The 144,179-nt window shown below is 37.5% G+C and overlaps 4 protein-coding genes and 1 pseudogene across 12 annotated transcripts; all 5 read left to right on the top strand.

The window, feature by feature from the left end:
* Positions 1-31,951: 31,951 nt before the first annotated feature.
* LOC127455994 (SKI family transcriptional corepressor 1 homolog-B) lies at positions 31,952-40,663 on the top strand. Of its 6 annotated transcripts, none has more exons than XR_007899772.1 (9): positions 31,952-32,179; positions 32,914-34,675; positions 35,196-35,292; positions 35,438-35,548; positions 35,631-35,705; positions 36,287-36,361; positions 37,613-37,683; positions 38,014-38,079; positions 38,444-38,517. XR_007899772.1 is itself a non-coding variant. In XM_051724249.1 (9 exons), the coding sequence occupies exons 2-9, from the start codon at positions 32,924-32,926 to the stop codon at positions 38,536-38,538; spliced, it is 2,346 nt and encodes a 781-aa protein (XP_051580209.1). In that variant the 5' UTR covers positions 31,952-32,179; positions 32,914-32,923; the 3' UTR covers positions 38,539-40,663. The 6 variants fall into 6 exon arrangements, 4 of the variants coding, with proteins under 4 accessions (XP_051580209.1, XP_051580208.1, XP_051580211.1 ...); XM_051724249.1 differs by having other exon boundaries at positions 37,609-37,683; positions 38,444-40,663; XM_051724248.1 differs by having other exon boundaries at positions 37,609-37,683; positions 38,441-40,663.
* Positions 40,664-41,475: 812 nt separating this feature from the next.
* On the top strand, positions 41,476-78,993 carry LOC127455997 (E3 SUMO-protein ligase PIAS1-like). 2 transcript variants are annotated; one of them, XM_051724258.1, is made up of 14 exons: positions 41,476-41,511; positions 65,458-65,902; positions 69,090-69,174; positions 71,069-71,116; positions 72,328-72,418; positions 72,748-72,882; positions 73,015-73,120; positions 73,590-73,663; positions 73,951-74,111; positions 75,191-75,321; positions 75,464-75,659; positions 75,884-76,023; positions 76,110-76,150; positions 76,289-78,993. In XM_051724258.1, the coding sequence occupies exons 1-14, from the start codon at positions 41,488-41,490 to the stop codon at positions 76,604-76,606; spliced, it is 1,995 nt and encodes a 664-aa protein (XP_051580218.1). In that variant the 5' UTR covers positions 41,476-41,487; the 3' UTR covers positions 76,607-78,993. The 2 variants fall into 2 exon arrangements, with proteins under 2 accessions (XP_051580218.1, XP_051580219.1); XM_051724259.1 differs by lacking the exon at positions 41,476-41,511 and adding an exon at positions 64,560-65,058.
* Positions 78,994-79,372: 379 nt separating this feature from the next.
* LOC127456133 (relaxin-3 receptor 1-like) lies at positions 79,373-84,567 on the top strand (annotated as a pseudogene).
* Positions 84,568-85,139: 572 nt separating this feature from the next.
* On the top strand, positions 85,140-98,056 carry LOC127456005 (mortality factor 4-like protein 1). Its single transcript, XM_051724276.1, has 12 exons — positions 85,140-85,301; positions 86,011-86,057; positions 91,246-91,313; positions 91,545-91,631; positions 92,472-92,552; positions 92,684-92,709; positions 93,028-93,116; positions 93,231-93,332; positions 94,450-94,526; positions 94,639-94,811; positions 97,220-97,304; positions 97,589-98,056. The coding sequence occupies exons 1-12, from the start codon at positions 85,262-85,264 to the stop codon at positions 97,671-97,673; spliced, it is 960 nt and encodes a 319-aa protein (XP_051580236.1). The 5' UTR covers positions 85,140-85,261; the 3' UTR covers positions 97,674-98,056.
* A 144-nt stretch (positions 98,057-98,200) lies between these two features.
* On the top strand, positions 98,201-130,696 carry LOC127455993 (uveal autoantigen with coiled-coil domains and ankyrin repeats protein-like). Of its 3 annotated transcripts, none has more exons than XR_007899769.1 (15): positions 98,201-100,856; positions 103,694-103,821; positions 109,568-109,656; positions 109,787-109,851; positions 110,779-110,836; positions 113,614-113,684; positions 113,818-113,924; positions 115,325-115,506; positions 116,298-116,335; positions 119,269-119,349; positions 120,770-121,966; positions 123,537-123,656; positions 128,074-128,562; positions 129,804-129,869; positions 130,003-130,077. XR_007899769.1 is itself a non-coding variant. In XM_051724246.1 (14 exons), exons 1-14 carry the CDS (start codon positions 100,614-100,616, stop codon positions 130,072-130,074), a joined length of 2,517 nt encoding a protein of 838 aa, XP_051580206.1. In that variant the 5' UTR covers positions 98,201-100,613; the 3' UTR covers positions 130,075-130,696. The 3 variants fall into 3 exon arrangements, 1 of the variants encoding a protein (XP_051580206.1); XR_007899770.1 differs by lacking the exon at positions 98,201-100,856 and adding an exon at positions 109,392-109,441 and having other exon boundaries at positions 100,883-103,821; XM_051724246.1 differs by lacking the exon at positions 128,074-128,562 and having other exon boundaries at positions 130,003-130,696.
* Positions 130,697-144,179: the final 13,483 nt, after the last annotated feature.

Here is a 144,179-nt window from a genome sequence, read left to right as displayed (position 1 = left end):
GTAGAGAACTGTCTATACCACCCATAACAGGAATCGTGCAGCCCCAGAAAACCCTAGGAGCTGAGTAGACCTTAAAAGAGTGCAGAAAGTATAAACTGGCCCAAACATGGAAATTTTGTCATCATTTACTCACCCTTATGTTGTTCCAAGCCCATATGACTTTTTTTCACCCTTGGAACACAAAAGAAGTATTTTTGAAAAATCCTATGCAATTACAATGAATGGCAGCTGGAGCTTTAAAGTAGGGATGTGCCCAAAGCCGAATACCTTATTCGGAAAGGCACGGATAATGACTTCAAAACTAATAACAGATTCATCTGAATAGAAACTATAAATGTAAGAGTAATACTTAAATATGGGCATTTCATTTAGACGCACTTCCGGTTTAAGCCCCGCCCACACCTGGTTCTATCCGAATACAGAAAGAGATACAGATAATTTTGTCATATGAACAGATTCAGATACAAATACAGATAATGGCTCCACTGCACACCCCTACTTTAAAGCTTTAAAAATGATGCAAAAGAACTTTTAAAAAGATCATAAAAGTGGTCCGTATGACTCAAAGTAAGATTTTTAGTCTTCTGAATTCAAATGAAAGTCGTTTGATACATTGATAATCTTCCACTCCTGTGAGCTGTTAACTCGAGAACTGCTGCAGTCTTTGAGTCAGTGAGCTGATACCGAGAACTGATTCAGTCCAATTTAAAGAGGCCCTATTATGCTTTTTGGGATTTTACCTTTCCTTTAGTGTGTAACATAGCTCTTTGTGCATGTAACACAAAGTTCACACAAAAGGGAATTATTCTCCCGCACAGACAACACTGCTCAAAAACTACAAGAAACGGCAGGATTGTAGTCCAGCCATTTCTTCCGTAAAGTATCTATGTGACTATGGTACACATTTGCATAATGCCCGACTAAGGGCTACTTTGGCCCGCCCTCAAACAAACGTAGTTATAGCCAAGGCCAGTATGAGTTGGGTTAGTGTTGTCGCCATGTCGAGAAGACGCTGTTTTCTTCACTGCGAAAGCAAAATCTCTTTGTTTGGACTTACAGATGAATTGAAGAATCAGTGGTTAAAATTTATTTTTATCACAATTCCTCAGCAGTACAACCACAACCAATGCCGGATTTTGAAGTCAGTTACCCCTGAAAGATGGGGCAGTTCCCACTTTGTTGGGATAATCTGGCGCTTCAAGATCACAACCTGTAAGTATGTTTGATTATTTGTGGATTTATCTGCTACCAAGTGTTCAAATGCAGAGTTTTGTGTTGTAGCAACGTTGTACATCCAATGCACAGCTGTAGGCCTCTGCTAACCTGCTAGCTAATGTTATTGCATTAAAATAGTTTTGCTAATCAACTGCGGGCCCACTTTTACCTACAATTGTGTAGAATAATGCAGATTGTTTGTCATTCTTACTATCCTGAATAGTCAAGTGTGGAGATGGATTTATTTTTACAAACGGTAATTTTACATCTGCCATCCACAGTAGTGCTCGGCAAACTTGCTAAGTAATGATATTGTTTTGGTAAGGGTTTATTATTCAGCTGTGGGCTGGCTTTTACCTAAAACTGTGTAACAAAATGGTCGATCTCTAGAGTCTTATATAATTATATAATTACAAGCTGTAATGTTACGGCCGCTATCCATGGTAGTCCACGGCAGACTTGCTTACTAAATTTCTAATACACCCGGTAATGTCCAACCGGGAGTAAGCCTCTGTTCTCCGTTCATATCTCGGGCGAATAAAGTAACATCAGCTACACCCATTCCAGCAAAAGATGACTAACTTAGATACACTACCTGTATTTTACTTGAAGCTTTGTTGGGTTCACAATAATCAGCAGTGTACTTGTAAGAAAGCTACAAAATTAAAACTTACCACTGTGAAACGTCCTGCCCAAGTCGTGCTTGCGAAGGTGGTTCGGGTCGATCAGCTTGTTCTTCCAAACTTTCATTATTTCATTCATTATCGGACTCTGGCTCGAACTGGTATGGCAAAAACCGACGCCACTGTTACCATAGTTACAATAGTGTTTACAGCTGCTCAGGAAGACTCGGGAGCTGAAACTGGTTATGGTAAGGGGTGTTACATTTCCGACACACGCTTTACGCGATTGACCAATCACAACAGACTAGGCCAGCTGACCAATCAGAGCAGACTGGGCTTTTCAGAAAGGGGGGCTTTAAAGGGACAGGAGATAAATCAGAGCGTTTCGGCCAGTGTATGAAGAGCAGGGGGAAAAAATTTACAGTATGAGAAAAATAATGTGTTTTTTTGAACATTAAAGCATGTAAACCTATTCTAGTAGACCCCCAAAATAAAATTATGAACCTGTAAATTAGCATAATATGGGCACTTTAAATTATTTGAAAGAATCGTATAGACCAGTTTTGTGAACCAAATTAATCAATTAAAAAGATGAGACTCAAAAGAACTATGCCTTAATGAATCAAACATTGCCATGTCTCTCCTGAACTCTCATGAATGAGAGCTAGGGTGAAAGACAAGATTTTCAGTGAATAACAGTAAGCTATTGTATGACTTCAGATTTGTTTGGACCATTTTTTGATACATTTATAGTGTCATTTTTTTATACTTAAAAGCTCAAGGACCCAATTTTGCAGTTTCATGGAACAGACTAAAGGCCCTGATATACTTCCTACGAAATCGAAGAACGAATGGGAGTGATGTCATTTAGAACAAAATCTTGCCAAAAAGAAGGTGTTTTTGAGTTTGTTTCGGTGGTTCGTAACAGCTCGCCTGATGAACTTTTAACAAAACTTCTTACCAGCTGCTAAACACCTTACTACCATTGGTCCACATCATCGGTAGGTGTGACCTGGAGCTCCACCTGCGTTCAATCAGTTAACTTAAGATCAGTCAACATGAATACACTGGCGTGCAGTTATTAGCGAGCTGGTGCAAATTTACCTACATCTGTACGATCGTTCGCGTTGAGACATTTTGCAAGAACATGTCATGCATTGTTTTTGTTTAATTAGTCTACAAAAGGAATCAAATCTACTCAAATTCTCTTGTGCACATTCACTCTTTTGTTTTATATGCTGCTTCACTCATGTGCCATCTGCAGTGAAAGCCATTCACACATCTGCCCATAGTAAAATATGCCTATCCTCATTCTTTTGTATGTATTTATCCATTAACATGCATTTATCACCATTTTTTGCAGTAGTATCAATAATATCAATATAACTGTACCAGAGAATGATGTTTTCTGTATCCTATAATCTATATGTTTGTTTTTTATCTTTAAAAGGAAGAAGGAAGATTTAAGATCAGTAAACATGAATACACCGGTGTGCAGTTATTAGCGAGCTGGTGCAAATTTACCTACAACTGTACGATCGTTCGCGTAGAGACATTTTGCAAGAACATGTCATGCATAGTTTTTGTTTAATTAGTCAGAGAATCAGGGGCCGATCTACCGGGGTGGCATCGGTTGGCAAATGACACCCTTAGAAAAAGCATTGCCACCCCATACGCCACCCCAGCATTAGTATCCCGATGTATAAAAAATAAATTTAAATTGTGTAGCGGTTTATTCTTTTCGAACTGCCTCAACTGAGCCCACAACATAGATCTATTGAGTGAGTGACCACAGCAGCAGCCAATCGCATGATAGATTACATCAGCGGCCAATCGCATGATAGATTACATCAGCGCCCAATCGTGTGATAGACTGCATCAGTGGCCAATCACGGACGTGCAGTGCTGCTGCAGCGTGTGTACAGTGTGCACTCATGTGTGGGTTGACCCACGCACACCACAACAATGACAACATGGACAGGTACATGGAATAAAAGAGGTAAAAGATTAATATCTTGGTTGTTTCTAAGTCGTCACTGAATGATTATTAGATACATCACTTTTAATTATGGGTGCAGACGGATGAGACATGTCCGTAACACTTTTTGAAATCACGATCGTAAGGTACTGTATGTGTATAATCCAGTTGAAACATCTCCAGTTCTTGAGAAGGAGTTTCTGTTTCATCTGATCTGTGTGTGTTTTGACTGGCGATCCTGTGTTGGAATGTGTTATTTTGAATGTTATGATGAGTGTTGTTGTGGCTGTTATGTGTCCTTTTGTGTCTTCAGTTTTTACGCAGCTCATGGACTTTTCCAGTGGAATAGAAAAGCAAAATGTGTTCCACATCTGATGTACAGATGCAGATGCAATCTTGGTTTATTATATATAAAAAGTTATATTTGGGCGAAATTATATGTATTACAAACAAATCAACATACCAAAAATGTCATCAGGGATCAGATAGCCAACTAGACTGTGTAGGGTCCTATAGGTTGCCATGGAAATGTACGTAGTAGTTTGAAAACTGAGGGGAAATTTATAAGCGCTTTTTTTTTTGTATATGAATGGATCGGATGGCAAAAACATCAACCATTACATTATCTCCTCGTAAACACCTTTTCATTAAAAGTGTGCAACAGTAAGTATGCATACGTCAAGCTGTAAGGTAAGCTAATAGTTAACATAAGTGTCTGAACTGAAAATATTTTGTTTAGCCTGGAATACCTGTAACTGCAGGCGGCTCCCTCTCCTCTTGCAGCCGCTTGACCATATGCTTACGGACGGTAACGGGAACCAGCGTGCAAGGGGGTGGATTCCATTGTGTCATTGTGCTCCAATTTAAGTAAGATTGTTGATGATATGTTGCGTTGTTGAGCAGAGTGACACAGTAAACCAACATCAGTTCTGAAGTGCATTCTGTGTGTGGGTCTTTTAATGTGAGTCAGGCAGAACATCATATCTTAAATTTGAGCCACTGTGCCTTTTCAGTGCAGAGCCACCGAGCTTCACATCTGCTGTATTTCCTACAGACTCCTTTTATAAATCATGTGGAGAGCTACTAGTCGACTACAGGCTGACAGCATCGACTAGGTTAGTTGTAGTAAATTAGTCTATGCAACCCCTAGTGCGAATTAGAACCCGGAACCTCTAAAAACGTCCCCACCAGATTAATCAGTCATGTTCTTAATTAAAGTGCTTATCTATGTGTTCATCTACTGAATAACAAAATCCCAAGACTGATAGTGGCAGTTATAGAGATGAGATTACTATATGATGTGAAATATTTATTTGAGTGCTTGAATCAGTCAGAATGACTGTTTATCAAAACAGGTAATTTAAAAGAATCTTTTACTGTGCATAACATAATTAATATTCATGAGTTTCGCAACACTGCCCCCCACAGTACAATAGTCATACAGTTTTTATTTCATTAGGCCTAATTTTGTGTTTATGTTCACTTTCAAATGGCTTATTCCAGCTGTTACAAAGGTGATAGGCCTACAGGACTTTATAAGCAGAATAACCTGGGATATGCATGCACTCTCCATCCATGGGTACACTTAACAAAATAAAACAATATGGTAGTGTTGGGATCGAGTCCACCTTAGTCGAGTCTGAGTCAAGTCCGAGTCTTTAAACAATCGAGTCCGAGTCCAAAAGGGGCTGAGTCGGACTCAAGACCGAGTCCATAACAGGCCGAGTCTGAATGAATCTGTTCATGAATCTGAATTCAAATTGTAACTGTAAAATCAACATTAATATTTTAAGCTTATTTTAACTTGCAAAACTAAGAAAAGTTGTCAATATAAATGTAACAAAACACCTCTATATTTTATGATTAGTTTCCTGCTGAACAAACTTGAAAGTGGTTTCAGAATGAAAGCATATGCTTTAGGTGTATGAAGACAAAACTGTCCTTCAACACACTTCTTATTGCGTTTTGTTGACATTTCAGTTATTTGTTGCTTTTTCCCCTTCATTCAAACATAGACTAAAGAAATTGAAAGCTGCATTAGAGTTATTATTGTTTCAAATTTTTATTTTGTTTTTTTATTTCTACTTCATTTTCAGTTAGTCCTTTCAATTTAGTTAACTTTTTTCTAAAATGATCCCTATCTAAAGAAATAATATATACTGAGATTTCTTTTTTGTCTCTATCTCCCAACTGGTTTGGGAAAATAATGAGTCAACACTAGTAATTAGCACTTGCTAAGAAGTTACATCTCATGACTTGACTGCAAATGCTACATCCATAAACACCGGTAAAGCCCACTGCTAATATTAAGGCCATTTAACACAGACATGATTGTTAATTTGTGGAAAATGTGGGTTTGTAGTTTCTAGAACATTGGCTAAATACCTGTCTTTGTGTTCGTCATGCCAGCCACCTCGGTAATCGATGTTATACAGCAGTCTCCATAGTAACATTCGAGCATTTTGGTTGACTGAGTGTGCCACTCTGCAGATGTGTTTGCTCAACACGGTGAAGCAAATTCTGGCTATGTCTACGACATCTGGGGGTGCTACAACTGCTTGCAGATAGTGTCCATTTATTTCTGTTTCGTTATTTTTATTTATTTATTTTGTTCATTGCATCACAAATCAAATGCCATGGAAATATCCAGAGTCCCAAAGTCTCGAGTCCGAGTCAAGTACGAGTAAAAATGCATCAGAGTCCATGACAAATCCAAGTCCATTAAAATTGGACTCGTGACTCAGACTCAAGTCTGAACTCGAGTACCCCAACTCTAAAATATGGCCTGTATAAGGTGACTTTTAGATCAGACTGCAAGTTCTATATGTCAAACTAAGGAACATTTAGAATTTTTGAATGTGTTTAATAGAGATTTAATAGAGATTGATACCTTAATCCATAAGAACTAGGCATGGGCGCTTAATTTGGTGTTGCCACCCCTAATAGTCATTATGCCACCCTCTTGCCACCCCATGAAAAAATGTCTAGATCCACCCCAGCAGAGAATTATGTTTTCTGTATCCTGTAATCTATATGTTTGTTTTTTATCTTTAAAAAGAAGAAGGTAGGATCTGTGTCAGAGATCAAACTGTTGCCACCGAATACCTCCTACCCTGAATGTATAAGTGCTAGTTGTTGACTTACATTAACATCTTCTCCCCTGCGGCCCATAGCCTGTGGAAGAGTGAAAGCAGTGTGTGCCAGCCTCAGGGAAAACAGATGAAGTGGCTCCACACACTGTCACTCATAGTTATAGTAGTGGTGCTGAGGCCTGGATGACTGGCTATTCCCAGTTGCGTTGTGTCTGTGTGCGTTTGTGTGCACGTGGTGTGTGTGTGTGTATATGTGTACGTGTGTGCTCTGCCCCCGGCATTTCTCGTTTCAGAGTGCCGTCACTCCCTGCTTCCCAGCATCTATTAACACTGCCATTATCATGCTAATCTACATTGTATGATTACATAAAGTAATTTATGCACACTTTTATTGCAAGGCTACACACAGGGAAGATTGGCTACTACAGAAACATGTAGTAAGAGCCTCTTTTGGCTGTTCATATTGGTTGTGTTGTGGATGAAGTTAACTTTCATGTATAACTCTTTCTTTTACTGGGCTAAGGAACATAAGGGGAGATTGTGCTCTGTGATCTGTATACTATGGTATACCATACATTTTCTGAACTATCACTTCAGGCATGAAGTTCACTGGCAAACAGTTGACATGCCCTGCTGAGTGACATGTTAAACTCCATCTAAAGCTATTTTTAATAGCATTGTGCTAATTCTTTTATTATTATTATGCATGCCGTTTTATGACCTCATATTAAATGAGAGACCATGTGGAATTTTTGTACTTTAAAAAAATCATTTTTCACTCTGCATGGCAATTTAAAATGAACTAGTGAAGGCCTAAAGGTAATTAAAATGGTGGAAAAACTTAAATAATGTCCAGTTACAGGACCTAAAATTTATTCTTTCTCTTAAACAGTCAACATAAATTCATGTTGGACAACTACCCTATCACAGATAAAAACAGACATTTCATTATATGACAAATGTTTATGTACTGAAAAGTGTAAACAAAAAACAGAGGCATAACAAGCTGTAGTCTGAGCGTAAGAAGCCACAAATTCTCTCTATTTCTCATTTAGTCACAGACACTGATCTAATTAGAAATGCACAGAGCTGTTAAATTAAAATTGTATCACACTTATTAACATTTTAACTAGAAACCCCACCCTCCTCTGGTGCCAAACAAGGACATTCTCACCACCAACATGTGGCAGCCATGCCCCTGAGATGACAGGCCAAGTGTAAGTCCACCAACACAGGTTAGTTGTTGGTCAGTTATTGTTTCAACGTTGTACTTTACTGTGTTTACACACTTTATGCAGCCCCCCCCCGCCCCCCCATGCAAATGGCCTCCTCCTCTATCCAGGAGCATAAAGTGAAGCTTTTCCCCATTTCCTCGGCTCTACGGAAATACTAGTTGTTAATGGAATCCTATTTGTGCTCCTATTGGATGGGCTAATGGTCTCCCTTTGAGGGGAGCACTCCAAATTAAATAGCACAGATTCACATCTGTCAGACAAAACCAGGAGGCTCTTTGTAATCAATGACCCAGACCGGGAGAGGCACCATGGGGGACCTTTCCTCCATGATGGTGTCAAACACGAGGACACACCAGGGACAATGGAATCTTCCCCAGCATGATCTGCCTTCGTTCTGGACTATCTACTGGAAGGAGAGGGGGGCAAATGGGGTTAATGTACATTTATAAAACAGGGGCGTAAAATACTTAAGCCAGGGTCTGATTTATAATACCACAATATGACCGAACAGTAAGAAGAAATCTCTCTCTTTTTTTCATTCTGTGCAAATATTGCCGCCGGTGTTGTGTTAAAGTGTTGAACCCCATTAATTTTATCATCCCCCTCCTCTCCCACTCTCTCTCCCTCTCTCTACATCTTTGAATTTTGTTTGCAAGAGAGGTAGTGCGGAGAGCGAAAGTGTGCGAGAGGGTATGGAGGCCTCCCGCTGCTGTGGAGATTTTCTCCTCGTTGTTAATTTTCCTCGCTCCATATGGCGCCACAGACTCCTCACCTGCAGGCTGTAGCAGGCTGGCAGTAGAAGCGGGTGGAGAGGACCAGAGAAGAGGCAACGAGAATAGAGAGGCAGGCTGGTGAAGAAAACGCCAACAGACATCCTCAGGCCCAGCCTGTCATTTATGCAGCCCTGTGCATCTGTGTGTACCAACCGGCCTCCCATGTGCACAAACACATTCACACAAACACAGACACACACATACTTAATTGCTAAACCCAATACCTACATCTGAGTACAGCAAATGTTTTTGTAGAGGGGTTGGAAGTCAGAAGAGGGGGGACAGTTTGAGCTATGTTGTTAAAGTAAAGGGTTACCAGTCCCACTCAGTTTGGAAGGTGAGACTAGTGTTGCCAGAACAGGCTCAGAGGGTGAGTGTGTGTGTGTGCCCTGTGGCAGAGGGATGGATTCATAGCAAAGATGTGGGAAGCATTTCTTTGTTACTGGTGAGTAGAGGAATGGATGGGAGGGTTTCATCCTGGCTTGTCATTGATTAGAGAAGGCTCTTTAATTCCCTCTCACCCCATGGTGTGATTCATTTGCATGCTCTGGCAGGAGGTAATGGAGTTTTGTTTTACGATTCGCTCTGAAAATCCTTGAAGACATGAGACATGATCTGATGCATATGCAGCCGCCAGCGAATTGCTGTCTGATTGATTGTTTCTTCTTTCTCTTTCTTTGCCTTTCCTCTTTCCGTGCACTTTTTTCATTATGTTTAGAAGTGTTTGTCATCGGATCATCCAACTTTGAGAATGTTATACTTGTGCTATCTGTGTATACCAATATTGTTTTGATGTTGTGTACGATGTACAAATGTGAAGATTAGTTTAGAAAGAGTGACACCTTTGCATAAATTGTATGTAAATAATCTCAAAAAGCAGAGAAGGGGAAGTTCAGTTATGAGCAGCTGGATTTGCTCTCTGGAATACTTGATTCTGATTGGTCAATCACAGCATTCTGTGGTCATGTTTGTAAAATGATCGCTAAACTGTATAATTGACCATAAACCTAGGCAAGAAACTAACCCAGTTTTTAGTTTAAGCGATGTCTTTCTACTTGCATAATTAAACTATTTAAACTCAAATCAATTTTCCATGTCCATTTATTTAATTATTTATTTGGTAAGTAGCCAGGATACTCTGATGGTCATTATCCCCTCTGCTTCATGTCGGGGTCCTGATCGCCCTGTTGGAGTTTGTTTTGCAGTAATGACTGGCTGACTGTACATCATCCTTTATATATAGTATATTACATATTGAATTTTTCCCATTAAATACCATTTAGAGTTAGTAATGAAGCCCAATTGTTCTCTACAGAGTGTTATTAAGCATAGAATAAAGTCTGAATATTTTAATCAAAAATTTGTAAAGAGAGAATGCATTCATTTCAGCAAAACCCTTTTTACGGTGATTAACAGGTTCAAATGCAGTGTACTTACTCTCAGGGTCACTTGAGTATTCAAACGCTCTCATGTGATGCGTAAATTCATTTTGTAAAGACCTCAATGATGGCAATGTTAATTTGAACTCAAATATTTATGCTGCCCTAATGTGTGGGACAGTAAGAGTTTTATTGCATATTTCATAGCTCAAGAACAGCAGCTTATTTTAGCAGCTCGGTTATAATAACAGCAGCAAGCAGTCGACTAATGGGCTCAACTAGTGAACTATTAAAATATATATATATATATATATATATATATATATATATAGATAGATAGATAGATAGATATATGTACATACAAATGCTATATATAACCCAGAGGCTGGGTTTCGGATAGAGTCCTTGGAAAGTGGCTGTGATAAAAATTTGTCCACTGCTGGGATAGGCCGTGTCTGAGGTCACAGCTAAACCCGCAGGCACCTGGCCGGCCCATAATTCCCACCCAGATGAACAGAGTGCTAACCTCTGTCCTGATGGAGCTAACTTGCTCAGATTTCATTTCACCCACAGGACTGTCATTTTGATAACAATGGGGAAGAGTGGATAGAGACACGGAAGCCTCCCTCTCCCCTTCTCTCATCTTACGCCCTCCTTTACTCCTATCTCCATGGAGACCAAAGCTAAATGCCCTTGCTCAGCACCCAACGTCCTCCCTCTACCCTCCACTCATTCTCTTCTGAAGTGAATTAGAGGCTCAAAAGCAGCTGTTGATCACAGGTAGTCACCCTTTTCTGAAACTGCAAGGTCTGTCAATTAGAGCTGTGCTTACATGGGCCTTGAGGTTGTTTTGACTATTTTGGGTGGCTGCTAATTAATCATTTGAAAGAGAACTATTAGTCTTATTTTGAGTTGTTTTTCCAACTTTGGTCTGATTTACATTGTAGAGTTGCTAAACTTCATGTATTGATAACTTTTTACATGCAGCGCACAAAATCATTTATTAGAATCAAAGTGTTGGAATGGGCCAATATGGCTGATGAGAAATGATGCGATGAGAAAGAAATATGCGCTTTTATGATTACTTTCAAACTCTATTCTGGAACCTTACCCATAAAGATAATAAATATGCAAATTAAACTGTACCATTCATTTCAGAAACATCCCATTTGAATTTTATTATGGAAAAAGCATTGTAATGTGATAAGTAATCAGTCTGCAAAATGTGCTAAATGCAAGTTTGAATTCCCTGTGAGATAAATAAGCACTCAAAATGTGAGTTTTATTGCCGCTTTTAATGACAGTTCTTATTGACTTGGACAAATGGATAATACACCTAGCAAATGCGCATTAATATTATTTTCCAATTGCTCCAGCATGTGGTTGGCAATTAGAGTTATTTTTGCAATGCAGTATGAATTCATTATCCATGTCGGCTGACACTTCATTTCCCAGCAGCAGAATGGATATTGTGTCAGGTAGGGGGTCTCTAGGTATTAACACAGGGGAAAAAAAAGTAAAGCCTTATTTGATGTAGAGAATGAATCAATAAATGCATTGTGGCTTTGTCAAAAGGGCCTGTAAAATGAGCAAGTCATTTACTGTGTCCCGTCCAGGAAATCGGGCATTGAATAAAGCCACAAGGGAAGAGAAAGAGGGGGCTGTAGTGTAGGCCTGACATCTGATTGATCGAACCAAGACGCAAGAAAAGTTTCTGAATTCCCTCACTTTATAACATGCCTAAGAGGTTGAAATCAAATTGTTTTCAGTGTTCTTTAAATCATGTGGGTTCTGAATTACACATATTGATACATTAGTAGTCAAGGATTTGGTAGTTGGTGATGTGAGACAGCACAGCCTTCTATTGGACCTCTGTAAGTTGCTTAGGTAATTCATTTTTAAATCTTATTATTGTTTTAAGCATATTAAAGACTCTTTAATAGGATCTGCTCTGAATTCATCATCTAATTTCTCCCATTAAAGGAATAGTTCACTCAAAATCATGGTGTACATGTGCGCCATTTACCTGGGGAATTGATGGCACTAGAATGCATTATGGGAAGATGGCAAGCATCAAGGAAGGAGTGTGATGCTCTGGGCAATGTCCTGCTGGGAAACCCTGGGTCCAGCCATTCATGTGGACTAAATTTCGTTGCAGACCAGGTACACCCTTTCATGGCAATGGTATTCCCTGATGGCAGTGGCCTCATTCAGCAGGATAATGCGCCCTGCCACACTGCACACATTGTTCGGGAATGGTTTTAGGAGCATGATGAAGAGTAGAAGGTGTTGCCCTGGCCTCCAAATTCCCCAGATTTCAATCTGATTGAGCATCTGTGGGATATGCTGGACCAACAAGTCCAATCCATGGCGGCTCCACCTCGCAGCTTACAGGATTGAAGGATCTGCTGCTAATATCTTGGTGCCAGATACCACAGGACACCTTCAGGGGTCTTGTAGAGTCCATGCCTCGGCAAGTCGGCGCTGTTTTGGCGGTACGCGGAGGACCAACAGCATATTAGGCAGGTGGTCATAATGTTTTGGCTCATCAGCATGTATAGTGTGCATTGTGTTTGGACTACTTTTATAATGCTTTTATGGAGCTTTTTTGTCATTCTTAGAGCTTGACAGCTCCTGGTCCCTATTCACTTTCATTGCATGGATGAAAGCAGCTAGAATATTCTGCTAAACTTCTTTAGTTTTCCACAGAAGAAGGAAAGAGTATTTGGGATAACATGAGAGTGAGTGAATAATTGCACAATATAAATTTTTGGGTGAGATATTCCTTTAATTGTTTTGTGCAAGAAATGTCACCAGATATTATAAATGTGTCTTCTCTGACTCCTGTGTGACAGCGAAAGTGTGCAATCCTTTTTCAAGATTACAACTGTTATTTAGTATAAATATTTTTCTCTTGAGCTAATTAAAAGGTTTAATAAATGTCTGGAAGTTTTTGACATCCTTCTTTTTTATTATTACAAATTATGCATTTCAATTTCATAACAAAACTCCATCAAATTTAATTGAGTAATCTTTAATAAAATAAATATATATACAGTTGAAGTCAGAAGTTAACATACACCTTAGCCAAATACATTTAACTCAGTTTTTCACAATTCCTGACATTTAATTGTAGGAAACATTCCCTGTCTTAGGTCAGTTAGGATCACTACTTTATTTTAAGAATGTGAAATGTCAGAATAATATTAGAGAGAATGATTTCTTTCAGCTTTTATTTCTTTCATCACATTCCCAGTGGGTCAGATGTTTACATACACTTTGTTAGTATTTGGTAGCATTGCCTTTAAATTATTTAACTTGGGTCAAATGTTGTCGGTAGCCTTCCAAAAGCTTCTCACAATAAGTTGCTGTAATTTTGGCCCATTTCTCCAGACAGAACTGGTGTAACTGAATCAAGTTTGTAGGCCTCCTTGCTCGCACATGGTTTTTCAGTTCTGCCCACAAATGTTCTATCGGATTGAGGTCAGGGCTGTGTGATGGACACTCCAATACCTTGACTTTGTTGTCCTTAAGCCATTTTGCCACAACTTTGGAGGTATGCTTGGGGTCATTGTCCATTTGGAAGACCCATTTGCGACCAAGCTTTAACTTCCTGGCTGATGTCTTGAGATGTTGCTTCAGTATATCCACATAATTTTCCTTCCTCATTATGCAATCTATTTTGTGAAGTGCACCAGTCTCTCCTGCAGCAAAGCACCCCCACAACATAATGTTGCCACCCCCATGCTTCACGGATCTAATGGTGATCTTCGGCTTTCAAGCCCCACCCTTTTTCCTCCAAACATAACAATGGTCATTATGGCCAAACAGTTAAATTTTTGTTTCATTAGACCAGAGGACATTTCTCAGAAAAGTAAGATCTTTGTTCCCATGTGCACTTGCAAACTGTAGTCTGGCTTTTTTTATTGCAGTTTTGGAGCAGTGGCTTCTTCCTTGCTGAGCAGCCTTTCAGGTTATGTCAATATAGGACTTGTTTTACTGTGGATATAGATACTTATCTACCTGCTTCCTCCTGCATCTTCACAAGGCCCTTTGCTGTTGTTCTGAAATTGATTTGCACTTTTCGCACCAAACTATGTTCCTCTCTTGGAGACAGAATGCGTCACTTTCCTGAGCGGTATGATGGCTGCGTGGTCCCATGGTGTTTATACTTGCGTACTATTGTTTGTACAGATGAACGTGGTACCTTCAGGCATTTGGAAATTGCTCCCAAGGATGAACCAGACTTGTGGAGGTCCACAATTTTTCTTCTGAGGTCTTGGCTGATTTCTTTTGATTTTCCCATGATGTCAAGCAAAGAAGCACTGAGTTTGAAGGTAGGCCTTAAAATACATCCACAGGTACACAATTCAGTACACCACCTATCAGAAGCTAATTTGCTAATTGTCTAAAGACTTGACATCATTTTCTGGAATTTTCCAAGCAGTTAAAGACACAGTTAACTTAGTGTATGTAAACTTCTGACCCACTGGAATTGTGATATAGTCAATTAAATGTGAATCAATCTGTCTGTAAACTATTGTTGGAAAAATTACTTGTGTCATGCACAAATTAGATGCCCAAACGACTTGCCAAAACTATAGTTTTCTAATATTAAATCTGTGGAGTGGTTAAAATTTGTTTTTAATGACTTCAACCTAGTGTATGCAAACTTCTGACTTCAACTGTATTTTTAAAAACCCTAAATATTTTGTTAAACACTACAAAATAAAATAAATACAAAAATAATTGAAATTGAAATTCATGAATCTTTTAATTTAGCTAAAATATTTTTTGGAGTGTATGTTGTTAATTTGAAAATATTTACTCATTGAGAAAAATTAATTCTCTCTTTTTCAACCCTGAGGAAATACGCTTTTACGTTAGTGGCTCTACACTATTTCCTCTGTCTGTCTCACATTGCCTTGATACTCCATTTGATCATGATCATAGGACATGCAAATGATTGTTTGTTGTGAATTTAAAGAGTTGTTAAATCCCAAAGAAATACTTGTTTTGTGTTGAGAAAAAAGGCTACATTCTCATCAATCATTGTCATTCCGAAGTAAATGTATGGAGCTAAAATCAATTTTTAAAGTAAAATATACAACATACACTTTGGCAAGCACCCAAATATGCTAATTCCCATTTATGGTTTTATGTCAACTTCAAATTAAATGAGATTTTAATTGAAAACGAGAATTTATGTGTGGGGCCTCTCTGGAAAAGAGTAGCATGGGAATGGTATGTTTTTTTTTTTTGTTTTTTTTTTTAGCCTTTAAGAAATCAGAAAAACAACATTTGCGAATGGATTGAGCATATATATGTGTTTCTTCAACCCTACAGTTCTCCAACAACCTAAGGGCTAGTGAAAGTGCACTGTGAAATTAACGTTCTTTTCCGTATTCCCTCACCAAATCAAGGCGCGGGCTATTAACATTTGTGTATTTTCATTATGGAAATGGTGTTAACACATGCCCACAGATTGCCACAAGCGATGCAATAATTTCCTCCCTGTGATCATAATGTGTCCGAATGAGTCGTTTTGATTATGACATGCTAATTACATATTGCCTCTCATCTTTTCTCTGTTTTTTTTTTTTCTGCTTTTCAAATGCACTCCATCCAGGGATCTTTAATAGTGAGCTTTTATGAGTTTGAAGGAATGGGGAGAGAGAGAGGGGAGAGGGAAAAAATATATCATCATGCCCCATGTTCCTGTCGGCAGTATGAGGCCCACGCTTCAGTAGCTCCCTTTAAACTTCCCAAATTGCGTTTCACAATGAAGAAAAACCCAAGCCCTTAACTGTATTAGATTAGACACCATTAGACGTAATAGAACATTTCTACCCCTGTGATATTTTCATAAGAGTTTGATGCGTTTGATTAATCTGGGCACATTTTATTGCATTAATGATTTTGCCTCGCTATTCCGCTGTAAAGATATCATATGTAGGCTAATGCTGTTTTCTGCCCCCTCCTCTTTCCTCTTCTTTCCCTGTCTCTCCCTCTCCCTGTCTCCGTAGCCTGTTCAAGCCTGTGCGTTTATTGCAATGCATTGCTGATGAGGTGAGTCGCCGTCTTATGTGCTTTCACTCCTAAAGTCATTGGTAATGGAGTGGAAAGCTTATATTTTGTTTCCTAATGAAGCACGGTAGAGTTGCAGGCAGAGCGACTCCATCTCGCTCAGTAACACCAGACTCAACTGCCCCCGGCCATCCTGCTCCGAGCCTGAACCGGGCCGGCCAGGCAGAACTGCACACTGCCGGCCTAAGGAAAGGGGAGCTTGGGATGCAGTACCCAGAATGTTACTGGAGGTTTATGGTGAGTCACTTTCAGGCAAGACAAAATGTGCAGACAAACAGCAGGGAAGGTGTAGTGGTGGAAAAGACTCTTTAAAGGGAAAGTTCACCCAAAAATCAATAACTCTCATGTTGTTCGAAACCTGTATGAATATTATTCCTTCCGGGGATCACAAAAGGAGGTCAAATGTTCATTTTCAGCCACCATTCACTTTAATTGCATCTTTTTGTCCATACAATGTTAGTAAATGGTGACTGAGACTGAACATTCAGCCTAACTGCTCCTTGCTCCTTGGAATAACATCAAAGTTATAAAAATAATAATAATAATAATAATACCAGAATTTTCATTTTTGGGTGAACTATTCCTTTATGTTGATTAAATATTTAACAGGCTGCTTTTGTAACCTGATGTATCACTTAAAGCACCGTTTACAGAGCATAAGTCAACTCCAAAAACAGCTTATACACTGCAACAACTAATGCAATCCAACACTTACAGAAAAGGATTGTGTGTGGCATGCCCTGAGATGATAATATTTGTCTAATACATAATTTTGCTTAGACAGTTAGGCAGAGGTTAGAGAGAAATAGATACAGCATTTGAACATTATTACTCTCATTTGCCCTGGGAGTCTGAGAGAAGAGTTATTCGGAGTTATTCTGAGCCCAGCTTCCAGAGCAAGGTCATTTTTAAAACACAATGTTTCTGACATTAACTAGGTCACCATTTTCTCACTTCTCTCTCTCTCTCTCTCTCTCTCTCTCTCTCTCTCTCTCTCTCCCTGACTTTCTCCTAAACTAACTTCATGCCACAGCTGATAATTAAACACACTCAATTATCCCAAATTTAATGGGATTTCAGCACCAGTGTTGTATTTAAAAGGTAATGAATAATATTTTAATTGCGTACAGTAACTGTGTGAGCCAAGTGTGGTTTTCTGTCACCACGTGTAATTATTAAGTTAAATATATCTGATCTCATGTAGCTCATATCGAACATTTCTACATAGTGTTACTCTGTTTGAATTTGCTATTCTTTGTACTCAAGTCAGAGAACAAGAGAGAACGTGTGTAAGAATGTTTTTGAGTGTTTGTGCATGCTCCTGTATGCATTTATGTGTTTATATACAATTTTGTAAAGCTGCTTTGAAACAATATGTACCGTTAAAAGTGCTATACAAATCAAACTGACTTAACCTTGACGTGTGTGTATGTGTGTGTGTGTGAGTGAGTGAGTGAGTGAGTGAGTGAGTGAGTGAGTGAGTGTGTGTGTGAGTGTGAGTGAGTGAGTGAGTGAGTGAGTGAGTGAGTGAGTGAGTGTGAGTGAGTGAGTGAGTGAGTGAGTGAGTGAGTGAGTGAGTGAGTGAGTGAGTGAGTGAGTGAGTGTGTGAGTGAGTGAGTGAGTGAGTGAGTGAGTGTGTGAGTGAGTGACATCTGACATCAGGCGACTGACATCACCTGTCAGTCAACTCGGGAATGCGCATTAGCAGGACCAGCCTAAAAAATAACTTCTTTTTTGTTTGTTTTCTAGCGTGATTTTGAGTTAAAGAAGCACAATTTATGATACCAGATTTTACTGCTGATTTGAAATATGTTCTTTGATCATAATCTTGACCAGCTCTTTATGATATTCGGTCTTTCCCAATTCAAGTAGATAGGAGCTGTATTTTTATGCTGCTTGTATCCATAGAAAATAGCTGCCGGGGTGCATTCTTAAGTTGCCGGCTGAGTGGACTGACTTGCCGTGAAAGGGACTTTGTTTAAAATCTGACAAAAACCTCCCTTTGGGGACATTTTGGAAAAACAATCCATACATAAATAGGTTTAGGTGTGTTAGGGTTAGTTTATAGTAATTATAGTTGGCTTTATATAAAAACAATAGAAGTCTATGGTACTGTATATCCCCATTTAGATAGCTGAGCAAACGTGTGTGTGTGTGTGTGTGTGTGTGTTTTAGGTTACACGGTACACACACAATATATACTGAAGTTGTCCTTTGCTTTATAGAAGTGTGTAATTAATAATTAAGTAGCTGCAGTTGTAATGGGTTGACCTCTCTGACCTGTTCATTACTCAGATGGCAAAAGCATCATTCATAATCAGCCTCTGCTCTGCCACCCCTCTCTTTCCCCCCTTGGCTAGAGAACACCTATTTCAGCATCTATATTCAGCTGACCATCGGCCTAATATGGGTCTGGACTGAATTAAAACTCTCAGTTCCACAGAGGATGAAAAGCCGCCTCTAAAACCCACTCAACAGCTTCCTGCAGTAATCCTGTTCAGCTTTTTACACTCTGGCACCAAGACAGGGGGAAGGTAGAGAAAAGATATTGCATATTGCACAAAATCCTATTTTATTCAAAGTCATTATAATTATTATATTTTATTAGAGATAAAATAAAAATTCTGTCATCATTCACCTGTTTCGTTACAAACCTGCACTGAAAAAAGCGACCAGTAAGATGTGCATACTTAATTTTATTTCGCAAGTTTTTGCACACAGTTTTTTAAGTAAATTTGAATGGTATAAAATTTAGTAAAATCACCTTCATGACATAATATTGATTAAAGTGAGTAAATTTAACTTAAACAATTCAGTTAATGCAGTAACTTTAACGAATTTGATCTACGTGGTACTTAAATATACAGTACATAGTAAAATTTAAATGAACATTTTATTGGAACATTTCACATTTTTAACTTTTCTTATAAAAACTTGTTTAATCATGTACAACATGACATATGAAAGCCTTCCACAGGGAAACTTAATGCATGCTACGTAATCTATAAGTCAACACCGTCTTGCATTTAAGGTGGAAGAATCATGATATAGAGGTGTGCACACAGACTTCAACACTTGGTGCACAAAACATGATGACCAATAGGTATGAATTTTTATCATGAACGGGCAATTTTGAGTAGAAAATGAACTTCAGACTTCACAAAATCAGAAGATACCAAATGTAAAAACAAAATCAGTGTTAAAAAAAAACTTGCAAACAGTGAAACCATCCAACCGTATTAATTATTCAAGCCCAGTGCATGCTAAGAACAGCTTTGAAAAGTTAAGTCAAATTTACTTATTTTACTTACCTATGAAATTTACTAAAATTAGCAAAGTAACATGACAAGGTTTTCTACTTTAGGATTAATACATGATGATGCATTGTAAAGATAACAAATAATCATAAATAATATTTACTTATAAACTAGAGCATTCATTTTTGCATGTTTGAATTTACATTTATGCATTTGGCAGACACTTTTATCCAAAGCGACTTACAGTGCACTTATTACAGGGACAATTCCCCCGGAGCAACCTGGAGTTAAGTGCCTTGCTCAAGGACTCAATGGTGGTGGCTGTGGGGATTGAACCAGCAACCTTCTGATTACCAGTTATGTGCTTTAGCCCACTAAACCATCACCACTCATGGTGTATTGAAATGATGTAGAATGTAGAAATGTAGAATTTATTAAATGTAGTATTTCCAAGTTCGTGCTTAAACTACTTTCCACTATAGTTACTTCACCAAAAACTTTTTTTTTTTCAGTGTGTATGACTTTCTTTCCTCTGTAGAACAAATGTACACGTTCCTCTGTACACACACAAATGAGTTGTTAGGCAGAATGTTTGCCTCAGTCACCATTCACTTTCATTGTCACTTTCCATTTTTTTTTTTTTTTTTTTTTTTTTTTTTTTTTTTTTGGTACAATGGCAGTGAAAATTCTGCCTGACATCTCCTTTTGTGTTCCACAGAAGAACAGAAGTCATATGGGTTTGGAAAATCATGAGAATGAATTAATGATGGACAAAATTTTGGGTATACTATCTTTTTAAACAACAAATTAGTCAATGTAATCATTATGTGGTTGTATCTGTTCAAATTTACATTTGGCCTATGTTTTGTATAAATTTGTTTAAATATGTGTCAGCCCAAGGAGGAGAACTTCTGAGTTGAGTTTTGGGTCCTCACAAGGTTTCTTCTTGGTCTATTTATGGCATTAATCTTTGTAAAGCTGCTTTGGAACAGTATATATTGTGAAAAAACACTTTACAAATATTAGAATTTAATTAAAGTGACTTTAAGTGAATTTAAAAAAATGACAAGCCTGATTCAGAGAGGTGTGTGGAGAGCAATGCAGAGAGATTGAGTGAGATGAGAATGTCCTTGCTTGAGCATTGTTTGGCATTCAGGACAATTAAGTCTGCAAAAATCCCTCTGTGTTTATCCTTTCCGTCTTCTGTTTGTTACGACATGGACAAAAACGATCAAGACACATAACAAGTATCTTACACTGAACCGTCTTTACAGTAATTACCACTCAGCCTCTTTTCTCCAAATCCAATTGAACGGGTGTAGTAATATGTATTTACTAGTCACATTCTGTGGGTGGGATGAGCTGTTATGTGTGTAACATTTAGTAATGATGAGCATTAGTGTCCTCCAAAAGAGCTTTCATCTCTCTGCTGCATGAAAAGCTGCTGCTATTATGAATACATGCATGTCTGCTGGCCAGATTGCCTGGCTCAGTAGATGGAGCTCACGCAAGGCTGCCTAGCCTGCGGTGCTGCAGTTAGGAGGCGATGCAGGACTCTGGATAATGATACATTGCTCATCTGAGCAGCCACAGCATCCCCACCCCCTCTCACCTAAAAACAGGAGTGGGGGGGAACCATCCTGAGTTAATTTAAATGGCCAAATGCATTATGGCAGGTTACTGAGGCTGAGGCAAACAGCCAAGAGGTGTTTCTGTGAGCTTCAATTAGATTGTGTGTGAGGGTTCATGGCTTGCACTTATTGTCCCTGTGTTTCGCTTTTGTTGTTGTGATTGTTGCTATGTTCACAGTGTCTCCTGGACTGTTTTTGTATGTAACATAAATTAAATTGAGTTCTTGCCTTATACGCTTTATAACTTACCAGAGTGAACAGTTTTCTCTGTCATGATTGTAATTTACTTTGAACTGAAAGGGCTGGTGTTGTTCGCTCTTGGGTTATCACAGTGACCTCAAATCTGATCTTTTCTTTTAATTACTTAGCATCAAGTTTAAGGCACCCTGAATATATTGACCAATGCCTTCATCTGCTTCCAAATATGCATAATTCCCTGCTATATTTAGTATAGCAGTATGCCAAAACAGTATGCCAATGCAAATGTATGTGGTTATGTATCGGGGGTGCATTTATTTTTTATTTTTTTATTTTTTTTAGACATCTAGGGAATGTGAAACACCAGAGAAGGTCATCATTTGTTTGTTGGTTGGTGTTTGTAACAGCTGTTGTTTGTAGACTGCTGGCCTTATTTACACAAACTGGTTGCTTTAAGCATGACATTGGCCTGGTCATTAGAGGACCAATACCCATCTCTCCATGGCTATATATAGTCCGGCCCTCACATGCATAATTAATCATATGCTAACAGGCTATAGCCTAAAATCACATCCTCTCTCCTTTCCCTGATATCATCTCTTCCTTTAAGCAGGGTCACTGATAAAAAAATAAATAATATAAAAAACAAAAGATACACACTTATTATTGTGTGTAAAATCCTTTTCTTTTACTATTTTGTATTGATAACATCAAGTACTGGCTTGCCACATATGTAGCATTTAAAGTCCCTAATAAGAGTCCCCTCAATTAGAATGTAAGATATAAAAGATGTCACATACAGTATGTGGGCACATGTATGTATATTTGTCAAAGCTTAATCAGAATCAGAATCAGAATGAGCTTTATTGCCAAGTATGCTTACACATACAATGAATTTGTCTTGGTGACAGGAGCTTCCGGTACACAACAATATAAAAACAGCAACAAGACTTAATAATTAACAAAATAATTAAAATTGAATAAAAATAGATTAACAGATAAATATTAAGTGTGTAATTTCAACCAAATTGCAAAAATAATGATTGTTTAAGCCCGGTCTCATGACAAGTTGTAATAATAGTACGAAATGGCAAAATCGTACAAGTAGGTGTAGCTGCAGGCCATAGATCTCCAAATGGGGGTGGAATCTCCAAAAGTGGGTGGGGTTAGTCCAGATGGGGTGGAGCTACTCAAAAAGGGGGTTGCGTCAACTCCAAAAGGGGGTGTTAATTCCACTCATGCTTAGGGTTAGGGAAAGGGTAAGGTTAGGGGCTCCCTATATCTTTGCTGGTGGTTAATAGCTCCCGCCCCTTTTTGGAGCTCTGCCTGCAGCTATATACTTCTCAAATCATAAGAAATCATACTAGTTAGCTCATACAAAAACATACGTTTTTTACTCCCATAGAGAAACATAAACGAACCAACAAATTATATTATTAAGATTTTTAATAGAAGTCTAACCCCTTACCCAAACCCAAAACCTAACCATGATTTTAATAGGAAGATAGCTTTAGTGTACCACGGAAGAAAGGAATTATCAGGTTTGGAACGAGACAAGGAAAGCACATTACAGGTTATTTACATATTTGCATTGCATAAATAAAGATGGAAGGAGTAACCAAATTTGTTTACAGACATTTCATTTCTTAAAATAAAGTGTCTTAAAGCCAAGTAGTACAATATCTAATTGCCATCTCGTAAAATTATTATGAGTTGTCATGAGAAGATGTTGATTTTATAAAACAGGTTTCCCAAACACTCCCCATCTACCATTGGTTGCACAAAAACATACAGTCTCGTCCCAAACTCGTGCCATTGTTTGAACCAAAGTTGCTGTGTCAGGCTGTTCCAGGTGCTCAAACAGAACAATGTTGTGATAGTGCCACAGTGTATACACTTTTCTGGGGAATCACAAATGGCTTACTTATAGAGGACTCTGCATGTAAACCATGAAGAGGTGAAAGTATTTTAACATCAAAAAATTATACACTTATACTTCAGTCAGGTATGTTTGAATATGTCTTTCATTCCCTTTAATTCTCTTCATTCATTCTTTATTCTCATCTTACACAGTAAATGCGGCAAACCCAAACTCACACACAACCTGAAGATGGTCTGGAGATTATGTCCCACCTCTTTCAGTATAAAACTTTTACTATCCTATCAGGAGTCAATTCACTGCCACTCCTAAAGGGAAAGATGATGAGGAGGACGAAGAGCAGATGAAGCAGTGGCCTGGGTGCTCGGCAAGGATAGCCGATGGCGTCACCCCACACAGTTGCTCCTCTCTGCATACATATAACCCCTCTAGAGCCATTCCCTCTGTATGGAAATGCAGCCTCCACAGCTAGAATCTTGCAAAGCACTGTCCTTTTAGTAATAGTTATTATCTCTGTGGACTACCACTCCGATAGACCCTGCAAAACAAGCAAGTCGCATCTTTATGGTAATGCCCTGCTATAGCATACCAGCGCCTAGGGTGGTGCAAGGGCACAGGCACCGGATTTCATTACTATAATTCCCATTATCACTGGCTGAGGCTCGTTCTGTGATTGGCACTGTTGGCTAACACACTGAGGTGATGGAACTGCCTTTCTGAGGTGGTGCTCTTTTTCTGATATAATATTTTGCATGTGTGTCTGTGGCCTTCAAAAAACAATCAAAATGAGATCAGGGAGTGCTTTTCCAGATATCTTTAATGCGAACGTGTGTCATTTTTTTGATGTTAAAATACTTTTTCCTACCCTAGCTTAATATGAGATTTATAGGTTAATTTCTCAGAAAAGTGTTACACTGTGCTCTATGCCGCTATCAAAACATTTTCATGTTTGTTTGAGCATCTCGTCAAGCAAAATTCCAACTGACAGTTTTTTCCACATTCCAGATCAAATCGCATCTAATCGACCATGTTGCCTTTCAACAACAATTTACTTTTATACACTTTCACACAAATCATGAGTAAAACGGCAGATTATCAGTTCATATACACTTTTTACTCAGTTCCTTATACAATGCTTTCTTATGACATCAAAACACTTTTACTATAGCACAGCACATGACTTGTATGGTGATACATTTTAATGTTTGTACTACATTTACAAGATTTTTAGAGTATGATCAATTAGCACTTGCAATGTGAATTGGACCGGGGTACGAGTCCAGCAAAGCACGCAAGCTGACACGTAAACCAAAAGTGTTATAGGAGCAACACAAAATGATGTGGTTTCTTCAGCAATTGTGTTTTTCACCTAACATTTTCATTTTTTGACACTTTCAGTGAGGTTTAGGTTTAAGGTTTAGGGTAGGGAGGTAGATTTTGTTGATTTTAAAATTGATAGAGGATTAACCTTAACCTCATCTGTAAAATTAATCTTTTAGTGCCACACAGTGTACATTTCACCTCGGAGTTGCCGCTATATGTATTATGAACCACGTAATGTCATTTTGCAAAAGCACAATTTATGTGAGATCAGTCAGCAAAATTGCCTTAACCAATGGCTTGAGTTTGGGATGGGACTATCTGTTTGAATAACCAATGGCAGACGAAGGGAGTGTTTTAAAAGAATAATTATTTTTGCTATTCCATTTGGTGACACTAGTGGCACACAAATCAAAATGTGCTGGAGTTGTTGTAAAATCAAAGTGTAATATTTATGAAAAGTATGAAAGATGTTACTATAAAGAGCTTAGTCTGTAAATCAGGACTCTATTTCTATATATTAGCAAGTCTGTGTGTGTAAGTGCATCTGTGCATGGTCGCTTGTGTGTGATTGAAGAATGATTGACAGCTGTGGTTGTGTGTGAAAGGGTTCCCTTTCCTCAGGATGCCCTCACTGTCACACTGCCTTTTAGCACCTTTGTTCCCATCCTCTCTCCTGAGAGCAGGTCTCCACAGTGACAGATGAGGCTCTGCTTGTGACAAAAGGTTATCGTGCTCTTGGCTGTTGCAAACAGACTCAGACACATATACACACATCACAGATAACCTCTATAATCCGTTTCACTTCTAAACATGACATAAATTCAAAACGTAAATGGGTAGATTTGTGATACTCTGGCAAGATATATACATGCTACACACATTTTACAACACTACCCTTTTTATAGCAGCTGTTCTTTCTGTTTCAAAATCACAGCTCTCTGCCAGTAAGATAAAGTGACATGCTCTATAGCAAACAGCAGGTGTAAGACAAAGTGTTTTGCTTTGCAGCAGGTGTGTGTGCGTGCGTGCGTGTGTGCGTGCGTGCATGTGTGTGCATGCGTGTGTGTGTGTGTGTGTGTGAGAGAGAGAGAGAGAGAGCTGTTGAGGCTGACTGAGCTGTTAAGATTTTTAAGGGGGAAGATGAGCATCAGGCTAGGAGAGGAGTGATGTCTTGTTTACACATTAGCAGGTTGAAGGAACCTCTGCTTTTACTCTCAATACTCTCTTGCCACCACACCCCAGAGATTTCCCTAACATCCCTGTCTGCTGCTTTTTCTTTCAAGTTTGACACTTGTACACACATACCCTCAAAAATACACACAGCCAAAGCTGAGTTGAGTTACTCTTTTGGTCTCCTGTTTGACCTTGACTGACTGTATGGCACTGAAGGGCTGATGTAAATCTACAGTTGGAGGAAGCTACTACTGCACAATTAGTTAAAAAGAGAAATTATTCCCAAAATAGTAGAGCCAGTGCTGTGGAACTGAAATTGGCCATGGCCAGCAGTCTGGGAGCTCTGAGCTGCATTTTACTTTCATGGGAATAAAACTATTAGTATGTAAATCTGTAAAGTCCCCATTATTATACTGACCCTTTTAGCTACCACTCTCATTCTGCCAATCTACTCTCTCCTATTTTCCCACTTAGCACTACTTGTGTCTTTCACAGATTGTATGTCATATCATAATTCATACGGCCATGTTATGCATTATGCAAGTCAATACACATAAACAGAATGAGACATAGCTTTTCTGCCTGTTTGTAATGTACGAGTATGGACAACCTTATGTAAACCTTTGTGCTTCTCTCTTTCAGACACACACACTGCATTTCCCAACACCATCTAATGAGGTGACGACCAACCACTTGTTATAATTGATTTAGACTCCTTTTAATTTTCAAGATTATTAATCATATGTAGAGTTATTTAAAAATGCATAAATTAATCTTGGATTAAAAAGCCGGTCAAAGCCTCAAAACAATTAAAGAGTAAGGTGAGATTTCCCCTGGGCTGGCAGTTTTATTTTAATGGAATGTTCAGGTGATTATCTCAGTTTGATGTGCAGGCTGTGATTAATGTAGGAACACTTAAATTAGTTTTTCTTTCCTTCAGTCTTGTAAAGGTAAGCATGATCCACACAATGACCCTCCTGATTCATCTCTTAAGAACATTCTCCTTTTCATGTTGCATTATGTAAAAAAGGTTGAAATTTTTGCCTCTTCTTAGTTTCCTTTAAAATGGTTCAGATCATTTTGACCATTGCTAAGTCATAATAAATGGACAGTCTTTGCAAACGAGCCAGTTGTAATTACAATTATGTTTCTGGTTTGTCATGTGCAAGGTTCAGTTTGTTTTAGGATTTTAATCACCTTGATGTAGAGAAAATTCCTTTAATCATCTTAAAGGAATTTTCTGGCTTCCATAAATTAACCTCATCCGACAGCATTAGTGGCAAAATGTTGATTACAATAAAAATGTATTCAAATCTGGGTTACAGTCAGCCACTTTCAATGGAAGTGAATGGGGCCAATCAGTGTTATAATACTCACCGTTTCAAAAGTATAGCCACAAGACGTAAACAATATGCATGTTAACATGATTTTATTAGGATAAAATGGTTTACTAACCTTTTCTGTGTAAAGTTCAATTGTCCAGTTCTACAATTTTGTTGCCATGATGACATAACGCTGTAATCCCTGTAATCCGGCAAAAAAATCAAGCAACTTTACAGCTTCAAATAATGCACAAGTTTTTTACAGAAGAATTAATGTAAGTGCGTTTATAAAAGTTTAAGCTTCACTTTCTGCCTTTAAACCCTCCAAAAATTGGCCCCATTCACTTCCATTGTGAGTGCCTCACTGTAACACAGAATTTTGTTTCTTTTCTTTAAAAGAAAAGGGACGAGTCAAAATTAATTTTTATGGTTATCAACATTATGCCACAAATGCTGTGATTGAGCTTATCTTGCACTGAACCCAGAATATTCCTTTTATAATGGCAAGGTTTAACAATCCCAGTTAGTGAACTAAATAAACCTTGTTACTTTCACTTGTTTTGCTTTGTGTCTGCAATTTAAAATCTTCTAGTGGAGTCTAAGCACAGTGACCCTGTGTCAAGGGAACCAAGAGTGACAAGTTCGTTTTAAAAGCCTTGTTTGTTGTGTACCTAATTTTCTGAGTTGACAAGTAAAATTACCTTAGCTGCCAGTCACAAATGGGCAGCCCTACTACATCATCAGGTGACCCTATCCTGACCCTTATAGAGGAAGGAGACAAAGCAGCTTATAAACCTATTTGTGCGAGCACACATATCAATAACACAGGGTCCTGGGACATGGATGTCCAGAATGGAGTTCATGTCATCTCTCATTATTAGTTTCCTAATCTGCTTTAACAGCAACACTAGTGCACTTTTCGGTGTTCCGTAGGCTGCAATGTTCAACTCGCTTTCTTCAATAAACCTCTATATGAGCACCACAGTTGCAGTTTTTACAAATTATTGACCCGGTCTGATTCGTTGACCACATCGCCATTCACAGTCACACAATCTTTTAATTCGCTCGTTTGTAGTGCAGCTGTTGCGCATTTTCTCGTTTGGATTGTGCATATCCTTCACCCTTCAGTCCACCTGGGTTGACACCACGTGCCAGTCTTCATACACTATTACCGCGACGCCTTTATCAATGTCCAGTAATTAAAATGTCACCGTTTAATTTTCTGGCCACGCCGATCCTTTTGGAGCAATCCGCCTTTAATAAAGGATCTAATCGAAATGCTATTTCCAAGTGAAACAAAAAAGGCGTTGAAACGCTGCCCAAGTGTGGCGAGCTGGTGGGGATCGATAAAGGAGAGGGTTGATTTGTCCCTAAAATTAAATGTACTGGGGTCATGGTTTTATGCTGACACTTAATAGAAATAGAGTGTTTACTCTCAAGCCCGCTACTGTGGCGAAATTTTCATTGTTTTTTAATGCTCGTATTTTCATGTTTTGGCTTGTATGATTACTTTTTGTCAACTTTATCCCAAAGGCCATTAACATGTCCAAACGAGATGTCTAACAGGAATGAATAAAGGGTCACTGGAACCTCCCTGACGCTTTACAACAACTCAACACGATCTAATCTGTCAATATGCCAGCACGTGCAATCCAATATAATTAACCTTGAAATACTGCGTTTGGTCAGTCCTCTTTTATATTTTCCATCATAACTCCGATATTTAAAAAAATAAATAAAAAATAAAAAAGGGGGGAAAAAAGAAAGAAAAAGAAGCTAAATACGAAAGTTCTCCAATCTGTTTAAAATGTTCTGCATAGCGATATTACAGTGTAAACAACTCTGTTGTTGTAATTTGTATTTATCACTAGATTTTTACACCACGAAAAAGCTATGGTTTGACTGGGTAGGCTATTGTCGATAGCTGTCTGGAGATTAAATGACACCCATATATAGAGATGCTGAACTGCAGGGAGATTGATGAATGATCTCCCTTTCATTATTTAATCTATATTCTTTCTTATTATATATATATATATATATATATATATATATATATATATATATATATATATATATATATATATATATATACTTAAAATGTCACCCGCCCTTAAATGAGCTATAGAGATGAAGTATGAGGGGTTCTGTCCACCAGAGCAATTCATCTACAATCAGAGAAAAAAAAAAAAAAAGAAAATGTAGCCTACGGTTTAAGGTACAAAGCTGTCACTGGGGTGGCACTCTTGTTTTAGGTAAATATGTGTACCCTAATGAGGCAAAAATATATAGAGGAACAAAACATATAAATGTACCTTTAAATGTGCACAATAAGTCCTTAAATTGTTGTTGTTGTTTTGTTTTGTTTTTTCATCAGCTTCTGCCCTCTCACAAACATCCAGTTTGCACTTGAATTCGTTTTTTAATGTTTTATTAGTGTTTTAAACGTTGCCTACCGCAAATAATGCTATTGTTATATATACCCACATAATTTAGTGCAATTTTAGGCTAAATGAGTGAGTCTGGGAGATGTTGTGGACATTTAAAAACATTACATGCTATTGAGATATTAAATAAATGCAATGGCAGCCTGAATATTTATAATATCTCTGGTATTTTTGTATTTAAATAATAATAATAATAACAATAATAATAGGTCCTATATCGTATTGTCTATATATGTATTTCATTTGCATTGTTATACCTTATACAGTTTTATATGATGAAGTATTTTATCGGGTTATTTTTCATTATCAGTAGGGCTCATGAATACCTCGCTATTCTGAGATACTATTAAGTGTTCTTTGTTCTAGAATGAGGTTTCTCATTTCTTAACGATTAACAAAAGGGCTAAATTAAATACCGTGTGAGGTGTCGGATTCCCGTACCTGCCCTGAATCTAACCATGATGGGCGAGTAAAAGAAATAATGGATAACAATATGGCATTCAGCTCGGTCCCTGAATAATTTAAAAGAAGTGAATAATTACAGTCCAAAATGGTAATTATTGTTGGCGAGAAAGAAAGTCTCTTGCATGTGAAAGTCAATAGCACTGGGCTGGGTCGCATTACTCCAAACTCCCTCCCCAGGTCCTCCCTCTGCGATCAATATTGCAAAACGCGCTCGTTTTCGGATCACAGCCATTCAGGAGACTGTCATGAACTATTTAACATCTACGTTTTGCGACGCTAATAAATAAATATATATATATATATAATATAGAACATTTTCAACCTTTACTTCATGCAACTGTTAATCTGGTATTCGTGTAAAAGTTAGAAGCCTAAACAAAAAGTAAAAAATTGTTAGATATGCTTATTTGAATATATTTGAATTTTGATTTGATTTCTTTTCATAGTGAAATGAAAATATGGCATTATTTACCAGGGGAAAATAATCTTGCGTCATTTGCTCCTAGATTCCATACTCCTCTTAAAATAAATTGATTTTGCGTTTTATATGAAATATTTAAAGGCCTTTTTAATATCAACATGCTTTTTTTTAACCGATTTCAGAGCATAGCGTTGTAAATTACGCTTAGTTTTTATAAGAAAGATCCCTCCTAAAAGTTTAGTTAACCCGTGGGAACTGAAACATATGCGGGCGGGCGACAGCACACCCAGACCGATCCAAATAGCCCCCGGAGACAATCATTGCTTAGCCTAAAAGTCCCCCGGCGCCATGCAATTTCAATAACAGTACATAGTTTATTTTTAAACAGACACTGAATATAGATGAAAAGGCTGGAGGCAATTCTTTTATTTTTTTTATTTATTTTTTTTTTCACCTTTGTTTATGCGCTCTTTTAATTCATGACGTTTCATATTATTCTTATATAGAATTTTTTATTCTTTCTTACACAACAAAATTAATGATAAATTACCCACGTTATAATATGAATTATCTACATTATCTGGAAATTCTATTGTATTTGGTATGAAATGTCTAACTAAAATCATACAATGTAATAAACACATCCGTGTCTATGAATTGATATCCTTCAAAGGCTGTGACATATAGTGGACAGACATTGGCACCTCTGCACGAGCTCGCTGTAGTGTGACAGTGGTCATTGACTGGGTTGTAAATACTGAACACCATCTGACTGTATCGGCCTAGATAATTTCTGCCTTTTGTTAACGTTTAATACATAATTGCTTTACTCCTAGATCTAATCAACTCTTGAGCGGTTGTTTTTTTTTATTTTTTATTTATTTATTTTTTTTTTGTAGTAGTAGTAGCCTATGTGATTGGACTAACTGATCTGTTATGAGGTGTACGATTTTAAAAAATACCATCATGCAAAAACGACAAGTGTTCACCGATATGCGTGAGACGAATGAGACAATATGCCTATTTAAATAAGTTCTTTATCCATTAAAACTTACACCAACACATACCAGTTTTCCTCAGAAGGCACCACAATAATTCCCAAGTTCAAAGTCGGAAATTTGCTGCTTCACATTAAACAAACCTCTTCCTACACAGCATATACATTCTTTGTAAATGCCGCGCACGCCCCCCCACACACACTGGCAGACAAGCAATCACTTTCGTGTGTTAAAAGATCACGTGGTGAACTTTAAACGTCTCCTGGCCTCATCGACAGCACTGACTGTCGTCCCCATTGGTCCCGAAGGCAAATAGTTAATGTAAATATGCTGGCGCTAAGTGGGAGTGCCTCGCCATTAGTTTAGCTGTCACTTGAACGCTGTCGAATGTCTTCAGTGGTTGTGTCGTTGAGGTCCGCACTAGCATGTGGTCACCCTCCGCGCGCACCTCAACACTAGTCGCGGGAGAGCCGAGTAGAATGCAGGTCCACCCGCTCTAATAGACCTGATAGCAAAACCCGAAACAAACACTCGTGGACATTTCATATCAGATCGACGGGAATCCAAGGCGTCTGGTAACCTGAACGCGCGGATAGAAAGCGTTTATCCAAAGCACTCAACGGTCTCCAATTCTCGTTTTTCATCAACATATAAAAGGCACTTCGCGTTCTTCCATAAAAAAGGTGAGATTTGTCTCTTTGAAATGTAAATGATTGTTTCTTGTAATTGTTCAGAGACAGACGAAGCAGTCGCGAAGAACTGCGTAGTTAAATAACCAAACGCTTGTCCAAAAGCGTCTTTAATATAGCATGATATCGCATTGTTTTGAACGTAAGACATACGTAGCTTTTCATAAATAAATTCTTATTTAACTTATTTGTGCAGATTGTGGTCAATATGAGAAAAATGCGCAATTCCGTTCTAGAATTCTGAAAAGTTGGAAAACATGGAATATAGAAAAGGGGGTTATGATGAAAATATGTAGGCTATTTTAATTATTAAATTATTAATGATTTATTTATTTTTTTATTAATATAGGCTATCAAAGACGTAAATCCCATCCATAATTGGCTAACTACAACTAATAATAATTCGAGGCAAAAGGGACGTCGAAGTCAAAACCGATTACAAGGTTATCTCGGTATGTGTACAAAAATATTTAGGCAGATAACTTGAATAATTGAAACCTGGTGTAGCAACAATTAGTGGCGCATAATGGCATAAAGTGGTTTGAATTTTCAGTGTTAGCTACTTCTTGATATTAGCCTATAATTAGATTATTATTATTATTATTATTATTATTATTATTATTGTGTTTTTCGTTCTCAATAAAAAATGCTGTTAGCCTACTTAAGACAATCATTTTCGTCGATTTACAATAGTGTCCTTAAAATATTCTTTGTAACCTTCTTTGCAGATTTCCAGGAATGGAATCTATCCCAAATCAGCTGCCGGCTGGAAGAGACGCCAGCTGTTCGCCGAACTCTAAACAGGACCTGCAGTCTTACACTGGCCCAACACTGAAGCCGAACCAAGTCAGTGAGACTTCTTTATACGGAATACCAATCGTTTCACTAGTGATAGACGGTCAGGAGAGACTTTGCCTAGCCCAAATATCCAACACTCTTTTGAAGAACTACAGCTATAACGAAATCCACAACCGACGTGTGGCCCTGGGCATCACCTGTGTGCAGTGCACTCCGGTCCAGTTGGAAATTCTCAGGCGCGCGGGGGCAATGCCCATTTCCTCGAGACGCTGCGGAATGATTACGAAGCGAGAGGCCGAGAGACTCTGCAAGTCGTTCATCGGCGCGCACAGCCCCCCGAAATTACCAGAAAATTTCGCTTTTGATGTGTCACATGAATGCGCGTGGGGCAGCCGGGGCAATTTCATCCCAGCAAGGTACAATAGCTCAAGAGCGAAATGCATTAAATGTTCCTTCTGCAACATGTATTTCTCTCCAAATAAGTTCATATTTCACTCTCATCGCACGCCGGAGTCCAAATACACACAACCCGACGCTGCGAACTTCAACTCGTGGAGGAGACACTTAAAACTGAGCGATAAAAACTCACCGGATGACGTGGCCCATGCTTGGGAAGACGTAAAAGCCATGTTTAACGGTGGCAGCCGCAAGAGGACGCTGCCAGTCGGCAGGTCTGGTAGTTCATCCCCGCTTCGTACACAAGGACCAGGAGGTCAGCACCAGGGGGAACCATCTGAGGTGCCCCACAAAACTCTCCGTTGTGAGGATGACAGGAGGGCCGTAACCATGCCGAGTAGCATCCGCAGTTACCCCGTCATTCCAGTGCCCAGCAAAAGTTTTGGGATGTTACAGAAAATCCCACCACCACTCTTTCCACATCCATATGGTTTTCCAGCGTTTGGATTGTGCCAAAAGAAAGATGACGGTGTGGTGATGGGAGAGCCCAACAAAACAAACCTGTCAGGTGTGTTCTGGCCGAGCGCTAAGGACAGTGCATATCCCTCCTTTCCCATGTTTTGGCCCACAACAGGCAGCCTGGCCATGCCAACATACCACCATGCCCAACCTAAGCCTCCATCTGACGTGTTATGCATCAGACATAGTGATCTAGACGTGTCTGAACAAAGTGACCGAAGCACGAGCACTCCCAAAGACAGTCTGCTTGATAACGAACGCTGCTCCAGCACTCAGTCTGCCCGGAATGAAGAGGATAAATCTGGAGACGAGAGTAGGTCAACAGAAGGGATGCCAGCTACTGCGAGAAAAATAAGCTACATATCAGCATTCAGGCCAGTTGTTAAAGATGTTGAGAGCATCGCAAAACTATATGGCAACAGGGGTCCATATTCTGCTTCCCGATCTGGCTATCTGTCACCAGATTTCTTGAGTGAAAGTTCTAGTTATAGGTCAGTTTCTCCTGATGTTGACAGCGTAGACGATCCGGATGTGGATGTGGAGTCACATAAGGTACACGAAGATGACGAATGTCTGCAGCTGTCTGTAGATGACCGACGGAGTCCCGCCGGGTCGACTGTAGCGCAGAGTGAGGAGGTTAAAGTCCAAGAGCAAGAAAACAGCCAAATACACACCATGAGTGATCTACATACGGTTAATTCAAGTGAAACGCGGCAGTCAGACTTGGAGAGCCACGGCCAGTCGTTTGAGAGCAATAAACACACGACGCGCTTTGAAGTGAGTACACTGCCACGCATAATTCCCCTTTTGATATCCTCAAATATTGCCAGTTATAGCCTAAAAATTCTGCTTACAGAAAAGGGAAATGTAATTATGACTCCTGTTCTATTATAACAGTCTTAACCTAATACTAAGTAAATATTTTAGATTTTTTTTATTATTATTATTATTTTAAAAATACAAATAAAAATAAAAACCAGCATTAATTTCAAACTAATTTTGATTCTGCTAATTACTATTCATTTATTGCAACTATTAAATGTTGGGAATGTACCCAGATTGTGGAGATAATTGTCGCGTTGCTTTTAACATTTGCTAATTAATTCAGCGAAATTGTTGTGAGTAATAATCTTAATTCTTTGAAGACGTAGCCTAATTTGATTTTAATAGCGGATATTCCACACCTGGATGTAATAATCACATTCAAATATACCCACTATAGCCTCGAGAGGGTTTCTATATATTTAAGCTGTAAAATTAGAAATAATTGCAAATAATTGTCTACTTGAATTTACAGGTGTATGCGCGTGAAAGAGACGAGCACGTGCATCAAATGAGCACCTCTTATTTTGGATCAACGACCACTTACCAACGCGACCCAATGGAGACGAATGGTAGACTTATTTTCATTCATGTGTATTTTCCTTACTTTTTTATTTTATAGACATATATATATATATATATATATATATATATATATATATATATATATATATATATATATATATAGTGTATTCTTAACCATTTATTTGCCTATAGTTAAAGACGTTCATGAAGAAGAGCCTTCGTCGACAGTGGAGGAGATGGAACCCAAAGCTCATCAGGACCAAGCGAACGTCCCTGAGGATCGCCTGAACGAACACAATGATGGTACGTCCCGTTTACTCCATATTGCCAGAAATTCTAAATTAATCTGTAGATTTTCTTCATTCTGTATTTGTTATGTGTGCAGATGAGGAAGCAATGCGAAAAAACGCCGGCAGCAGGATATCCTTGATTGAAAGAGACATAGGGAACATGGCCAAAGGTATTCTTTTATTAAAAATTTTTAATTCACTAAAAATGTAACAATCTCAACTTGGAAAATCGCTTTTTTATTTTCTGTGAAACGATTATTGTTGTTGTTAATTACAACCAGCAGAGAAAAATATGGCAGATCCTCTATTTCATTTAAATTGAACAAGATTGCCGATTAACATGGGGTGTGTGCAGTAATATCTGATTTACAAGCTTGATTATAGAGCTCAGTTGAAAATCTAAAATGCGTAGTCCATAGGCCTATGCTATTAAAAATCACATAATAAAATAAAACAATTATATTTTTTAAGTTGTACATCTATATGCTGCAAGAGTGGGCATTACCACTTGTCCAAAATACAGAATACAAAATACATATAGGCTACACAAATACAGAAAAGAAAATGGTTACAACACAGATGTGCATTGATTTGTTGTATTATTTATGGAACCTATGGCTTCCATGACAGAGCATAGAGTTTACTAAAGGAAGGCATAACCATTTTGCTTATTGTGGCAAAGGAGAGATTTCTGTAATTCAAAGTCATTATTGAACAATTTAATAATCCTCCTGTTTATTTATTTCAACAGAGGAATTGCAGAAACAACTTGTGGAACAAGTTGAGCTTAGAAAAAAATTGGAGCGTGAGTTCCAGAATCTAAAAGGTAGGGTGTTTATATTTGTATTCTTGTAATATAGTTATATTCTAAAAAGAATTTGGACATTTTAAAAACGTACACATTGCCTTGCAAAAATATCAGAGCATTAACCCATTCTCTGATTTTGCTGAGGTCATTTACATTAAAGTTAATTCAAATAGAACCTTTTATTTTTTACCAAAGCAACTTGGAGTGTAGTCTAAGTCAACCTAAATGGTCCTGAATGGAAATGTACTTCTCTGTGATATTTTTATTCATATGAACTGGAAGTTGATTTTGTAAAATTGTGTCATGTTCTAAAATATTCTAAACAAACATAAAAAAGGTTTAATATGTTTTTGAATATATTTTGTATTCAGAATTGAATATATTCTGTATTCAGAATTCTGTATTCGGAATGCATTACAATTTACTTTTACCTGAATATTTCTTTTCTTGTAAGAGATGCCATAAAGAGTCCAACAATCATTTTTGGTTTCAAAGCTCAGTAGTTGAGAATAGAGTTGAGGTTCACCAGTCAACCATAACAAGAGCTCTGATGCATATGAAGTCCAGAGTTTGCTAAAATTCACGACAGTGTGGAAAGATTTTTATCAATTGAGACAGAACTGTTTAGCCAAAATTATGTGTTATGTGAAACACAAGTGTAACACTTCCCACACCTCTTAGAAAAATGTATGTATTATAACAAAACCAAAATACTGAAGCTTAGGGAAAAGTTTAGCAAGTCAAATTAACATGGGTGTGATTGAAAAAAAGGGTTCTTTTTTCATACAGTGCTTTACCACATGACTGCAAAGTTGGCTGTGCACAATATTAAAACACAGGGAACTGAATACTGCAAGCAACATAGTTTATTTCTACTAAGAATATTTTATAAAATAAAACAGTGTCACATTTAAATAATTCTAAACTTTGAACTTAAATGTATGGTTAATAAATCACTAAAATTAGAGAATTTGTTATGAGTATGAATATTTTAATATACTGTATAATTAAATTGTATGTTGTAAACAGTTATGTTTTATATATATATATATATATATATATATATATATATATATATATATATATATATATATATATACAGTATATAGCGATAAACATATTATTTCTGAGTTAGATTTCCTTAATATAAGATGCACAAAGTAAATGTACAAATATACATGAAACTTGCTCTTTATAGCTGGAAAAGTCCTTAGACTAGTGACACTCATTTCTAATATTGTATTTACTTCACGTATTCTTCTTAGACAGTTTTCAAGACCAAATGAAAAGGGAGCTCTCATACAGGGAGGAAATGGTGCAGCAACTCCAGATTGTTCGAGGTAAGCGTTCAGCGTCCTACTATCTATCAGAACTGATCACATCCTTTTAAAACTTCTGTAGTCCTTACTGGAAAAAAAACAAAACAAGTTCAAAATAGATTTTGTTCTTTTTATGTGCCATTTACCTTTAGGTGCATACCAATACATTTTTTCTGCTGCATAAGAGAGTTGCATATACAGAGTATTGGTTTAGTTTGTCAGCTTCTGAAGTGTATGCACTTGGATGCCACAAGAGCCCATTCGCAAAACTGAACCAGTTTCGAAATGTGTAGAGGAGAAGGGAAATATTAGCCTTTCACACCTGAGATATCCTTTGTCTCTCCTGCTCAGACACTTTGTGCAGCGAGTTGGACCATGAGAGAAAGACTCGTTATGCTATTCAGCAGAAGTTAAAAGGTAATTGATTCTGGCAAAGGCAAGGAAAATGTCAGCGTTTTAGGGGACCTAAATGACTAAAAACATTTAACTGGGAAGTGTGGAGAGCCTTCTGCACAGCAGTGTGACAGTATTCAGAAGTGCAACCTTAAATATTTTTGATAAGCCATAAAAGCTATATTTTTGGTCTATTTATATTAGGTTTATACCATAAGTCCGTGAGTAGAGCCAGAATTAAGCCATAATATAGTGTGTTATTCAGTGTGCTATGGTACAATTTTGACTAAACATAAATTAATCTCCCCCCCCCCCACACACACACACACCAACGCAAATATTCATATAGCTTTTGTTTTAAACTATCAATCCACTTTTTTCCCAGAAGCTCACGACGCTTTACACCATTTCTCGTGTAAGATGCTGACACCTCGTCACTGCACTGGGACGTGCACCTTCAAGCCTCCTCTTTTACCACCTTGATGGATACCAATTCAAGATAAATGTGTTCTTTAGAAATACTGTTGTCAAATAAATCTTACTTTTTTTCTGTCAACACTGTCAACCTTTAGCCCTGAAATAAGCAAGTGTGTACTGTAGTATTTTAGCTCTTACACTGTAATGAAGTCATTTTCATTTGCAAAAGAGTGTTTTCAGACTCACTGTATGTACTGTATAATTTATATAAAGTTCTAGAAAATTGCGTTATTAAAAAAAAAAAAAAAAAAAGACTTTCCACTAAAAAATATTATCATCAGCTAGAAATCACTGGTATTAAGTGGCTATGTGCAATGCATATATTTATTATGTATCCTGTGATACCTTTTTTGTTAGTGATATGTTAGGACATTTTGTTTAAATTAGATGCTACTATAATTTATGTTTTTGTATTATTTTATTTATTCCATGTCCATGTTGGTTGTTTATTCTCACCTGCAACTTTGTATAATATTGATGTAAAGCACTTTAAATTGGCAGCCCTAATTACTCAAATGTGGATTAAATGATCTGGTTTGAGAGTCTGTCTTTATTTTGTCTGCTTCTATAACAATGAACGATCAGTAGCGGTTCTAGCTTGTATGACGCCCTGGGCGAGGTATGGCGCCGTCCCCTCGTGCCTTGTGCCACCCCCCAACAAGATGCCCCCATGGGCAACTGCCCATGTCGCCCATGCCTAAATCCGCCACTGTGAATGACATTTGCTTCTGTGTAATTCACAGCTGCAATATTCCCCATGGAGAGGATGCAGCCAGTGAAGTATTGGGTGTTCTTGTGGTTGTTTCATTGTACAGCAGATGAGTGAGCTACTTTTAAGTGTTTACTGTTGTCAAAAAACAATGTCACCTGGATAGCAGGATCTTAGTTTGAATATTCATGCACATATTTAAATAAATATGACTTTTTTTTTTTTTTTTTTGCATTGTATCATTATGACAGTTTTGATTTGATCATTACAGATATCAAAGAGGTTTGGTAAATGTACTCTGTAATTGAGAGGATTGCAAGTGATTGCAACCACAAGCTGAATCATCTATAAATGCTCCTCTGAGTTTACTACAAGTTTATTACTTATTATACATATTGAAGGGGTGGTTTTATGATGCCCACCCTTTTATTGTGTCTTACCCTTTTAATTTTATTGTGTATTACCTCCATATTGATGAGTTGAATAAATGTACTAACAAATGTCATTATTTTATAATCAATAGTTAAACGGTCTTCTTAATTAAGTGCATTTATTGGTGTCATGATTTAAATCATTTATTAGTTTTACAATTTAGTATGTATTTATTATTTGAGAGGTGACGGACGGTCTGGCCCATGTCAAGAAGGTGTCTACAGTGTTTAATTATTTAGCCTGGCTTCCATAAAGTAGAAAGGCACATAGGTTGTACTTAATTTATTGATCTTTATATGGTCAAATTAATCACGAATGAAAGAGAGAGTTTTTAGTTTGTATTCTATTCTATTCTATTCTTTTTTTCTTCTTTTTTTTTTTTTTTGGCCTATATGCGAGTGTGTGTCTCTGTATCTCCTCTACATAAAGGTCAACTATGCCACCAAGTGTCCACCAACATATATACATAACTCTTTTAGATGTTACAGTTCCATTAGTTGTCTTATGTTAGATGATGGCAGTAGTCACAAGTTAAAGTTTATATCAACATGAGTTTGCTCTGTTGTGCGTTGTTCTATCTCCATGTTTTGTTTCAGCTGGTTGAAGCCTGTGTTCTATCTAGGTTCTGACAACACTAAACTTTGAAGAGGAGAGGATACTACTCATTTGTTCTCGCTTATCTTCTTTTTTTTTTAATTATCAGAGAATGTTTATAGCTCTGGATACATGTGAATATATTTTAGTTAGTGGGAGCCTCTTAACCAGTCAACTTCACAGAACAGGTACTTCATGGACATCACAAGAGAAGACCGCAACTCAGTTCTCTTAAAAACGAGTTATGGCGATAATAATGAATGTTTTCTTTTATTGCTGACTTCTGCCATTGGAAGTGTTGAGGACAGTCTTCTTCAGTAAACTTCTTCTTCTATTTCAACTGATTGCACCTCCTGGTCTTCATTGTCCATACTGGTCTACTGGACCAAGCTGTCTTTTCCAATAAAATATATATAACAATCTTCATTGGCTCATCATTTAGATTCAATGCAATTATTCTACACAAATAAGCATAATTATTTGCTTATACCGAAGGTTTATCATACATATGCTCCTCATAATCTAAAAAAAAAAAAGAAGACTGAATGAATAAATATATTACTCATCTATATGAATCTGCTAACGACTTCACAAAAGCAGTTACAATAAAATAATTCAGTCACAATAAATGGTGTGAGTCTGCCATCTAGTGGAAACACTTTTCATAGTACGCCAGAGAAATAGGCTAAAAACACGGTATAAAATTGTTTTCGGGACTATTCTTAATGTCTCGAAGTAGCATTCAAAACGATGATGTTATTACACCAAATAAGCGAATCCGAATATATCTAAAATCAAATTCTGTTTACCTTACATATCCACACTGAAACATTATTTTGCCTAAGCATGCTCCACTTATGCGTGTGTGTGTGTATGTGTGTATGTGTGTGTGTGTGTGTGTGTGTGTGTGTGTGAGTGAGAGAGAGAGAGAGAGAGAGAGAGAGAGAGAGAGAGAGAGAGAAAGAGAGTGTATGTATGGGGGGGTTCTGTGAGAGTTAGGTTTAGGGGCAGGGTTAGGGGTAGGGGATAGAATATAAAGTTTGTACAGTATAAAAACCATTATGTCTATGGAGAGTCCACATAAAACATGAAAACCCAACAAGTGTGTGCGTAATCGCGTCTTTCGCTCGTTCTGAACTAGTGTGAGCGACTTTGAACGTTTGAACGCACGTCCTGGTCACGTGCCAAGACTCAGATCACGCCTGCGCCAGAGAAACAAGATGGCGGAGAGTGCGGAATTGAAGGTAAAGTATTGCCCGTAAATTACTTTTAAATACAACCTTTATACAAGCTCTTTTCGCTAGTGCTTGCCGTCCGGCACGGTCCCGTGATTGCCTTTAGACGGGCCGACGTGCCGTATTTGATTCAAAAGCGCCTTATTAACAGTTTTGAGCCCGATTGGAGGAACAGTGTTATTGTTGTGATTGAGCCAGCTAGCTGCCAGCTAACCCGCACAGCTGTCTGCTCGTGGGAAATTATCACTCCTGCAGCTGAGCTGAGATATTAATCCCGTTAATTCCTCTCGTAACGTATAAATTGGGTTTTTAAATTTACCTTAGACCTTCTGAGCAGTCAGTCTTAGTTGTGAGGTAGCAGGTGGGTGGTGCGTAGGCTGCTAACAGGCTAGAGATTCAGTGCTTTGACAGTAAGTACTATCGTTAACCTGCTACAGTTATGAAAACAGTTCAGTGGTGTGTCTCATAGCCTAGAGTGTTGCCCACTCATTAAGTATGTTTTATATAGTAAAGTATTTTGACATCATAGGCGCGAACTGAACATTCGAGTCGAGTGTATGATGCTCAAAAATGCTGTATGTGAATGCATACCACTAAGTTTTACACACAACCATCGGTCTGGACATGTTTCTTGTAGTTTTTCTGTGAATTAAGCAAAGATAATGTCAATTTCAAGGTGTTTTCAGTTTGTTGTTAAGATGTCTGGTCATTAGACTGCCATCGAGAAGCTGAAGTGATAAGACAATCCCATTATTAACTGAAACCGTTAGTTATAAAAAGGACGTGTTTAGATAAACACATGTTGCTGTGAGTTATTTGTTTAGCTGAGCTGTTTACATGGGTGATGTCTTGGGAAAGGTCTGAGGTTTGAAGATGTGCTGCTTGATCCTGCGGTGAGACAAGACGTAAAGATACCTTATTATGGTTCTGTTGTTGTGTATTTTGGAGCCAAAATACTGAATGATGTGTATATGTTCCAATACCACACCTATGTATTCTTGTTTGAAACCACAACAAAGATTGCTAGTGATAATAAACTGCCTTTATTTAACTGTTCGCAAAGAATTTCACCATGGTATCAGGTGTCTTTAGCAGGATTTGTTTATCTAGGCTATATGTGATTTTGATGTTATACTATTGTGTTGCTATGCATCTGCAGGTTTTATTGTAGAGTAAAGATTATACTGTCTTCAATTCTGTAATTTAAACAGGTTATAGATTGTGTATGTAGTAGAGGTGCAATTTAGTTTAGTTTTTTAATTTTAAAGGAATATTCTGGGACCAGTACAAGTTAAGCTCAATCAACCGTATTTGTGGCATAAAGTTGATTACCACACACACACACACACAAAAAGCACAAATTGAGGTTACATTGAGGCACTTACAATGGAAGAGAATGAGGCCAATTTTTGGAGAGTTTAAAGCAGAAATTTTAAACATAATTTTATAAAAACACATTAATTCTTCTGTTAAAACTTGTGTATTATTTGAGCTGTAAAGTTGTTTTAATCGTCGTTTACAATGTTACAACTTCATGGCAACATACTTATTAGAATTTAGATATGGCTAACTCTTGGTTTGTACTTAACGTTAACATGCATATTGTTTATGTCTTGTGGCTATACTTCTAAAACAGTAAGTAACAGCGCAAGTAACAGAGACTATTAAAATGAATGGGAGAAATTGGAACACCCAGCGGTCAATGGATGTAGAAAGGAAGTCCTGCCTTACAAGTAAAAGAGCCAATCACCTTTTAGAGAGACATCGCCTGTCAATTAACTCAAGTTTGTGTGCATTAGCTTTACAAGCCGGGAATTTTTTTATTTTTTTTTTTTTTTTTATTAGCGTAATCTGAGGAAAAGAAGCGCAATTAATGATTCCAGTGATGTCAGATTTTATTGATGATCTGAAATATGTTCTTTGATCATACTCTTGACCAACCGTTTTGGAGATTTCGGTGTTTCCACATTCAAGTAATAAGAGCTGCACTGTTATGACTGGAAACAGCCTCCCGAAAGCGTTCCAGAAATGGCCGCCAGTGGACTGACTTGCTTGAAAGACTTTGGTAACAGTGAGTTTTTCTTTTTTTTTTCTTTTTCTTTTTTTTTTTTTTTTTTAATAGGTGAAGGATGTAATTGCTACGCTGCACTAAGTATGTTTTCAAACAACCTTTGCCAACATCCCTTCGACTCATCACTAGAGGTAGACCGATAAATCGTAGCATTTTGGAACTATCGGTAATCGGCAAAAATCTATGCCCATGGTTGTATCTTGTAATTATACTTTTGTATTCCTCTGTGTTCCTCTGTGGCCGGCGTTGGAGATTTCTACAGTTAGAACGATTTGGTTCTGCAGTATAACGGCGATCTCTAGAGGTGAAAGAAAAACAATCTTCATTGACAAAATTCATCCACATTATTTTCCTCACTTTAATAAATATTTTGTTATTCCTTATTAAAATTCAGTGAAATATATCTATATACACAAAACCCTTCATCTGGTGAACATATAGGCTATAAGAAGCTTAATTTGGTAAATACTTAAATATAGAGCATTGTAACCGAGTCAAGTCTTTGTCATTTCAAAATAATAGTCACCAGTGTATTTCGGGCTTGTTTATATTTAAAAGTCCTGCAATATACATACCAAATCTTATTTTTTCTACTTATATTTTGTATTTGGTTAAACAATGCACAGATGCAGTGATTTATATTTATTTTGGACGCTTTTAGCCTCAATGTCTGTGCCTGTCATATTAAGGAAAGAATAAGAATAGGGGTGGGCGATATGACCAAAATCTTATGTCACGATATGAGTAATTTAATACGTTTTCTGGAAAATCAATAAAAATTGGTTTATACATAAAATAACCATATTGTAATGCCTATTTTAGGAACTCCTGTCAGAATCAACTTTATCAAAATGCTAAATATATCAGTATGCCACATTTCAGTTTAAAATGTTGTTGACTATAATTATTATTATTATTATAAACTTTTTACCAGAAACTTAAGATCTTCTCAAAGTAATGTGACAAAGAAAATAAAACATAATTAAAAAAAAAAAAAAAAACAATCCAACAAAAATAAACACTTATTGAAGAAAATAAATATAAAATAAATATCACTTCTTGCAAAATAATCTTTTGGCTTTCATAATATTCTTTTGCATGCTTCATTTTGAGATGTTTAAACAGATTGCTTGTATTCTGAGTGATTATCGTCATGTGAACCACAGATGTCGCACCTGTTTTAATAACAAGCTCCTCTTAATTGTTTGGGAGTCGTCCCATTCTGTGTAGATTCGTTCCCCATTTCGGGTTTTCTTGTGTCGGAACAGCAAGAATAGGCCTGTGCATAGCCCATAAGTGTTTTTTTTTTTTTTCTTTTTTCTTTTTTTTTTCTTCTTCTTTATTTTCTTTGAATGCTTTATTTGGGCATTACAATGTGTATTGTGATATCAAATTGGAGAAAGAAAAAAAAAAGAGTAATTTTTCTTGGTTAAATCTTCTGTTATTATGTTATCTTGAATATAGCTAAATTGTATTAAAATGATAGAGTAAGATGTGCATTTTAGAAGTGTAGGCAATAGAGGAAGGATCATTTCCTGTTTTGTTTTTTTCTGCCATTTAAAGTGCTTAACAGCAAGCCACAATTGTGTCAGACTACAAACGTGCTGCATGGGAAAAAGAGAAATAAACATTTGCTACCAAAAGGCAAATATACAATAATAGACTGTAACAGCCAGTGTCAACAATACAGGCTATATACAGTATACTATCAGAACAATAATACTATCAGAACGTTAACTTCAGGTAGCTTTAAAGGTCAGGTAGAAAGTTTGTTTTACCCAATTACCAGATGACATCCTTTTAGAGAGGTGCTTCCTCAATGTTTAGACTGTCTCTTTATCACAAGTGAGTCGAGACATATGATAATCATGCTCATTGAAACTAAACAAACCAAATCAGTAACCACATGCGATTCAAGAAGTTGCATAAATGGTGGTGTTAAGTACTCCTTTGCTGTGCATGGTAGAATATTTAGACCCTTGGGCAGGAAGTGCAACATTTGAAGTAGATGCAAGTTCTCAGTAGCAGTGAAAATTTAACTCGAGTGTAGTGCTGCACCTAACGATTATTTTTTTATTGATTAATCTAACGATTCTTTTTCCGATTATTCTAAAGATTTTTTATAATTATTATTTGATTAATATAACAATTAATTAACCCAAAATAAATATAAAAAAATTGTCTCATTAATATTTCAATATTTTATTAAATCATCTTCTCTTAAACACAAACAAATGTGCAAGAAACAAAGTGTGCACTGCAGGGCATTATTCTGCAACAAAAAACAGTGTTACTATGAATGCAAACTTTAATGCAGTGAAAAAGACACTCTATTAGCATAACATAAATATATAAATAAATAAAAATGTCCTATTGAATGTCCATGTACTAAAATAAAATATTTGATGCCATGATTGTACCTTCATTTACTATTATTTGAATGGCCATTGAAAATGAAGCAATGTTATAACAATTTTACCTGGTCGCAAAATGTAGTCCGTTAATTTACCTGATGAACTTTCACCTTTTGCTGACCCTTTATGCTTCACAGAGCTAATGTGTGCTTCTAAATCACTTGCACCTTTATTAGCAACTGACACATAAGTGCCAGCATTACATGTCGTACATTCTGCTTCCCACAAATCTCAACCTGGACGAAAGCATGGGAATTTTCTGTGCAAATCTTCTGTAAATTTGCACTTTCGTTTGAGCATTGTTTCCACTCAGCTGTCATTTGCTGCTACTGTCAAGCAACTGTTTGATGCCGAACACAACAGGGCTTCGCGCATTCGCGGAGAGATTGACAGGCAGGAATTTGGCCAATAGCTGCTGCAAGCCTCTTATAATTGACTAATTGGTGTGCGAGAAGGCGGGACTTACAAAGAGGGGTTAAAGCAATGCAAATATGCATGCACACACAATGAAGTATTAGATCAGATGCACATCATAATGCAACTAAAGCCGAATCCCGGACATTTTCGCAAATTTAGAAATCCCGGCCGGACGCTTTTTTAAGGTCCGAAAAAGAGGACATGTCCGGGAAAAAGAGGACGTATGGTCACCCTATGTTAGCAGCAGTGCAGAAATTACTTTTAACATGGGGATGATGAAGAAACATTTAGAAAATCAATTTAAAGTGACTACTACTAACAGAAACACATGTTGTAATACTAATATGTCATGCTTGGGTGAGGACAAAAAGTAAACAGGACTTAACGGTGCTGCCTTGCTGCCGTCTTGACAAAGTGCTCTGGGATGCTTTCGCTTCAAGTGTTCGTTCATGGCGGTTGTACTGCTGTGATAAGCCATTTCCAATTTGCATAGCTTACACAGCACCACATTGTTGGGTTTCTGGCTAAAATACTCCCATGCTTTTTTTTTAGCTGCAGCTTGTTCTTCGGGGGAATCCATACTTAAGCCGGGTGCTGCCATTTTAATTACTCCATTGCGACGTGCCGACGCATGTTATGCAAATCGACGTATTTCTGTAATCGATGACATCGATTATGTCGATGAATCGTCCCAGCCCTAATCGAGAGTCTTTGCAAGGAGATCAGACCATAGAACAGAGCCTGCTTATGTCCTTCTTTGAAGATTTTTGATGTAGTGCTGTGGAATTTTCTGAATTTTTTTTTCTTTTGAAGTCAACATTAAAAATATAATGGACTCTCTTTACTCTCTTAACACACGTTCCTGGTCTTATTGTGAACGATTCTTTGGTGCATGCCTTATCTTTAATCAAAATGTAATAACTTGCTACACTTCTGAAACTATGTTTCTTCTGCAGAAGTCACCATTTTTTAACCCCTCCCCTCCAACCACCTGTCACACAGAAAATACACTTTTCACAAACTAATCAATTCCTGATAGATAAAATCAAGTCAAGTTCTGGTTGAATATCCTGTTTCACTATTATTAAAATGGATTGTGAATAGGGATGTCGCGATTATATGGTTTCACTATTAACGCGCTTAAAAATGCCACGGTTAATAAAGGCTGCACATTTTGAGGAAAAAATTTTTGTGATTTATTTTTTTTAAATATACTGATTTTGTGTACTTGCATGCACAGGAAAAGTTTTCACGAAAAATTTTCATCTGATTCACAACCGTGTACTCGCATGAATTTGTGTTTACCCTCCTTCTGATGTTAATGAATCCACATTATTCTAAATGGAGCACGTTCACAAAGGTAGTCATTTGCATAAAACACTCCCAAACCATCCCAATATAGGGGCTTTTGGCACCACTGCACCTCTAAAGTTACAAATGTGTAGAGAAAGATGCTGCCAAAGCTAAAGGCCAAAAAAACATCACATTATAAAACAGCGCAGTACAGCATTACAATTTAGATGGATTTTATAAAACAGTATGTACCACTGTGGATAAACTGAAGGCATGCTTGGAACGCTGCTTGTGCAGGAGCATTTGTTTGTGCCTCATTGTTCAGTTAAGGCTGTGCGCGTTATCCATAAGTCAGTGCTCGACATGGGAAGAATTCAGTGGCACCTTTGTCTTATCGTTTCGTGAACAGTACACCGTAAATGCATTTTATAAGAGTTAGAATTGCTGCTGGAGTACTGTGACACAAATTGCGCACTTCGAACACTGCCATAAGGTAATGGAGCTTCTCATGCCATAACGAGCTAAAACCATCTGACAAACTTTTCAGGGCTGTATACTGCAGGAGCATTCCACCAGCTGCATCATCCAATGGTTTAGATCACATCGTTTGCGCACTCTATCACTGAGTGCGTACAGGCAGAACTAGAAACCAGCTCGAGCAATAGCGCACATATGCACATAATTTTTGTAACTTTGAAATAAGACCATATAATAAGACTATTTTATATATTCATGTGTGTGTGTGTGTATTTATTTATTTATATATATATATATATATATATATATATTGTTACACATACAGTTGTACACAAAATATTACACAAAAACCAAGAAATTTTGGTTCCGGCCAACGTGTCTGGGAATGATATAGTTTTTTGGAAACAATCTGGTTATTTAATTTAAAATACTGTACTGAACTACACACCCATTGACTTAAAACGTCTTGTTGCAAGTAAAACATGCAGTAACAGGTACACAACACTTTCCTTATGTAAATTAGATTTCATGACATTTATAATAGTTATGATAGTTATAAATGCAGCTCCCGCATTAGGGCTGCATGATAATGGTTAAATGATAATCACGATTATTTTGCTTAAAATTTTAATCACAATTATTAATCACGATTATTCTGCCCTTTGAAGTTTTATTATTTATTTATTTTTATTGCAGGGCTGCACAATTTGGACTGTTGGATTGAAAAAATACTGTTGCCACAGCTTTGATATTTTGTACTTAAATAAAAAATAAAATTACATTAAACAGCAGCTCTCATGTTGAACAAGGTGTTAAAACTACAAACAAATAAATTATTCTTTTTGACCAAAATTAAGTCATGTTTTGCCCATGCTTTAATTACAATTTAAGGGTTTTCACACTTAATATCTCTTAAAAATTATTTACTTTATTATTATTATTATTATTATTATTATTGCAATAAACAGTAATAATATATTTCTGTAATAATTTAGCAGGGGGCAATGCTAAACTGTCTCAAGCCTTTACTTTGGTGTAAAAAAAAAAAAAAAAAAAACTGAATGAAGTGTGTGTTATTTCTGTTGACAACAGTTTTGGCAGGCTCTGGTGCTCCATCCAAACCTTATCCTTATCTCCTCATCGACCCACAAAACCCTGGTACCATGGGTTTACTTTAGATTTTTTAGACACTTGTTATGGCCAAACATACCTGAAATTACACAAATGTGCAATGAGGTAAATCTGGAACGCTTTTTAGCGTGTTGAACACACGTTAGCAACGCGCACGAACCGAACCAAACTCCGAGCACAGTTGCCAGTGTATAATGAGAGCACGAGATGGAATTCATGGCTATTGCGCACAGAACCGCTCTAAAACCGCTGTAACACCGCACTGCTACCAAAGTTTATTCAGCTGACTTGCTGCGTAATCAGTTAATGGCTGAACAGACAGAGTTGTTGAATGACTGGTCTCAGAATAGTTTGAAAGGCACCAGATTTTCATCCTACCTCCCCATAGTCTCCGAAGGCAGCATGTTTCAGCTTTCTAATGCGAGCCTTGTATCAATCAAAGCGAGAAATGAAACATACACGTAAACGTATGCAGCTCCATATGTCAGTGCATGGGAAAGGACCTATATGTAGGGGTATATCAGAGAGTGTAAAGAATTGGATATATTTAGGCTTGTGTGTTTACAGCATTTTTGAAAGTGCCAAGAGCACTTTTCCCATGTGGTTTTATTAGTGTCATTAAGAGTCTCCATTCTCCGCGGAGCATTACCTGCCGTGAGAGCGCATCCGCTACACGGTTGAGGACGCCCAAGAGGTGAGTGGCTCGCAGGGACTTCAACGTCTGCTGACTCCAAAGGAGGCTCTCAGGCAGGCCAGCACCGACTGACCACGCTCATTCGTAAGGCGTGCCATCATGGTGACCGAGTCCAAATCCATACCGAGAAAAGAGATGCTCTGCGCAGGGGAGAGCTTGCTCTTTTCCCAGTTGACCTGAAGCCCCAGTCGGTCGAGGTGCCGAAGCACAAGGTCCCTGTGTGCACAATAGATCTCGCGAGTGAGCTAGGATCAGCCAGTCGTAGAGATAATTGAGGATGCAAATGCCCTTTTCCCTTAGCAGGGCCAGGGCCGCCTCTGCGACTTTGGTTAAGACGCGAGGGGACAGGGACATACCAAAAGTGAGGACCTTGTACTGTTATGCTTGTCCCTCGAAGGCAAACTGAAGAAAGGGTCTGTGTCGTGGAAGGATCGATACGTGAAAGTACGCGTCCTTCAGGTCGATGGCCGCAAACCAATCCCAATATCGTTCAGACGTTAGAACATTTTGAACAGAAGCCTGTGTAAAGCTCTGTTCAAGGCACGCAGATCCAGGATTGGGTGCAACCCCCCCCCCCGGGCATGATAAAATAAGGGCTGTAAATGCCCTTGTGCAACTCTGCTAAGGGGACGGGTTCTATCGGCATCCTGGCCTCGCACCGCGGTGGAGAGGACGCCACTGAACCTGGGCGGTCGTCTGGCAAACTGGATCGTGTAGCCGAGCCGGATCGTCCTGATGAGCCATCGTAACGGGCTGGAAAGCGCTAACCAGGCTTCCAGCCTCTGCGCTAACGGCACCAGGGGGACGATAAGATTTATCACACCCGGGTTGGGTGGTTCGCAGCCAGGTAGAGCAGACTCCCCACTGGGAAGATCGTCCAGGGGAGGCGTGCTGCCCCTCGAGCCCCCAACGGTGGCTGGTGGCTGGGGTGAGCGAGCGGCCCAAAGAACCACCATATTTACCTGTTTGATGGCTTTCCTTCGACGGAAAACAAAGGAACGCAAGATACTCATGTCCCACTCATTGACCAGAAAGACTTCCAGTGCCTGGCCGTCGCAAGCATTGGAGAATGACCCAGGGAATGAGGAAACTGCTCTTTTACTAACAAACTGGGTGCCGGGCCCAGAAGGCACCTGGTGATGTTGTGAGGGTACTCATCTCGTACTGGCCCAGGGGTGGGAGTGGAGCCCGTACGCTTACCTGGGTCAGGCCAGTCAGAGTCAGCAATCTCGTCCCTGGGTCGCCTGTCACAGGGCCGCTTTGAAGCCCTTCCGGGGTTCCTAGCGGCCAGCTGACGGGCAGGTGGTGCCACCTTCCTGCAGGAGGATCTTCTTCTCAGAGGCCGGCGTGCAGGAGGACTTCGGAGGCCAGTAGGTGGCTGAGTTGCACCACGGCAGGATGTTTAATGGCCTCCGTCTTTTTCTTCACCGTCCAGAACTGATGGGTGAAGTCCTTGACAGTGTTGCCAAAGAGCTCCCCTTGGGAGACGGGCGCATTGAGAAAGTGGACCTTCTTGGCGTCACGCATCTCCGCAAGGTTTAGCCACAGGTGTCCCTCTTGGACCATCAAAGTGGACATCGTCCGACCCAGGGCATGCGCTGTAATTTTGTCACTCGTAGAGCAAGGTCGGTCATGGTGTGCAGTTCCTGCATGAGCCCTGGGTCGGTTCTACCCTCGTGCAGATCTTTAAGCGCCTTGGCCTGGTGAAGTTACAGGCTGGTCATGGCTTGGAGGGCGGAGGCGGCCTGACCCATGGCATTGAAAGCTTTAGCCACTAATGACGAAGACAACTTGCACGCCTGGGAAGGGAGCCTTGGTCGGTTCTTCCAGGTGGCTGCGCCCTGCGGGCACAGGTACACCGCCACGGTGTGCTCGACCTGGGGAAGCTCGACATATCCCTTGGCTGCCCCGCCGTCGAGGGTAGTTAATGTGGTCGAGCTCACGATGTGTGTACGGGCGGAGAAAGGTGCCTTCCACAACTTCGCGAGTTCCTCGTGCACTTCTGGGTAGAAAGGCACCGGCCCTGAGCTGCCCTCTGAGCCCAGAAACCAATCATCCAGCCGCGAACGCGCAGGGCGGAGGGTTCCACTCAAGCCCGATGTTCGCAGCCACCCGGGCAAGCACGGCTGCCAACTCGGCTCAGTTTACACCTGTGAGCGCCCAGGGGAAGCACAACACTCGACCGTGCAAGTGTGACCACTGATATGCGTTGTAAAATCCAGCAGCGATAGCAAGGTGACGGGACAAACACACACATGCGCTTGGCTCCGAAGAACAAGTCTGAATGAGTGGTGCACGCCATCTTTTATACCCGGATGTTCGGGGCGGAGAGTGGCATGCAAATTCCACTCGCCAATTTTCATTGGTCTTTTCTGAATATAGTAAGGGTGATTGGGGCTCTCGAGAGTGAACCCCTAGTGTCACTACATCAACACAACATCGAGTGAGTGACAGACAGGGAACTATTGATTTTGAATGATGCTGCATCCACACCATTAGGTGTCACTGTAAGTCCAAGATGAGTGTACCTTTAAAGCGCTATGGAGCAATTCAACCAAGTAAAATGGCTAAACAGCCCAGACATTTTGACCAGCGCCGACAAGAGAAAGAGAAAACACCTGCCCTGCCCCGGCATCAGTGACAAGACTTTTCACATCTATACATCAACATCTTACTAACATTTATCACAATAAACTGTAACATAATTTTTCGATACAACAGTGGAAGTTGTAGCCAAGAAAAAACACGGATAGCACATACTCTCCTGTTGTGGGTATTTTGGATTGAAAGACTTGCTTGACTGTTGTAAAGATGACTAACTGTTTCTGTTGTGTTAACCTCATTCCACAAGGCAGTGAGCTGTCATCAAACGATTGATGGTCACATGTATGTTACTTTACTTTTTATATTTTTTTTCCCTGTATTATTTTTTTCAGCAACTGAAGTAGTACCTTATTTTGTTGTGGATGTCTCAGTGTGGATACTGGATTTGCACTTTTCAGAGAGCTCAATAAAATATTCAAATTATATTTTGGTTGCATTTGTGAGATAATATAATTTATTGTGTAAGATAGGCATCCAATATCGCAATATCGATCGCAGGCCTCTGAATCTAATCGAAATCGTATCATGGCAGACTTTATGGAATCTGCAAACATTAGATCGCTGGCTAAGAGAATCTATATAAGATCGTATCGTGATGAAACTCATGATTTACACCCCTAATATTTACAGTAAAATGCACTGAGTAATGTTATATCCTATCACATCTAGGGCTGGATACCCATGTGAATCGCAATGATTTGCTGACTATATAAAATTCAACAATATTGTGAATATCACAATGCTTTCAATGAGCCTTTTATTTGTCCATTAAGTGTCATAGAGTGCATCAGTATACTAATTTCACGATCCTTCAGGGCTGTGAATCAAAACAATATCAAAATGGTGATATGATCATATGTGATTATTTAACTGCCAAAGGCTGCGATTAAAGACAGATAAACATGGGCTGTGCACTTCAGAATGAACCGGTGACGCGCTGTTCTATGCACACGTGGCGGGGCAGTTAAGCACAGCCTGTTCAAGCATTCATGCAATTCCAAACATTAGTAACTGCTATAAAGTTATTATACAAATCTACAAACGCGGAACTGTAAAGGAGAGTTTGACAGCGGTTCACAAGATGTGAAACTCATAACTGTCAAACAAACATTGCCCTTTCCGTTTCATAATAAAAGCTCCTGGTGAAGGTGAAATAAACACGACTGCACTGACTTCAAAATAAAACCCCAGTTTAGGGTTAAGGAAATAGGACAGAAATATATTAATTTATCTTTAAAAAGTCTTTTCCTGAAAATAATAATAATTCAGTATTATATTATAATAATAAACTTGACTGGGTTCCAGAGTAATAATTTAGTAGTATGCAATATTCATCTGGTTTCCAAAAAATAAGTCGTTTTTGCACATCTTATTCATTCACAAAGAAAAATGTTTTAGTAAAAATATATGAAGGTAAATAAGATTTTTATTAAGCTTCCATATGATTGTATGTTAAATATAAGTATAAACATGCAAATCAATGAAAATTATTACATTTGAATCCTCCTTGTGTTAATTTAGTGAAAAACTGAGGGAAACATGCCTTCATCATTTTTAAGTAGATTTTTATTTAATGGCTACAATGGCTGTTTAGATGAAATTATGGTTTCTCTGATTAAAACAAAAAACAAACACTTATGCTATTTCAGAGCAAAACCATAATTATCAAGATATATATAGAATACCATAAATTTTCTGAGAAAAATCTAGATATAATTTCTGAAGCTATACTGCCCAGCCCTAATCACAACTAAAATTAACACAATAGAGATCCACTAAAGAATCCATTCCACATTCCAGATCCAATTACAATGTGGGGAAAAAAATGTGCCAGTAGAACTGGCTTCATGTTCACTGAAGACTCACTGGAATTACTGGAATTTTGCCTCTGCATTATTCTGTAGAATAGTTAAAAATAAAGGTTTTCTCAATAGGCTACATATTTCTATGGTATTCTACTCTGTCTACTCTAGTTTATAATGAACTGTGCAGTTACAGAAAAAGTGGTTCTGGTGTACCCCTAATAATAACATAAAGAATTTGTTTACTTATTCCAAACAAAGTCTAAATTAAAATAATAATTTTCGGTTTTCTTTTCAGTAATTCCCGAAGTTTTGGTTTCAGCCAGGAATTTGCATTTGCATCACTAGAAATAACTGACGCTATCCTCTATCTCTTATGCAAAAACTCCTTAATGGGTGCTTTTGAGTACTGACATTTTTGAATGTATAATGTATAATTAAGGAAAGTAATTTACGAACTAAAATCACAATCGCAATATATATCCAAAAATTGCGATATGATTCATTTTGTTCATGTTGCACCGCCCTACTGATTATTTAAACCCTCCACTTTCAAAGGAAGATTTTTATCCAATTACTTTCAGCAAAGATGCATTTTTGTTGTTGTTGTTTATTGTGTTCAGAATTCTGTGGAATGGCTTTAATCACATTAAACAAACCAAAAAGTAGTTCTTTCTTAAGGTGGTTTTACACGGGACCCGGTGGGCAGCAGTCTTTGCTTGCGATCTTGCTGCCTCTTGTGTGTACAGGCATTTTCCATTTACAAGAGAGGCGGTGCACAGCACGCCAGTGCAAGCACACTGATGCCCCCTACAGTTTCAGTTCAAACAATGCTAGCGAGCGATAAGATGCTGTGTCTCTGAGGCGATTACTGTAAATATTGTATTCCGTGTCTGAGGTGAGTTATGCATTTTCTTTAACAAGTAGTTAAAGAAATTGACTTTGTTATATCATCTTTTTATTGGCAAATTTGTATACATTCAAAAAATACCTTAAATAACATATAAATAACAATAATCATGTAAAGTGCTACATTTCACTTTGTGTTATAAAGTTCAGGAAAATCTGCCACAGCAATTACTATGTTCTCCTCCATGATGTTTTTGACTATGGTAAAGCTACATGCCATTTGATTGGTTGTGAAAAAAATCCCCTCTGATTGGTCAATGACAAGCGACAGCCTCGGAGTGATAAAATATTTTAATCTTGCGGTGTGCGCCGCAAGCAGTCATGCACAACAAAGCGGCAGGATTCTCGTGAGCGAGCTTGGAAAGTGGCGCCGCTTTGACTGCCACCTGCCGTCTATCTCTCATTAAATATGAATAGGGTGCGTGCAGTGACCATGTAAAACCGCCTTTATTGATAGTTGAAAGCATAATTAAATTAGCTAAAAATATTTAGCCTAATAACCAAAAACACTAGGGATTTGCAGTAGTTTGTAAGACTTGGAAAGATGGTTGCTAGGGATGGGCACATGTAATCAAGCACTCTTCTGCACCAGCTACTTGAGTATTAAAAGCACTACTCAAATATCACATTCAGTTTCTTTTACAAATTTTCCTGCTTTGAGCACCACTGAATTACACTGTTTGCCCTCTGAATCTCTCACCAAATCTCGCAGTTACAATTGAGTCCACTAAGGGGGCGCTGTGGATGTGTGTGTTGTTGAGGTGTTGGACGAGAGAGAAGAACATACGATGGCTAATGGCTCGTGCTATAGTCAGTTTTTACAGGCATAAAAAGCCACCAGACAGTCTTGTGCTTCAGGAGAGATGTCAGTGAATGAGAAATATGAGTCAGTGTATGGAGGTGAACAAGAACGATTCGTTCACTTCAAATATTTGTTAAAAAAGACCAATTCATTCAAGAACTAAACATCAATACTGCAAGCAGTGTAGAAAGCATGCGACTAGGGATAGCAAGCGTTACATTGCGTCAAGAATATTAATGAACCATGTGAAATTGATAAATGAAAACAAAGCATTAAAAAATGTTATAAAATAAAAAATAAACGGAAAATATCAGACTTCCTTTGAAAAGGTCCCCACACATATCTAGGGATCAGGATGTCATAGAGACTTGGGGATAGTCTATTTTGACTTGGGCCAGTGAGCAACCATCTTGCAACCATTTAGTAATGCCCCTGCAACCCCCTAAAGCAACACCTATAGCAGCGCCCTAGTAATCACCCAAAACACCCTGACATAAATACAAATATAGAGAATTCATGAGAGATCCAGTATAGAGAAATATGGAGAATCCGACGGCATTTTGACCAAATACAATATTAAGATCATATTTTCACTGTATTCAACTCAATTTAAATGTGTCAAAAAGGACCTGAGCTTCGAGGGATAAAAATTAACAAGATGATAACTGAATGCCATTTGCTGATGTGGTCATGTGACAACAATGATGCATACTACTTTTTGAGACATTTACTATTAAATAATGCCTTTCATGTGCTTTTGAAAGTGCTTTTGAAAGTGTGGGAATACTTGTAATATTTTAATACTACTACAACATTGAGTATTACATTTTACTATACAAAAGTAATATATTTCTGTGGCATCTTTTCAATATCACCCATCTAGTTAAATGGAGATTTTGTTTTGGCGGATGTTTTTGACGGCTTCCCTGGAAAAACAGTTCGCTATATGGGCTAATGTGCTTATTTAATCGCAAATGTCTATGATTTAATCATATTAATATATGATCTGCATTTGCTACGCACTTCACAGTGAATAAAGTGATCTGCTCTTTGTCATAAATACACATACACAGAGCGCACATGATGTTAATGATGCGTTTTGTGTATAAGCAGTGCCTTCTCTTATTCACTTACTGTTGAAGCGCCCAGCTTATGCAGTCTGTGCAGATGTCTCAGCCTTTTGTGGTTTAATCACACTAGGACAAATCATGATTTAAATGTTATTAATTGTACATTTATACATTAATTTAATTCATTTCTGGTTTCTATGTAAGCTCCGGGTGAGTGCAAATGTTTTTTACGGTTATTTTAAAATCTTTTTTGTTTTCCATTTTTATTAATGCATATTTTTCATTTATTTTTCCCCAAAAGAAAAGCATAGTTGGTTTCAGAAAACTTCTACAATTCTTGGTAACGTTTGTGAATAGAAAAATTTTAACGTGTATTTTAATTTATGAGTAATCGAGTACTTTTATTTTGTGGTTTAGAGTACTCGACTACAAAATTATTCAAATGCCCACCCCTAATTGTCACTCACACAGATTCTGTGTGGGCCTGCTCATGGGTTCTTTTCAAACCACCAAACTTCTGGGCCTCCACACTTCTCTTGGTTTACATTGGAGGCCGTTCCTCGCTATGATGGGATGAGAGCGAAGGTCTCATCATCTGTCTGTTTTATTTTTGTTTGGGGGGGAATTTATAAGGATTGCTTGTGTCTGTATTTGTATGAACAGTCCAGTTGGCAATTGCTAGTAAACTGGGAAAGGAAATATGAGCCTCTCTGGTCTGCGGTTCTCTTGTTTTCCCTGGAGCTGTGCTTCACTGCTTTTGTTGAAAGCTCACTGGCCCAGGATCAGGATTAATATTACCCCTCCTCCACTATCTCACCCGGTTCACCTCTTTGCCTGCCCATAGATTTGAATAGAATCCAAATGCTGCCTACCACCGTCATATGCCTTTATTGTCTCAGAATATCCAAGAACAACATCCCATGGGAGGTGAAGTCTGCAATTCTGCTCACTATGAGAAGTGGCCTTGATCCTTTACATGTAGGTGTGAATGTTTGCACATACACGATCAAACTCAAGTCCAACACAAACTTTTTTTGTGTGTTTATGAGAGCAATCTTAATTATTGGTTTGAATTGAAAACAACACAATTACGCAGTCTCCACTAACATAATGTGTACAAAAGTCCAAGCTCAAACAATCTAAAGAAAATAAATTTCTCACTCCAAAACTTGATGTGATCTTTTATTTGGCAAAATGAACTTATTGTGTTTTTCACTGACTAATGCCTTGTGGCCAGCATGATTACATCGCCCAACAACCCTTTAGAGTATTTTGCTTATAATGAACGCTTGTCCAAGACTAAAGGCCTTTTCAGATCAGAGGCGATGCGATAATGAGAGACGAATTCAATTCATTCCAATGATTATCCACCTCGCGAGTGTGGCGCTTGGTTCCCATTGGAATGAATTGAAACCGCCCAGTTTGCTTCACTCACCGCTTGCCAGTGGACATGTATGGTAATAAGGTTGAATAATGTTTAAGAATAAAGTAAACAGTGACTGATATTTTTTTTTTTCTGCCAGTAGTTGCAACATCTAGAAACAGGTTGCAAAATTTGTTTGTTTTTCGTAATATAAACTTGTGATGAACACTTTAGCCTTTAGTCATTTCCTAAAGCTGTTTTTTAAGAGCAATGTTTGAAATGTAATGTAGTTAAAATCAAACCACACATAGCATACACAATGCACAGGATACATATAATGCATGATATACAGACGATCCACAAAGTACACATATAACCAAAATTCAGTATCACGCTACGAGTAATTTTATATCAGGGTAATCGAATATATCACAATATATATATTTTTTTCTTTCTGGAAAACCAACATTTATATAAATATATATATAAAGGCCCCCATAAAACACATTGTTTACCTTAAGTGGGGCAAATAGATTTATGAAAAATGTTAAAAGTGGGCTCAACTTGACTGATCCAATCACAATGGAGATTAATTTGTTTATAGAATACTTGAGATGTAATGAAATGCCAAATGTGATTAAAATTAACAGGAAATGGTTAACCCTTTTCTGAAGTGGTTATTTTGATTAAGTATTATCTTAATTTGTAACTCAAAAAAGCATCTTGCTGTCTCAAAGTATTTGCCTAAGTTGACAAATTTTGCCCTATACTGTAACTATTGTCCCTGTATTTACACGATATCACTGTTACCCCCAAGTGGGCTTTTTACCACAAATTAATTTTATATAAGATATATATATATATATATGTATACAGTTGTGCTCAAAGGTTTGCATACCCTGGCATTGATTTTGAAAATATGACTGATCATGCAAAAACACTGTCTTTTATGTAAGGATAGTGATCATATGAAGCCATTTATTATCACATAGTTGTTTGGCTCCTTTTTAAATCATAATGATAACAGAAATCACCCAAATGGCCCTGATCAAAAGTTTACATACCCTTGAATGTTTGGCCTTATTACAGACACACAAGGTGACACACACAGGTTTAAATGGCAATTAAAGTTTAATTTCCCACACCTGTGGCTTTTTAATTTGCAATTAGTGTCTGTGTATAAATAGTCAATGAGTTTGTTAGCTCTCACGTGGATGCACTGAGCAGGCTAGATACTGAGCCATGGGGAGCAGAAAAGAACTGTCAAAAGACCTGCGTAACAAGGTAATGGAACTTTATAAAGATGGAAAAGGATATAAAAAGATATCCAAAGCCTTGAAAATGCCAGTCGGTACTGTTGGGCCTCATGTATTCGGATAGAAGACAAAGGCAGGCCTAACAGTCATAAAAAACATTCCTCAAGCCCCCTCCTTCTAAGTCAGATGTTGTACTGATAAAAATCGCGCCAAAATCAAACAAAGGGAGTCCAAAACAGACTACAGATCCATGAAGCCATGCCCTCTAAAGGATCGAGCTCTCAACTCCTGTTGGATGAGGCACACAACAGAACGTCCCTCAAACATGACATCATCAGGACTTCAAATAATTCTGAAATGCTTCCAAAGTGGCTTCCGGCTACTTCGTTCACCAAATACGGACGTAGCTTTTTGCTGCTCTCCGGTGTAACCTCGTGGCATAAGGAAGTAATGTCCGACTTGAAACTGTAGCCATACAATCTCCATCTCGCTGGACGAGTTGAGATTACTCTGTGTTCAACCAAACACTCTAACGGATCCGAAGGAGACCGCCGAGCAATTCGCATCTTCATCCGTTTGCCTACAGAAGTGAAGAGATTAAAGATTTCTCTTCCATCTTCAATCAAGTCGACATTTCTGAGTTCTCCGCCAGCCCGCCGAGAATCAACAGCCGTACCGCCCTCTGAGAATCAACAGCCGTACCGGCCGCCGACAGCGCGAGGAAACGGCTCTAGTCATCACACGAGCCTCAAGAAACCGGGTCAAGGTTAAAGGACTGAGGAAAACACATTCTACCTGTGTCCTCATGCGATTCAAGTAAGAGGTTTACGTCTGGGCAGAGATAGAATATTATAGCGTGTTATTCTTGTGTTTCAAGGTTTTTGCTTGTACAGTTTACGGACCGCCATGTCCGCTCATTATTAATACTCAGGGTATTAATTATCACGAATTTGTTTTGCTGTATTGTAGTCCAACCAAATTGGACTGTTGTGCATTTTCGCCATCGCGGGTGAGACAGCAACTGAGTTCATCCATTAAAAAGTCAAATAACAAGGGACTTTTACGAGCCCCGCTCGTAAAACCGCGTCTCTGAGTGATGAACACGGCTGCTTCATCTCCAGCTATCGCGAAATCAGCTTTCGGGCTGTCACTTAATCATCTCTCTCTCTCTCTCTCTCTCTCTCTCTCACTAACCACACTGACACACACACACACACACACACACACACACACACCTTATGTGTTATAGGATTATTTTTATTTCCATATCTAATCATATCACTGTTTAGTTTGTAGTTGTAAGTCGGAAGTTTATTGACTGCATTGTATTAATTATTAATTGATATTACTGCATAAATAAACTTTGTTTATATTACAAAGAGAAGTGTTTTGGTTTGTTTTGCATACGCCTGTGTCGTGCTGACGGGATGTCAGTGCTCGGATTCAAACCTTCATTCATTGTTTTTTTTATTCGAAAATCGATATTCTTCGGATGTCGATTTTCCTAAGAAAACAATCTAATATTGAGACTGTTTTAATATTCGGTTATTAGTCCCTGGTTTCAGGGTGGTGCCCTGTCAACGTTAATCCTTATAAATATTCTATTGATTTTTGATAATTGATAATTATCTTTGATTGAATTAGAATGATCAATAAGCTAGTGTTAATTTTAATGTTTCATCGATGTTAACAATTGATAAGTGGTGATTTTAAAGGATTAAAAAAAAGCTAACATTGATTCTCATCAATGTTCTATTGATTTTTGTAATTAATAATTATCTTTGATAATTATTAATTATTGCTAATAACCAAACTTGCTCCTACACTACATTTACTGGAGTCCCATATGAGGTTTTGAGTTAGATCCAATTAATTAATTTAAATATTGATTAATAACTACAGAAATAATTATTAATTATTTCTGATAGTAACACTGATCTAAACAGCCAGTAAAGCCCTACATAATAATTGGTGCCCCGTGTGAGGCATCCTACAGTACTGTTCAATCACTTATTAAGAAGTGGAACATTCGGGGATCTCTTGATACCAAGCCAAGATCAGGTAGACCAAGAAAGATTTCAGCCACAACTGCCAGAAGAATTGTTCGGGATACAAAGAAAAACCCACAGGTAACCTCAGGAGAAATACAGGCTGCTCTGGAAAAAGACGGTGTGGTTGTTTCAAGGAGCACAATACGACGATACTTGAGCCAAAATGAGCTGCATGGTCGAGTTGCCAGAAAGAAGCCTTTACTGCACCAGTGCCACAAAAAAGCCTGGTTACAATATGCCCGACAACACCTTGACATGCCTCACAGCTTCTGGCACACTGTAATTTGGAGTAATGAGACCAAAATAGAGCTTTATGGTCACAACCATAAGCGCTATGCCTATAGTGAAAAGAATACCATCCCCACTGTGAAGCATGGTGGTGGATCACTGATGTTTTGGGGGTGTGTGAGCTCTAAAGGCACGGGGAATCTTGTGAAAATTGATGGCAAGATGAATGCAGCATGTTATCAGAAAATACTGGCAGACAGTTTGCATTCTTCTGCACAAAAGCTGCGCATGGGACGCTCTTGGACTTTCCAGCACGACAATGACCCTAAGCACAAGGCCAAGTTGACCCTCCAGTGGTTACAGCAGAAAAAGGTGAAGGTTCTGCAGTGGCCATCACAGTCTCCTGACCTTAATATCATCGAGCCACTCTGGGGAGATCCCAAACGTGCGGTTCATGCAAGACGACCAAAGATTTGCATGACCTGGAGGCATTTTGCAAAGACAAATGGGCAGCCATACCACCTGCAAGAATTTGGGGCCTCATAGACAACTATTACAAAAGACTGCACACGGTCATTGATGCTAAAGGGGGCAATACACAGTATTAAGAACTAAGGGTATGCAGACTTTTGAACAGGGGTAATTTCATTTTTTTCTTTGTTGCCATGTTTTGTTTTATGATTGTGCCATTCTTTTATAACCTACAGTTGAATATGAATCCCATAAGAAATAAAAGAAATGTGTTTTGCCTGCTCACTCATGTTTTCTTTAAAAATGGTACATATATTACCAATTCTCCAAGGGTATGCAAACTTTTCAGCACAACTGTATATATATATCAATAAAAAGATTTGTATCCATTTAAAACGATATCCAAAGTACCCTAATGGTAAGTGCATTGCAATGAAAAAACATTATCAATAAATAAATATTAAAAATAATATTTAATACTCTGCATAATTTTTAAATCCAAGCAAAAAAATTAGGCATCTCTACTTTGAATAGAGTTTGGTTTTAGAGTTGGTTATGAAGCAAACCCCTTCATCACGTATTTGTTTTGGATTTAGGCTTTCATTGGATACCGGAAACCTTTTTGGCAACTGCTGTGTATAGCCTATTAGATATACAGTAAATGCACTGTTGACAAAGGTGTTATTTAATAATTCTTAATTAAATTTACTAGGGCTGGGAATTGCCACAGAGCTCCCGATTCGATATTACAATGATATTTCCTAGCCGATTCGATATGTATTGTGATATTGTGATTCTGTAAGTATTGCTATTTGATGTTTTGATATAAAAAAAATTTAAAAGAAAAAAAAACTAAGTCCTTTTCCTCAGAAAGAAATGTCTATTGAAGAACAGTTGAGTCTGAAATGACAATTGTTTCGTTCTGTGATATATAATTTGCAGGTAAAAGGTAGGGATGTGCAAAACTACCAATTTAAAACTACCAACAGACCAGTCAGTGCATTGTCTGAGCTAGGTGACTATATAGTGCAAAGGAACCCATGTATAATATATATATATATATATATATATATATATATATATATATATATATATATATATATATAATTTTAACTTAGACTAATTTGCTTACTTTAGAATATAAAACATATAAAACCATAGGCTGTTACTAATATAATGATAATTTTGCAACATGCAAATGGAAGCTAAAGAGTAAACTTGTTCAAGAACCATTTTTGGGGCTGGACTGAATCATGACACACATGACAATTCACCTGTAATCCCAATGTCATTGCATGTTATTTGCATATGCATTCTGAGATAGTCTGAGAGCCCATGCAGCGTTCTCATTGACAACTCTATTCTTAAAACTGCTCCAAGAAAACTGACAGAGAGAACTCACAATTTGCCTGTGTTCCACGAGACATGATCGAGCTGCCTGCGTTGGCTCCAAAGCTCAAATAAACTTCTGAACAAAAGAGCAAATCAGACACACTTTGCCAGCATTTCTTTCGTCTGCACACGTCTTTGTGCCTAGCGGCATTTCTTGGCGACATTGGCGGATAAATGTGCGAAATTACCTGCCACTGTGCATGAATACCCTGGCTGTTAGATTATAAATTGAGAGGGGGGGGGCGCAAAAACATGTAGTTTACAGCATCCAATAGTTTAATAAGCCTTTTTACAGCTAAACTATTTATTAAAGCAGTGTCAGACAGAATCTGCAGAATGACTTATGACAAATACTCTCCACAACACCTCTCAAATTAACTTTTGGATTATGAATAATAATAGGAACATTGATCATAGTAGAGGATTTTGACATCCGACAGTTAACACATGGCGCTTTGATGGCTGCAGCCGCGTTGCATTAAAGGATTAAATGTAAAGAATTAGAGACAAATCTTCTCAGAGAAAACCTGTTTATGTGGAACTCTGCACAAATATAGCTTCCTATATTTATATATCATTCATTGTAGCATTAAGATAAAGATACATTTTTAAAAAAAATAAAAATAGATTTTTCATCAGGGAGACGTGATTTGTAACAGAATAAAAAATTTTCCCAGCCCTAAAATTTACTCAATCCCAATCACTTCTCTTTCCCTTTTCTCTCTCATTTTCTCTCAGAATGTAAAGACCCTGTTTCCACCTGGTATTTAGATGCATTTTGGGTGATCTGATCACATGTGGTCAGCACTAAATACAGGTCTAAACGGGGTCTAAACTTTTTGTGATCGGATCACAAAAACCACATACGAATGCGGTCAAAAACACGTGACCAGATCGCATTTGAAGTGTAAACGCTAACCCGTCCTGTATGCATCCTGGCAGCAATTAAGAGCCACCCCTCACCTGTCAATCAGCCACTGCCCTAAAACAAGAGTTTAAACTTTTTGCCGGTTAAGAGCGGCTTTAAAAGGAAATAACCATCCGACTTCTACAATGTGTCTGATATCAACACAGATGACAAGCACAAACACCTGAAGCTCCTTTAATACAGGTAATCCACTAAAATAATGTATAATTCTGCTTGACATGTTGCATTTGTGCTTAGATTAAATTTCAACCACATCTGGGAGAAACGGCGCACCATTTTTTATTTTTTTTGCGCTTTGTCTTTTCTGACTTTGTTGTGCTTTAATATCATGCAGTAATACACTGACATAGTGATTGATGTATGTCATCATGAAACAGAGACCCTCCCCTCCAAATCCACTGAAGGCGCATTTAAGTGACTAGGTGTAAACGGTGATGTGTTTCACCTAACCACAGCCCTAGTACACATATACAAAAGGCATTACATAATGTGCAAATTACAGGGTAAACAGTTGAGATAGTTACAAATGTAGGAGAAATCGCCATAATGTGCATTATAAGTTTCTTGTCTTTGTTAAAACAGCAAATGGTGATGAGCCTCCGCGTCTCAGAGCTTCAGGTTCTTCTGGGATATGCAGGCCGCAACAAGCATGGACGAAAACATGAACTCTTGACCAAAGCGCTACACTTGTTGAAAGCTGGCTGCAGCCCTGCCGTGCAAATGAAGATCAAAGAGCTCTACCGTCGGCGCTTCCCCACAAAGATGGTGTCCCCAACAGACCTCTCGCTCTCTGGCATTCACTCCAGCTCTGGAGGAGCTTCTGCAGGCCTGCCTGCTGGCCTAACCCAGCTGGGATTTGATGGGCACGGCTCACCCTCTCTACTACCTGTCACACTGCTTGGGCCAAAGCATGAGCTTGGCCTGCCCCACCTGCCCTCCACCCTTCACCCAGTCCATCCAGACGTTAAGCTCCAAAGGCTGCCATTCTACGATGTGCTTGATGAGCTGATCAGGCCCACCAGTTTAGGTGAGTAACATGGGCCTCTCTTGAAGCCTTCTCCTTCTCCTACTGATATAAACATAGAGGTGCTCTTCAAAGTGATTTATGGCTTATCAGATTGGACAAGGGCCAGCTATGCTATATTTAGTCATCCTGCTGATGCTAATAATAAAAGGTCACATCAGTGGAATGGATGTGTCATTTAGCATGGAGTACTCCCGAGAGGCTTTGTTAAAGAGATAGTTCTCTCAAAAAATAATATTCTGTTATTACTCATCTTTTTGTCTTTTCCACGGAAGATATCAAGCTCAAAACAGCAAAAAAAAAAACAAACAAACAAAAAAAACACCATTAGAATATCATAAAAGTAGTCCATTCAACTGTATATATTCCACTATATTCCTATGCACTATAGGGGTGGGCGATATACCAGTAGACATGATAAAATGGTAGAAATTTGGCAACCGGTATATATTTTGGATGACCGTCTGTATCGCGGTAATGCAAAATCGTCACCGCGTGGCAAAAAATGTGCACCTCATTCTGTTCACGTAACATGTAAGTGGTACACATTCTGTCGGAGAAATTGAGAAGGAAGGTGGGGCGACTTCAGGTGAGACTGAGAGATTTGAAGAAACAGGGTTTTTAAGGTACTGACAATTTTTCAGCGGCTGCCCAAGCGTAATTTCGGGCTGCCAAAGCAAATTCAATGAAATTCTTCTCGCTTTCTAAATATGCTTCTCATCTCACACGCACAGCTGTGTATCACGTGTTTGTCGTGCGCGAGTCCACTCCAGCAGGCTTCCAGATTGTGCTCCACAGACAGGAGAACCCAGAGCGTGTGATCACTTGCGCTACTCAATCTGGTTTCTCTCTATCACCAACAAACCTCAAAACATGCGTGACCTATTTGAAATCTACTGAGTTTTGAGTTTTTTACCTTAAAGCACTATGGAGGAAGTCAAACATCTCAAACGGCGGGAGAGCCTGACATTCTAACCAACACTGACGAGGAAAACAGCTAAAACAATGTCATGCGCCAACAATTATGTGTCATCTGTCTTGCAGAGTTTTTAAACTATACATTATCACCCTTAATAAAATTCAGTTGGAATGACGTTTTGTTATTAGAAAACAAACCGGCTTTGCCTTCAGATATTCAAATATTGTCTACAGAGATGACTTAAAAGAGCTTAATGACGTGTTTTTTTTTTTTTTATTATTATTATTATTTTTTTTTAATCAAGGATAGGAAGGAATGAATTATTTCCTTTGATAGATTGCTTTCAGAAGATGTCAAGTTTCTTGAGCAAAGTTTTATAATAATAATAGTAGTCAACAACATCAGAATGAAATGTAGCATTGTGGTAAGGCTGATTACCACTTTTTGATTACCACCAATATTGTTTTGTTTTTATTTTTCTTATTTTTTTCTCTGACTATGTTAATATGACTGTTAATTTGTCCAAATAAAGAGAAAATGATCTAAGAGGAAGTAGTTTTAATTTATAAAGTATTTAATTAAATGACTGGATTTTTCAGAAAAAACTATTTTTATAGATGTTTTTTAAAAGTGTAACTATATCGTGATATATATCGTTATCGAAATATAAAATTAGTGGTGATGTGATATAAGATTTTCGTCATATCGCCCACCCCTAATGCACTATATTGCAAGTTGTTCTGGAGCCATACAATAGCTTTTTTTGTTTTTGCTTTGTTAAAGTTCACTTCTTAACAGTGTATTTTTGAGTTGGTGTCTTAATCTTTTTCTAGTTTTGGGCTTAATTTCAGATGATTGGATTACTTACCCAAGTCCCTTTGTGACATTTATACAATTATGTTGATTTTTTTCTAAGTGCAAGTCAGTAATTTTATCCTTTCATTATGCTTTCAAGGGTCATGACTGCAAAAGTTGGAACCCAAAGTCAATGTATGGAACCAATCAGGCTGAACTTTTTGTTTGATTCCTTACAAATGTTGCAGTGTTTTCATATGTTGCTGGGGACTTTGTGGCAGTTTGAATCAAGACCAATAACCATTAACTACGGCTAAGCTCATTTTTGAATGTGGAGCCATGTTACCTTATTTCAGATTTAATTTCCCTATAAACAGACTTACAGAGTTCAGTGTGAGTGCAAATTGCTAAGTAATAATGGCTTTTTCCATGCATAGGACCGAATAACATTAAATTGCTTCTGAAGCAACTCTTCAATACATAAGACTTCCAGGAAACACAAGTGGTCCTTCTTACATATCGAGTTCAAGCCCCCTCACATTTAAATACCTTGCACTGTAATGACAACAATTGCAGAATTTAAATTGAATTGTGAGTTGAGAGTGCAACAGGTGTTTCCAATTGTTGAGTCTTTAGTGCACCAGAGAATTTTCTCTCTGCCTCTCCTTCCTCAAGAGTAAAAATTAATCATCTTCCAGCTTCTTGCTGTTAAACTCTCCCCTTCAAGTGGAATAGATTTGCCTCTTCACATGGTTACTCTGGTGGTCAGTCTGAGGAAATCGCACCTTTCATTTCAGTCAGAGGTCTCTGTCATTGAGTTCAGCCATCTGTGTGTGCTGTGTGGAGCATCTGTAGTGGTACAGATAGAGCTTCCTCTTATCTCTCTCCTTCTCTATAGCTCGCTCCTGAAACCCTTGCTTCATTTGAGGAGATTGGATTATGTAAGCCACAGTTATGTTTGGCTCTGTTATACAGTTAGGCTTTAAACTCTTCTGCAAGTTTTTCATAGTTGATCCAAAGAAAAAAGCCAGCAGCCCTGTGTCTAAGACATTGCTATCGGTTTGAGATCATTAGCTTAACTTACTGCTGGATTTTTCACGATGCTACTAAGTATAGTTTACTTTCAAATGCTATCTCATTCATTGCTCGGCCAAGGATGCTGCCATGAAATACAGAAGAAAGCTTAAAAAGCTTAAATTCTTGAAGGGGAGTGTCATTCTTAGCTTTGGTATTTTAATGAATTTTAATTTATTTCAAAAATTATTATTTTTTTCTATGTAAAAATTTAGCCATTGTGCTACACTAGCAATGTGTAAATGGCACGGTCTGTCACCAGCTCAGCCTGGGAAACCTTTCCTTCAAAGAGCTATTGTACTTAAAGTTTTATCACTTCTGTCTTTTTTATCGATATTGTGATGTTATTGGTGCTTTAATTCTGTCTTTCCCAACTGTCTTCTCTCTTGTTTTGCTTTACAGCCTCAGACAACAGTCAAAGATTTCAGGAAACATGTTTTGCATTTGCACTAACACCTCTGCAAGTTCAACAGATCAGCAGTTCTATGTAAGTGTGGGGAGGGATATTAAATGACAATGTTTGAACGTGTCCCAACTAATTTCTTGCATGGAATAAATAAGTTACATCAGCCAGTTTCATCATCAGAACTAAAAAGATGCTCAATTTAAAACAGCTCTTAAATAATTGATCTTGTCTTGTTATACAGGTGCATCTCAATAAATTAGAATGTCGTGGAAAAGTTCATTTATTTCAGTAATTCAACTCAAATTGTGAAACTCGTGTATTAAATAAATTCAATGCACACAGACTGAAGTAGTTTAAGTCTTTGGTTCTTTTAATTGTGATGATTTTGGCTCACATTTAACAAAAACCCACCAATTCACTATCTCAAAAAATTAGAATACATCATAAGACCAATAAAAAAAACATTTTTAGTGAATTGTTGGCCTTCTGGAAAGTATGTTCATTTACTGTATATGTACTCAGTACTTGGTAGGGGCTCCTTTTGCTTTAATTACTGCCTCAATTTGGCGTGGCATGGAGGTGATCAGTTTGTGGCACTGCTGAGGTGGTATGGAAGCCCAGGTTTCTTTGACAGTGGCCTTCAGCTCATCTGCATTTTTTGGTCTCTTGTTTCTCATTTTCCTCTTGACAATACCCCATAGATTCTCTGTGGGGTTCAGATCTGGTGAGTTTGCTGGCCAGTCAAGCACACCAACACCATGGTCATTTAACCAACTTTTGGTGCTTTTTCCAGCAGGATTTGGCACCTGCCCACACTGCCAAATGAAATCAGCATCTTTAAAAAGCTGGTCAGCAGAAGGAAGCATGAAGTGCTCCAAAATTTCTTGGTAAACGGGTGCAGTGACTTTGGTTTTCAAAAAACACAATGGACCAACACCAGCAGATGACATTGCACCCCAAGTCATCACAGACTGTGGAAACTTAACACTGGACTTCAAGCAACTTGGGCTATGAGCTTCTCCACCCTTCCTCCAGACTCTAGGACCTTGGTTTCCAAATGAAATACAAAACTTGCTCTCATCTGAAAAGAGGACTTTGGACCAGTGGGCAACAGTCCAGTTCTTCTTCTCCTTAGCCCAGGTAAGACGCCTCTGACGTTGTCTGTGGTTCAGGAGTGGCTTAACAAGAGGAATACGACAACTGTAGCCAAATTCCTTGACACGTCTGTGTGGCTCTTGATGCCTTGACCCCAGCCTCAGTCCATTCCTTGTGAAGTTCACCCAAATTCTTGAATCGATTTTGCTTGACAATCCTCATAAGGCTGCGGTTCTCTTGGTTGGTTGTGCATCTTTTTCTTCCACACTTTTTCCTTCCACTCAACTTTCTGTTAACATGCTTGGATACAGCACTCTGTGAACAGCCAGCTTCTTTGGCAATGAATGTTTGTGGCTTACCCTCCTTGTGAAGGGTGTCAGTGATTGTCTTCTGGACAACTGTCAGATCAGCAGTCTTCCCCATGATTGTGTAGCCTAGTGAACCAAACTGAGAGACCATTTTGAAGGCTCAGGAAACCTTTGCAGGTGTTTTGAGTTGATTAGCTGATTGGCATGTCACCATATTCTAATTTTTTGAGATAGTGAATTGGTGGGTTTTTGTTAAATGTGAGCCAAAATCATCACAATTAAAAGAACCAAAGACTTAAACTACTTCAGTCTGTGTGCATTGAATTTATTTAATACACGAGTTTCACAATTTGAGTTGAATTACTGAAATAAATGAACTTTTCCACGACATTCTAATTTATTGAGATGCACCTGTAAATCTTTAACTTGATCCAACATAGAAGGCCATAGTGCTTCACTAGTGCTTTGGTGCTTTAAATGTGCCTAAGCAGTTCTGCAGAATGTTTGGTATGCTTTTCCCTCCTACACTCTCTATCACACATTCCTTCTCTCCCACCCTCTTGTCTTGACAGGGACATCTCTGGGACCAAATGTGACTTCACCGTTCAAGTACAGCTAAGGTATGATAATACAACAATTTCAAAACCTAAACAGTCCTTCTACAAAACAGTGTCTGGAGGAGATAGGCTAAATATTTACTTAATCACAAAAGTATGGTTTTTCTTGGCACCATTATTTGTTATTCTTTTGTGTTCACTAGAGCTGTCGATATTAACGCATTAATTCATGCAATTAATTTAAAACGTTTAAAGCGTTAATTTTGCTTTAACTTGATTAACGCATTAACCAATTTTCATATTCGATTCTGACATTTTATTCAGCTCCGTGTGTTAAGAATACTGGTTGGAATGGGGCATAACCTTGCAATGTGTCCAGGGTCATTACACTGACGCACACATCACAAACACACACAGCAGTGATTCCATGTCAGTGATCAAGTGATGGAGAAAGGACCTCTTAACCGTATTTTTGATACAAAACAAACCCAAATGGGACCTATGAAAAGCATCAGCGTTTCCCCGGCGCCGCATCATGCTTCCATCTTACTGGACAATTCAGATGAAGTATAATTGTATTAGGAAATATAATTACGAAAGCAATACAAGACATTTTTTGCATGCACATTTCATGTGTAGTTCAATGTGGCATGAATCATGTAAATGCGGCTTCACAGTTGCTGTAGCAAAGTGGATAGCTATGATTAATATTGTGGAGGAGAATGAGGGTTTAAGAGATTTAATGCCCATTGCAATGAATACGCAACCTTTGGGGACTACTTCTTTCAATTAGCCAACCTCCCACTTAGACTTTCGGAAACGTTTAATTTTACTTGCACTGGTGCTATTTTAGTGTATTGGTATATTGGTATAAATAAATGCATTTTGATGGGAAAAGTAGTGTGTGTGTGTGTGTATATATATATATATATATATATATATATATATATATACATACAGTCAAAATTCAGCACTAAACCTGCGATTAATAGCGATTAACTATGAAAAATCATGTGATAAATGAAGATTAAATATTTTAAGCGGCTGACAGCACTAGTTATCACAATATCTTGTTATAATGTAATAAAATAGCAACAACAAAAAAAAAATAATCTGCATGCCATTGAATATTAAATATTTGTATGTATTGTATATAGTTTCTGATTGTCTGTGCTGAAGATAACATACACCCATCTTTTTGTTTTGGTTTCTGAGAGTCTTTGAAATCTTTCCCACACATTCCTAAAAAAAAAATCTCATTGCATATTTTTCAGGTTTTGCTTATCAGAGACAAGTTGTCCTCAGGAAGACCATTTCCCACCCAATCTTTGTGTGAAAGTGAATGGAAAACCCTGTAACCTCCCTGTGAGTCTGTCTTTGTTTTTGGTCATAAATCAGCATGCTAATTTCAATTCTACCATAATTTCTACAGTTATATGCAAAGAATAGCATATAACAAAGCAATTTATTAAATACAGTCTTGTATTTATAAAGTATGATCGAGTTTGCAGCATATTCTAGTTGTCACTACCAGCCCTCTGTTTAGTGTGCAACTAGAACAATCCTTGTGAAAACAGGCAATTTGACAAAGGGATTTATTAGAAGAGTGTTTGCAAACCTTTTTTTAAACATTTATAAAGTTCTGTTGTTTCAAATGCTGGCTGTGTAACTGGTTGCTATGTTGTTGTTTTTAGGGATACCTTCCTCCAACCAAAAATGGAGTGGAGCCAAAGCGACCTAGCAGACCCATCAACATTACCTCCTTGGTTAGATTGTCTACAACAGTCCCTAACACCATCGTTGTGTCGTGGACATCAGAAATTGGAAGGGTAATGAACACTTCTGCCTGTGAATCTGTATTTGAAATTTTAGAATGCTTCTTGATTTGACGTCTTAAACTGAAATACTGCCATCATGGTTCTCAGAATGGGTTTCTAATAAGCCCCGTTTTGTCCATACAGAGTTACTCCATGGCAGTATATCTGGTCCGACAGCAGTCCTCCACAATTTTGCTACAGAGATTACGATCGAAAGGCATTAGAAACCCAGACCACTCTAGAGCACTCAGTAAGTTTACTCTGAGCTATAATGGGTGAATTTGTGTTTGCGGCATGCGAGGCTGAATATTACCCAAACAAGTGGAAAATTCTGCTTCATCAAGTTAATGACTTAAATTTGTATAAATTATTTTTTATCCTCCAACATATATTTAATATTTGCTCCCATTTAGCACCTGCAACTATTATTGTAAATTAATATGTTTTTCCAACAACGTCTTGGCTGCTTTTTTCCCCATGTGTGGATATAATTAGAGATATTTCGTGTTTTGGAATATTGTAAATAACTTAAGCTGGGTTTGAACACTGTTCCAGTGTGGATGTGAGACATAAACGTAGTAAAATCAATGTGTTTTAAGACAAAAACATATTAAGTGGCCTAAGAGCTGTTCAAGTGAAGTGAATCCTAGCCTGTGAAAATTACATTATAATTGGTGTTTGAAAGCTTTGAATGGTTGTGTCTTGTGCTTCATCTTCAGTCAAAGAAAAGCTTACTGCTGACCCTGACAGTGAGATTGCCACCACCAGCCTGCGAGTCTCCTTGCTCTGTCCGGTATGTAATGGACCTTCAATCCAGAATAAAGACATTATTCTCTGCAAAGGGTTTCTGCTCAACCTTGTTTCTTTGGAAAAGATTGCATTAATCATTGTGTCATAATAATGAAATTCTGTTTCTTTTCACTCAGCCCTGGATATGACATTCCGACTTTCCTTACTGTGTTCCATTATCAATTCAGTTATATTATTATTTAATTGTAAGATTAACCAAGATAAAAATCAGTACGTGTGCCTATAAGGTATACTAACATGGTGTGTGTGCATCTGTGTGTAAATGCACAGCTTGGGAAGATGCGGCTGATGATTCCCTGCCGAGCACTCACCTGCTCACACCTGCAGTGCTTTGATGCTACACTCTATATACAAATGAATGAGAAGAAACCCACATGGGTGTGTCCGGTCTGCGACAAGAAAGCCCCATATGAGCATCTTATTATTGACGGGTCAGTGCTGCTGTCACCTTTTACTCCTGTGATTGTGGACCATCTGAAACCTGCAAAAACTACTTTATAGCTTTCATATATTCAGCTTTTGCTTTCATTTTACTGCGTGTTGTATTTCTTAGTTTCTGTAACTGGTCACCTTATTTTAGTTTTCACCATTTTAACCACCTTTTTGCCTTCACTGCTAGTTCAATGGCCTTGTGGTGAACAAGTGAATTTTTAGTGTAAGTAAAAATATTCCATATCCAAATGTTCCTCATATAAGATGACTTAATAAAATCTTCAAGCATAATAATGATAAAAAAGAATTAGTAAAAAAGGAATTAGTAATATGTTGTTTATCATCCTGAGACCAGAGCATTTTGATTTGTAACAAGTAGCACCTAATAAACATAAAAAACAAAAAAAAACATAGTGTTGGTTATTCATGTTTTGAGACGTTACAGACATCACATCAGAATTAGCATAAATAATTCTGATTCAAAGTAATGGCCAACATCATCCAGTCACTGTCAACCATGTTAAAATAAAATTATACATGATAAATTCTGAATCTATGTACTGATTATCATTGTCCCATGTCTGCCAAATATGTTGAGTGGTCCAAACATCATCTGCAGCCTAAAACTGAACTTTTGGTCAGATTTTAGGAATGAATGCACTTAGCTGCATAGGAAAGCTATAGGATGCACTTTTGCTCCCTATTTAGTGAATGACTTGACCTACAGTGTGATGTCTGTCTGCACTGGTCTCAGAACGAAATTCACCTTATTTTCATCCTAACTCCATATAAAGCCTCTGAAAGCAACAAAAAATAAAACTCTGCTGTGATCAGCACCATGTTTTTTTTGTCACACGACTCGTACGTCTGAATTTCAATTATGCGTTGTGGATATTTCAGCCTAAACACAGCGTCTTCGCAGAAGGATGCGGGGTCGCACAAGATTAAAAATGTTGCTTTCCAAAAAAAATAAAATAAATATCAACTACCTACATGCTTTCATATTGAAGTCATGGGAAGGATTTTTTGTTGTTGTTGTTTGTTTGTTTTTAAGGTTTGTGTGTGTGTGTGTGTACAGATTATTCATGGAGATTCTGAGCAGTTGTCTGGATTGTGATGAGATCCAGTTTAAAGAGGATGGCAGTTGGGCTCCTATGAGATCCAAGAAGGTGATACAGGAAGTGTCGGCCTCGTCAAACGGTATTGAAGGTATAACTGCAAAGACTTAAGTAGCTGAGTTAGGGAGACCATAAGCAGTGCTTTAGTGAAAAGTCCAGATATTAATGTTGTATAACCTTGAAGTAGTCCACTTGCTTTTTAAACTCAGGGTATTGTTTTTTTTTTTTTATAGACTCTTGTCGGTCGGTAGTGTCAGACCACAGAAACAGTTCGTCCCACAGCAATAGCAGTAACAAGGTGGAGGTGATTGACCTGACACTGGACAGCTCCTCAGACGATGATGATGATGATGATGATGATAATGACGAGCTTCCACCTAAAAGAGCCTGTCCATCCCTATCACCCACCTCCCCACCTGCCAGCAAAGGGTAAGGATTTATATTCCCAATATGTTTTTATTGGTTTTTTGTAATAGCGGATTTCATTTTAGCATGTAATGAAGTGTTATTTGAACATATGCATGTAATACAATGTGCAATAGATCAAGAAAAGGCCAGGTGAATAATATAATGATTTGAGCATTTATTTGTTAATTGCATTTAAAGTGGTTTGAAGTGTTTCACCAGCATTCTAAGTATATTGTTATTTGCAGGGTGTTAAATCTGCACCATCAGGCATCTCCACTGGCACGAGCTCCCAGCATGCCTCCAGTGGAAACAAACTATATCCCTCCCCCTCCTCCTCTCATCCAGGACTACCGTCACTATTACCACACACCCAGTGACCTGTCAGGTATCAGCATCATTTCCACTATTATAACACTGCCTATTTTTACTTAATTGGAAAAAAGTGATGATCAGCCCCTTTCTTTTCTACAGATCTGAATTTCTTCTCATTTTTACAAGGGGACAATCACCAGGTGAGCAACAAATCACTGTTAGAGGGCAGCATTGTGCAAAAAATGAGTGTCTACATCTAACCACATTAGGTGTCTAATTACATTGAATGGATGCACTAGGAGCCAGAGTCTAAAGTTGTACTTCATCCCTCTCTGCAGCATTATAACATGGTCATGGCTGCTGCAGCTGCTGCCTCAGCCTCCGCGTCAGCATCAGACGACCATGAGCTGCTGTTGAACCGCTTCATGCCCTATGGCTCCTCCCAGCTTTTCCTGGAGCAGTCAGGGACGCCTGCGAGCAGCTCGCTAGTGCCTGCGAATGGCAGTGGAGGCAGTAGCAGTGGAAGCAGCAGTAGTCTGGTGTCCTCCAGCAGCCTGAGAGACAGCCACCCACACAGTAATGCCTCTCGCTCACGCTCCGACGCTGCCGCCTCCGTTATATATGGCTCCATCCCCGATGTCATTTCACTGGACTGACCACACTGGGGCACCCCACAAACAGACTAGACTTTATCACAAACAGCAGGAGGGCGGAGAAGCAGCCTTGTGCACTCATTGATAGGATTTAGAAATGAATGAGATGGAAGGATGGAAAGAAAAAAGAGAACCAAGACTTTTGTAAAGAGAAGAATAAAATTGCTGTGTACAGAGAAGAAAAATCTATTTTCAGTTTTACTTTTGTATATAAACAATAGGACGCTGTTTAACCAGTCAGTGACTTCAGTCGGAATTTTCTCCACGTACACTGAAGATGTTTTTCACTGCCCCCTGTGTTCTGTGATTATCTTATTCGGTACCTTTTATACTTTTTTGCTATTTTATTTCACCTCAATTAATTATTTCAGACACAATAATGGAAAGACAGTCATCTGTTATCTTTTTTTTTTTTTTCATGTCTGGGCATGAGACTCTTGCCCTCAGCCGTTGTTTCAGCGATGAGGGAACATTATATTATTTAACGCCATTATCCTGTGCAGGTAATTTATTATTGCTTTTAAGTTATGTTGGATGTATGGTGTACAGAAGCATTCCCTTACATCAACAGAGAATCTAGCCACGACATGTTTGCAGAGTCAACAGAGGTCATGTATTATTCCATTCGCACATTCTCTCTCATCATTTACCACATTAAGTATGCATGAAGTGGAGTTATGTTTAAATTAAACAGTTCAGATTTGTTGGTTATTACCTGAGGTGAACTCAGGTTCTCACAATCTTAAGTTCTTTGATGTTGCTTGTCTGTACTAACCCTCAAAAGATTAGGTGAGGCTCACAATATTAGCGCTGAAAATGTCAGACACTATTGCATACCTCATTGAGACAGGAACCTTTCCGTCTAACGGCACATGCCTGTAGACCTTTAAATTGAAACTTTATTTAAATTTAAAACTTACATGTTAGCCTCATCTTTATAAGCTAGTCCCTAGTTTCCAACTATTATACACTCGTTGCTTTTTGCAATTCAGATATGCACTAAGTGGATTTAACAATTTAGATCTAGATTTAACTTGGGTTAAATAAAAATTTTGTAGCTTCCTTAAGAGAATATTGTTGGATCCACTGCATTCTGACTCTGTCAACTGTGATGATCAAACTTTCTTGTCTATATCTCCAGGAATACACTAATTTAAGTTAATAATTTCAAAGTCTGTAAGTGGATAGATTTGGATGAGAATAGCCTGAGTTCCTGGTTTTTCAATAGCACAGCTAAAATCTTGATTTAAGATATGGCTACATGCACTCGCCTAAATTGCATCCTTTTTCGGTTTGGTGTCTTCTGTCTCCTCAAATGGCCCATCTTAAATGTCAAGAACATCATGTTCTTTTGAAATGTCATTTTTCTCAAGGTCTGTGTAGCCTCACTGTCATAAGCCTACATAGGCTACAACAAGATTTGAATCAACTGTAATTGGAACCATCATACAACCATTATAATTGAGCCTCTTAATTGAGCTTTACAGGTTTTCAAAGTGTGTTTGGAAGGTGACTTTATTGCAACATAATATGTGCTGTCTGTTTTTGTCTGTATAAAACTGAATTTATTTATTTTTATCTATATATTATATTTTTACTATTTGTTTGATCATGCATTACTGTCTTGCATTTATTTCATAATTATTTCACGAGTTCTTAACACTTGCTTTGCTAAGTATCTAATTCTGTGTCATTGTCTCTCATTTTCTCATATTTGTACTATATGAGACACCTGAGGCATTAATTCCACAATCTTACTGGCTGTGTCCAACTTTTGTTGAAATTAAACAATTTAAAGGATAAAAGCCAGCTCAGTGTCCATATACTCTGGCTCAGTTATTTTTGAATGACCTATGCATTGGATTGTAATGGGTTTTGTTGAGAGTTAGTACATACTTTTAATCACAGTAACTTGAACAGAACTGTTCACTAACTTTCGTAAATGAATATTTCTAAGTGATTTTGTCTCTGAGAGCAAATGTTAAACTGAGTTTCAAAATAACATAATTTGATTAATTTGCGCTGAGTTACTTGGCACACAGACTTTTTTTTACAAATCTCTGATTCAATGTTCTCTTGCGCTGAACTCATACATTTCATGTGCCCCCTGAATCCCCACATCCATCTTTCCTAGAAGTATACCACTAGACAGTCGGCTGTACCAGTAACTGGCAAGCATGAACTCTCGGCCTTAAGTTTTTAACTGTATGCTTACGCTATGAGAGAAACATTTATGTACAGGAAAAACCAATACCAGTTTGTATAAAATATATGAATTATTTATTATTTGAATTGGGATACATTGTTTACCTAATGAATGTTACTTGTTTATGTAGAGAGCGATTTAGCTGTAATAAAACAAATACATTAAATCTTTTCTATTTCTGTCTTATCTGCATTTTGTGCTCTTTGTTTGACATGGTTTTAGAATTCAAGTTATGTTATATGTTCAGTGTATTGGTTAGAACTAGGTCAGCCACTCTTTTCATTCTCCCTTCTGATGCGCACTGTTTAAAATACATTAGTGAACAAAGCAATTGACCCTCTGCTGTCATACTTGTCAAAAGTCTAGCCAATCTTTGCACTGAATCGGCAGGTTATACCAAGGCATGGGTATTAAAGAATTGCCCCTCTGGATATTTTAGAATAAGCACACAAAACTGTCTTCAATGGAAAGAAATTGGCTGAGCGCAGATCGCGTGCAGGTCACAGCGTTTTGGATGCTGAACTATGGGTGACATTTTCAACAGCACCGAGGTGTTCAACTGAAACCCTCTTCTGGGTCATGTCACATTTGGAAACCTGGACGACATTGAATTGACCACAGACAGGAGCCCGGCTTTGAGGATAATGATCTCCGTGGTGTACATTCTCGTGTGCGCAATAGGTTTGATTGGGAAATGGATTGTGCTCCTCGTCATGAGAGTGAATTACTGCAAACAGAGTGCCATCATTAATTTCTTCATCATGAATTTAGCTATCACAAACCTCCAGTTTGTCATGACATTGCCCTTTTGGGCGGTGGACTATGGACTTCAGCTGGCCATTTGGAGACGCCATGTGTCACTGTGATGAACATGTAAGCCAGTGCCTTCTTCCTCGCTGCTATGAGCATCACTCGATATTACTCCGTGGCTTCGGCCACCAAGAACCAGGGTTGGGTTGCACCAGCTGTGCGTAAGGTCTCACGTAAGTTGGGACGTAAAGTGTCACACTAAAGGCGTAGTCAGGGTTGAGGAGTAACGGAATGCATGTAACGGGAATACGTATTTAAAATACAAAATATTATGTAACTGTATTCCACTACAGTTACAGTTTAAATCAATGGTAATTAGAATACAGTTTCATTCAAAAAGTATTTTGATTACTGAAGAGATTACTTTGCATTTTATTGTCATTTGTTTCATTTAATATTTAGTCCTTTCAGATAGAAAACATTTATACATATAAATGATGCGATCCAAAGTGCATTTGAACAGCGGTGAAACACTTTCTTATGATGTGTTACATTCATACGAGCAGACAGAGAAGTAAGTTTGAAGTAAGTTTGGAGCAGAAGAAATAGAAATAAACCTTGTGTAAACTGTCAGCTTTAGCTAAGCTAAAATACTATTTCTAGCCATTTTACATGCACATGTTACCAGGCATGATCATATTTTTTTATCAAGAAAATTCATGTTGGATCATAATTTCTTTTTTTCTAGTAAGACATTTGATATTAGGGCAAAAATCTTATTCTTGATAATAATATTTGTATTGTTTTCCTGTAAAAATATCTAAAAATCCTTAAAACAAGATCAATTAGATTAATCTTGTTTTAGGAACAACACTGCATAAGATATTTAGGTTTTTCAGAGAATGTATTTTTAACATGTGTAATTTTGTCTTACTGTACTGGCAGAGTTTTTATAGTCAAAACAAGTGAAAAAATCTACCAGTGCTGAAGAAGTAATCCAAAGTATTTAGAATACGTTACTGACCTTGAGTAATCTAACGGAATATGTGACAAATTACATTTTACAGCATGTATTCTGTAATCTGTAGTGGAATACATTTCAAAAGTAACCCTCACAACCAAGGGCTTAGTAACTACTAGTTAGTTTGTAACTAAGTCAGTGCTTAATCTGGTTGCACCCCCTGTTCTTAAGGCAAGACTTAACTAGCAGGTCGTAAGCTCTCCATAAGTAATGCATAGTCGCATAATACGACATTTACCTGTATTTATCCAATAAACAGCCTTCAATTTTGTACACAGAAGTGTTAAAAAGACATCAATTTCAATCTGATCTGGTTACGGTTGATGTTCAAACCTTGTTTACTCACGTAACTGTCAGCTGTAATAAATTATATCCCAATTAAAATACGATACGTAATAAAGGTAGATTTGATAAATAGTATATTTGCCCTGTGTAAATAACAATATATAGGAACTGTATCTAATATAAATAAGGGGTAATAAATAAATGCTAATACAACAGGCTGGCAAAATAGACATTTATTCATCTTAATATCCTATATACTGTATATTTTGAATGTGTTGAAACTTGACACCGGGCAACGCAGCCTGAAAACTGCACCATTAGATTGGTTTCATGCTGAAGAGCTGCTTAAAAGTAAGTTTTCTCTCTCTCTCTCTCTCTCTCGTAAATGTAAACAAGTGTAAATGTCAACATCATACTGTATGTCGAAAGGACTGAGGCCTGTCACGCAAAACATCAGCTCATTGATGTCATAAATTATCAGTCTGCTTTTTTATTCCATCCGTTTAGTTTATACGTAGTGTTACATCCTACCTAAGTTTAATGGTGCAAATCTCACATATTTAGTGGTGCGTAAATGTGACTTAGTGCCCATTTACGCCACAACTAGGCTAAGTTTAAACTTACGTAAAGCTGGTGCAACCGGCCCCGAGTCCGTCCACCAGCAGCATGCTCTCTCAAATAGTTCGGTAAAGTTGGACATATATTCACAGATTCGAACTTCCCGGATCAATAACTCACTCTCGAAACGTTATTAAAACACAAACGACACCTCATCCAAACCGTAGTAAGGTAGACAACGACCTACAACCTAATTTTCATCAAAACGAGCCGTCCTCCGAGCTGGACCAATAGCATTGGTCTCTACGTGCAGCGGCTGTGAGAAGAGTGCGCAGGGACCGTCTAAAAAGTTCAACACCGAAAAGCGATACTAAAAAAAAATTAAATAACTCTTACAAAGTGTAGTGTCACCAAAATCACTTCACACATCAGTGATCTCCTGTTTGTTATACTACAACACTTAGTTTGGAAAAATGTGCTTTTGCATAATTTGGGGGAATTTTTATTGGGAAAAATATTTAATCACTTTACTCTTATGCAATGTAGTGTAACCAAAATCACTTCATACATCAGTATGTTGGTTGTACTACAACACTTAGTTTAGAAAAATGTGCTTTTGCATAATTTTGGGGAATCTGTATTAGGAAAAATATTCAATAACTTCACGCTTATACAATGTAGTGTCACCAAAATCACTTCACACATCAATGGTCTACTGTTGGTTGTACTACAATACTTAGTTTGGAGAAATGTGCTTTTGCATAATTTTGGGGAATTTTTATTAGGAAAAATATTTAATAACTTTAGGAGACCATTGATGTGTGAACTGAATTTGATGGTACTACACTGTATAAGAGTGAATTTCTTGAATATTTGTCCCAATAAAAATTTCCCCAAATTATGCAAAAACACATTTCTCCAAACTAAGTGTTGTAGTATATCCAACAGGAGATCACTGATGTGTGAAGTGAATTGGATGGTACTACACTGCATAAGAGGAAATGTATTGTATATTTTTCCCAATAAAATTCCCCAAAATTATGCAAAAGCCTTTTTCCCCTAACTAAATGTTGTAGTATAACAAACAGGAGACCACTGATGTGTGAAGTGATTTTGGTGACACTACACTTTGTAAGAGTGAAGTTATTGAATTTTTATTAGTATCGCTTTTCGGTGTTGCACTTTTTAGACGGTCCCTGCGCACTAGTCTCACAGCCACTGCACGTAGAGACCAATGCTATTGGTCCAGCTCGTTGTCTACCTTACTACGTCGTTTGTGTTTTAACTACGTTTCGCTCACGAGTTGTTGATCCGGAAAGTTCGATTCTGTGAATATATGTCCAACTTTACCGAACTCTGTCAGATGGGTTTGCGCGCTTTTATGGGTCGTGGCCTCGGTCGCTCCGACGTCTATTTTCTCCACCGTGACCAACGTGGCTGGGGAGAAGCTCTGTTTACTGAAGTTTCCCGCCGGTACAGAATCTTATTCATCTTTTAAACTCCATGGCCAAAACACTTTTTTAAGTAGTGTACTTTGGTGTGCTTTAAAAGATGAATAAGATTCTGTCTAAAAACTACCAAAGAAAAACTCCCACAAATAAGCCTTGTGCAATAGAGGGAATAATATTCTGAGTAATTTGCAGTTGGTTTGACATCTTCAGGTCAAGCGGACATGAAGTTTAATGTGTATATGAATCCGAAAATCCAACAAATGTCAAACGTAAAACTAACTTTACCTATTTCCAGTGTCCGTTTGCTTAGCGCACACTAATAGCTGCTTAAATCCATTTATATCTATTGTCTAACGAGAATGGCATTGAGAAAGAAATTGAACTATTGTATGTCAAATGGTTGTTGTGTTGACGAGGTTTTCTCAGAAATCTGGAGGTCAATACACGAAGCGCGCTGCGACACAAATGCATCCATATAAAATTAATGTCGATTTGTTAAATTGAGAAGTTTGTTCTTTAAAAATATTGCATGTATCAAAACAACATTTTTAAAACAACAACAGATCCCAGTTATTTCCAAATATTAAAACATGCAAAATTGTGAACGAAATGACATTAATCTAGATTATTGTATTGCTGTTTTGAAATGCAGACATTAATGAGTGATTATTTGATATAAATAATACACTTCTAAATGCATGTCACATACTGTATTTTAATTGGGTATCTGTTTGCCCATTTGAATCAAACAAACAATAATGACAAAACATTTATTTAAGAACACTTTACAATGAGGTTTTACTCATTAAAAGGATAGTTCACCCAAAACTGTATGTATTTCTAAAAATATAAATAATAATAATTTTTAAATTAAAAGTCATATACGGTAACATGAGTTAATGCATTATAAACTAAGATGAACAATATTATTTTGAAAAAAATAATAGTGAAAACTCATTGTTCATTAATGGTTCATGATACATGATGGATTAACTAATGTTAAACAATAGAACCTAATTGTAAAGTGTAACCATTTAAAATTACAGTAGACTGTTCTCTGCAGTTCACATCAGGTTAATGTTGTCAGCAATGTAACAACATTAACCTTTAGGTGTAGCATATCCTTTAATTAAAAGGGTCACTGTTAACCAAAAGTATACACCACACCCACAACAAATGTTTGCATCTATAACTGAAATATATATATATATATATATATATATATATTATGTTTTGATAATTTTTGTTAGAAGGGTTTCTCTTTGTGAATACACAAATAAAGATTTTAATCTACAAATAGTTGTAAAATATTTTTTATTTCTATGCTTGTTATTTGATTTTTGCATAGTGTCTGAAAACAACCATAGTGTGTGTGTTATGTCTGACCCGGGTCAGAAGTTCAAGGACTACAAGAGAGCATACATAGGGTATACATAGGCTATTCTTAGGTTTCTTATATCCCTCATTAATTGCTCTACATTAAATTACTATATTAAGTTCTAAAATAGCCTTATCCTTCTCTTCTTTTGTGTGTGTATATTGTTTTTGCTCCACGTTATGCCCAAGTCTCTTGCAGATGCCCAGCATTCAGGTGAGGCCCTGATGTCCCTGTGCCTTGTAGAACAATACTATCTGTGTGTTCTGATTTATAATCTTTTCTATAGGGATTGTTAATAGTTACAGAGGCATGTGATTGGGCTAAAGTTAGTGGGAGACATCAACATCCACTGTGCCAGAAAGGGAACCTCATGAGCATCATTATAAGAACCTCACAGCCCTGACAGACAACTGCACCAGTGATTAAAAGGGAATGTTATTATGTCTCGTTAATGACTGGTGTTGAAAAGCCAGTCTGTGTTTACATAAGATTAGAGTACATTTTATTTAGGCCTATCATTATCTTGTGGGAGAGGCAATTGCAGTGTTGCATTAAAGTATCTTTTCTTTTTTTTTTTTTTTTTAACTCAAATGAAATGTTAGAAAACATAAGCAGACCTTACATAATAATTTTGCATATGACTATAACATTTTTTGTTTTGAATTTGGACTAACGACCTGTCTTCCTTATTTTAGAATTGTGGAGTTGCAAATCTGACTTCGTTTTGATTGGATTTGAATGACCCTTCTATTAGACATAGCTTCCCTCAACAATATATACCTAAATATGAAAGTATTTCACTTACTGTACATATACACTTGAAAACCATAGTGCACAAGTTCTGTGATGCTCCAGCAGGGGCTTGGTGAATGGTGTTTATAATCTGACAGTGACGCGAAAAAAGTGCGTCATAGCAACGCAGCGCGGCTCCTTCACCCTGTGTGAATGAAATCAGAGCTGGCGATGCCTGGATTTGATTTTCCAGCTATTTTTATTGTTTAATCTGTGAATGGCGCCTAAACAGGACCCTAAACCTAAATTTCAAGAAGGTAAGATACCTTGTAAAAAAGCTATGTCTCCTCGAAAGGAGCCATCAATTGCTCAGTGCATCCTGTGCAGTGGAAGCGCGCGCTACATCCGCACAATGGCGCGCGCTATCGCAACAGTGAGATGTGTGGATGTGTATGAAAACAAGTCTTTAGTCACGCAGTGCTTATGGTGTTTTTTTAATCCTGTTGATTTATACGTCAACCTGCAAATGCAGGTTTTCCATTATACGTGACAGTCTTTATACACGCAAGCAGCTACCTGTTTCCGAAACAACACATTAGCTGGTGTCTATGTAGCGCGTTAGCTCGTAGCAGGCCTTGTTTACAGCATTCTCGCATCATAGCATGAAGATAGATTATTAAAGTCCTAGCGGTATTTATTTTTTATTATATTTGGAATGTCCACACAGAACTGGCTTAATGTTATTAACATCGCTAATGAGACAGGCGAGAGATCTAGTTTCAAAAAAGTAAATGTTACATTTTAAACAATTGGTGCATTGGCGGAATATTTGAGATGCCTCACAGAACTGCAGGAAATATGAATGCACGAGTTGGGGGTTGTGGCACAACAGGCATCTTGTCAAACAGCACAAATGCTCTGCAAAAATTTCACCTTGCACGTGATCCTGTGTTCATGCAACAGTTCATATTCATATATAAGAAAAGCTTTTAAAATATGTATGTATTTACTTCTGATGCATTTCAGGTGAACGAGTGCTGTGCTTTCATGGGCCATTGCTATATGAAGCTAAGGTATCTGTCTGAATCATTCTGTTATTTATGCATCATATGCATAAAGGCCTTCAAAAGCATGTTTGATATTTTGGTAGCGTAGCAATAACAGAAAGAGATATTCCTTTTTTGTGTGTGTGTGTGTAAATGTAGTCCATGTGTTTGATGTACTGGTTTTGTAGATCTGGGTTAATGCTTTTGAGAAATATATTTATTGTACTATACCAGTGTTTCCCAACCTTTTTTCTGCCACGGCACACTTTTTACAACTAAAAAAATTCTACGGCACACCACTATCCCACATAGGCTAACCATCGTCAATATTTTTCCTTTTCAAGAACTTGTCCATGTTTTCTGTCCTTCTTAGTAGCGTGTTTATTTGTAATGTTTGAAATTCGGCTATGCAAAAAAAACAAGTCACATAGGTAGGCTACGCTGTGTGAGGTCACAGGTGGTAAGAGCACTAAATGGGTAATGAAAAAACAACAAATTTGCTGCTTTTCTAATTGTAGATTTGTTCTTGCAATGCCACAACAAATTACAGGGATACAAACTCATGAGGGGCGAAAAAGGTAAGACAATCACTGGTCCACAAAAATTTTTTTCTGGGGATATTTTTTTTTTAAAGAAGATAAGAGCACCAATTCCAGCTATTATAGTGATTCAAGTTTATTTAAGTTTACAGCTGTGCAGAATTAGTGGCAAAATAAAGAGTATTTTGGTGAGGCTTGCTTCTGTTTCACAAATTTGTTCAATTTTTAACCGATTAGTTCAGTGACCCCTTCTGGAAATGTCATTAGGTGGCGACAAATGAGCGTCTTATGTGCTATGAGTGAGTCATTGAATCATTTTGAGTCGTTCATGACTGAAATCTACCAAGAGACTTTATAGTGTTTAAACATTAAAAGAACAAAGCAGATCTTTAGTCTTCCTTCAGTCTGAACATTATTTTTCATCCAAAAAGACAACAATAATCGTCTAATAATAGTGAGTGTCAATAACGTCCTTACCTTCTCCTTTATTAAAACCTGCATGGCTACAAATCTGTTGACTTCAGTATAAGAACTATAAACACAAAGCAGATCTACAGTATCATTTTCCTACAGTAGCCTATTTAAACTGCTGAGCATGGCTTTTATCAGAAAAGACCACAATAATAGACAAATAATAATCATTTTGAGTTTCAATAATGTTCTTTCATTATTGTAAAGGGCATTTCACATGAGTTGAGTCGGCGTCAACGCTCCGTTCAACGCAAGCGTCAAGCGCCGCATTGCCCTCCACATGACAAGAGTTGCAGAAAGCGTCACAGAGGGGCGATTTTACGGTTTGCCACGTAGAAAAGCGGGAGGTGTGCATAATAAACATTGAAAACGTATTTGGGAGAGAGAAAAAAAGCTTGCAGTTGCTTTGATAGCAGAAAGTAATAAAAGGACTCGTTTATGTTTAGGTCTAAGTGTTTTCTTGGTGAATTTAAATTAGTTCAATAACTGGGGTCTCTGATATTTGTAAATGATAAGGTAATATTTAATTAAAAGAAATTATGAGACATTCAATGTCTCCACAAATTTGGACAGTTTTTAAATATTTCTTGTTGCTTAGTACTCTCAAAGACATTACTGGTGAAGCAAAAAGGTGTGTGTGAAAAACACTTTGGTGTAAAGTGGCGTCACTTCATAGACTTCAATGTATTCTGTAGCGCTGACGCGAGTCATGTGAAAGACCCTTAATGTGTATAAATATCAGTCACATTTGCACATTAATCATTGCTCTTCACAATTACAAAAGTAACCGATTCAAAACGGCGAATTTCTCAGAAAGGTGAGGAGTTTGGATCCCTTAAATTATCTTTTTTTTTTTTTTTCATGCATTTATTTATTTTGTGGAATTTGATAATTTTCCATGGCACACCTGACAATCTTTCATGGCACACAGTGGTTGGGAAACACTGTACTATACAGTTGAAGTCAGAAGTTTACATACACTTAGGTTGAAGTCATTAAAAGTCATTTAACCACTCCACAGATTTTATATTAGTAAACTATATTTTTGGCAAGTTGTTTAAGACATCTACTTTGCATGACACAAGTAATTTTTCATACAATTGTTTACAGACATATTGTTTCACTTTTAATTGTCTAAATCACAATTCCAGTGGGTCAGAAGTTTACATACACTAAGTTAACTGTGCCTTTAAGCAGCTTGGAAAATTCCAGAAAATGATGTCAAGCCTTTAGGCAATTAGCCAATTATCTTATTGGGCTAATTGGAGGTGTACCTGTGGATGTATTTTAAGGCCTACCTTCAAACTCAGTGCCTCTTTGCTTGACATCATGGGAAAGTCAAAAGGAATCAGCCAAGACCTCAGAAAACATTGTGGACCTCCACAAGTTTGGTTCATCCTTGGGAGCAATTTCCAAACAACTGAAGGTATCACGTTCATCTATACAAACAATACTACGCAAGTATAAACACCATGGGACCACGCAGCCATCATACTGCTCAGGAAGGAGACTCATTCTGTCTCCTAGAGATGAACGTAGATTGGTGTGAAAAGTGCAAATCAATCCCAGAACAAGAGCAAAGGACCTTGGGAAGATGCTGGAGGAAACAGGTAGACAAGTATCTATATCCACAGTAAAATGAGTCCCATATTGTCATAACCTGAAAGGCTGCTCAGCAAGGAAGAAGCCACTGCTCCAAAACCACCATAAAAAAGCCAGACTACGGTTTGCAAGTGCACATGGGGATAAAGATCATACTTTTTGGAGAAATATCCTCTGGTCTGATGAAACAAAAATTGAACTGTTTGTCCATAATGACTATCGTTATGTTTGGAGGAAAAAGGGTGAGGCTTGCAAGCCGAAGAACACCATCCCAACCGAGAAGCAAGGGGGTGGCAGCATCATATTGTGGGGGTGCTTTGCTGCAGGAGGGACTGCAGCAAAATAGATGGCATCATGAGGAAGGAAAATTATGTAGATATATTGAAGCAACATCTCAAGACATCAGCCTGGAAGTTAAAGCTCGGTCTTCAAATGGGTCTTCCAAATGGACAATGACCCCAAGCATACCTCCAAAGTTGCGGCAAAATGGCTTGAGGACATTAAAGTCAAGGTATTAGAGTGTCCATCACAAATGCCCTGACCTCAATCCGATAGGAAATTTGTGGGCAGAACTGAAAAAACGTGTGCGAGCAAGGAGGCCTACAAACTTGATTCAGTTACACCAATTCTGTCTGGAGGAATGGGCCAAAATTCCAGCAACTTATTGTGAGAAGCTTGTGCAAGGCTACCCAAAAAGTTTGACCCAAGTTAAACAATTTAAAGGCAATGCTACCAAATACTAACAAAGTGTATATGAACTTCTGACCCACTGGGAATGTGATGAAAGAAATAAAAGCTGAAATAAATCATTCTCTCTACTATTATTCTGATATTTCACATTCTTAAAATAAAGTAGTGATCCTAACTAAGACAGGGAAAGTTTTCTATGATTAAATGTCAGGAATTGTGAAAAACTGAGTTTAAATGTATTTGGCTAAGGTGTATGTAAAGTTCTGACTTCAACTGTGCATATATATATATATATGTATGTATGTATGTATGTATGTATGTGTATATGTATATATATATATATATATATATATATATATGTATGTATATGTGTATATATTATACACTGGTGGCCAAAAGTTTAGAATAATGTATGGATTTTGCCGTTTCTGAAGGAATTTGGTACTTTAATTCACCAAAGTGGCATTCAACTGATCACAAAGTATAGTCAGGACATTACTGATGTAAAAAAACAGCACCATCACTATTAAATTTTTGTTAAAATTTTTTTATCAAATCTAGACAGGCCCCATTTCCAGCAGCCATCACTCCAACAACTTATCCTTGAGTAATCATGCTAAATTGATAATTTGGTACTAGAAAATCACTTGCCATTATATCAAACACAGTTGAAAGCTATTTGGTTTGTTAAATGAAGCTTAACATTGTCTTTGTGTTTGTTTTTGAGTTGCCACAGTATGCAATAGACTGGCATGTTTTAAGGTCAATATTAGGTCAAAAATGGCAAAAAAAGAAACCGCTTTCTCTAGAAACTCATCAGTCAATCATTGTTTTGAGGAATGAAGGCTATACAATGCTTGAAATTGCCAACAGACTGAAGATTTCATACAAAGGTGTACACTGCAGTCTTCAAAGACAAAGGACAACTGGCTCTAATAAGGACAGAAAGAGATGTAGAAGGCCAGATGTACAACTAAACAAGAGGATAAGTACATCAGAGTCTTTTGTTTGAGAAATATACGCCTCGCATGTCCTCAGCTGAGAGCTTCATTGAATTCTACCCGCTCAACACCAGTTTCATGTACAACAGTAAAGAGAAGACTCAGGGGTGCAGGCCTTATGGAAAGAATTGCAAAGAAAAAGCCACTTTTGAAACAGAAAAACAAAAAGAAAAGGTTAGAGTGGGCAAAGAAACACAGACATTGAACAACAGATAATTGGAAAGAGTGTTATGGATCTTAACTCCAGTGAGCTTTTGTGGGATCAGCTAGACTGTAAGGTGCGTGAGAAGTGCCCGACAAGACAGCCACATCTATGGCAAGTGCTACAGGAAGCGTTGGGGTGAAATGTCACCTGAGTATCTGGACAAACTGACAGCTAGAATGCCAAGGATCTGCAAAGCTGTCATTGCTGCATGTGGAGGATTTTTTGATGAAAACTCTTTGAAGAAGTTTTTTTCAAATTGTAATAGTAATTTTTCACGTTATTAATGTCCTGACTGTACATTGTGATCAACTGAATGCCACTTTGGTGAATAAAAGTACCAATTTCTTTACATAAGCACAAAATCTGTACATTATTCCAAACTTTTGGCTGCCAGTGTGTGTATATCTATTCAATGACAGCACTTGATTAAGGGCACAGCATTTGGCCATACTTTCCATGTTTTGTCTGGTTGTGAATGAAGATTCAGGATTAGTTTTTTTTTTTTTGTTTCACTTTTAATGTGAAGAGTATGTGATTGTACATTAGTTGTTTAGTGTAATTTCATCATTCTTGGTGAAAATGTCAACATTATTTAAACTCTGTTGCCCTTTTGTGCACTTTAGTTGTCTAATAATTTTGTGGTTTACTGTGTTTGAACTCTCTTTCTCTGAAAGATGCGTATATGTATTTCTTATTGCTCTTTGCAGTGTGTAAAAATCAATATCAAGGACAAACAAGTGAAATACTTCATTCATTACAGCGGATGGAATAAAAAGTAAGTTTTCGTTGCTTTCTGGTATGACTGAGTTCCTTTTTTAAAATGAGTTGTAGCTAGGATGACAAGATTAACATCCCTAATATTGTAAGTTGAATAGCTGAAGTGGTAAAAGTGGTCCACGAGGACCGTGTTTATACTTTTACGTTTATATTTTGTTATATTTTAACATGAATCAAAGTTACAGCTGGATCAGTTAATTTAAAGAGTGTATGTTCGATGTGTTTCTAGCTGGGACGAATGGGTTCCTGAAAGCCGTGTGCTCAAATATGTGGACAGTAACCTGCAGAAACAGAAAGAGCTTCAAAAGGCAAACCAGTGAGTTCCACACATGAATAGTTCATGATAACAGTGCTTAAAGGGATAGTTCACCCCAAAATGAAAATTCTCTCATTTACTCACTTTTATGAAATCCCAGATGTGTATGACTTTCTGTCTGACATAGATGTTTAAAAGAAAATTTCAGTTCTGTAGGTCCATACAATGCAAGTGAATGGTGGCCAGAACTTTGAAGGTCCAAAAATCAGTGATATGATAGGTGTGGGTGAGAAACAGTTCAATATTTAAGTCCTTTTTTTTACTATAAATTCTCCTCACTGCCCAGAAGGTGGCAAAAACAAAAGAAGAATGTGAAAGTGGAGATTTATAGTAAAGGACTTAACTATTGAACCGTTTATCACCCACAACTATTATATCATTTCTAAAGACATAGATTTAACCTCTGGGGTAATATGAAATCTTCTTTTATGCTGCCTTTATATGCTTTTTGAACCTTCAAAGTTCTGGCCACCATTCACTTGGATATTCTTCCAAAAATCTTTGTGTTCAGCAGAATAAAAGTATCACATCTGGGATGGCATGAGGTTGAGTAAATGATGAGAGAATTTTCATTTTTGGGTGAACTATCCCTTTAAGACTACCCTTTGAACTTATCTTACATGAAGAAAATGAAAATGTGCAAAAAATTAAAACAAGTGGTTCCTGACATACACATTTCAAACAAATAAAATCAAGTTGGGTCATATTAATGCAAAGCAAACTTCCATACCTTTATTATTCTCTTTTACTGTTATTCCAGTGGCACAAACAATGGTGTATTATTTCCTGTGATGCATGTTTGTCTTTCATTAAGAACATGTCTTATGCTATTTTATTCAGAGACCATTATGTTGAGGGAAGGATGAGGGGTGTCGCACCGAGCAAGAAGATCGCTGCTGTGCAGCAAAAAAATGTAGATGTGTGAGTGTTACTTTGTTGAAGTACCCTCAAATGAACTCTGCAAATGAACTGACAGAACTGCAAGCTCATATCAGTTAGTTGTATGTTTACTGGTGTATGTTTAACTTTGTGTTTTATGTTCTTTTCACTAGAAAAACCAAAAAGAACAAGCAAAAGAGTAAGTTCTGTTTCCCCTTGCAAATACCAATGTATTTTAACCAGTGTTTTGAAACTGTTTGTTGAGTGTAATTGTAATTAAATACTGTACGTATGTACATATGCCCCTGTCTGTCCAAATATTTTATCTAGATTTGTTCAGAGTTGCATAAATGTTATTGGATGCTTAAGTAAATTCTAAGCAAGATTACCAAAAATAAAAGAAATGGTATGGATAAATTAAAGGAGAGTTTACTCTTGGTTAAACTTGGTTTATAAATGTAATATGTAGTGGCTGACTGTTGCTGCTAACAAGCTTTTTCTTGTATTTGCTTTTCAGCACCAGGAGCTGGAGAAGGTACCAGCACTGGGGACATGCCTCACCCCCCACGCAAGAAAAGGGCACGTGTTGACCCAACTGTGGAGAGTGTATGTCAGTTTAAAGCCTATTGAAAACTGAATCTTGGGGCCAATATCTTAACTATCTTTATTTTAAAGTTAAAAGTGAAGCTGTTTTTACTCCAAAAATGGTTTTGTTCACAGGAGGAGACTTTCATCAACAGAGTAGAGGTGAAGGTAAAAATTCCTGAAGAGTTAAAACCATGGCTGGTAGATGACTGGGACCTGATCACTAGACAGAAGCAGGTAATCACAAACCACCTCATGTCTTCAATCTCATCCAAATCCGTACTCTTATTTGGAGCCTGCATACTGTGTGGCTCATCATTATGTAACAATATTGCACAATAGCATGGTGGAAATGTTGTGTAAAGCAACAACTATACAGAGAAGAGACAAAAATATACGATTGGGTTACACTTGTCCATTTACAGAGATTGTCAGCTATGACAATACAAGTGACCTCTCTTCAGCCATTGAATTGTAAATAAATCCTTGACGAAAATAAAAGATGGATCTAATATGCATAGGACTGAACTAATTTCTTGCATAATTGCTGCATCAGAATACTTTTTTACATTTACATTACATTTATGCATTTGGCAGATGCTTTTATCCAAAGCGACTTACAGTGCACTTATTACAGGGACAGTCCCCCTGGAGCAACCTGGAGTTAAGTGCCTTGCTCAAGGACACAATGGTGGTGGCTGTGGGGATTGAACCAGCAACCTGATTACCAGTTATGTGCTTTAGCCCACTATGCCACCACCACACCATACTACTGACATATTGCTGAGAAACCAGTTGTGTAATAATGTGTAGTTAATTATTTATTTTTTTAAACCCAGCCCATATATAATACCCTAGCCCAGTGGTTCTCAAAGTGTGGAGGTATTGTAAGAGGGGTGCAGAAGTCTGCCCTGTTCTCAATTCTCATTCACTTTCACATAAAAAAAAATGTGGCAATACATGCAAGAACCAATGTGGGCAATTTCTTTTCCTCCGCCTTATTCTCAAGCTTTGTTAACACTTTCGCCTTGCACTGCAATGCGTCCTGTGCATGCAGCTCTCGAAAAAAGGAGCTTATATAAACAGATGAAATTTTTTCTTTTTTCGAAGTGGGACGTGCCCAAAAAAAATGAGAACCACTGCCCTACCCGCATCTTGCCTATTGTTCATGTGGTGTCATTAATACTTCTTCCCATTTGAAAATCCTTTAGGAATAACTGGAGTATCTGAATCTAGAGTAATGTAATATATCGGTCATCTGAGTTTTGAAAGATGATGTGAAATGATGTACAGACATCAGCTCAGACACAATGCATTGTGGGAATATTTATGCAGTTTTGTTTAATTTGTTTAGCTTTTCCACTTGCCTGCAAAAAAGAATGTGGATGCTATCCTGGAGGACTATGCAAATTACAAGAAATCAAGGGGCAAGTATGTTTGTTTGTGAAAACTTTTAGTTATCCAGTTAATTGGAATCACAGTTGAAATTCATTAAATGTTCATGTAGAGTCTTTTTAACAAGATATTTGATGTCTTTACTCAGAGAATGTGCCGTGAATGAGGTGGTCGCTGGAATTCGTGAGTACTTCAATGTCATGTTGGGCACACAGCTTCTCTACAAATTTGAGAGGCCGCAGTATGCAGAGATCTTGGCAAATCATCCAGACACGTCTATGTCTCAGATCTACGGGGCATCACACCTACTTAGGCTTTTTGGTAAAAATGCTAAATGTATTTTGAAACCTAATTGTATCTTTAAAAATTACTTAACATTTTGTATCACATTAAAATATTTTAAAGCAAAGTGACAACTGTGAGCTTTAAATATTACAAACTATTAGATAGAGTTTTTATATATATATATATATATATATATATATATATATACAGTGCATCCGGAAAGTATTCACAGCGCTTCACTTTTTCCACATTTTGTTATGTTACAGCCTTATTCCAAAATGGATTAAATTCATTATTTTCCTCAAAATTCTACAAACAATACCCCATAATGACAACATGAAAGAAGTTTGTTTGAAATCTTTGCAAATGTATTAAAAATAAAAAATGAAAAAGAAAACAAAAATCACATGTACGTAAGTATTCACAGCCTTTGCTCAATACTTTGTTCAAGCACCTTTGGCACCAATTACAGCCTCAAGTCTTTGAGTATGATGCTACAAGCTTGGCACACCTATTTTTGGGCAGTTTCTCCCATTCTTCTTTGCAGGACCTCTCAAGCTCCATCAGGTTGGATGGTGAGCGTCGGTGCACAGCCATTTTCAGATCTCTCCAGAGATGTTCAATCGGGTTCAAGTCTGGGCTCTGGCTGGGCCACTCAGGGACATTCACAGAGTTGTCCCGGAGCCACTCCTTTGTTATCTTGGCTGTGTGCTTAGGGTCGTTGTCCTGTTGGAAGATCAACCGTCACCCCAGTCTGAGGTCCAGAGCGCTCTGGAGCAGGTTTTCATCAAGGATGTCTCTGTACATTGCTGCATTCATCTTTCCCTCGATCCTGACTAGTCTCCCAGTTCCTGCCGCTGAAAAATGCTGCCACCACCATGCTTCACTGTAGGGATGGTATTGGCCAGGTGATGAGCGGTGCTTGGTTTCCTCCAGACATGACGCTTGCCATTCAGGCCAAAGAGTTCAATCTTTGTTTCTCATGGTCTGAGAGTCCTTCAGGTGCCTTTTGGCAAACTCCAGGTGGGCTGTCATGTGCCTTTTACTGAGGAGTGGCTTCCGTCTGGCCACTCTACCATACAGGCCTGATTGGTAGAGTGCTGCAGAGATGGTTGTTCTTCTGGAAGGTTCTCCTCTCTCCACAGAGAAATGCTGGAGCTCTGTCAGAGTGACCATCAGGTTCTTGGTCACCTCCCTGACTAAGGCCCTTCTCCCCCGATCGCTCAGTTTGGCCAGGCGGCCAGCTCTAGGAAGAGTCCTGGTGGTTCCAAACTTCTTCCATTTACGGATGATGGAGGCCACTGTGTTCATTGGGACATTCAATGCTGCAGAAATTTTTCTGTACCCTTCCCCAGATCTGTGCCTCGATACAATCCTGTTTCGGAGGTCTACAGACAATTCCTTGGACTTCATGGCTTGGTTTGTTCTCTGACATGCACTGTTAACTGTGGGACCTTATATAGACAGGTGTGTGCCTTTCCAAATCTTGTCCAATCAACTGAATTTATCACAGATGGACTCCAATCAAGTTGTAGAAACATCTCAAGGATGATCAGTGGAAACAGGACGCACCTGAGCTCAGTTTTGAGTGTCATGGCAAAGGCTGTGAATACTTATGTACATATGATTTTTCGTTTTTTTTTATTTTTAATAAATTTGCAAAGATTTCAAACAAACTTCTTTCACGTTGTCATTATGGGGTAATGTTTGTAGAATTTTGAGGAAAATAATGAATTTAATCCATTTTGGAATAAGGCTGTAACATAACAAAATGTGGAAAAAGTGAAGCGCTGTGAATACTTTCCGGATGCACTGTATATAAATAAGGGATGGTTCACCCAAAAATGAAAATTCTCTTATTTACTCACCCTCATGCCATCCTAGATGTGTATGACTGACTTTCTTCTGCAGAACACAAATGAAGATTTTTGGAAGAATATCTCAGCTCTGTAAGTCCATATAATGCAAGTGAAGGGTGGCCAGAACATAAGCAGTCACCTTGGCAGTCATGGTTTCAAGCTCGATTACACTTCATAGATCCATCTAGCGGTCTGCGCATGCATCAAGCACTTGGAAGTGTAATCGAGCTTGAAATCATTGTGTCTAGAAACTGCAATGGCAAGATTTACAGTGAAAAAGGAGTTACATTTTGGTCTGTTCCCACTCAAAACCGACTAGGTTGCTTCAAAAGACCTGGATTAAACCATTTGGATTCCTTTTTTGCTTTTTGGATCTCCAAAGGTTTTATCACCATTCACTTACAGAGCTGAGATATTCTTCTAAAAATCTTTTTTTATGTTCTTCAGAAAAAAGAAAATCATACACATTTGGGATGGTATGAGGGGTGAGTAAATGATGAGTTTATTGTAATTTTTGTGGTGAACTATTCATTTAAACTTTAATTTGAGCTAGTGTTTGATCATGTGTTCTTTGATGTTTGACAGTAAGAATTGGTGCAATGCTGGCTTACACACCTCTGGATGAGAAGTGTCTAGCCCTACTTCTTAGCTACCTGCAGGATTTTTTGAAGTAAGTGGAAATATATTTTTTAAATCAATTCTTTGAGAGTATGATTTCTGAGGCTGCTGTGAGACAGATTACACTGATTAAAACTGCTGTTAGTTGTGGGTGAATAGTGACTAACTAGTTTTAAATTATGCTGATTAATGTTATAAACCTGCTACAAGAACTGCAGAAATATTTGTGAATTTCTGTCACATTTTATGTTCTGAAAATGGAATTCCTGTAATTGAAATGTAATTACTAACTGACATGTGCAAAGATTTAGTGCAAACTTGTATTTTTTGATTTAGGTATTTGGTGAAGAATTCATCGTCGCTGTTCAATGCCAGTGACTATGAGGTTGCACCTCCAGAATATCACCGCAAAGCTGTCTGAGGGCAAAGCCAGTGAGGATGTTTGGTGCTATGTTCTGATTACCATTTTTTATTATTTTATTTTTAAATCCCTTTATCAGTCTTCTGGAAGATTTTAGTGCATAAAACATTAAACATCAGTCAGTAAAAGCAGGTTCATCATTTGATTGTGTATAATGTTTTTTTGTTTTTGTTTTTTATCTGGAATTCCAAATAATCTGATAGGATTCAGGATTAATACTAAATCTCTTTGGAAAGCTGCTCTTAATTGCTCCCACTTTATTGATGCATATGGTTTATGTAATATTGATAAACAGAACCTGGTCATATATTATTTAAATTCTGCATCATTATTTTTTTTTTTTTTTTTTTTTTATATATATAAACGTCTTTCAATAAACTGTCTTTATTGGTTTTGACTTCATTTTTAAACTATTCTAAGCTTGTAAATGGTCGGAGGACTGCAAGTGTTAGAAAGTGAATTTTTCACCCTCTTTCATGAGTGTAGCCCAGCTTCAAATAACACGACAGTTGAAAACCTTCAAAAGCTGCCTTTTAAGAAATACAATGGCACAGTGCAATGACAAAGCTCAGTTTGGTTGGGTGTTGTTACAAAGAACAAAATGTAGGGGCAGACTGAATTAAGTCTTTCAAGAGGCACATGTTTGAAACAGGTTTGACTGCTTGAGTTCACAGATAAGATAGACCCATTCTAATTATTTGAAATGGCAGACTTTACGCCCAGTAACATAGCTCTGTTGATTAATGAATTTTAATAAGTAGTAGCAGCGGTGTTGTTCAGTCTCGCTGTACTATGACAGAAACGAAGTCTATTTTTGTTTATATATTTAGTGGACTGTTACATGATACCAAATAGAGAATAATTCATAGGATATGATAAACACGCTTGAGTGACTTGTCAAGCAAGTGCTCCAGATCATAATTACAGATTATGTTTTACATTCTTATTATTAAGAGATATAGAATAGAAGCTTTTATTTCTACACTGCAGGTACAACAATGTAACATACATATACATATTTATTATTTACATATTTAAAGTGCACATGAGAAAATATACAGTAATAAGTTTAAAGGAGTATTCTGTGTTCAATACATGTTAAGCTATAAATTGACTGCATTAAGGCATAATGTTGATTAGCACAAACATTTATTTAGACTTGTTCCTCATTTTCTTAAAAAAAAAAAATAAACCTGTTTTATACTGACACTTGCAATGGAAGTGAATGGGGGCCAATCTGTAAATGTTAAAATACTCACTGTTTCATAAGTATAGCCACAAGACATAAACAATGTGCATGTTAACATGATTTCAGTTTCATAAAATCGCTTGCTAACCTTTTATGTGTAAAGTTATATCCAATTTTACAATTTAGTTTCCATGATGACATAGCACTGTATATTGTAAAACGACCATAAAAATTATGATGTAAACAACTTTACAGCTCAAATAAAACAAATTTAACAGAAGACTTAATGCAAGTGCTTTTATGAAATTATTAGCTTAACATTTCTGGTTTTAAACCCTTAAAAAATGGGGCCCCCTTTTACTTCCATTGTAAGTGCCTCACTGTAACCTCGATTTTTGCTGTTTTTAAAGATTTGGAGGGATGAGTTGAAATAATTTTTGTGGTAATCAATATTATGCCACAAATGCTGTGAATTGAGCTTAACTTGTATTGAACCTGGAATATTCCTTTAAGTAAATACACTACAGAACAATAAACACCATATAATACAGTACAATAAATTCTAATTATGGAGATTTTGCTGAAAATATATCAGATATATAGGCTACTGAGTGATTAAACAGCAATAATGCACCATATGTGAAGAAAAACACAAATTAGAGTAGAAAGTGCTATATCAGTGTGCATAACAAATAATTGCTAATTGAAATCATATGATTCATTAAAAACGTGCATACTTCTAACCAAGCACCAGGGTTGGGGAGAAACTGAATACATGTAACGGGAATACGTATTTAAAATACAAAATATCTGTATTCCATTACAGTTACAATTTAAATAATTGGTAATTAAATACATTCAAAAAGTATTTTGATTACTGAAGAGATTACTTTTTAGTGATTAATATTTAGTCCTTTCAGATGGAAAACATTTATACATATAAATGATGCGATCCAAAGTGCATTTGAACAGCGGTGAAACACTTTCTTATGATGTGTTACATTCATACGAGCAGACAGAGAAGTAAGTTTGAAGTAAGTTTGGAGCAGAAGAAATAGAAATAAACCTTGTGTAAACTGTCAGCTTTATGCTAAGCTAAAATACTATTTCTAGCCATTTTACATGCACATGTTACCAGGCACAATCATATTTTTTATCAAGAAAATTCATGTTGGATCAGAATTTTTTTTTCCTTTCTAGTAAGACCTTTGATATTAGGGCAAAAATCATATTCTTGATAAATTGTTTTTATTGTTTTCCTTTAAAAATATCTGAAAATCCTTAAAACAAGATCAATTAGATTAATCTTGTTTTAGGAACAACACTGCATAAGATATTTAGGTTTTTCAGAGAATGTATTTTTAACGTGTATTTTGTCTTACTGTACTGGCAGAGTATTTATAGTCAAAACAAGTGAAAAAATCTCCCAGTGTTGAAGAAGTAATCCAAAGTATTTAAAATATTTTACTGACCTTGAGTAATCTAACTAAATACATTACAAATTACATTTTACAGCATGTATTCTGTAATCTGTAGTGGAATACATTTCAAAAGTAACCCTCACAACCCTGACAATCACTAATGAGGAAAGTCTATTTACAAGTTTAAAAACAGGACAAGCCTGCTGATAGTATTCCTGCAAGCTGTATCTAAAACAAACACTCATTGTCAAGCAGGTTTTGAAGGCATCTGTAGAGTCTGTGGAATCTGTGTGTATCGCACAAATCATGTGAATCAGCTTTTTCTACGGAATGACCTTCATACAGAGACTCCCAGTTCACGCCTATTGGCTGCATTGTTACACAGTTTTCCTGACTATTGGTTCATGGAAGTGCGTCAGGTCTCAATACTGTCTAAACCTTGTAACCGAGGGGCGGAAAGAGGTTTACACAAACTTTGACAAGAGACGCAAATTTGGACATCTGGACAAGTGCACTAGCCTTAGTTACTCTGGAAGTATGAAAAGTTTCAAACAGCGACTTAAGAAAAACGAGGTAAACATTGGTGACACTAGATTCACTTTTTCGAATAGTTTTTCAACATTTTGTTGGACCAAGCCCATAAAATGTCCTGAAAACTGAGTCTGCGTTAGAAGAATGGGTTTGTGGGTGGTCAGTCTGTCTGTGGTTGTAAGTTGCTTATTGTTTTGTTTAAAGGCAGATGTACGTGTTAATGTTTGTGGCTAAAAGGAGAATAAGGACCGTCTCTGCACGATTCGTGATACAGTTTATCAGATCAGTACTGAAAATTAGACGACAGTTCAATATTTCCTTTGAAGAGGAATGTTTTTAAGCGCTGCGATATTTTACCACAGTTGACGCGCTAGACTTGACTTTCTAGATAAACATGTGCACTTGAGATAAATATAAATATTTAATAATGAACATAAAACCAGTCAGCCGTAATCGTTCATAACCTAAATAATGTGATTTTATTTACTGCTCGACTATGTCAAAACACCTTTTTCGCTGTAGCAAGATTTTACAAATTAAAAACATGAATAGGCAAGAACGGGGGCAGACTGGCCATAGGGAGAACCGGGACATTTCCCCTACCAGCACTTTTCGGCCGGTTTAAATATCAAATACAGATTGCTCTTCCCAGTCCGCCTCTGGGCTAGAAGATACTGAAATATCAAACTACTGATCATGTCAAACAGTGGTGTACAATAATGTGATAATGTTATTGTGTAAGAATATTGGGTTACACTTTACCCAGTACTATTGTGTTCTTAGGCTTGGAATGTCAGGCTTTTGTTACAACAAATGTCTATAGGGATTTTATCTTTTTGAGGATCTCAAATATTCACAAAACTTCTGATTTTATTATAAATCCCAGTGCTGTACATCTATTCAACATCTGCACCACATGTCTTTCCTTAAAGGTGCTATATGTAATATTTTTACTGTACTAAATCATAAAATTAGGAGAATTAGGAAACATGCTAAGTTGAAATACTGGCTTCTCCGATAACAATGCTACAGCCAGTATACTATACTTTGAAGTTTCCATTCCGGCCCGAATTTCTGTTTATGTTTAGCCTGTGTGATCCCGCCCACTGTCCACTCACCAATAGTATTTCGACACCGCTAGGTTGCCAGATTTTAACAAGTTAGGCAAACAACACGGCCTGCTGCAGCCATGGAAGCCAGCAAATGAACTGGATCAAAGATAACAGATTCCACCCGACCTAAAAAGCCTCACCATCCATCTAAAAACCACAATTACCAGAGGCGTAGTAAAACAAGGATAAATATTGGAGATGCTTTTGGAAGATGGAGACAGCTTAAAGCCCAGAAATCCTTTAAAACGGATGCTGAGTTGGCTAATTTGCGTGTCAACATTCTGGAAACCCGCAAGAGCTTTGAGTCTGGGGCGGGGCAGACAACTCTCCAGTATTTTGAATTTGGACTTCAGTACCCATTTCAAATGCTTGTTGTCAATCTTACATATAGCACCTTTAACCATTGTTAGGCAGTCCACATCTACACTGAAACATGTTTGAGATTGAGAAAATAATTATATTGCGTAAAGTCCATGTGCTATTCAACACAGCCATCAAAAAGTGATATGATCACATTTCAATGAAATGTTTACATGGATTCAGATTTGTGACAGATGGTGTTCACTCAACTGGATTTTTACTGCTTGCTCAATTCGCTTATTTAAAATGAGCTAATGCAACACAAATCATTAGCATTTGGTCTCTACTTAATTTCATCATGTAAAATCCATCTATGTTCACTTAATCCAATTGTGTTGGGACTATGTGAATAATATTTGTTGCATTAATGTATTGCTGAAACCAGACAGGAGATTTCCAGTTCCCAGCATGCTTTGTATGGGACTGGATCGGGAGAGTAAATTAAGTGTTATTTTAATGTATTTCTATGCAAAATGAAATAGTAGGAGAAGTGTTTAAAGTTTTGTTATGTTGGGATTTAGAGGAGTTTCTGTTATGTTAATGTTTTTTTGGAGGTTGCCATTGTGGAGAAGAGTGGAGATAATGGTTAGGTTCAGTACTATTGAATAAAATTTGTTTAGCTTTTTTCAATAAGTAAATACTGAGGGATCTTCAGTATAATGACTAATTGGGGATCTGTACACTCTCAGCAACACCATACTAGTTATAAAGTTAAAAAAATATATATATCGGTTTATAATATGCTAATGTGTTTGTTGATAGCTAGCAACAAGCTGCAAGGTTCAATGGAGTTATTTGAACAGATCAGATTTAAGTAAGGTTAACTCAATTCATTTAGGGTTTTGCTACACAAAGTATTTGAGTCGAGCCTACATTTTAATTTAATATCAAAAGAAATGTATTTTCATAGTGTGGAACCAATGTTCACAATTGAATTAAGTGAAATCATCGATTTCTTTTTTCAGTGTAACTGAGCTAAATGGCAGGGTCCAAAATTTTAAAGGAAGTCCTGATTTGTTAAACTTAAAGGACTTAACTTTTTAAAGATTTTGAAAAATGTGAAACAAAGAAAAGTTTATGAGCGAAATGAAAGATTTTACACTATTTCCAGGTAAGTAATCAATTATACACACAAGTGAAACTTTGGCCGTGTTAACCCCTTTGTATAAGGTCAGATTTCCTTTTTTCCTTTGCAGCACACAAGATGCCCTTTATATTCTCAAATTCTTATATATTCTTATATTATGTATTAAATTAGGGAATAATGTAAAATGGAAACATTTTTACTTGTGGATAATGTTTTTTGATTATGATCTTTGGCATTATTATGATCTATAACAATGTTGTCTCACTCTCTGTGCAAATATTGTTTTCTGATGTCTTATACCTGCCTACTATCTGTCTCAGAGTACAGAATGGGGAAAGCAAGATGAGCGTCTGATGAAAGCAGTGGAAAATGGAGATATAGACAAAGTCACAGCCATACTCAAAAAAGGAGCCAACCCCACCAGACTAGACCCAGAGGGCCATTCTGCGTAAGTGCCCCATTCAAATGACCCATCTTATGTGATGCTAAATTGTTGTCAAATGTACAATCTTTTGTCTTCTCTTCTCAATTTAAAATGAGAAAATACCCCACATGTGTGCAGCTGAACCAACCAGCAATTTACATAAATCTTTCAATGACAACTCATTTTAAAGCCATTTAGTGTCCTCAATGTTTCTTTGCAAAAAAACTACTGACTTCATTACTGCACTATTTTTCTAAGTGCAAGCTGAGCCCCTCTATGAAGGGCTCTGGGCTCAAGTAGCCTTGCAATCTTTGATTTGACATGTGAATTTCAAATAACACATCTCTTTCATCCCTGTTGGGATTCTAGTGCTCACTTTCTCTCTATGCATTTCACCACTGGTCTTTTGCCACCAAAGATAGCTTTTTAATAAAAGTGCAAATGTCCAGGCAGGGGGCGATGGAAGGGATTTCGATGGCCCTATTTTTTTGTGACCTCATCATTCCCTGCAATGCACAATACCTTGATTGTTGTTGAATTTATTTCCAATAACCGCTTCTGAATGGAAAGTAGGGAGTCGGTCCTGGCTCAATAGTTTTGTAGTGTTTTTCTTTTCATGCATTTAGAATTTCTTGGATGATGATGACTGACACATGCAGACTTACCTAAGTCTTAACTGCTTGAAATCAAAATTTGAGGCAATTTCACCATCAGTGCTATGCAGTGGTTCGGTTTAGAGATCATACTTTGTTTACCCTTCTTTTATTTTTTACCCTAAAGGATAAGCTACCTAGAATGCCCTCTTTACTTTGTGATGCATTTAGTATTCTTCATTGTATAATTGACAGAGCTATGCTACTGCTACCACAATTGATAATGAGATATTTGGAGGACAGCATTCTTCTGTTGGCAGTGGTATGCTGGGAATACTGGTATGCTTTATATGGTGAAGAAAGGTAAACAAATCACACAAATAAATACATTCTGAAATATGCACCTCCAAGAGGTGTATGATCATTATGATTTCCTCATAATGAAGCTCGCATAATAAACTTAGATTTAAAAATGAAAACTTAGAAAAATGCCACATTTGTTTCAGCTGGTTACTCCTTTGCTTTCTAAATGTATATTTTATCTTTAACACTGGTGGTTATTTTGCAGTTTGTTTCTGACATCACTGAGCAAGTTTAGTTGAACTTGAAGTTAGTCTATTGTATCCCTACTATATCTACACTGTCTGAAATCAGACACTATTTTTGTGACAGAGTAAGTGGTGGCTAGTTGCACATAACCTATGAACTATTTAACCTCTCTACAATAAGATGACAGTTTTTGGACTTTTATATTAACTGGTGAATGTTTTTTTATTTTTTTTTATTCTGTGACATACTGTATCTTTTCATGATCTAATATAAGATATTTTTGAGAAGAATTATATTGGTGAGTAGGAGTTCAACAGATTGAATATATTTGTTGAGATCTTAACGTGTTGATTTACAGTGGAACCAAAAAGTTTAATGTTGTGCTGTTCAAAACACAGAAATCCTGCAGGAAAGTGTGATTGTTTCCAGTCCCATCAGCTCCACATGCTTCAACAGAACTATATTAAAAAATGAAAATCTCCACACTTTCAATTAACTTAGAAAACTGCATTCCCTACAGTTCCCAATATTAACGCTTGCTGCTTCTCTGCCATTTGGTTTACTGTAGATATTCTGTTCTTGACAAAATGAAAGAAAAAGGAAATTACAAGTCTTTAACGAGTGTATCATACCCAAATGGTTAGATAGTGGCTCATCACAAGAATAGCATGATATCCCATTTACAGTGAAGCCATATAAGGTGTGACAGAAGTTCATAAAGTTAGAAAAAAAATAAAAGAAACATGAGCAAAAAGGAGAGAATGCCAGTTGTTCCAAAGATTAGACTTCATCATAAAGCTTTCTAACAATATAAAATTTAAACTAAATAAAAAATGTATGTCACACTGCTGTGATTTTTGTTTAAAGAAATATTCCGGGTTCAATACAAGTTAAGCTCAATCGACAGCCTTTGTGGCATAAAATGTGGCACAAAAATTAATTTCGACATGTTCCTCCTTTTCTTTATAAAAAAGCAAATATCCAGTGATGCACTTACAGTGGAAGTGAATGGGGGCCATTTTTTTAATGTTCTAATACTCCTTTTTTTTTCTTTTTTTTTCAAAAGTATAACCACAAGACAAAGGATATGTGTGTAAACAAGATTTTAGTGTGATGAAAATCACTTACAAACCTTTTCTGTGTAAAGTTATAGCCAATTTTACAACTTTGTTACCATGATGATGTAATGTCAACAAACTCCAAAACCCTAAATCTACTGTAAAAATGACAATTTAAACAACTTTACAGCTCAAATAATACACAAGTTATAACAGAAGAATTAATGCAAGTGATTTTACAAAATTATAAGCTTCACATTTCTGTTTAAACCCTTCAAAAATTGGCCACGTTCACTTTTATTGTCCCCATTCACTTCCATTGTAAGGGCTAAAGAAAAGGAGGGAGTCGTGCGTGCCATGTGAGGGTCGGATGTGTGAATGGCGAGCTCTGCGCACTTTGCTAGTTTTAATACTTTTGATGTCATAAACCAGTGAGATTTGATACACTCAGATTCTTCACTTATGTGCTCAAGCTGAAGCCCCTGAGGAGGCCGCAAGCCCGGGACTCAATTTGGACAGTGCGGTGAAAGAGATACAGCATCAAATGTGGAACACGTCAGCAATGCTGGCAAAGGTCGTTGCTGACTTGGAGGATCTTGCTGTAATACGTTGATCAGTCACTGCCATAGAGATGAAATTCACTGAGATGGTTACAAGAGTGTTGGATGTTGAGAAACGGATCGATTATCTGGAGTCATTGGAGAGGGAATTAGCTGCTAGTCCACTAGCGACCAAGATCGATTTGGAGCATGTTTGGGAAAAGTTGGAAGACTTAGAGAATCGTAGCCAACGAAACAATGTCCGAATTTTTGAAATTCATGAAGACGAAGAAGGTCGTGACATGGTGAAATTTCTGGACTGGCTTTCCAAATCTGCTTGACATAACTGGCTGTAAGCTGGAAATCGAGCGAGCTCACAGAGTTCCGGCTCAGAGATCCGCCGATTTCCAGTATGGCCTGTTATGTCGAGCAGACTCGGGAAGAGCCCATCTAGGAATTTTACTATATCTCGGCCTTCTTTGTTCTCAGGAATTCCAACAATCCGGACATTGTTTCACCGATTACGATTCTCCAAGTCTTCCAACTTTTCCCAAACACTCTCCAAGTCCTCTTTGGACGCTAGTGGATTAGCAGCTAATTCCCTCTCTGATGACTCCAGATAATCGATCCGTTCCTCAACATCCGACACTCTTGTAACCAACTCAGTGAATTTTGTCTCCATGGCAATGATCGATCAACGTTTAAAGCAAGATCCTCTAAGTCAGCAACGACCTTCGTCAGCATTGCCGCCATGCTCGACAGTTGACGCTGAATCTTTTCCACCATACTATCCAAATTGAGTCCCGGGCTCGAGGCCTCCTGAGGGGCTTCAGCTTAAGTGTCTTATAATTTTTTCAGAGCCCGAGGATTTTGAATTCTTTGACATATTGTCTTCCTAGAACAGTTAAGAATCAGGGTGTATTGAATCTCACCGGTTTATGACATAAATAGAATTAAAACTCGCCGTTCACACGTCCGAACCTCGCATGACGTCACGTGACTCAACCAGTTTGTATTTTCTTAAGTCGAATTTTTAGAAATGCGCTTAAAAAATGCAAAACATTTTGGATGGAAACACCGCAACTTGCTACAATTTCTCCGTAAGCGACGATTCTGTTCTTTTGAACACATGGGATGGAAACGCTGCTTTTTCCTCACATTGTTTTTGTGATATTATGGTTTTTCTGCATAAATTACATTTGCAACTTGGGTGGAAACATAGTTACACTTAGTTGAAGTTATATGAATCTAAATGCAAAGAGTCAGGCAATAACTGAGTTACTCAAAACAGTGAGGATGAACTGAAGACTCTTACTTGTTACTTTCCTTCAAAATTAAGTACAAACAATAAGCTCTTCAAGGAGAGCAAAATTATATGGTGTTCTTTCCAGCAAAATACTTTACAAGGAACAAAGTTCATTGCACAAAAACATGCAAACAAGACGTAGCAAGCTGGCAAGTGACAGAATGGATTTTTTATATGGTTGCTTCTAATGGATGAGACCAATTACAAAGACAAGGAAAGAACTACAATTGGCCAAAAATGAACAAGCAAATTAAGGAAGCCAACAAAGTAATAATCCTCCATTGGAAAGGAGTTACTTCCTAGAATCACTATAAGGTGGATGGTGCCCCCTGGTGACTTGGATGACTTGTCACACAAATTAGTTTATCATATCTGCCCTCATTAAATGGTATTACAAATTTTACCATGGCATTATATCGACCATCAGCCACCCTGCTCTCTAGATATCATTATCAGCATCTGCAACTAAAAAAACAAAACAAAAAAAATTTCAGTTGACCACAATGCAGTGTTACATACAGCCTAAAAACATTCCTATTTTTCTATGGAAATCTCTTCCTGTAACATGTTTTTGGAAAGGGCTTGTCATTTATTGGGTGTGCTTGGCCTCTTGACTGGATTTCAGTCATATTCTGTTACATTTTTATGTATTAAGGCCTTGCTAGTTTGTTCTTTCACTTAAATTGTAGTATTTCCCTAACAATGCCTGCAAGCTGCTAATGATTTTTTCTGTCGAATACTTAGAATTTATTCATCTCATGTCAAACCACTACTACTGTACACTTTCCAGTAGATCCAATAGAGGATTTCCAATGGAGGATTTTTTTTTTTAACTTTATGCTACAAAACATGTTCATACTTGTGTTTATACCCCATTCCTGTCCAATCCAGTCCTATTCATCCTTCTTTTGTCCTCTTACTCCTATAGTTTTCAACCAAAAACCAATAAAGTCTTATTGCTCTACTAATCTCTGATGCATCATGACTGCTTTGTGACTAGGCTCAAGGAGTGGTTGTGGCTGTTTCTATTCAAACAAGCCTTGGCTGCCATGTTGTTGCATGTATCTATTCATGTGTCTTGGCTCTTAATACAGCCTCATATCATAGGCAAATTGACTCTGAATTGTATTAAATGCATATTATAATTTCCATCATGTTAACAAATGCAAATTTGTGCTCTGCCATGAATTGTTTTTTTTATTTATATCCGTTTGGTGCTGTTACCAAGCATGTTTGTGACAGAGCATGTGTAAGAGACATTGTGACAGTGAAAGCATTTTACATTGTCATGTTCAGATAAAATCTGTGGAGGATGTCATTAGGTTTCAGGCATTATTAGAGACAGCAGTGCAGTAAATCTGTGTTATAGTTGAAAACAGGTCAAAATGACCAGCAGTAGTGTGGGAGAGATATACATACATACATAATATTCTTGACAATAAGGAGCAACATTGATTATGAATATTATTAATTGTATCCGAATCAGAATGAGCTTTATTGCCAAGTGTTCTCACGTACACAAGGATTTTTTATTTTTTTTTTGTGATAGGAGAAACAAGTGTTCACAGAACATTACAGTGAGACAGAATATAAAACAAGGTAAGAGTATAAATAGACATGCAAGTAATAGGACATATAACAGAATGGTAAAGCGGTAAAGGTGTAGCAGTGTTAATGATGACAGCAGGAAAAGATAATAATTGTTCTCTTATATTTTCTTTTAAGGTTTCACGTTGCTGCTAGTAAAGGCCTCATAAATAGTCTAAATGTTTTCCTGGATAACAGTGTCGATGTAAAGGCTGTAGATGCTGCCGGTAAGACCTCACTACTTCTTTTTAATGATTGTACCATCACATAAACACTCATATAAAAGCTTATTTCATAGTGTTGGTCTGCATATAACATGTGTCAGCTTATAAATGTCATTGTTGTTCCTCTCTGCAGGTAAAACAGCTTTGCATCTGGCTGCAGGAGGCGGTCATTCCATGTGTGTGCAGAGGCTACTGCAGGTACCATACATTGAATTATGCTACTAACAATCACAGGAAGAAAAACTAGTGAGGAACCACACTGGAATGTCACAGTGCTGACGGAAAAACAGCCCTTTTAAAGATTGCTTTGCCAAATACTGCTCAGTGCTTTCTTTTTTTGTTCCTACACTTTCCTACAATGTTTGTGTTTTATGTGTAAAGCCCTTATTTGTTTTTTCTTTCTTTGGGATCCTCCTTTGCTTTTTACCTCCACAAAGCTGTGGCAGGGCTGGAGCAATTCACTGCTCAACGTTGTATCATAGCAACAGTTCTTCCACTCACAAACGCACTGTTAAGTATGTGAGTTGTGTTATCTGGTGTGAAAATGTAAATTTTCCATATTTTCAAAGCTTTGATGTGAACACAGTAATAATTAAAACAAAGGATAATAATGGAAATGAGTTGCAATAGACATTCAATTGGATTTGTAACATTTGTACAAAAAACATACAGTACTAAATCATGTTTTAATGAAAATGTGAAAATGAAAAAGGGTTAGGTTTAGGGTAGGGTTGGGGTATAAATATTATTATCTCACACTCAAAAATGTAGCCTATATATATATATATATATATATATATATATATATATATATATATATATATATATATATATATAATTTATTAATTTATTTATTTTAAGATTTGCACATTTCAAATTCATAACAAATTTCCATCAGATTGAATTGTGTAGTCTTTAACTAAATTAAATTAATAAAACTTAAAATTTTACAGTTTAATCTTGTTAAAGATTTCTCTTTAACAAAATTTGTTATGAAATGTAAATACATAAATGGAAAAAAATATTTTTTTGATTGCAGTATATAAACAGTAGAAGTCAATGGAAGTCCCCAGCCTGATAGAAAATTAAGCATGTCTGTGACAAATTTTTTTTTTTCTTCAACAGTGTAAATGTCCTGTAGACAGCACAGACCTGCAGGGACGTACAGCTTTGCATGATGCAGGTGTGTAGATTTTTTTTTTATGTAACAATTTATAGACACTTATAAAACATTATCCTGTTGCACAACTTTGTTATACATCTATTACACATTAAAGGGATATTTCATCCAAAAATGATAATTCTGTCATCATTCATTCTTCTTTTTGTTGTTCCAAACCCATATGACTTACTTTCTTCCATGGAACACAAACGAAAATGTTAGGCAGAATTTCAGTTGCAATAAAAATGAATGGTGACTGAGGCTGTCAGTCACTAACATATGTTGAAACTTTGTAATGCAGCACTTTTCGTTCTACTGTTTCCTTAAGATGAATCGCTTATCCTTCCTCATTTTGTAAGTGGCTTTGGATAGAAATGTCTGCTAATTAAATAAATGTAAATGTAAAATGTAACTTAACGACTTCCATTCTGCCTAATCTCCTTTTGTGTTCTAATGAAAGGAGGAAACTCATACAGGTTTCAAAGGACATAAGAGTGACTAAATGATGATTTTTTTGGTGCCTTTTTTGGCTGCCGCCTGCAATTTTTCACTCCCAAATTTAAAAGCTTACCGTACACGCATACAGTGGACTAATTGCATAAAATTGGTGATTTTTTTACAGACTACCCCACAAATTTTAAGAAAATATTCCAATCATTCATAAATAATATTGGATATGTTTACAGTCTTATGTTGAATATTTATTTATTTATTTTTAAAATTTTTGTTTGTTTTCCTGTCTTCATAAGTATGTAATTCTGGTTCTGTTTGCTCCATCTCCCTGCAATAAAGTCTTATTTCATTCCACTAGATGGCAGCAAGTACTATGATTTGTTTTTAATATACGATAGATCGTATCGCAGGATACGATCTATCACCTTCCATCACAATTTACAGATATGAAATATAGGTGGTGTTAATGCAGCTGAGCACTCACTTCATAGACATCCAGTCAATTTTTAATCACATGCATGTTTTGTCAAATATCTTGGCCTCTGAATGGACTGAAAGCTCAAGCTATGGGTCATTGTAAAACTGGAATCTTCAGATTTGTGATGATATGTATCATTTCATTATCAATAGTTGATAACATATTTTGCCAATGCTTTTTTTGTTGGACTGCAATGTTTTCTGGACATCTGAGATATAGCACTGTATTATTTTACCAAGCAAACTCACAGACAAGTTTATTTTTTAAAGAAGGCTAATTTTAAAGAAGACAACCTAAAGTAAAAGCTGATATGGAGTTTTGGCTACTTTGGGGCTTACAGAAGCAGTGTTTGGAGATGTTTGTCTTTGTTGTCTTACAGAGATCATATTTCACTCTGTGATTCATTTGATAATGATTCAAACTATGGTGTAAAGGCAACAAAATAATCTGTACAGTCACATTTCTGAGAATGAGAGCTTTCATTTGATATATGACTTGTCTATTTAAGTGCTATGTGTAAAACTTTTATATTCATATATTTCTACGTCGTCCCCTCTAGGTGGTGCTCATTTGCGACGCAAAGTTTTTAAGGCTTCATTTTGTTATTTTAAGTAACATAAATGCAAACGTGAAAAAGTATTATCTGAAAAGTTATGATTCTAAGCTTTCAAATGATACCACATATGCCTGACTTCACTAGCCAACTCTCTGAGTGAGAGCAAATACTTAAACTGTTTATCACATTTAATGTTAGTCTATGATGAAGGGAGATTATTTTAATTAAGCAGAACAGACCCTTGTTGAGTCTACAATAAGAAAAACAAATCAAAATCAGTTAAGAAAACATTGAAGTGCAAGAAGAATTGCATACACGGTGTAAATGTATTCCGTGATGGATGTCATGTGTTGTAAAAAATGAACTGAAGGGCAGATAGTTTTTGATTCTGCAGTGTCTACTCAGGCTTCCTCTTGCTCACAGACCGGACAAACTAAGAAAATGGGGCTCTGATAGTCACTTATTACAAATTAAATACATGTTACAAGCCTCAAATTTCCTGTCATGAACTGTACAGTTGACCATAAGTGGTGTACTGCAGAGAACACAACAAAACACAGAACAAAACACTTTTGTCTAGTGGAACAATCCACAAGAATGCATAATTAAAGGGATAGTTCACCCAAGGGAAAGTCATCATGTTGTTGCAAACTTACATGACTTTCTTTCTTCTTTGGAAAACAAAAGAAGTTGTTAAGCAGAAGGTAAAGGCAAAATTTTACAAAATAGCTGGCCTTACTGTGTTTAAAATGTAAATTGTGCTGTTGTACTGTATATAAGCCTGTGGCCTCATGCCTGTGGCTGAAGCACATCCATGCTGATGCTCAGTACAAAGGCACTCTTGCACATGTGATATTGTTTATTACTCATTATACATAGTGTAGGAATAGGATATGGCCAGAAACAGTTCTTGTTTTGAACTGGCCTTATGCATGTGGCTGCCAAAGTTAAACATTTTATAGACATGTCTAATTAATCTGAATTTATTGACATGCTAGATATTTTATCTCTGTTTTTAGTCTTAATGCAACTGACAAGCCTGCAGGAAATCCAAAGTGTTAAAACATCTTTTGTATACCAATATGTTTGGAGCTTTCTTCCACTTGGCCACATCTTGAAAATTAAGCTAATGAAAGTTTGTTTCTCTTTTTGTATTTTGGGTGTGTGTCAGATTTATTGTTCTTATTCAGAACAGATCTTTTATTATGAATCCTACAATAACTGCATGAGTATGCATCAGGAACAAATATAATATCTAGCTGTCAGAATTGATCAGAAGATTATGTCTTGTGTCTCGTCTTTGTTTTTCAGCATATGTAGGCTGCAGAGCCGTCATAAAAATGCTCTGTGACAGTGGTGCATGCATTGATGCTCTTGACGCAGTAAGTAAAGTAGATTTGGAAACCACAATTAATTTTAGGCACCGTGATTAAAAGAGGGAAAAAAATTGATATTGAAATTGAAACTAAAAAGATGTTGCAATGTATTTTGCATATTCTTGTTATACTTTTTCAGGATAGTAAGTCTCCCCTATTGCTAGCTGCTAAGATGTGCCAACCAGGAGCATGCCAGTTGTTAGTGCAGTATGGGGCACACACTATTCTTCGAGACAAGCAAAACAAGTAAGGGAAAACTGAAATATTTTTTTATAACTTTTCCTGTTCTTCTGCTCAGTATTAGAAATTACGCACATAGATCAGAGCTGTATAAACAATGCCAATGGATTAGCCTCTGTGATGCAGAGGAGATCAAGAGAGAAAGATATTCACATTTAAATTCTAATACAGATTTATATTGAGTTCTACTTTGTATACTTATGTGAATCAACCTGCACAGATATTACTTGAAAAGGGCATTTGTGGTCGTCACAGCATCGCAGCTGCAGTGCAGCAAATATCTGAAGTGTCCATAAAAAATCCATCTCATACAACTACTGTAGGAAGGTATTATTTTAAAAGAATAGAAGTGGCATACATTTTAATCTCTATACTGAATGCGGAAAGCAGCAATAAAAAATGCTGAAGTGCATAGGGCACTAATATGCATTGCATACATTCTCAATTAAAGTACAGCAATGATGATGATGTGTCCATAATTAAAACACGCAACACAAAATTCTGTTTATCAGTAAAGGATGTAGAAATGCTTTCTTAATGGCATATGTATTTTCAAATCAGATGGGACATTTTACAAAAGTCATTTGCAGTCTTTACTTAAGGCAAAATGTAATGATCAAAGCTATAGAATAGCTCAACAAGTAGTGAAAAAGAGGTTAGAGGTAGTAAAGTAGTGAAAAACACAGTTAAAAGGTTGGCCAGTGGTGTACTGCAACGGTTTAGTGGCAAAAACCTTTGTTGCATATTACATAGTTGTCTGAAGGAACTGAATGCATTGAAATTAAATGCTCCATTTGCAATACTTTGAAAATAAAAATGTAAATTTGTAGGCATCCCTAGTTTTTAACATTTAATGGTCATGAATAAATCACAGCATTATAAACGGTTTCTAATACATTCTAATACCTGTGTTTTAACCCGGCATTATCAGTCATTTCTTGTTTATGTTTTCACTGCTGTTGAAGAACCAGGTAGGCTACTTTTGTTTTCATGAACACATTCTCATATTTTAATGGACTTTTTTATTTTCTATAATGAAAGCAGTAAATGACAAATAAATGACAAAAACAAACAGTTCTGCCTTATACCTAAATATCTTGTTTTTGATAATAATAATAATAAATAAAAAAACATTGAATGCAAAAAAGTGTTTTCTCCACCAAAGTATGTTTGAAGCCTTCGGTTAACACATCAAACCATGAACTGCTTGCAGTAAGTCATACAAAAGCTTTTTTTAAGCCACAGATGTGATCCAGGGTCATAAAGTTTGAAAAATCTCTATAGTGTTATTCAAGTGATCAATCCTCTCCTTCTCTTGTCTTTCTTGTCAATCATTTTCTTTTTCTTTTTTTTTTTTTTTGTCTTTCTATTCCAGCTTTTTATGGTTATGTGTGTGTTCTCTCTAGGACAGCCCTAATACTAGCTTGTGAGAACTCTTGTAAAGAAGCAGTGGAGATTCTCCTGAAGACTAAGGCAGATATGTCAGCATTGGACATCTATGGCCATGATGCTTACCACTATTCCAGACTAAGTCAGAACCAAGACTTGATTACACTTGTCAAACATGCCTTGGAAGCAGGAACTAAAGGTAATACTTGTTTTTTATTGTCCACATTGCTAAAAGCAGTAACCACAACATGTTTCACTGGTTTACTCACATAATTTTAAAGTGTTTTAGTGAAGAATATTGAACAGTTTTTCTATTTATTTTCCTCTTATATTTTATGTTGCATTTAGAACCTCTAACAAGCCTTATTGTTACATTTAGTAATTACTTAACATGCTCTTGCTGGCAGCAGGATTGATCGTTAGAAACCAGCACACCATCATTTTGGGAGTCAACAAGACATTTCAGGAGTCTTGTTAAAAAATGGCTTATTTTTAGATCTAGCTGTGCTCATGTGTTCATCTCAAAGACAGAAATTAACCGTGTATCAGAGCTTCACTGAAAGGAAATCAGTTTTATCAAGTAACCGCTGTACATTCCTTAGTACACACCTGGACATTTCCAAGAACTGTCAAAATGTTAAAGAGGAAGTTCATGTGCGAGTTTGTTCCCAGCAATTTATTTGCTTATTCTTAGATCACTTGGATCTCTGGAAAACGTTATTCAGAGATTTTAAACTATAATGTTACCTGACAGTGAAATGTAACAATGCCTCAATAGAGAGCATAAAGTAGTGCTTCGCACGTGTTTGACCTCAGTACACTTGAACTGCCATCAGTGATTCTGTAATTCCAGTAAGTAAGCGTAAATCAAGGCATACACATTTGCATATTAAAATGCTCATTAGAAATATTGTACATTAGATGCAGAAACATCATATGCAATATGTGCTGAAACACGTGCAATAATTGTTCTGCACATTTTATTTTCAGCAAAAGAGATTGCCTCCGTTCCACAGAAGATCCAACAGGTAACATTCGTTTGTTTGGTCTAATCATGATTATTTGAAATAACCATGTTTATTGTACACTTCAAGTTCAAATAACATTGATAAGGGAATTTGAAGTGAACTGCTGTTGATTTTTCAGTACAGTAGTACATTATGTGAGCACTCCAAACAAACTCAGACCATCTCAGGAGGTTTTCTGCTCATGCCCCACTTTGAAACACGAAAAACTTTTAGGGCCCCCAGTTTTAATTTTTTTTAATTTTTTTTTTTTGCTGTTACCCTGTTACTCTTTTAATTGATATTTTTTTATTTTTTATAATAATCTGAATTAACTTTTTGTCAATAGGACTACATTCTTCTGTTATTTTCTGTATAAATTCTGTTACAGAAATGCATTTTAATAATGCCTATTTACTTGTAAAACATACAAAAATAGAATAAATAAATAATAAGTAATACTGCTGCAGGAGCAATATTAATATTATAGTTCACCCAAAAATTTTAAGTTCTGCCATCATTTACTCACCCTCCCCTTGTGCCCTGTGGAGTCGGAAATATTGTAATTACGAGCTCCAAGCACATGAATGACCAAGCAAAGTCGTATTTACCAGTGGGAAACACGGAATTCTAAATGATATCCGAGTAGGTCCACTTCCCTGGTCTACTTGACTTTTTTCATCTGTGAAACACAAGATGGAGAGATGAAAGTATCGTAAAAAAAGCACATAAAAGCACCATAAAACTTGTCCATATCAATCGTGTGCTATATTTAAATTCTTCTGAAGCCATGCGATAAGATTGTGTGAGGAACAGACCGAAAGGTATGTGCTAATTCACCTCTTCACCCATGCGAATACGTTTTTGTTTACATAAGCACAGCGCAGTGAGTGCACCTAGAGACAATTTAGCCCAAGACGGAGCACTTATATTAAAATGAATGGGAGAAATTGGAACACCCAATATGGCGGATGTAGAAATGGAAATCCCTTCTTACAGGTAAAAGAGCCAATATAGCACAACAGTGTTATTTCGGAAGTAAAAATCCCATTAATTTGTTCCATAGACTAATTGATTTTCAATGATAACTTCTAAACAAATGCACTGTGAATGACGCAACCAAGATGTTCTCCCATCACCATTAATCTACTTAGATATTTGTACATATCCAAATATTTAGCAATAAACGTAAAATATTTTTTCTGTACTTATAATCAGCAACCTAATATCGTTAGTTTTATATATTACCATTGTTTTTTTATTTAATTATGTCATTTGCAATCCTTAATGGGATTGTTGTTCGTGCCCTCGTGAAATAAGGTAAGTACACAGTCAACTTTAAAAGTGGGCGGGCACTGTTGCACTCTTGAACGTTTTAGTTACAGACATCGCCTGTCAATCAATTCCAGAAAGCGCATGCGCGTTAGCTAGACCAGCCTGAAAATTGCGTTTTTAACTTTAACTGTTTTAAAAAAAACAACAACAAAAAAACACAATTTATGATACCATTGTTGTCTAATTTTACTGCTGATTTGCAGACTTCTCTATAGTCAGTTCACTTTTAAGTGGGGTTACATGTTATATGATTGTAATCTTGATCAACCGTTTTGGTTCGTTCGTCCCATTCAAGTAAATAGGAGCTGTACTTTCATGTTCCTTGTATCCATAAAACATACAAGCAGATCACCCTATTACCCTATCTGTTTATTGATCTTACTGCCATCTAGATTCTTAAGCTTTGATCACAGTGTGCTTTAATTAGCACATTCCTAATACCTTGCCACTTGAGAGCAATCAGTGTGCTTTCACTTCCGCAATGTGATAATATTCAGTGTTCTTCTGCAACTGTTGATGGAGAGTAAGACTGATTCTTACACTCATATAAAGAGGTCTGCTGTACATGTGTGTAGAATTATACTTTCCTGCACCAACAGTCTATTGGAACTGCCTTGGTGATGATGTAGCATATGTTTTGTTAATTTTACTACAGGGAGATATTAAAGAATTGCATTCATTATTGATAGGCTCATTTAAATTCTACTGCTCACTTGAGATTGTTAAAGCAAATGGATTTTTCTGAAGGCTGTGTTATCACATAGTTTTGATAAGATGAAATGAAAGAGAATCATTAGTTTTGCTTAGTGTATTAGTGCCGATGAAAATTTATTTTGTAGACATCAGATGTGAGGAAGTGCCTACACTCTAATCAGAAGGCAGATGTGTGGAAAGATCCTTGAGATGTCTCTGAAAAAAGTATGCATATTCTGTTGTGTTAAAGAAATAAGCTTGGAACACCCTGATATAATCTTAAAGCAGTTACAAAGTTTTGAAAAAGTGTGAAAGTTGCATATTTTAAATGTTTTTTCGCAATGCTGCCTGCTTGCCTTCTAGACTTCCATTGTAAGTGTATTTCTTTTCCCATTTGTTTTTACAAACTGGGGGACAAGTCAAAATTATTGTCTGTGCTGTGGTAATCAACAGCATGTCACTGATAAAATAACCCATAATTTTCCTTTAACATTGTACAGGTGTGAATTTACTAAACAATTGAGCCATTTTTGCAGGCTGTATTTTAGGAAAAATATTCAACCACCTTCAAATCATATATGTGTAGAAATAAGTGTGCAATATTTAAATTAAGTAATTGTCATTATTTTTAGCATATAGCCTCTTTTTAGTGTAAATTAGGCTCATTATAGATGCACTATTTGCCTGCAGCAATTAACGTTAAGGTATTAATGTTGAATTTTACTAATGTTTGTGTACATTTTCTATTGAGCATGACATTAAGTAGTAATTCATCAAATGATGATGAAAAAATGGAGTAGAGTGACATAACTGGGGCAAATATCAAGTCAAACATACTTTCTGAAAAAGAAATGTGAAAAAATGACTTTTTTGAAAAACATTTTTCAATTGTTGAAAAGTTGTTCAATGTTTCTCTTCTAAATTTTCAGGCTAAATCCTCATCAGGAGGGATTGGTTGGACCAAATCAGGATCAGTCAAGATGGAGAAAGTTTTATCAGAACCAATCACAGTGAGTTGCATTATGGGATGTCATTTGATTAGGGTTTTGCTATCAGACTGTCATTTCCATCAGTTGTGAACATCATCAGTAAAGTGTTAAGTCTGAATTAGAGGGAACATGGCAGTCGCTCCACTGAGGGTAAGTGCTCAGACATGTTTTTGTTTTCATCATGGCAGTCAAGCATTTTGGAACATCAGGATTGCAATCATTCTCATCACAAAGGCTTTCCAGGTCTGGGCTCTAATGTTTTAAATACCCTTTTTTCCTAAAGGTAAAGATGAAAAAAGAGTCATTTGGATTCCTCACAGGTATCCTGACTATCCTGATTTGACTCTCTGCCTCTGCAGTGTTCCCTTAATGATTGTGGCATTAATATGTATTTTTATAGATTTAGTTAACCCCTTATTTGTAATGTAAACATGTGTGCTTATAGGTTGTCCTTCCTTTTATCTGTTAATTACATTACATTTTACATAAAGGTTTTCCTTTATTACATAATCTAGTTGAGTCCTCTCTATAATGTGGGCACTTTTTCAGAAAGAATGGAGAGATTAAAGATTGATTTCTAATTTGACACAAGTCATATTCGTTTCACTAAGTAATGTACAGTAGTTGAGTTCTCTGCATAATGTGACCAATTTTTGAGAGAAAGCAGTGATTAAAGAACTGTATTGTCATTTGAAATCAGCCATATTTCATATTTTATCCCATTCTCATTAAACTAATGAAATAAAAGCTTAGTGGAAATTGATTTAAAGGTGAAGTGTGTAACTTTTTTAATGTCAAAATATTTTCTCCAAGCCCAGCTTAATATGTATAAACAACTACAAGTAAGCAATTTGAAGATTAATTCCCCCGAAAAGTGTAAACACTGTGGCACTATCAAAAACTTGCTCTGTTTGTTTGAGCATCCTATCCAGCCCACCACAGCTGTTTGGCACAAGCCTATCTGTTTAATGACCAATGGAAAACAGGAAACAGGTGTGTTCAGGAAACTTTTTTGAAAATAGTAATTGTTTTGCGATTTTGTTGGGTGCTGCTAGTGGTGCAGAAATTACACACTTCACCTTTAAATTAAGAAACTAAAGAGTATTTTTCACCCAAAAGGGATATCTCACCCAAAAATGAAAACTATGTCATCATGTATTCACCCTCATGTTGTTCCAAATCCATATGACTTCCTTTCTTATGTGGAATTCAGTCATTCACTTTCATTGTATGGAACAAAGATGCAATAAAAGTGAATGGCTGAGACTGTCAGTCCCTAAAATTCCACCTAACATCTCCTATTGTGTTCCATCGAAGAAAGTAAGTCTTATAGTTTTGGAACAACAAGAGGGTGAGTAAATGATGACAGAATTTTCATTTTTGGGTGAAACATCCTTTTAACATTCTTATAACCTCAACATTACCCTTGTTGATCCTGCAGGTCAGGCATGCACAGTCTGCTCCTGCCCCAGTCAGATCTGCTACCATATCAGAGGACTTGTTGCCTGGTGAGGTGGAGGCCCTTCGGAGAGAACTGAGAGAGTCACGGAAAAGGCATGAAGCAGCAGAGGCGGAGGTGCACAGGCTGGATACAGCATTAGCCCTGCGTAGTCAGGAGTATGAAGGACTGAGGAGGAACAGTGAGCAAGCCCTGCATGTGGCCCACAGCCGGGCGTGGGAGCTGGAAGAGGCCCTGGGTGAGGTGCAGAGAAGAATGGCAGGCTCTGAAAACCGAGTAAGGCAGATGCAAGCTCATCTAGTGGCTGTCCGGGAACACTTGGTGGAGGAGCTGAGAGTCCAGCTTCAAGAAGCCAAAGGCCAGCGGGATGCTGCCGTAGCAGAACTGGGGAGGATGCAGATGGAGCTTGGCCAGAGTATGCGGGAGGTGGAGCAGCAGAAGGAAAACCAGAGCCCCCTGATGCAAGAACTTAGCCGGCTTTCCCAGAAGCTGCTCAGCAGAGAAGAGCAGATAAACACATTAAGGGCCAGGTTAGCAACGGTGGAGGCACAACAAGCTGAGATGTTGTGTAAGGAGGCCCAAACCCCATCAGAGTGGTGCCCCACCGATGCGAAGATTACGATGACTGATCTTATCTCTGAGACCTGTGAACCGACCATAGATCTGGACAGATATATCAGCAAGGCCGAGCATGTGGCCGCAATGAGCTTGCTAAACAATGCACTGCAGCAGGCTGAAGTTAGGGCTGAGGAGGCTCTGCAGAAGTATCAGTGTGCCCAGGAGGACAACCAGAGCCTGCTGAGAGAGCTCCATGAACAGAAGACAGAACTGGACACCATACAGGAGGCTCTGCAGGCCAGGTGTGTCCCTGTGGCCGTAGTGGAGGAAAAGGAGAAAGAGGTGGAACAGCTCAGACTGGCCCTTGAAGAGATGGAGAAGAAAAAAAACCAGGGGAGTGTGAACATCTCACCCAGAGAAGAGGAGGATGCTCAGGTTCTAAGTGAAGAGTGCACTGTTGAAGTACCAAGTGAAATACAGTATAATCAAGTATCTTCTTCAAATGAGAGTGACAGAGCAGAGTGTGATGTCATTAGGATTGCAGAAAAAAAAATTCAGCCAACTGAAATCAGCAACATATCTGAGGACCAGCAGAGCACATCCTCAGATCAATTTGCTAAGGTTAATGATTATTGCTTATATATTCATAAACTTTTCTTCAGTGTTATTTTGTATCAGTGTTATATGGATCAAGATTGCATTGAGACTGTCCAAAAATCCTGATATCAAAGCTGATGCTAAATATGCCAAAGTCCTAAAAAACAAATTGTAGAATCTTAAAAACTTCATGACCACTTCTAAAGAGAATAAATGTTTCTTCTATGCTCTAAAATCTCTTTAACCTCCTGCGACCCCGCATCCACATGTGTGGACATTACGTTTTGGCTTCTCTATAGGCTATGCGTAATTTAATTTCATTTAAACTGACTGATCTCAGTTAAGGAGGATCTAGGCTGTCATAAAAGGGTTAAACTTTTGACGTACGGAGTCATGTGACAAAACAACATGGCACCAAACTCAGCTGAGTTTTTCATTGGGAGAAACGGCAACAAAACTACATCTGGTAAGAAATGCAGCCACTGTTTGTTTTGACTGTTTGTCAAAAGAGTAGAGACTCTAGCTTCATCCGATATGCCATTTTAAAAATTGTATTGATATATCGGGAAACGGCACGCTGTTAAACACAATGACCACATATGTGGACTATAGGCTCATTTTCCTTTAATATTCTATATTCACTGTGCATTATCACATTGAGGATCAATGGGTGCATTCAAAAGCTGGTAAAATGTTGCTGTCTGATGCTGTATACAGAGTTAGGATGAAAATTAGGTGCATTTCAAACTGTTCTGAGACCAGTGCAGACAGACAGCACACTGGAGATTAAGTCATTCCCTAATTATGGAGCAAGGGAGCATCCTATAACTTTCCTATGCAGTCAACTGCATTCATTCCTAACATCTGCAGATGATGTTTGGACCACTCAACATGTTTGGCAGACATGGGACAATGTTAATCAATACACAGATTCAGGTTTTTTCATGCAAAAATTTATTTTAACATGGTTGGCAGTGATTAGATGATGCTGGCGATTAATTTTTATCATAATTATTTATGTAATGTCTGTAACGTCTCAAAAACATGTATAACCAACACTCCAGGAAACATAAAAAAATGATTTGATAAAAATCAGACTTTAGCTTGGTATTATTTAAAATTTCTTAGGAAATTTAGAAGAATTATTAAAAAAAACTTAGGCCCACTGTCCACATATATGGACATCATTTTTTAGGAAAAATAGTTAGTCTAAAAACTTTTTTTTTTTTTTTGCATATGTTTTAGGGGCTACTATTTACAAATCAAAAAGGGGAATGGAAAATGTACACAGCAGTCATGCTCGGGTCTCAGGAGGTTAAGAATTATAAAGGTATCACTCAAGGTATTCCTCTTTGTGAGTGCAATCTATATAAAATGATTTTAAAACCCTTATCTAATAATCACAAATTACTGAAAAAGTAATTGACGTTTATTGGCCAAAAGATGTGGGAGCCCTGTTCTAAGAAGTCATCTTCAAGCACGGCACTTAAATCCAGGTTGCTTTTGGTAGATTGACTGTATTGAATGTACTGCAAGTCGCCATGTGCCATATTTGTGTGGTAACACAATTAATTACACATGTTTTCTGTCTCAGAATTCAGAGTTGTTGGTGGAGCATGCTGGACAGCGGGGGGCTCAGGGCAGCTTCTGTGAACACCCACATTCAGACAGCTCCCTCCAGGCTCAGGTCAACAGGCTACAACAGCAGCTAGAGGTTAGCCACACTGAATATCTCAATACTCAGTACTACTGTATAGAGCTGTTTCTTCCAGATTACCCTGTTTTGTTGAAGTTCTTTGTACTGGTCAGTGCTCTTGAGTGGTCAGTGGTTGTTTTAACCCGAGGCCTTGTGTTACAAGTTGAGGGTCACTCATCTGGAATCAACGCATTTTAATTAGCTGACTTCTGAGTCAGGTATGATCTAAAAAAAAAAATTATTAATGCTGAGGTGTGTAATTTTTTCATGTTAAAGTACTTTCTCCTATCCAAGCTTGTAATCTCAAATTGAAAGCATTCGTGGCATAATTTTAAATCAAGGTTGGTCATTTCTGTAGTGGGACTGCTGTTCTAAATGGATGAACTAACTATTTATCACAGCTATAATTCCTATGTTTGGATATTTCTTGATGTAAAAAGCTCTTTTCTTGAATCCTTGCATACATGTGAAAATTGATTTACTGGCTTTACATGTTCATGACAGGAGTTGTAATATTGGATATAATTTTGTAGAGGCAAGTTTACTAACTAATTCTATACCACTGGTCTCAAGGTGACACACATTTAAGTCTTATGGCTATACAGATGTATTTTAACATTAATTGTGCTGCATTGTCAACTTCCATTGTAAGAACATTATAAGTACTGTAACTGCATTTTTTTCTTTTCTTTAAAAGAAAGAGGGACAAGTGGGAATTTTTTTTTCAGGGGCCATGCCATAAATGCTGATCGTCTTTCCTTGTATTGATCCTGGAATGTTCATTTAACAGGATGTTTAAGCATAATTAAAAATCATCTCTATTCAAAACTGAAATCCCGTTATTAGGAATCAATTCAGAATTCAATATTCTGTCAAGAAATTATAATATATATGGGAGAATCTGTTTTTGGTAAATAAGAGGAAGTACAGCACATCCAAAGCGACCCACAGACAGTTAAGGCCCCGATATGCTTCATACGAAATCGAAGAGTGAACGGGTGTGACGTCATTTAGAAAAAAATCTGGCTAATAAGGTGTTTTTGAGTTCATTTCGGCGGTTCTTAACAGCTCGCGGGGGTGAACTTTTAGGAAAACTTCTTACCAACGGCAAAACACCTTCTTACTGCCATTGGTGAGTTTTATACTATCAAATTGTTTAAAATAAAAGGGGGGAACTTCAATGGGGAGAGACTGTAGTAGGTAGTTGAATTTTGGAATACAGTACATTTTTATAACATTAACCTTCCCAGTCATAGACAAATGTAGTGAAGACCACCTGTCCACATCACTTGAAAACCTTTTTATTAAAGGGTCAAAATTAACTAACTAATTTACTCAAATTTGCTGGAAATAAAATGCCCGGTTGAAAAGCCGTTACAGAGCAATACGCTGTCCGAGCCAAAGCTTCAGATGTAGACCAATTCACTCTGTATCCTGAGAACTTAGAAAAGGAATTAATAATTCTGTGTAGGAAAGGCATATATCTAGTAGGGTCGGAGACGATTAATAAAATATCATCTGCGTAAAGCAAAAACTTGTGCGCCACACCTCCCGCCACCACCCCTGGGAAATCATCATCCTTTCTTATCGCGGCTGCTAATGGTTCCAGGGCAAGACAGAACAATAAGGGGGAAAGAGGGCAACCCAGTCGGGTGCCCCTATCCGGAATAAAATAATTCTAAATTAATCCATTTGTTTGAACCGCCGCTACTGGGTGTCTATAAAGTAACTTTATCCACCCAATAAAAGTATTCCTGAACCCATACATTTCCAAAATCTTAAAAAGGTAATCTCATTCTACCATATCAAACAGCTTTTCAGCGTCACGTGAGATGGCAGTGACCGGAGTCTGATCATTCGCCACTGGCCACATGATATTGATAAAATGTTTAATGTTATCAGAAGAGCTATGGCCCCGAATAAACCCCACCTGATCTATATGTATAAGAGATGTCATAACTTTACTTAATTGGGTAGCCAAAAGTTTTGACAATATTTTAACATCTAAATGTGATTAGGGAAATTGGACGGTAACTGTTACACTCACTTGGATCTTTGTCATTTTTAAGAATCAGACTGATCCGGGCTTGTGTCATAGTTGGTGGAAGCTTACCTTTCTATATTGATTCCGTATAAACTTCTAGCAAATGTGGATCCATTTCTGTAGCATAAGATCTAAAAAATTCAGTGGCAAAGCCGTCTGGCCCCGGAGACTTGCCTGTAGGCAGGGCCTTAATTACCTCGCCAAGCTCCTCCAAGTTTATCTCAGAATGAAGAGAATTTTTTTGCTCAGTCATCAGTTTAGGAAGTTCTAATGGTTCCACAAAGTTTCTAATATCCCCATCAGTAGACGAAGACGTGGCACTGTAGAGATCAAGATTCTTCTAATCAATCGATTCAATCAGTTCTTTAAAAGCATTATTAATATCAATGGCTGAGGTCAATATTTCACCACCAGCAGATTTCAATGAGGGAATGGTAGAAAAAGACACGCTCTGTTTTATATATCAAGCCAGAAGTTTTGCTGCCTTGTCCCCTGACTCAAAGTACAATTGTCTTGCCCTGAATAACCAAAACTCCACCTTCCGTGACAAAATAGTATTATATCTGTATTTCAATCGGTTCAATTCCCTGAGGCCATTAGATGACATTCGGCGCTTCAGCTCTGCCTCTGCACTTTTAATATTCCCTTCCAATTCCACAAGTTCTTGTGCTTTGGATTTTTTGGTGAATGAGGCATACTGTATGATCCGGCCCCTAAAAACCACCTTAAGTGCCTCCCAAGCCACGCCCACAGAGGATACTGAGGACCAGTTGGTCTCCATATAGACATTGATTTCAGCCTTTAGCATTTGTTGGAATTCAGGATTTTGCAAAAGGGATATATTAAAGCACCAACTATATGATTACCTTTTCTCCATATGTGGCAACACCTCTAAACACACCAGGGCGTGATCTGAGACTAAAATGTTTCCAATTGAGCAATCAACAACTGATGAAATGAGGGACTTAGATATTTAAAAAAAAAATCCATTCTAGAGTAAATCTTATGGACTGATGAAAAAAATGTATAGTCCCACCCAGATGTGTTCAGAAGTCTCCAAATATCTGTAAGACCAAGATTTTTACACATTCTGTGAAGCGTCAATGTAGCTCTAGGGGGCTTGCACACTTTTGCTTCACTATGATCAAGGACTGAGTCCATCAAAAGATTAAAGTCTCCTCCCAATATTATATCATGAGGGGTGCCAGCAGCTTGCAACATCCATTCAAAATCTATAAAAAAGCCCTGATCATCAACGTTAGGTGCATATATATTAGCCAAAATAAGACTTTGCCCCTGAATTGCAGCTAAAACCATAATGACTCTTCCTAATTTATCTTTAATCTGTTTGAGACATTTGAATTGTAGATGTTTAGTTATCAGTGTAATGACTCCCCTGCTCTTACTCGAGCCAGCACTAAAGAAAACATGTCCACCCCATATCTTCCCAAATTTTTCAGCTTCCTGCAGAGAAAGATGCGTTTCTTGAAGAAACACTATATCATATTTCTTACGCTTTAGAAGAGAAATAACCTTCCTTCTTTTTATGGGGTGCCCCAACCCATTCACATTCCACGTGGAGAGAGACAATCTACTCATATTAACATTTGACATTTTGACATATAAGAAAAAATAGATCGTGTGTCAAAAACAATATTATAAAGACCACATTCCAACATTAGTACAACAACCAAACACTGAACATCCCCTAGAAAAAAACAAAAAAAAACCCCCAGAAAAAATACAAACGTGCGCATTAACCCCACGCACGACAGCGCCAACTGGCGTCCATCCCTCCAAACTCAAACAGTCCATGCATGCCTACAAGAACCCCCGTGACAGCCTTGCCGTCAGAATGCTCAAGTCTGGTGTTTCTATACAAATTTTGTGAGACAAAATTGCACAGCAAAAGATAATCTATAAAACAAACTCCAGCCAATAGGCGGAATAAGCACAAAGAGCGTGTAGATTCATCCATAGAACTGTTCTGAAGGTGTGTTACTCTACAAAATAAACTCTAGCCGCTAGGCGGAACCAGCACAAAAAGCACGCAGATTCCTCAAACAGTCAAGCAAATGTTCAGTAAGCTGGTCCACTTGGCTGCAACTTGAGTTCAACAAGATTACTTACTCACTCCATTGACTTTATGAAGGACATCGCTTGCTGTGGGCATGTGAATGTTTTATGGCCATCCTTAGCATCTATTCTCAATTTGGCTGGGAATATCAGTGCAAAAGTGACCTTATGCTGATGTAAAAGTTTCTTGCATTCCTTAAATTGATCGCGTTTCTCTCGTCGAATTCGCAAAGTCTGGGAACAAGAAAATTATGTGGTACTTCCAAGAAAGCCTTCCTTTACTCCTCGCCTTGTGTAACACAAGATCTTTTTCAGATGATCTCAGAAATTTGGCCAGAATTGATCGGGGCCTGTCTCCCTCTGCGGATCGCCGAGCAGGAAACCTGTGAGCTCGCTCAATTTCCAGCTTATGGCCTGCTATGTCGGGCAGATTCGGAAAGAGCCCATCCAGGAACTTCAACATATCCTGTCCCTCTGCTCCCTCAGGATCTCCTCTGTCCTCCAACTTCTCCCAGACACGCTCCAAATCCACCTTTGTCGCTAGTGGATTAGCAGATAATTCCCTCTCCAATGACTCTAGGTAATCGATCCATTTCTCGACATCCTCCACTCTTGTAACCACATCAGTGAACTTTGCCTCCATGGCAGTGATTGATCGACGTATCACAGCAAGATCCTCCAAGTCAGCAACGACCTTCGTCAGCACTGCAGACATGTTCAGCATCTCTCGCCGCATTTCCCGCACCTCCCCGATTAATTCAACTCCCAGGCTTGCGGCCTGCTTGGGGGCATCAGCTTGAGCACGTAAGTCTTTGAATGTCTCCAGAGCCCGAGGATTTTGAATTCTTTGACATATTGTCCTCCTAGAACAGTTATGGAACAGAGTGTATCGAATCTCACAAGCTTATGTCATTAAAAGTATTAAAACTGGCAAAGTGCGTCAAGCTCGCCGTTCACACGTCCGATCCATGCATGGCGTTATGTGACTCTCCGTTATTATTTTTTTAATTAGTCTACAAAAGGAATCTAATCTACTCAAATACTCTTTAACTGCCCATTCAGTCATGTGCCATCTGCAGTGAAAGCCATTCACACATCTGCCCAAAGTATTCTTTTGTCTGTATTCTTCCCATTAACACTCTTTTATACATCTTTTAAGAAGTATCAGTGTCATCATAAATTACAATAACAGAGTATAATTGGCACATATTATGGCTGCGTATAGCGTATGAGCGCATTAGTGTCATGAATTCAGAATGTAAACAAGACAAATAAACATTACTGCATATATTGTATATTATTTTAAATCCTCATCGTGTGGTTAAAACAACTTCTTTTACTGACCTCATATGAAGTCTACTCATTGAACGAGGCATTAAGTCATTGATTACAAATTTTAATGTCACATTAGTTAGTGTTTACATGTAGCCTTGAGCGTCCTCATGTTTAAATGTACATCTAAACGCCTCCCACAGTGGTGTGGTGGGTTTCTGAATGTTTGCAAACTGTATACCGTTGCTTGGCTGTTTCGAAATTTTAACCCCTGAACGAAGAACAAATTAGAACTTCTTTGGAAGTATATCAGGGCCTTTTGCCTGTAGAGTTGTTCTGCTTTTGCTCCAAGGGGTCAGAAATGGGCTACCAAGATGAACCAGTGTTACAGTAGCCATGTTTCTTAGCAACAAGGGGATCGGTGTAAAATAGACATCCACGCCTCCATTTAAACATGAGACTGGTGGCTGGAGAGGCCTTCGCCTTGGTTAACTTTGCAGAAACTTACCCAGCAACAACTTTTCAATCCAACAGAGTAGCATGAAGTTGTCCTGTGATATTGGAAGAAAGCTGCAGTGACTGATCAAAATAGTATTAAACATTAATCACTCTCCAGAGATACTTTACATTTCATCAAATTACTGTCTCTTTTTCCAATGCTTTTACAGTAATCTAGCAGTGTACATTATAAATCAAATGTGGGTTTGCATTATTCTTTAGTACCTGATGTGAAAACCAATGTATTATAAACCATATCCTCTTTTCATTGCTAGGACTCTGAAAAGCATTACAGACATGTGCTTTCAATATATCGAACACGACTACTCAGTGCAGCACAGGTAACATCTTATTTTCTTCTACCTTATATAATGTATATTATGTTATTATCTGATGTGCTAACATGTCCACTTGTTCAAAAGTAAACCAGATGTCAGATGCTTGCTTAAACAGAGTTGTGGTCTTCTTTTGCAGGGTTTCATGGATGAAGAGGCCAGAGTGGCTCTGCTGCAGATTGCCAAGATGAGAGAGGAGTGTGTGTGTTGAGCATTACATTTAGTGTGTTTGTGTGTGTGTGTATATTTCTGTATCACAAAACTTTTAGGTTTTATAAAAGTTTTAAAACTTTTAGCAATATATATCATGTGTAGATTAACTGTGGTCATTTGTAACTAATATAAAAAACAAATGAATTGTCTATAAAATATTGAGATTTATACTACATTTAGTTCTTGTCCACTAATTTGCTTGTCTGTGTCTGCGGAATTGAAGACGGGCTGCATTGCTTGGCGATATACAAAGCTTTACACTTTGGCTTTTTTGTAATACTTTTAATTGCCGGAGAAGTATAATCACAAACTAAATTGCCAAATGTTATAAGTAACGTAAGGTACTCAATAAATTCTTTAAGCTTGGATGGGCTGTGGGCTGGAGAGAAAAAAAAGAATGATCAAAATATTAATAACTACAGTCTTGACCAACACAAAATAGGTAATGTTTGAAAGCTTAGAGTTAAACTTAGAAGCTGTTCTTTACAATGCATGTTGGCATTATGACCAAAACTGAACAAGTGCTTTGAAATCCGAAGTCTTCCGTTTTGATAATTTATTTAAAAAAATGTCTCTATACATATTATTATAATCAGTAAAAACCTCAAACACATCAAATAGCCATGTGTCATGTGTTGTTGGAAAGCTCTAAAAGAGTAGAATACAACCAGCCTATTTGTTGATATAAATAGCTAAGTATATGACTTTGACATTTATGTTTCACGTGAACAGATGTTGCTGAAATGCCGCATTTTCGTATATAACTTCACGAAAAATGAATCAACTGATCAGCTGATCGTTACTTAGAGGAATTGGGTAATTGGATGCAAAGATCATTAGACAACTGACATGAAGCACAATGTGCATAGTGCACACAGTATCTGGCATCTTGCAATCTGGCTGAAAACATGTTAGCTTTCCTTGATCAGATGACGTCATCGGAAATGATGAAGCGACATGGAACGTTAAACCAATTGGATTGGGTTCAGTTCGGTGCAAAAAGTCATCCATATTTGGGCAGAGAGACATGTGTTTGGTTACTGTTACAGGAGATGGCACCAAGTACATGACATAGACCCAACGATGACTCAGATGGCACAGAATGAAACTCATTCTGTGAAATCTCTTTACTAAAATAATTTCTGCATGCTATGCAAACCTTTAGTCATTGTTGTATTTGCATGTGTAATAAGTTCTTATGTACAATTATTATGTTTTATTTGTTTGGAGAGGCTTTTGGATACTAGGATAAATATTTTTTTTGTAATGCTATAACTTTTGATTGTTTTGTCGTATCAACACAACATTTTACTCAGTTACAGTTGACATGATTGGGAACAAAACAAAAGCAGTTTTTCAGAGCCACCTTATTTACACCCTGAGATATATGTTACATTTAGAAAAATAAGGGGAAAACCTTTTTTTTTTTTTTTTTTAAATGAGTCTCAGAATTTATATATAATGTATATTATTATGAAATTTGAAAAGTTTTCTTTAAAATGATACCAAACACTTGACCCTCCTTGTTTATTAGGTTGAGTTAAAAGTCTTTAATAATGGGTATGCCACTGAAACAGGAAATCTTTAAAACACCCTCAGAGCTTAAAGGGTTAACCACTTTGTATGAACTGTTGTATGAAAGCAATATTACACTCACAATTGTGACTAAAAGTCTTAATCACAGCTTTGCTGATATTCAGTACAGCAGAACTCTTGCTTGTGCGATATTGCTTAAATATCTACTCTTATTTTTGATGAGGTTAAAGGTGAAGTGATGCTATTGGTTGAGCCAGTGTTGTTATGTTAGGCTGCTCAAACAAACAGATTGCAATTCCATTTGGTGCCACTAGTTATGCATAAATGACACATTTCACTTTTAAGATACACACATTTACACTTCAGTTCTTTCATAAACCACTCACAATTGTCGGCCTTCAGTGGACCCCTCTGATCTGGTTTGTGTGGTCACTGACTATAGCTCCCTAATTACAGTCTGTTTCATCAGTCTTTTAACATGGCTGTGAGATTTATTCTTTAAAGTGAAGTAATTAGACTGCCCTCTTGTGTTTGGCACACACTGGTAGCATTTTGATGAGAAATGGTAGGGGGTTTTGTGTTCTCAAGAGTAAATATTTTGCCATGAAGTTCAGCGTCCTGGAGCAGATTCCAGTGTGGTAGTCATCACAAGTGTGGTCAGGGGTTACTCAGTGTTTTGTATTAGTAAGACTAAGAAGAATGGACATCTGTAAAGAGGAAGATGCTGTTTGTGTACACAAGGATATCTATCCGTTGGTCTTGGAAAAAAGCTCCTTTCAGTTGTGTATCTTTTCCAAGAGAAGCCCTTACAATACACCCTTATACACAGACTACACAAATACTCAACATATGGTTTTAATTCCAGCACACAACAGAGAAACGAGAGACTTGATGCGAAACATTCACCTCAGCATAGCCATCTATCAAGACTTTTATTTGTGCTAATAGGATTTATTGTCTACACCGAGGTTTCGCTGAGGCCCACGCTCACACAGACCTGTTTTTTTCTCTTCCAGAATGAACTGACTGTGGTTGTTGTGGTTTTATTAAGTTCTTGGCTTGGCTGTTCATGTTGTAGCTATAGTCTATCAAAGCTCATGACACTGAGAAGAGCCTTTTGGCAATGCATTAACGTTTTATTCCACTGAAGTCTTAAGATTTTCAACAGGAATGAAACATAATACCCCATTAACTTTGAAGGGCCCCCCTCCACCCAACCCACACCCTAAACCCCCACCATCAACCTCAATTTGTTCACTTGAGACCCACTTCCCTGCCTTGCTTTTATTGTGTCTCATATTTAATAGAGGAGTGAACCACAACATTGGTTTCAAGTTTAGTTCTTTTGTGGTTGGATCTGTCTAAGCTGTTCTCAGTATTTACGGTGAATATATTTCAATGTGCCTGGACATTTTCTTTTAATCAGATTTCCAAAGCACTAACCAGAACCAGATGCCTGCTTGGTTTTTCTCATATTACTGTGTGCTTAAAGATCACAGCGTGGTGATCACTTTTAACAATCCGTTAACCAATACTGACTTCTGACGTACCAGCCTCGTCCCCTGAGGGATTCTGTGGGGGTGTGACCTCTTAAGTGATGCTGATTGTACTGATCCTTCTGCACTGGTCAAATCCATTTGAAAAACAAGTAGTCTCCCACCCTCTAAATTAAAAACATACACCAAATTAACAATTTCCAAACTTTCATGGAGTTCATCTGATGGACATTAGAGTTCTGAGCCTCACTTTAATAAAACCTAAACTGATTATCTTTGCATACAACAAAGATGAAGCAGTGGCTTGATGACACACCACTTTATTGCTTACTTTTTCATAGGTGTTTGACTGACTGGGACATAGGTGTTTGCACTATCCCTGCTCCACACCTGTTGAACTTTAATATAATATACAAATATTATATTATTTAAATGTTAATTTGTATTTAAAGTATGTATACATCATAGTAATGACTGATGTTCATTAGCTTATTTAAATTCATTAGCTGATGTAAACATAATCTGAAAAACAGAATTTGTTTGACTGTATTACAGTAACGAAAATCTAATTAGAATCAAAATTGATAATAATGGGAATTATTTATTTATTTATTTATTTTACTAATAATGAAAAAGATCAGAAGTAACCAAGACACATAATGAGAATTAGGAAAGGGTGTGCTTATTTGTAATGAAAATAAGTTCACCATGCTTTTTTTTTTTTCTGAAAAAGTTTTCGTGCCCTCGCAATAAATTTTGCATTCCCTCACAATAAATTTACCATGGTATTATACTGTTACTATAGTAACCATATTTTAACCTTGATATTCATAATAAAACCATAGTAATAATACAGGAAAATTAAAACTATGGTAATAAAAATTACAATTTTGTGGTTATTATGGTTTTAATACAAATATTTGGAATAAAACCATAGTAACCACAAGAATTACCATGGTTAATCTATAGTAAAACCATGGTTACTATATGGATACAGTATGGTTTCCACCAAAAAACAAAAACAACAAGGTTAGCCTACAACAGTCATGATTACTACAATATTACTATAGAAAAATGATTTCTGCCTATGGGATACTATAGTCCACAATAGTTAAACTATGGTATTTGTATAGTAAAACCATAATAACCTAAACTTTATGATTTTTATTCCCATAGTTTTCTTTTTCCTGTATTATCACTATGGTTTCTCTACGAATATCATGGTTAAAATATGGTTACTGTAGTAAAACCATGGTCAATTTATTGCAAGGGATTGCAAAACTTATTGCGAGGGCACGCAAAACTAATTCAGAAAACAGAAAAATCCCACCCTGTCCTCTAAGGGACTTTATGCACAATATAGATTTTTCTTTCTTTTGAGGTGAAATTGCAACCTGGATATATTTTCATGTCTATGTATGTGTGTAAAGAATCTCAAAGTAAGAGTATTAATCAAAGTCTATGCATGTTCATTAAAAAACAAATTGATATTAGCCTTCATTCTTAATCTAGAGATTATATCCAGGAAAGCAGCATCAGAGAAAACCATTTTCACTTTAAATGACCTCAAAATACTGAGCATCGTGTTTCACAAATGTATCACATGTCTCTCTAGGATTCTTCAGTCATGGTGTCAGTATTTCTGTCTCTGATCATGCCAGCCATGTTAAAATGAGTCCTGCTGTGGTCATTGAAGTGCTGCTTAGAGCTTTGTGACATCTGAGTTGAGGGTTGCGTCACTGTTTTTCCCCCTCATTAATCTTCACTTAACCACCAACGGATCGAGGCCTTCTTCTCATTCTATCTGCTATTGTCCTTTCCTAGCACAAATTACACATGCCTGGAGGACAAGACATCCTACATTCACACATTTTACAAGGCGCTGAAATTCCCCGTATCAGTTACAGACACACTGTAAGGAAGAAAGAGAAAGAGAGCACTTTAGATTTCACTCCCCGGCCTATTCACCGCCAAACCCCCACATCAGAGTATGAAACACAGGAACATCAGAACCACAAGGTACATATGATATACTTAAAGCATTATGGCCTCTTTTTGAGGGCTGTGGGTTACACACTCTGCTAACAGATACACTCTCTACAGAAATGTTGACAATCTTTATTCTAGTCCTAATTATGTGAGATGACATTGTTTTCATACTGTCAGATTTGTGCCTGTTCCACTGTAATGCTTTAACAGCAGGGTTTCTGTGTCAGTCTTTCCCTAACATCTCTCTCATTACATAAACCACACAATAAGGAAATCATCTGTGAAATGCTCAGAGACCTTGTTAGAAACTGTCAAGACCAAGACATCTTTTTAGAAAAGGACTACAGTGAAGCTAAATCACGCTCTGGATAAGAGCGTCTGCTAAATGCCTTAAAGACCCCATGAAATTAAAATGAGAGTTTTTAGTTTTGCTTGAGTCTGTTTGCTTTGCGGTCATATTTATGTTAGTCTACTCCTAAAAAGTTTCTTCTAATACTGTATATACTCATTGTTCTCTTGAGTAAGATGCTGTATGTGACCTGCTCCCCAAATTGGTGCTCTGCTCCCCAAAGTTACTGTGGATAAAGTGTCTGCTAAATAGGAACTATTAAAGGAATAGTTCAGCTAAAAATAAAACATTTCTGTAATTATTTACTCACCCTCATTTCAATCTAAACTCATATGACTTTCTTCCGTTGAACACAAAATGATAAATTTTAAAGAATGCCCTTACAAAAAAAATCTAGAATTCTGACAAACTTGCTGCAGATTTCCCACTCCTTATTTTTATGTGCAAATGAGCTTGCGATTTGCTGCAAATGTTTGCCCAAAGTTTGCAGCTCTTCACTGGTAGTGGTAAACCTACAGCACTCCTTTGGCGACAATAATCAGTTTGCCACAAAAATCATTTGCATGTGAAAATAATGAGAGGCGAATTTGCAGCAAATTTTAGGCAAGTTTGCCAGAACTCTCGATTTTTGTGTGTATGTATATATATATATATTCATTAATCACTGAAAATCTTGACATCCACCCTAGCGTTCTTTCGTGTGTTCATTACGAGAGGAATAAGGGGCCACTGAGACAAAGGAGCTCTAAAATACCTGAAGAGATCTATCCGTTACCGTCCCCATTCATCTAGCGCAGGGTTCCCCCAGAAGTATGCAAAATGGAGGCTTCCATCTTTGCTCATGGGTGCTCAGCTCTGGGATCGGGTGTCACATGACTGATCACTTGTCAATGGGAACAGATAAGGAAAAATTCAATTTCATGCTTAAGAGGCTAAGAGCCCTTCAAAAACAAACTATCACCAGAAAAAGATGTACTATAATGTAATGAAATAAGTTTGAATGCAAATATATATATATATATATATATTTTCATTGATGCCAATGGAGAAACATGCTTTTTGCCATCATAAAGTGCAGTTCAAGTATCTGCCAGCAGGGGCTAACGGGGAACTGCTAACCAGCTAACACCTGACAGGTACAGATAGGGTTGTCACCCATCCCGTAAAATATGGGATCGTCCCGTATTTAATGATGAAATTATGCATCCCATATAGAATCAATACGGGAAGTGATTTGTCCGTATTTAAGCTGGTCTTATGGCGTCATGGCAAAATCTTTCAAGAGAGTTAATTTGACCTTTATATGGAAATTTTGCCTATGTGGGTACCTTCTGAAAAGTCCACACATTGTGCTAAATTGTGCTAAAACTGTAGATGGTGTGGTAAGGGATCGCTGCCTAAAAAACGACCAACAGCACCAGAATAACCCCACCCCCTATTAAAAACTCTACAGAGAGTGTCCCGTATTTTACAACTTCAAAAGTGGCAACCCTAGTTGTACAAACCAAATGTGTTCTTGCATTAATAAAAAGTCTAGATGCAGTGCAACAAATAGAACAGTATGCAGGTATCTTGAGATGCTTTTTTAACAGTTCGAGCGGTGGAAAAAAAAGCCAGAAGTGGCGCAATGGTCAAAGATGTCCGTCTAGCTGCCGCATATTTACATGCCAAAACAAATGAGCAATGCATTTGGTGTGAACGGCCCTTACAATATCAGATTCATGAACTAATTATTCTTTTGAGTCAGATCATTCCGATTGGCTGAAATCTGTTTACCTGCTTCACAAAACCAGTCTGAATGATTTGTTCCGGTTGATGATCCGGTTTACAAGTTTCTCTGGAGTTGATTATCAGAGATTATCAGTGAAGAAAGGCATATGGGTTTGGAATAATGCAAGGATGAGTAAATTATGTCAGAACTTTTATGTTTGGATGAACTATTCCTTTAACATTGGATATGTGTGCACACAAAAGATTTTGTCTGTTTTTATCTGAACACTGAACCCTGTTATCTGATCACCCTGTTTTCTACACTTCCTCTAATCATTTTCAAGTGTTAGGGTTTTTCATGCAGTTGTCAATGTTTCCCTAGAGCAGGAGTTAGTAGTGGTGTTATTATACAGTTGGCACAGACCCAAAGTCCTGCAGCTAGTTAGTGTTGTTTGTGTGTGTGCAGTGTATGCCTGGTTTGTTTGTGTGTTTACGAGTATTTGACTGATGATCATTTGTATTGGAAAATGCCTTGGCCACAGAAAGGGGCTGTGGTCTCATTCGTCCATTAAAACTTGAAAGATCAAACCCCTCTCCTCCAGAGGGAAGAATCTGCAAGACTTAAACAGCCTGTAAAATGGAAAACTACATCTGTGTTCATTTGTTTCAGCCAGAGATGGCCACATTTGGTAATCCTTAGTGAGAATTATTTCCAATCGCTGAGATCAGAGGGTGAAAAAAAGAGCCATCTGTTTCCTATGGGGCTACAGTAGAGGAAAATGTGTCTGCAGTGGAAGAGCGTTGAAATGTGGACACCCAAAGATCCTCCACCCTCGACTCACCACTAGCTCTCACTTGTCTTGCATCATCTCCTTTGTCTTAATGTATTTTAGACATGTTTTGAAAGGTTTTTAATGGTTTAATTGAAGTCATGCTCTGTTTGGAAAGTAAGAAACACTTCTCTTGAGACAGAAAGAACAACAATGGGGCCTTCAGAGCATCACTTGGATTTGTGTGTGTGCATGTTTTTTTTTATGTTTAATATTGGAACAGACCAGAAACTATACCTGCCTTTTGAGGGCATTAATAAATGGATCAAGGAGCAATTGGGGGATACATGTCAGTACTACACCCGAGACATCAGCGTTGTTAAGCAGTGAACCTCTACGTATATTGTGCATTGGAGATTCATAGTTTGCATTATATAACAATTAAAAGCAAACCCCCCTCTTTCTATCACATGCTTGTCTATAGCAGTGCAAAGATGACATTAACAATGTCAGAAAAGAACAAGCTGTTGTATGAAGCATCAGGGTGTTTTAATGAAGACTGAGTTAAAAATAAGCCAGCTCACCTCTTTAGGTGAATGAAAAATTGGGCCTTTTGAAGTACATGGGGGTGTATAAAAGCTCTGTATGGACTCTTCTGAGTGTTTGAAGAGGAAAAATATGCTTGACAGTGCTTTCTCTCTCACTTCCTCTCTCTCTCTCTCTCTCTCTCTCTCTTTGTCTTTCTCTACTCATTAGTCTGCATACAGTGTACAAAAAACCCCCTCTAATGTCACCTTTACAAGCAGTCTCTTCTGCCCCTTTCATCTTGGATCCTCTACAACTTTTCATTACTATGATCCTCATGTGATCCTGAAACATTGATTGAGCCTTTGTGCTACTAAATTTGTCTGTGAATTGAAATGCAGATCCACTGATTAGTGACTTTAGGTAAAAAAAAAAAAAAAAGGTAATTCTCTGGAGAAAGTGATTATCCACCTGTAAAACACAAGCAAGAAAGAATAAGCTTACAAGATATAAATTAAAGATATACTTCTTTTGAATTCATGTTTAGTGTGTTTGTGTGTGTGCGTGCGTGTGTGTGTGTGTGCGGGGCTTAATTTGAGGGAGGATGCAAGGGTATACCATCCCGCTTGTTGAAAGAAATGATGAAAACATTCCCCTTTGTCCCTCTTACCATATCCTTTAGGTCAGTTTTTATATACTTACAACTAATCATTCAAATTCATTCAAATATTTTTAATTGATAAATAAATTACTTTCAATAACGATGATTAGCCAATCAGAATTGAATATTACAAAGTATTAATACAGTAGGCTAATGCAAGTGTTCATCAGTTTCGAGAACCTTCAAAAATGGTGGTAAAACTTTACAGTAAGGTTCAATTTTTTAACATTACTTAAATGGACAGTTCACTCAAAAATGAAAATTGTGTCATAATTTACTCACCCTCATGCCATCCCAGATGTGTATGACTTTCTTTCTTCAGCTGCACACAAAAAGTTTTTTAGAAAAATTCAGCTCTGTAGGTCCATACAATGCAAGAGAATGGTGGCCAAAAATTTTAAGCTGGAAAAAACACACAAAGGCAGCATAAAAGTAATCTCCAGTAGTTACATCTACACTATATTGCCAAAAGTATTCGCTCACCCATCCAAATAATTGAATTCAGGTGTTCCAATCACTTCCATGGCCACAGGTGTATAAAATGAAGCACCTAGGCATGCAGACTGCTTCTACAAACATTTGTGAAAGAATGGGCCTCTCTCAGGAGCTCAGTGAATTCCAGCGTGGTACTGTGATAGGATGCCACCTGTGCAACAAGTCCAGTCGTGAAATTTCCTTGCTACTAAATATTCCACAGTCAACTGTCAGTGGTATTATAACAAAGTGGAAGCGATTGGGAATGACAGCAACTCAGCCACGAAGTGGTAGTCCACGTAAAATGACAGAGCGGGGTCAGCGGATGCTGAGGCGCATAGTGCGCAGAGGTCGCCAACGTTCTGCAGAGTCAATCGCTACAGACCTCCAAAGTTCATGTGGCCTTCAGATTAGCTCAAGAACAGTGCATAGAGAGCTTCATGGAATGGGTTTCCATGGCCGAGCAGCTGCATCCAAGCCATACATCACCAAGTGCAATGCAAAGCGTCGGATGCAGTGGTGTAAAGCACGCCGCCACTGGACTCTAGAGCAGTGGAGACGCGTTCTCTGGAGTGACGAATCACGCTTCTCCATCTGGCAATCTGATGGATGAGTCTGGGTTTGGCGGTTGCCAGGAGAACGGTACTTGTCTGACTGCATTGTGCCAACTGTGAAGTTTGGTGGAGGGGGATTATGGTGTGGGGTTGTTTTTCAGGAGCTGGGCTTGGCCCCTTAGTTCCAGTGAAAGGAACTCTGAATGCTTCAGCATACCAAGAGATTTTGGACAATTCCATGCTCCCAACTTTGTGGGAACAGTTTGGGGATGGCCCCTTCCTGTTCCAACATGACTGCACACCAGTGCACAAAGCAAGGTCCATAAAGACATGGATGGGCGAGTTTGGTGTGGAAGAACTTGACTGGCCTGCACAGAGTCCTGACCTCAACCCGATAGAGCACCTTTGGGATGAATTTGAGCAAAGACTGTGAGCCAGGCCTTCTCGTCACAAATGCGCTTCTGGAAGAATGGTCAAAAATTCCCATAAACACACTCCTAAACCTTGTGGAAAGCCTTCCCAGAAGAGTTGAAGCTGTTATAGCTGCAAAGGGTGGGCCGACGTCATATTAAAACCTATGGATTAAGAATGGGATGTCACTTAAGTTCATATGCGTCTAAAGGCAGATGAGCGAATACTTTTGGCAATATAGTGTATATCGTCAGAAGTGATATGATAGGTGTGGGTGAAAAACAGATCACTATTTAAAATTATCCTCCCTGCCCAGTAGGTGAAGATAGCACGAAGAATGCGAATAGCCAAAAACACAAGTGAACTATCCCTTTTTTTGGGTGAACTATCCCTTTAACAACATTAGTTAACATGAACTGATATTAAACAATACTTTTATAGCATTAATAAGCTTGGTTAATGTCAGTATAATAATTTATTTAGTTATTTCAGTTAAGTTCGGTATACTAATACTTTTTTTTAATTAATTGGAATTGTTATTTTTACAAACTAACATAATTACAATTAATTATACTTATTTATCACACATTATACATTTGCACATATACAGTGAAATTATTTTTTTCCCCACATATCCCAGCTAAGCTGGGGTCAGAGTGCAGGGTCAGCCATGATACAGTGCCCCTGGAGCAGATAGGGTCGAGGGCCTTGCTCAAGGGCCCAACAGTGGCATCTTGGTGGTGCTGGGGCTTGAACCCCTGACCTTCTGATCAGTAACCCAGAGCCTTAACCACTGAGCCACCACTTGATTAACAAATGCACTAATGTTAACAGATGGAACCTTCTTGTAAAGTGTTACCAAAAAAGCCAAGAGAACAGTTCAAGGAAATCTTTTATCATGGGTTCCCACAAATCATAAAATTACTCCACATAATTGGGTCACCCCACATAAAAGGGTTACCCCACATCATTAGGTTATACCATATTATAGAGTTATACAGTATAGTGTGTGTGTGTGTGTGCGGGTTTGGGTGGTTAATGAGGAAAAAAATGTAGGTTACAAACTGGTAATTACAAGGGTATTATGCTATAAATGTGGTTTATGAGGACATTTCTAGTGTCCCCATAATTCAAATCGCTTAAAAAACATACTAAACAATGTTTTTTTTTTTGAAAATGTAAAGATGCAGATTTTCTTTTTGAAGGTTAGATTTAGGGGTAGGGTTAGGGTTAGAGGATAGAATCTATAGTTTGTATAGTATAAAAATCATTATGTCTACGAGTCCTTATAAGGATAGCTGCACCAACGTGTGTGTGTGCGTGTGTGTGTGTGTGTGTGTGTGTGTGTGTGTGTGTGTGTGTGTGTGAGTGAGTGTGTGAGTGAGTGTATGTGTGCACGCGTGTCAGGTTTGTCTGCTTATATAGTATACAGTAGCATAATAGTAATTGTATTTGAGAGAAAGACATCAATTAAGGATTTAAGTCACTCCTAATCACATTAGTGTTGACACTTCCTCAGTTAGGTTTTGTAGTCTGATCTTGTTAACGATATGACCTCTTAACATTAACTTTTCCTTTTATTGGTCCAATAAGCTGAACAGCTTTAATGCACCGTTTAATTCTTTAGAGCTTTTCCTGGTGTTCAAATTTGACTAAATATTTTTACATTGTTTCTTCTTTAATTCCTCTAGTTGTGTGTAGAGACAACCTGGCCTAGACTGAAAATTATTCTGCTATCTGCCATACGACTTTTTTCCAGGAGAGAGCAGGCTTGTATTGCATTAAGACATGTACAGTACATGAGACTGCTTGTCCCCTGGATGTAGTTTTCTATTCCTCCAGCAGATGGCGCGCTCAAAAGCTCAAGAACTTTAGTTGCTGCTGTGTTGTTGCATTGTTGCTATGCTATGCACAAAAAAAAAAAAAAAAAAAAAAAAGAGATCTGCATCATAGTAAGTATGGCTGTGTAACATTAATTATTAGCTACATGGTGCATGAAAAACATTTAAATAATTAAGGAATAAATTCATTTACTTTACAAAAGTAAATTGTTCAGACTGAAAACATTAAAAACTCATAAGTATAGATAAGTATTTTAATACCTTAGTATTAAATTAAAAATAGGCAAAAAAGAAGTTACAAGATCTAAAAACAGAAAACATTCACCATTGTATGGTTAGGTTCTGGTATCACTGCCGTTTATGTGCAGTTAAGTTTGCCGTGTGTGTAGATGACTGATGTGCAGTGGAGAGTGGAGACTGAGAAAGAGTCAGTACTGTGACCCCGCTGTAAACCACAGACCTCAGCACTGTCGGTTTGCACACTGACAGGCTCCATTCCCTGTGGGTTTGGATAAAGGTGGCCTAGAATTGACCCACAGCTTGTGGGCGCTCAGGGGAGGCAGGGTTAGTACTTTGGCTAAGTGTAATGTGGATAACAGTGTGCGTTAGCAAAGCTGAAGTTCTTTTCCCACGCATTTCCACTGAGGTTACAGCTGGGATCTACTGAATATTTCTTAAGCATAAACAGTGGCAGATTTAGGCATTGGCGACATGGGCAGCCGCCCAGGGCGGCATCTTGTTGGTGACAAGTGTACGCCCTGAACTTCACCAGCCATCTCATTTACAATCACCACCCCCAACCCCCTTTGGGGACGTGCTGAAGCAGGTTTTACCCAGAATGCCATACAAGCTAGAACCGCTACTAAGCGTAAGAACAAATTAATAAGTATGTGGTTTGAGGGGAAGGGCAAACATCTGTAGGCCTGGCTCAAAGTATACTAAAGGGGATTCAATTAATCATGGTTTTAGTCCAGTATATATATTATTTGACCTCAGTTGTGGTTAATCTGAATTTTACTTATCGTGGATGTCTTTAAAAGCTGTTTCTGGAAAGCTGAAGTAACAGCAGGATTTATTGAACAGTTTAGCCCTGGACAGGAGGTTTGTTAGCAGGAGAGCAGTAATCCGGAATGTGCCCTCCCTTGCGGATCACCAGAGAGGCATGTTGGAAAATCACTGATGCCTTTACAAATATTTACTCTTGGCCTGCAACATCTGCTCAATTTATTGTTGTAAAATCCCTGCACCATTAAGCGCCGGATTGGAGTGTCCAGATGTTCCTAATAACGGCTGCTAGCTTAGCTGTGCAGGAGCAATAGAGGTGCCCTTGAGCGAGAGCGGACCGGCGTCGGCCTCTTCTGCCACAGCGAAGCCCAGCCGAGTTAAAGTTAACACAAGCACTGGAAGGCCGCTTTATTAAGAGATAGTTCACCAAAAATGAAAATTATGTTATTTCCGAATCCCTAACTTTCTTTCTTTGGTGTAAAACAAAAGGTGAATTTCTGAAGAATATCATGGCCACTTTCCATGTAATGAAAGTGAAAGAGGACTAGGGCTGTAGCTCCATAATGTCACAGGCCTAAATTTTTATTTGTTCCTCACACAAAGTTGTATTGCTTCAAAGACTTAGAATAGAGCTCACAAGTCATCAATTATATTTTACGGCACTTTTTTTGTCATTTGGGAACACAAAAGTTTAGGAATAGGAATCATAAGGAATTCAATTCAGATTCCTCTAAATGATTCCAGTTCCTTATCGGTTTCATTGAAGATTCTTTTTGTATTTT

Source organism: Myxocyprinus asiaticus, chromosome 18 (assembly GCF_019703515.2).
Source record: "Myxocyprinus asiaticus isolate MX2 ecotype Aquarium Trade chromosome 18, UBuf_Myxa_2, whole genome shotgun sequence".
NCBI classification, from domain to species: Eukaryota; Metazoa; Chordata; class Actinopteri; order Cypriniformes; family Catostomidae; genus Myxocyprinus; species Myxocyprinus asiaticus.
The sequence above is the reverse complement of the archived record's forward strand: the minus strand, read 5'-3'. Positions and strand labels throughout refer to the sequence as shown.

What these genes read in the sequence shown, in the direction of transcription:
- LOC127455994 (XM_051724248.1), top strand. Translation starts at nt 32,924, where the DNA reads ATGGAATCTATCCCAAATCAGCTGCCGGCTGGAAGAGACGCCAGCTGT. An exon ending in AACACACGACGCGCTTTGAA is followed by an intron (nt 34,676 to 35,195) that starts GTGAGTACACTG and finishes TTGAATTTACAG; the next exon opens with GTGTATGCGCGTGAAAGAGA. An exon ending in CGACCCAATGGAGACGAATG is followed by an intron (nt 35,293 to 35,437) that starts GTAGACTTATTT and finishes ATTTGCCTATAG; the next exon opens with TTAAAGACGTTCATGAAGAA.
- LOC127456005 (XM_051724276.1), top strand. Translation starts at nt 85,262, where the DNA reads ATGGCGCCTAAACAGGACCCTAAACCTAAATTTCAAGAAG. An exon ending in TGATCACTAGACAGAAGCAG is followed by an intron (nt 93,333 to 94,449) that starts GTAATCACAAAC and finishes TAATTTGTTTAG; the next exon opens with CTTTTCCACTTGCCTGCAAA. An exon ending in TACAAGAAATCAAGGGGCAA is followed by an intron (nt 94,527 to 94,638) that starts GTATGTTTGTTT and finishes GTCTTTACTCAG; the next exon opens with AGAATGTGCCGTGAATGAGG.
- LOC127455997 (XM_051724258.1), top strand. Translation starts at nt 41,488, where the DNA reads ATGGCGGAGAGTGCGGAATTGAAG. An exon ending in ACCGTTCAAGTACAGCTAAG is followed by an intron (nt 71,117 to 72,327) that starts GTATGATAATAC and finishes CATATTTTTCAG; the next exon opens with GTTTTGCTTATCAGAGACAA. An exon ending in AGACCACTCTAGAGCACTCA is followed by an intron (nt 73,121 to 73,589) that starts GTAAGTTTACTC and finishes CTTCATCTTCAG; the next exon opens with TCAAAGAAAAGCTTACTGCT.
- LOC127455993 (XM_051724246.1), top strand. Translation starts at nt 100,614, where the DNA reads ATGACCTTCATACAGAGACTCCCAGTTCACGCCTATTGGCTGCATTGT. An exon ending in AGCGACTTAAGAAAAACGAG is followed by an intron (nt 100,857 to 103,693) that starts GTAAACATTGGT and finishes TATCTGTCTCAG; the next exon opens with AGTACAGAATGGGGAAAGCA. An exon ending in TACAGCTTTGCATGATGCAG is followed by an intron (nt 110,837 to 113,613) that starts GTGTGTAGATTT and finishes TTTGTTTTTCAG; the next exon opens with CATATGTAGGCTGCAGAGCC.